This window comes from Corythoichthys intestinalis, chromosome 6 (assembly GCF_030265065.1).
Source record: "Corythoichthys intestinalis isolate RoL2023-P3 chromosome 6, ASM3026506v1, whole genome shotgun sequence".
Classification (NCBI taxonomy): Eukaryota; Metazoa; Chordata; class Actinopteri; order Syngnathiformes; family Syngnathidae; genus Corythoichthys; species Corythoichthys intestinalis.
Window position 1 is genome coordinate 42,652,852 of NC_080400.1, and position 142,967 is coordinate 42,795,818.

At 40.0% G+C, this 142,967-nt stretch overlaps 3 protein-coding genes and 1 pseudogene across 3 annotated transcripts; 3 read left to right on the forward strand and 1 right to left on the reverse strand.

The window, feature by feature from the left end:
* The first annotated feature begins 3,947 nt into the window (after nucleotides 1–3,947).
* lrrc75a (leucine rich repeat containing 75A) lies at nucleotides 3,948–107,129 on the forward strand. Its single transcript, XM_057838695.1, has 5 exons — nucleotides 3,948–4,934; nucleotides 26,396–26,524; nucleotides 57,832–57,944; nucleotides 93,386–93,659; nucleotides 96,470–107,129. The coding sequence occupies exons 1-5, from the start codon at nucleotides 4,686–4,688 to the stop codon at nucleotides 97,058–97,060; spliced, it is 1,356 nt and encodes a 451-aa protein (XP_057694678.1). The 5' UTR covers nucleotides 3,948–4,685; the 3' UTR covers nucleotides 97,061–107,129.
* Nucleotides 107,130–114,536: 7,407 nt separating this feature from the next.
* LOC130917401 (heat shock 70 kDa protein 1-like) lies at nucleotides 114,537–117,991 on the reverse strand. The gene is made up of 3 exons (XM_057838758.1): nucleotides 117,228–117,991; nucleotides 116,975–117,121; nucleotides 114,537–116,558 (listed from the first exon to the last, which is right to left on the reverse strand). The coding sequence occupies exon 3, from the start codon at nucleotides 116,527–116,529 to the stop codon at nucleotides 114,601–114,603; it is 1,929 nt and encodes a 642-aa protein (XP_057694741.1). The 5' UTR covers nucleotides 116,530–116,558; nucleotides 116,975–117,121; nucleotides 117,228–117,991; the 3' UTR covers nucleotides 114,537–114,600.
* A 232-nt stretch (nucleotides 117,992–118,223) lies between these two features.
* LOC130917392 (heat shock 70 kDa protein 1-like) lies at nucleotides 118,224–122,432 on the forward strand (annotated as a pseudogene).
* An 8,301-nt stretch (nucleotides 122,433–130,733) lies between these two features.
* crk (v-crk avian sarcoma virus CT10 oncogene homolog) lies at nucleotides 130,734–142,008 on the forward strand. The gene is made up of 3 exons (XM_057839898.1): nucleotides 130,734–131,264; nucleotides 134,323–134,918; nucleotides 140,772–142,008. The coding sequence occupies exons 1-3, from the start codon at nucleotides 131,045–131,047 to the stop codon at nucleotides 140,907–140,909; spliced, it is 954 nt and encodes a 317-aa protein (XP_057695881.1). The 5' UTR covers nucleotides 130,734–131,044; the 3' UTR covers nucleotides 140,910–142,008.
* Nucleotides 142,009–142,967: the final 959 nt, after the last annotated feature.

Genomic DNA, 142,967 nt, shown 5'->3' on the forward strand with positions numbered 1-142,967 from the left:
GGCAGGATGGGTGTGGCAGACCTGGAGTGCGCCTGTTTTACCACTGCACCACTGCTTTTAAGGAACGGCCTGGGCAGCAGCAGGTGGGCTATGATTCTGCCAGTAATATCCAGTACTTCTTTTTTTTTTTTTTTTTTTTTGGGGGGGGGGGGGGTAGTGATTTTTTTAAGTGTTTCGTTATTTCTGCTTTTGCCATCAGGAGGCCCACCCAGCAAAGCCTTCAAAGTCACCTGCCACAGCCACTGACTGACTCATCATCCCAGCCAGCTGCTCAATACCTTGCCTTTGTTAAATAAAATCACTTAACTCTTCATCTGTGTCCTTGTTGCACATTGGTCCGCATCGACTTTGCCTACACTGCCTTGACACTAATAAATTATCTATTTTGAACAAACATGGCTGGCAGCGAATGACCATTGATTCATTCGCTGCCAACCCGCCGAATTCAACGTCTATCCAAGTCAATCGCAGCTAATTATCTATTAATAAATTTTCTCTTACTCAGTACTTTAAAAAGTAATAAAGAAGTAAATATTATCTTTAATTTGAATGTGTATTATTTCAAATAAAAAACATGAAAACAGTGCCTTTTTGTTCTTTGTAAAATTATATTTAAAAACAATTATTTAAAAGTTTTTTTTTTGTTATAGTTTTAACAAAAGGATAAAATTAAAATATCCTTTGATATCTGTTATTCTTGATGACTGCAGATGATCATATTTGTAATTAATCAAAATGTGATACAGTGAAGAAAATAAGTATTTGAACACCCTGCTGTTTTTCAAGTTCTCCCACTTAGAAATCATGGATATGTCTGAAATTTTCCTTGTAGGTGCATATCCACTTTGAGAGAGATTATCTAAAAAAAAAAAAAAAAAATCCAGAACACACAATGTATGATTTTTTTTTTTAAACGATTTGCTTGTGTGATACAGCTGCAAATAAGTATTTGAACACCTGAGAAAACGAATGTTAATATTTGGTACAGAAGCCTTTGTTTGCAGTTACTGAGGTTAAACGTTTCTTGTAGTTTTTCACCAGGTTTGCACGCACTATTGGAGGGATCATGGCCCACCCCAGTCAGGTTTCTGTGCTGTCACTCAGAAACACAGACTTTGAGCTCCCTCCAAAGCTTTCCTATTGGTTTTAGGTCTGGCTAGAACCTTGTTATGCTTCTTACAGACCCATTCCTTGGTGTTCCTGGCTGTGTGCTTCATGTCATTGTCATGTTGGAAGATCCAGGCACGAACCATCTTCAATGCTCTGACTGAAGGAAGGAAGGTTGTTCCGCAAAATTTCACAATACAGGGCACCAGTCATCCTCGCTTTAATACAGTGCACTCGTCCTGTCCCATGCGCAGAAAAACACCCCTAAAGCATGATGCTTCCACTCCCATGCTTTACAGTAGGGATGGTGTTCTTGAGATACTAATCATAATTCCTCTTCCTCCAAAACAGTTAGTGGAATTATGACCAAAAAGTTCTATTTTACTCGCAACTGACCACAAAACTCCCACGACTCCTCTGCATCATCCAAATGGTCATAGGCAAGCTAAATACAGGCCTTGACATGTGCTGGTTTAAGCAGGTGATCCTTCCGTGCCATGCATGATTTCAAACCATGACGTCTTAGTGTATTACTAACAATAACCTTGGAAATGGTGGTCCCAGCTCTTTTCAGGTCATTGACCAACTCCTGTCGTGTAGTTCTGGGCCGATTCCTCACCTTTGTTAGGATCATTGAGACCCCACGAGGTGATATCTTACATGGGGCTCCACTCCGATTGAGTCTGACCGTTATGTTTAGCTTCTTTGAGTTTCTAATGACTGCTCCAACAGTGGACTTTTTTTCTACCAAGCTGCTTGGCAATTGCTCCGTAGCCCTTTCCAGCCTTATGGAGGTGAACAGTTTTGTCTCTGGTGTCTTTGGACAGCTCTTTGGTCTCGACCATGTTACAAGTTTGAGTCTTTCTGATTGTATGGGCTGGACAGGTGTCTTTATGCTGCTATCACCCTCAAACTAGTGCATCTGATTTAGGATAGTAGATGGATTATGGAGTGAAGGTGGACTTTTAATAAGGGGCTAACAAGTCTTTCAGAGTCAGAATTCTAGCTGATAGACAGGTGTTCAAGTACTTATTTCCAGCTGTATCACACAAATAAATTGTTTAAAAAATCATGCATTGTGATTTCTGGATTGTTCTTTTTAGATCAGGGGTGTCCAAACTTTTTGCAAAGGGGGCCAGATTTGGTGTGGTAAAAATTTGAGGGGGCCTACCTTGGCTGACGTCCTTTACGTAGAACAATATATTTAAGCAAATTTTAGCAAGCCAATCAGTGTGTCACATTTGCTTTATTATTTGTTTTAATGAATAATTTAAACCATCTCGCAACTAGCCTTTGTGGCGTTCTCTTTCGACTCTCGGACTCTTGCGAAATACTGCTGCTGTGAAATTAAACTAGCTTCAAGTTGCTTCATTTTCTCGCTGCGTATCTTTCCTGTAATCTTGTCCTACATGTCAGCGTGTCTTGTTTGGCAATATCGCCTCACATTGAAATCTTTAAAAACAGCGACCGTCTAGTTGCAAATGAGCCAGACACAGGTGTTGCGTATTTTAGTGAAGAAATAGACCAATTTCCACCTATCCTTGAAGCGTCGGCCGTCACAGTCAAATTTCTTTTTATTTGCTGATTGTCACCATTTTAGAAAATGGAAGTAATGGGTCACACGGGTTAATGTTGCTTAGCCCTTGAATACCTGCAACATGAAGCAATTATCAGAGAATCCCAAAATTTGAAAAACAAGGTCCTAATGAAACCTTTTTTTCAGATTTGTAAAAAGAAAAGTCATAATCAATATGTGTAATAATCGCTCTAATATCTATAACCCATGGCAAATTTTTTTTTTTTTTTCTCATGGAACCTGCAGATGCATGTGTTGACTTGCATCCATCATTTATTTTTTTTTTTCCGAAAAGAAATGTCAAAATTCTAAATTAGTCTCAAAATAATGAAATTTTAGGTGTATCAAATGTGATACATTTGGCAATAAAGGGCTAAAGTGCTGCTGCCTTTTAGTGGGTAAATGAGCAGCATTTCATGTGTAAGCTACTTCATATGCTGGTTGCAGTCTGTGTGCGGGCCAGACATTATTGATTTTATGACAGAGGCTGGGGGCCGGATGAAATTTGACCACGGGCCGCATTTGGCCCCCGGGCCGGACTTTGGACATGTCTGTTTTAGATTATCTCTCTCACTGTGGACATGCATCTACGATGAAAATTTCAGATTCATCCAGGATTTCTAAGTGGGAAAACTTGCAAAAATAGCAGGGTGTTCAAATTCTTATTTTCTTCACTGTATTTGTAAACATCTGGTTTTGCGATGGAAAATAATTGATTAAATGACAGTAGGCAGGTACATACGCACATTTACAGTCAAAACTGAAAATCCAGGGCACTAATAAAAGAATATAACGTGAATAGATAACTAATTGTAAAAAGAAATCGCTGTTTAATCAACAGAGTATTTCTGTTTTAATTTAATTTAAAAAAAAAAAAAAGTTTTAATTTCACAGTAAAAAATTTAAAATTGTAATATTTACATACATTTATAAATAATTTTTAAGAAATATATATGAATGAATATATATTTTAAAAATACAAAAATGATTTAAAAAAAAAAAAAAAAAAAAAAAAAAAAAAAAAAAAGAATGTTAATATTTACGTTTTTTAAAAAGACCAAAAAACTGTCACTTGGCCTGTACAGAATAAAAGGTTTACAGTGTGAGATTTTTTTTCTTATGACCAAAAATAGTCACTTGTTCTGTAAAAGGTTAAATGTCTTTTCTGTGTCAACTTTTGAAACGCAGTCCGCTGTCCCTGAAAGGGTTAATGAGGCAATAAACTGGAAACTTGGTGGTGCTCTCCGCCTTGAGTCGAGGCAGTGCGGCGGTGGGGGCGTTCTTCGTATACTCGAAGCAGAGCGGAGAGGTTGTCATCCATAATTCAGTCCCAACCCAAGCAAACAAGCGAGAGAGCAGGTACTTCTCCGGTCCTCCCAGGACAGACGTTTCGCTTCCACACGTATACAGTCTTCACGCTGAGCAACAACAGAGAAGAACGTCAGTGAAGAACAGACAGTCGTAGGTGAAACGCGGACGTAAACATTGCCATGCCCTGCTTGCTGCACCACCGCCGCTGCCGCCGCCTGCCTCCTTCCTCCGTGCTCCTCTTCAGGACAGAGAGCTTCACAGTCGGGGTGGGCGAGGTAAGCACAAGCACGCCGACAGTTCCAACAACAACACGTCCTTCCCGGAGGGAATTCTAGAAGGAGACGCGATGAAGTTGTGTTCGGGACAGGGGACTGCGGCGGGCTGCGGGGCTGTGACGGCAGCGTGGTGAGCGGCCATGCTGCAGGCAAAATCTTGCGACCTCTTCCCCACTTGAGCTGCACGAGCTACCTTCTCTTGTTTTGCTTTCTTGTCCTTTTCTACTCGATAATGCCTTCTTAGCGCGGATTGAATACGGTTTCATTACTGTCGCTGCTGCATCAGCCCCCTGAAGTGATTGTAAAGATGTGATCAACTGCAAAAGCTGATGGAGACATCCACCGAGGCTGCCTCTGCATGAACTACCGCCCGGTGGGATCAGACTTGTTATCACAACTCCCCCTCACACAGCCCGATGGGGGGCAAACAGACCAAGGGTCACGATGCCGGAGGGGCCAGCCCTCAGCACAGTTGGAGGCGAACACCCACCAAGGAGCGGGGGGATCTGTTTGCATCCCTCATGCTGAGGTCTGGGGACAGGCTGAGCCGGGGTACAACCCCGCCGCCTTACCAGCGCCGAATCGGGATGATCCAGGAGATGATGCTGATGGCCAAACAGGGCAAACACGACGAGGCCACAGAGATGTTGAGGACTCTACGGCAGGTAACGCCACTCCACTCTTCACAGCAATTTGTCTTCTAAACCTTATCCCCATCATGTTCTGGTCAAATTTGAGCCTTAATATGTCACTAAGCGCTGTTTTAGCCCCCAAACATCAGGACAACCAGAGTGATGAAAATAAGAGTTTAGAACCACAAATCGAGTTCAACAAAGACCTCGGTCTTTGCAGATTTTTAAGGCAGTTATCGTCGAACATGTATTTTGAAACAAAACTCTGTAATCACCTGGTCTTTACTGTGCTTAGATACAGATATTTTTAACTAAAGTGACTCAAAATATGCAGCAATTGAAATTTAAAAATGTAATTCATTATACAAAGCTTGTGGACAGTGAGGCCGTTCTAGGTGTATTTGTTGGTTGAGCGAAGGATCAGGGGTTTAAATTCTTGCTCACACTTTTGCACGTTGTCTTTACTCAACTTGCTTGTGTAAAAGTAGTGCAGGAATCAATGGTTGGTGGTGGTCAGAAGGCTCGATGGCACAAATTGTCTATCTCGCTTCTGTCCATTGTTGTTTTCATCAGTAGTGACGATAAGAAATACTTAATCGACAAACAACTTTTTCATGATGATGACGTGACGATGACAAGGTAAAAACTTAGGAGACTAAAACTTACAGAGACGAATGCTAGTTATCCTCTGACGAGACGACAACTCGACAAAAATCCAACTAAGTGTCTGTCATATGTTCAGAATGCATGACATTTTCATATTGTACGTGGAGTACAAGAGCGTAGGTTTGCATAGGGATGGTAGGGACAAAACACTACCAACTTTTCAGGATGCTCAAATTGTCCTCACCAACTTGTGTTATATAATGACTTTAGTCATATTGGTCATTTAGATTGTCTTCCCATATGTTTTAATCGTTGTAATTGACCCCACCATTATTAAGTGAATTATTTTCATTATGTTCAGACTTACATGTACCGCTTTTCACTTGCTAAATGTCCCAGTCGCTTTTTTTTTACTCTCCTAAACGAATATTAGATTGGCTGATGTCTTGCCCTCCGAACACACACACCCACACACCTACACACACACAAACACTCACTTCACATTAGATATTAGGGATAGTAGAAGTTTTTTTTCAGCCAGCAGCAGCCACTGTAAGAAATGTAAAAAGACGTCAATGTTGTGGAAGTGGGGAACACACCACTAATTTTGCTACTGAAAGTCCGACCTGCATCAGAGTAAGCATAACAGTAAACTGTGTGAACTTGCTAACCTGCAAAACTCAAGTAGGAAGCTGCTTAGAAAGAAGTGTCCGCCTGTGTGTGTTTTCTGTTAACTTTAATTAAACTGTGACAAATGCAGTGAGCCGAGGTTACCCCCATCTCCCAAATTTTACCTTCTCATTTAGTTATGTGGTCTTAAAGCAGCCCACAGGAGTTTTCGTTTTTTTGTGGAGTTTGGCTGTGCTGGTGGACAAAAGCAGTTCCCTGAAGGACGGCTCCATTTTTATTTATTTTTGTTATTCCTTGACAAAGCTTTTCAGTTATGTTTAATTTCTTTATTTAGAGAATGTTGAGTGGTCTCCAGACAAATACTTTTTTTTGCATTCCTGGATAGTTAAGAGATGATTAACAAGCTTGTATTTATTTGTTATGTTATTATAATTTATGTTCAAATAATGCAATTTAAATTTGCTCATCAAATCCGGACATTTTTTCTGGAAGTTTTCAAAATGTTTCTTTCATAGTTTTTGAAAACAAAGGTTTGAATTGAAGGGCGTAGGCATAAGCAATACACGCAGAAGTTAGTATAAAACAATACAAATTTATTTTGTATTGATCATTATGAAGGCGGCTAGCACGAGTGGTTAGCACGTCTGCCTCACCATTCTGAGATCAAGGGTTCAATCCCGGGCTTCGGCCTTCCTGTGTGGAGTTTGCATGTTCTCTCGGTGCCTGCGTGGGTTTCCTCCCACATCCCAAAAACATGCATGGTAGGCTGATTGAACACTCTAAATTGTATGAGTGTGTGCGTGACTGGCTGTATGTCTCCTTGTGCCCTGCGATTGGCTGGCAACCAGTTCAGGGTGTCCCCTGCCTACTGCCCATAGGTAGCTGGGATAGGCTCCAGCACCTCCACGACCCTCGTGAGGAAAAGCGGCATGGAAAATGAATGAATGAATGAATGAATGAATGAATGATCATTATGAATGTCCAGTCCCCAGCAAAAAGTGTACATGCAGGTTATGCCATATCGTCCCTACCAATGTTTAGATCAAACCTACACCCTTGGTGGAGTATGTCAGCCCGCATTGTAATATTGTTCGTGGATTACGTCAGCCTCCATCGTAGCAGTGTTAGGGTCGTGTCACTCATGTGAGACTTGCTGTGCAACACCATCGCCCACCTTGCCTGGCACGGCCAGACTGTTCTCCCTGTATTTTTCAAACACTGAGAGAAAAGTCTGGGAACCAACCCATTAACGGCCTCTCGAGCAGGTACAAAATCAATCGACAAATCAGATTCGTTTATTTGTGTGACGTGTTCTTAACAAGCAATGTCACTCTTGCGCGTCAAAAGTCTCCACAACAACACAGATGGTGAACAGGAGAGCTGAGAATGTTCCAATCCACGGTAAAATCAGTTTTAAATTACCAAAAACAAATCGACAACATTCATTGACAACAGTCTATCTCGCGCTAGCCATGTTGAATAAACTCCGCTCTCCTCGTATGTTTACTTCCGCGCGCAAGTCCCTCGTCCTGCCCTCGTCGTTTTACTAACGTCACGTCTGCCCGTCGCTGATTGGTCCACTCCGCTGTCTGTTTGCTGTGGCTTGCTCCGCCCTGGAAATTGTATCCGCTGAATGGTGGCCAGACTTAATAGCTGGAACAGCGGTGAGTCTGGTGTACCAGGCAATCGCTCATCCTCACCAGTGTTATGATGTGCTTCAAGCCTAGGCTGCGCTCCTTCTTGCTTGTTTTGAAACACGTGTTAAGATTTGTTTTCTTATCTTGGCAAGGAAGAATACGCAATGTTGCATTAGCATTTAAAGGTCTGTGATCATCACACACTAAATGTAACTTGTAGTATTAGCATAGTGTTCGCATTAGCTGTAGCATTTAGTGTTGCAAGTATTGTCTTAAACTCTGTGACAACTTTTTATTACTGATAGCTTGTGGCATTCAGGTGGGTTTAATTAATTGAAAACAATGTTTGGTTCCCGTACTGTATTGTCATCACAAATTGGGCTGTCCCAAACGATCCCGTATTTTTCGGACTATAAGTCGCACCTGAGTATAAGTCGCACCAGCCATAAAATGCCCAACAAAGAGGAAAACCATATATATAAGTCGCACCGGAGCGTAAGTCGCATTTTTGAGGGAAATTTACTTGATAAAATCCAACACATAGAACAGATATGTCATTTTGAAAGGCAATTTAAAATAAAAATACAATAGAGAACAACAGGCTGAATAAGTGCACAGTATGATAATGTTGCATGAACAACGAAATGCGAACACGGCCGGTATGTTAACGTTACATAGCTATTAAGAGTTACTCAGATAACTATAGCATAAAGAACATGCTAACAAGTTTACCAAACCATCAGTGTCACTCCAAAACACCAAAGTAACATGTGAAATGATATAATAATGTGTTAATAATTTCACATATAAATCGCTCCAGAGTATAAGTCGCACCCCCAGCCAAACTATGAAAAAAAAACTGCGACTTATAGTCCGAAAAATACGGTATTTTTCTCCTGATTTGTCTGCAGACTTTTTTAACGATTAGTCGACTAGTCTAATGATTTTTTGCGAACATTTTTTTTTTTTCTTCAATTTGCAAAGATGTCGTGCAAAATTTTAAAAAAAATCCTGTTCAATGGAATTTTTTTCAACCCATACATCGTGAAACCGCGGTATTTTTGCTAAAGGTTATCATACCATCAAAATCTCATACCGGCACATCCCTATTCCCCAGCCCACCCACAAAGCACCCTTTGAGGGAAAACTTACTGTCAATCAATCAATCAATGTAAAAAAAAAAATCAAACTATGAAGTATAGTCGGCACGGAATTTGATAGATTTTTTATTGCCATGATGTTCCATGAGGGCCTGGCGAGAGCGACCAAGGCGACCAAGCGGATCACTAGCAGGTGGGAACAAATCCATGATCCAAGTTTTTCGAGTCAGCTTGTCAAGTCTCGAGTTATTGTCTCACAAGTCGAGTCGAGTCGAGTCTCAGACCCTCCCAGCTCAAGTGGGTCAAGTTCGAGTCAGCGTTTTTTTTTTTCTTCTAGTCCGAATCGAGTTGCGATTAATAAATTTTCATTAAATTTCTCGAGTTGACTCGTGTCCAAGTCCCAGTGACTCGAGTCCAATTTTTGGTCTGTATACTGGATTAAAATGTGCACATTAAATTAACTACATTGTAACTGTACTTACATTTTGTTTGCCGAATTATATCCATGCATACAGTGCATTAATATCTATCTCAAATAAATCTGTGAGGACAAGCTAGTTGGTGAACATGCACGTTGGGTTATTGCCTGTTGTTTTGATGTTATCATGAAGATGACCAATCATACAAACACACAAGCTGACAAGACAGACAAATGTATGCTGAAGAAAAATCAATCTGTAAACTTCCCCGCAAGAGACCAAAAACTTGTTTTTTATCCATAAAAGCAATGTAAGTAGAGTAAAATTGTTAATTGTAAAACATATAGCGCAAAAATGATTGGCTACTGTAAACATAAAGGGATTATGAGGAGGGAGTGCATCACTTTTGTTTGCGTTATTTTCAAATGCAGCTTTCAGATCAAGCGCTAGGAGCATTCAAGTGTCCTAAAGTAAAAAGTATCGTCTGTGGGGCTGCTGTGGCTCGCTTAATCACGCAAGACTGGGAACGACTGTTTGCTAATAAATAGTGAGTCTGAAACATTTTGTTACTTCTGATTATATTTCATTTTATCTGATTATATGTGACTATATTACTATCCAGCAATGGCTCAAAAACATGTGATCTGCTCATTTAAAAGAATGATAAAATGTATTTCATGTGGTTCTCATATTTCAGTTAAGTATTGCTAAAAAAAATAGAAACTGGATTTCTCCTAGTTATTGCTGGAGAGGTGGGATTAAAGGAAGAAATTTTTGTGTGGGTATTGCACTCCAAAGAACAAAGTTAACAATGAGGTGAGATTACACTTGAATACACTGAGTAGCACCTCATAGACAGGACCATGTTGTCCCATTTGGCATCACACAAGCATTACACAGAAAGAAAATGTGAAAAAGATGTGTTGTCTACACTGGTTACTAGGTTCCCTCCCATGTTGCCCGGAAACAATGGAGATCAGTGCAGATTTGAGCCTAAGTAGTCACTGATTAATCATGAAGCTGGTCTGTTAGGAGATAATTATGAGTCCACCTTCTTAATCACTGCACTGCAGTGAAGCTCCAGCAACCATCTAAACACCACCCTCTGGGATACCTCAAGCATGAACCATAGCATCCGCTTTTGTGGGAGAATGCTATTTTGCTTTGTCACAGTAAAGCAAAGTTATTAATCATTTGGATTATTTTGAGGAGGAAAAAGAAATCTAGCTAATCTTGTCAATTTTACAAACATTAACTCATTGGCTGCTATTGACTGTGATATATGTCCTATCCATTTGAAATGGGCGGATTAGCAACAAAGGAACTCATTCACCCCCAGCACTTCTAATTCAAATGGAATGGACGTATAGAGTTTCCTGAGCGAATATTGGGCAGCCCCAGTTTTGACATTTTCTGCTACGGACCTCCAGTTTCGACAGAACACCATGAATTGCGTTTGAAGTAGACAAAGTTTTAAACGCGTTGTTGTGTGAACTCCTGGGAGTGCCTCTATATATGCTTGGAAGTGGAATGTTTTGAACAGCGTCCAGCTTCAAAGTGCCATTGTGGGTCTACCTCGCCAAATGCCTTGAAGGAATCTGACCTTTTAGCCAGACTGCCTTAATCGCGCCAGCTGGACCGCCGGACCCGCGCTGGCCCAGCTTCAACGACCCGGGCGGGCGGGAGCTCGACATCCCGGCTAAAAGGCCAAACTCCACCTTAGTCTTAACCCTTTGTACCGACTCTATTTTGAAAGGTTTAAAGAAGGCTCATGGAAAACAAGTTGACAATTTATTCAGGTCGACAGCGATCAAACAGCAAGGTGAAACAGAAGCAGACTCAGGCGGGGAGCCAAGGTCACCCTGTCACGCGTCAACAAAAATTTCCCAGGGAAAAATGACCACGATTAGTTAAACATTCAGACTTTTGAAGGCTGTCGTGGGGTGGGCTTTGGGCAGGAAGACAGGTGTGTTTAGGATTATTGTCTGTTTGTGGATTGGACAGGAGGATTCGAGAGTTACTGTTGTCCGGGCAACGAGGGTTGTGGATTTTGCCACTGCAGCATCAGAAGGTTTCTTGGAGTCTTGTCAGTCGTGTTATCAGTAGGATATCAGGCGTTCTCCGGTGTTCCTTGTGATGGGACAGAGCGTCCCGCCATTTGTTCTGGACAGTCAGGGAGAACTGATTGCGAGAGTTGGTGGTGCAGACGTGGGCTTGTCAGCGTGAATCTTAGTCAGTTGCATGACGCACACGTTGGTCTTCCATGATAAGAAGGCGTCATGTATCTTTATGCCCTATTTTCGCTTGTTTTCCTTAAACTATGGTATAAGTGCTATTTATTTTATATTGGGTGTGTTAGAGTAATACAAACAGTCAAATAATAAATACGAGAAACAATACCATTCCCTGATTGATTATATTAATTGTGTTAGAATACTGCAAACAGACGGTGCCTAAGAGAAAAGTTACTGTCTCCTTCAGCCTTAAATCGAAACCAGCAGCAGATTAAGGATTTGGCTCGCAGTTTTAACCCTAAAAGGTCCACCTAAAAGATTGCATGTTTGTTCTTATCACTTCAATGATCATTCTTGGACAACGTTCTAACAATCTGTGCAGCCTGTGTTAACATAGGGTGTAGATTGATACGCCAGCCACTTGAGTGATCAAAATGAGGCGAAATTACAAATAATATAACAGTTGCCGAATGTAGAAGGGCTGACACGGATTATGGTGTTACAAGGACATACTATAAGGTAATTTTCATCTGGTTATAGTTATGGTATTATGAGCTCATCGTACATGTACTGGTACATATAAACGCCAATAGTATGTCATTCTTTTTTTTTTTTATTGCAGATATCGATCGCAATAAAGCTTTTGGACAATATGATTCCATTTCTCCATGTTGTCCTCCCATGTCGTGATGATGGCTGATGGATGCGGCATTTACAAATGGTCTTTTTTGAAGGATTTTAATGAGGAATGCCACTCCAGCTCCACTGTTGTTATGGATTGAGAAAGTGTGAAGCAGAAGTCGCGAGCAGAAATGTGGAAGTACCTCGGAAATTTGTCTTTACTAGAGACAAACTAATTTTAAATTCACAGCAGAAGGATGAAAATCCCACATGATTGGACGTCTATCCATCAGTGGCACTGAAAGAGTTCATTTTATCGTATCCAAAAATTTCTTTGGGTTAATCGGAGGGTTTTTCTTTCTCAATCTCAGAGTGCCGTAATACTTCTGATTATAAATATACTGTATGTTACGTACAGTCTATGTCAACTTTGACTACCATCACTTTAGCGTTGACCACAAAAAAGTCAGTTAACCTTGCATAACCAATTGTTTTACTCCATTCTTGTGGTGGAAAAATGGCAGTGTGGACATAGTGCTGTGTGTTTTATTGATTGATTCCTTTTGTTATTGGTTGTGCTTGATGTTAATAATTCATGATGTCTAACAAGAGGACATATTTCAGCGGTTGACAACATCCAAATACCTTTGTTAACCGCCCGAAAGCAGGTTGGGCTTCGTTATGAAACACTGTTGTGAAAATGCTGACAATCAAGGGGAAAAAAAGGATTTCTGACTTCTTTTCATAGTGAATAAACCCTGATTTGCTCACAATGTCTTCATCACTCAACCATGTAATCATACTGCCGCTGGGGAATCTTTCCCACACATCCGTCAAATGAACAAATACTCAAACATCACAGGCAGCTACAGTACAAATGATTACGTGAACTCACCCAAAATACATGGACATGGAATTCGTGTAGGACAGCGTGGACAGTGCTTGAGGAGCCACATTACATGTGCACAGTGGATCCTATGCAAGGCCACTTCATAAAATGAAATGTACATACTGTACTTTACAATCAACATGACCTTTTATATGACGATGTAACTTAGAAAGGACCAAAGTATATTCATAATCATAATGATCTAATATCCTATCTTAGATCGATAACAGGTCAGAGTGTGATCTTTAATAAAGGTCAGCATGCTGCTTTAATGGATTCTACTATTCACTGGCCACAGTCTTTCTCTGTCTCTGTCATATTCAGACCAACACTTTGATGTTGTCCCTCTCAAGTAGGTGGTGCTTGTTGATGAAGGGTTGGTGCATACTTGTTTCCTCTTACCATAATTACTTATTTTGCATTTTAATGTGGTCTTTGCCATATGTATATTTCATGAGGGGTCATTTAATTATGCACTATACTGTATCATAACAACTACTTTTATAACAAACACCAAATTGATCGCTCCCTGCACAGAGTCCTCTTGTGCTGATACAGTAAGTGGCCGTAAATAATAACCGAGCCACATCAGTGTTTTCGCAGTAGCACTGTGTTATATATTTTCTCATGTGACGACATTTATTCCGAAAATAACACACAGGGATAGATAACACAATCTTCACTATAATATGCCCTATAATTCACAAAACCGTCTGTGTGGCTGTTTATTCGGCTTTGTTTGGAGACTTTGACTCGCACAGCCATCAAACTTGCTGGAAGTTTATATTTTAAATTTTACGTTTGGTCAACAGAGGGTCTCAAAGCCAGTTAAAATATGATATCAACCCGATGATTTAAAGGTTATTGAATCCCTATGATTCAAAGGTTTCAATTAAGTTTTAGTGTCACTGTAGAGGGAACAGTGAAATTGATATCCGGTTTAGGAGGTACTCCTGATTTAGTTGATATTTTTTACAAACATTTTCAAGCACTCATTTTTAATTTGATCACAAGTAAATTCATATAAACTGTGTGTTAGGGCTGTTGGATTTTGCCTGACAAGGAAATCCCGATTACTTTCTCATCTGATTTTCCGATATCGATTATGATTTCTTGGCAAAATAAAAATAATTGCAAATAAAGAAATGTGAATGTCTTCTATTTAAACGTATGTTTTCTTTAAAACTGAAAGTGCCAGTGAATTCAACTCTGTTAATACACAACAATCTCTTGGGATTAAGAGCACTTTACTCATTCATTAGACTCCACCTCTTTATACCATTTGAAACAAAATCAAACATGAGAAAAGGTAGTCAGTCAGTCAGTCAGTCAGTCAGTCATCCAGTCTGTAAGACAAATAGTCTGTGAGCAGGTCATGTCTGCCAACCAGCTAGCCAGCTAGTCAATCAAGACAGTCAGGTGAAGCAGGTAGGCAGCCAGGCTCAGGGTGATGTGCTGTCACATTTCTCTCTAGTCTTGCATAAATTAATGATTACTGTCACTCAATAATAACAATATGCAAGGTGACAATTACCCTGTCTAAAGCATCAGATATATGCACCCCCAGTGAAGGTAACAAACAGAACGATCCCCTAGGTTTATGAGCACCTCATCTTTACAAAAGACGTCAGGTCAAAAACATTAATAGGCCAATGAACAATGTGCATATAGATTCAATTTTGAAATGCAGACCTGTGGCCTATACTACGAAGCCGGTTTTCTGGCTTAGCAGGGTAACTTCGAGAGTAACTTTATCACGTGCGACGTAAGTTCGCGGCTATGCGAGACTACGAAAGGTGGATATGTTGGAACCGAGAAGTGTTGCCATGGCAACACACGCCACACGCCAAACCTGGTCGTGTCAGAGTTAGATCTTGCTTAACATCAGGATTCCCATTAACCACGCTCTATTTAAACAGCACTCCTCCGCGGACGTGTCCTCCTGCCAATGACAGCGTACTTGGACGACCCATACGACATTGGCGCGCGGATTGTGAGGGGCTCTCTCCGGAGGGCACGGGTATTTCGGGACCGCCAGAATCCGCTGGCGTACCCGGAAGATGTTCTCCATGAAAGATATAGATTTTCAGCTGAGGGAATTCTTTACCTGTGCCAACTGATCTAGGCAGCAGACGTCACTAATGTAACCCGCCGAGTCAGGCCCTCACAACCGCGCAGATTGTGTGTGCCTGTCCGTGCGCTCTTTCGCCAGGGACAATATATGTATTCCATCGGTGATGCTGAATATCTGCGTAAGAACACTGTATGCCGTGCGATTCGGAGTGGGGTATGGAAACGCTTCAAATTGATGCATTTATAATAATCATAGAAATATGTAGACTATTTAAACATTGAGAAAACTTGCGTTTTTTTCTGCCAACTGGAGGAGATTAAATTAAATGTCAAATCCACTGATAGGACAGACGCACAAATATAAAAGATATAAATGTTTATTGAATATGCATCTTACAGTCTTGTTTAACTGTGAAAAATCGCTACAAAAGACGGGCTTTTATTTACGCAACAACGCATGGCATCCCCGCATTTCCTTCTTCTCCTGAGTCCTCACAAATATAACATTTTTTTTTTTGGGGGGGGGGGGGGGGGTTGTCGGGCTCGGGCCTGCAAATCAAGTTTATTGATCGGACTCGGATTTTTTAGGCCCAAACTAAAAAAAAGAACATACGTATTCGTACAGTCAAGGGGACTAAACATACAATCATCCTGTTTCGTGTGGTGATGCGTGACAATTATTTCTTACTGTTAATGTACCAAATCTTATTTTATTGTCCTGACAGCAGGCTTTATTTCTTTTCATGGACATAAGTAAACTGGCATATTGGCGCATTCACAAATCACACGATCTGTAAATTCGCTGTCAACAGACCCGTTGCGCTCTACTCGCCCAAGCGGTGTTGGATTTCGCGGTGAGGGTGGATTTTAATTCCTCATAATTCCGCATGATCATCGCGCATTCCTCCTCCGTGAAGTAAGGTGCCCGTGCCATCGTCACAAGTAGTGTTTGACTCTGGTCACCGCCCCCTTTTATGTGAACGCGCAGTAACTCTGACTGGGTTGACACAGGTTCGACTAATCAACCTCATAATCAGCGTCGTAGTACCGATTGACCACAAACTAGACAACCAGGTTTTGTCAACTCCGGTTACCCGATGGTAAACTGGATTACTTCTGGGGAGGTTGAACTCTGTTCGTAGTATAGGCCACTGTGCATTTTGCCAAAACGTGTTATTGTATTAAAACAAAACAACATGACAGGAAAATGAGATTGGGACAGACACACACACAGAGCGAGACAGGCAAACACGCACACGAATATACTTTCATACTTGTGGTATAGTGCCATATGCATTCATCCATATGTGGGGCTTTCTAACCGTCTGTCGTTATGTTGTACATGAAAGTGTGCAGATGAAGTAAATGAGGAAGTGTTGAATGTTTCAAGGAAATGTTTTATTTGACAATCCATTGCAATCCTTCAACATATACAACAAAACTTTAAGTACATCATGAGATAATACACTTACTCATGGCGTTATACAATTTGTGTCCAAAGTTGGCTGGGCAAAAGTACAGAATCGCCGGTAGCCATGGTTGTTGTTGTTCTTGTTGTTTAAGACTCTTGCGGAAGGAAGCGGAAATGCAGAGGAATCTACGGTGGCTTAGATTAACCAAAATGGTGCGGTTTTCAAAATCGAATTACCGATCTGAAAGTTTTTAACATCGTCGGAAAAGTCCGGAAAAGGTTTTGGTTGAAAATCGATTAATCAAACAGCCTTACGGAGATCCAAGTTTTTGAAGAGTTGGATGAAGAAGAAGAGGTTGGAATTTTATGTTGGACCTAACATGTATTAGCCAGACGCTAATCAGGATGCAAACAATGTGCCTGGACTACCTGACATGGAATGGAGACCAGACACATTGAGATTACAAGATTGGTAAGATATAGGCTGTTAATATTTTCATGATTTGAAGATGCAGGCATTTACACATAATTTTATGTTTTTGTCTATCTGATGACATTGTTTAAAAAAAATAATAATCAGACTTCATGTTCATTTTGGCAGATCCGGCAGCTCTCGTTAATATAAAATAATAAAAACGTTGGGGGGAAAGAAGGAGATGAGTCGTTGATGGCTTTCTCCACTTTATTGTGGGAACAATAAGAAAACAAAATAATAGCGGGCTGCCACCACATTGGACCGCAAAGTTTTGCTTCTCGCTCATCTCCCCCTCGCCTCCTACTTACAGCTCTCCAGTCCCAGCGTCTCTTAAACGGATCGTGCATAGTGTCTTGTTATGAGCTTTTTGTTGACAAAGGTATCGAACACACGACATGCTGACAACTTTGTTTCTTTATTAACACATGGAGCTAACAGTACGAACACAGTTTGGGGCTCTCGGCAGGCTGTGCTGAGCGATAGATAGAGACTGTGCCTCTCTATCATATTCCCGCGTCACGTGACCAAAACAAGAGTAACAAGAAGTCACTGAGGTGGTTAAAAAGCTACTCTGTGGCAAGGCCCCAGGGGTGGATGAGATCCGGCCGGAGTTTCTAAAGGCCCTGGATGTTATGGGGTTGTCTTGGTTGGTCTTGGTCTGCAACATCACATGGACATCGGGGACAGTCCCTCTTCATTGGCAGACTGGGGTTGTGGTCCCGCTCTTTAAAAAGAGGGACCGGAGAGTGTGTTCCAATTATAGGGGGATCATACTTTCAGCCTCCCTGGGAAGGTCTACTCAGGGGTACTGGAGAGGAGGGTCCGTCGGAAAGTCGAATCTCAGATCCAGGTGGAGCAATGTAGCTTTCGTCCGGGCCACAGATCAGTGGATCACCACCCAGTCTTCATGTGTTTTGTGGACTTCGAGGAGGCGGTCGATCGTGTCCCCCGGGGAGTCCTGTAGGGGGTGCTCCAGGAGAGTGGGGTATCGGTATCTCTGATACTGGGGGTCTGGTCCTTGTATGAACGGCGTCAGAGTTTGGTCTGTGTAGCCGGTTGTAAGTCGGATAATTTTCCAGTGAGGGTTGGACTCCGCCAATGTCACTGGTTCCCGTCATAACTTTTATGGACAGAATATCTAGGCGCAGCCGAGGCATTGAGGGGGTCCGGTTTGGTGGCCTCAATATTGCTTCTCTGCTTTTTGCAGATGATGAAGTGTTTTTGGCTTCATCAAGCCGTGACCTTCAACTCTCACTGGAACGGTTCGCAGCCGAGTGTGAAGCGGTCGGGTTGAGAATCAGCACCCCCAAATCCGAGACCATGGTCCTCAGTCGGAAAGAGGTGGAATGCCCTCTCCAGGTCAGGGATGAGGTCCTTTCTCAAGTGGAGGAGTTCAAGTATCTCGGGGTCTTGTTCACGAGTGACGGAAAAATCGAACGGGAGATTGACAGGCTGATTGGTGCCGTATCTGCAGTCATGCGAACTCTGCACCGGTCCGTCGTGGTGAAAAGGGAGCTGAGCAGAAAGGCGAAGCTTTCTGTTTACTGGTCGATCTACGTTCCTACCCTCACCTATGGTCACGAGCTGTGGGTCGTGATCGAAAAAACAAGATCCCGGATACAAGCAGCCGAAATGAGTTTTTTCCGTAGGGTGTCCGGGGTCTCCCTTAGAGATAAGGTGAGAAGCTCGGTCATCCGGGAGGGGCTCGTAGTAGAGCCGCTGCTCCTCTGCATCAAGAGGAGCTAGATGAGGTGGCTTGGGCATCTGACCAGGAAGGCCTCCAGGGCACCTCCCCTGGTGAGGTGTTCTGGGCACGCCCCACTGGGAAGAGCCCGCAGGGCCGCCCCAGGACATGCTGGGACGACTGTCTCCCAGCTGGCCTGGGAACGCCTTGGTATCCCCCAAGAAGAGCTGGATGAAGTAGCTGGGGAAAGGGAGCTGCCTCCGCGACCTGATCTCTGGTAAGCGGGAGAAAATGTATATATATTTATGTATGTATGAGATAAAAATACTTGATGCAACACAATACCGTAGAAGGGTTGAACAATTTTAAAACAAGTGTACATTTACTAAAAGCGGCTTGTTTAGTGTTTTGCATGTGGATTTTGAATTAAAGTGTGATTTAATGGGTGGGGTGGGATGTAAAACGTCCTGTAACTGTTTATGACTGCTAAGTGCTAACTACACATTCTAGCCTCAAAATAATGACTATGTTTACCATTTAATCAAAGCTGCTGTCATTATTTCCCTCACCTCACAGAGGATTTGACGCCATAGAAACATCAGTGAGTCATACCTTTTCTGTAGCTCTTTCTGTCTTGCACAGCGTGGTGCTATTTGTTGCGTATCAACACTGAATGAAGACTATAAACCATACACCACTTATGCCTAACGAATGCACAATTGATTTTGTTTTAAAATAGACAGTCTAGACAAGTTACAGTGCACGTCTGTATTTTTCACAGATAAACAGACTTGGCAAGCCAAACAAAACAAAATACATTCCAAGTTAAACTAAGTTAAAAAGGCCCTTTTTACATCCGTCCACATGCTTGATCAGAAATCAGAGCTGTGCATTTAACACAGCTGGCATAAGCATTAGTGACACTCTGAAGCAGCAGGAAGCTTTCCTGTGGAGCATTTCAATTTTGAGCGCCATTGTCGTTGTGTCAATATAACCTGGCCTTCGGTCAAAAAGGATTCCTAACCACTCAGCCAATGTTGCATCAATGAGTACTTTTACATGCAGACTTTTATTCGGATTAAAAGCCTGACCAGAATAAAAATGCTTCATCTACACACCCCGTTTGGAATATTCTAACCCGATCCAGCTCATTCCATTCAAGATTCTACTCCAAACGAGAGGTGCGGTTTATGCCAAATGATTTTCTGATCGGTGTGCGTTAAAACACGTCATTTCCAAATTTTAAAACAAACCGTCCAAGAAGAGAATGCATCAAAATGCAAACAGTAAGTTTTGTTTGTTGCTGAACATTTTTGTGAACACTTAGTTAAAAAATTTGATTTTTATACATGTGTATGCCACGCTATTATGATGCTGTTAAAAAAAAGTGCAAATTGACGATAAATCTTGTTAAAAAAAACTTAGCTACTAACAGTGTTGTCAGTAACGCGTTACTAAGTAACGCGCTACAGTAATCTGATTACTTTCTTCAGTAACGAGTAATCTAACGCGTTCATTTTTCCAAGCCAGTAATCCGATTAAAGTTAGTTTCCCTAGTGCCGGTGCGTTACTATTTTGTTTTTGCCTCATAATATATGTAGAATGAAGAATATTGTAGTCACGTACGAAGAGCATTTCTCACGGGTCGGGAACGGGTCACGTGTATTACAGTGCTGTCTGAGGCTGAGCACTGTCTGCCACGGCAGTCAACAACATAGCATTCTGACGAGGCAGCGAGGCTAACAGTGAAAGGCAGGATATATATACCGCAAATGGATGCCTTTGCTCACTGGAAATACAGCCATTACTTCACATTTCTGTCCAGTAAAGATGACAAAAATATCTCCGTGCGTTGCAAACTTTACGCTGGCTGAAAATGACTGTCGGCTGCAGGGGTCGCGTTAACCGAATATTTTCCGTCGTTGACTGGTTTTTTAAAACGGTGACGGAAAAAACTGAAGTCCATCCGTCATTTTGACAGGTTGCAATTCACACCCCAGACCACTGGGTGGCGAGTGAGCATATTAATTAGCTATTGTCTCTCTTGATGCATGACGTCGTTGGCCTTACTCGGAAAAATGTCAAGGAAACTGAGCGTCCGAACTAAGGCTACGTTCATACGACAGGTCTTAATGCATGAATCCGATTTTTTCGTGTTTTTCCGACTCGCGTGAGGCATTAACTTGACGGTGTGAACGTGACAAGTCGCATAGAACTGAACCATTTCAAATACGATCTGGGTCACTTTCGTATGTGGTCTAAATCCGATCTGGGCCACATTTTTCCAGACTGTCGCGGCGGTCTGTACTGTCCAGTCCCTCAAATCGGATTTAATGCAGCAATTACGTCATCAAAAAGCGAGAGACGGTACGGTAGCTACGGTAGCGATGCAGCAGTGCGTTATTAGCGCCTTGCTTGCCTTGAACACGACTTTTTAGGAAGGATCGGACTTGACAACAGTCATTAAAAAATAAAAATAGGTTTGAGGATAAGCCTGAGAATGATCGGTTTTCTCTCTACTCCATATAAGCAATATTTCAACATTGCTTACACGGCCGAGAGTCGGGGCAAACTGCCCGTATGTGTGTGTGACATTCACGAACAGTGCGTGCATGCTGTCGATCCATATACTTTGAATATAAGCCTAAACGGGGATTATATATGCCTGTTATTTGTGTCCTCTTTTTAACAGCAACAAGCCTATGGCTACGTTCATACGACAGGTCTTAATGCACGAATCCGATTTTTTGTCATATCTGCGCACTAATGGCGTACTGCACACAGGCTATTTTTAGACCGTGACGTCGCATCGTAAAGCGGAAGTAAAGCTGAAGTGGGACATTATAGACCCGCCCTCGCATAGACCCAACGTAAAAAGTGCTACTTTTCGCCGGTAATCTTTCAAAAACGAACATGCCGATCACGCATTGCTTTTTTGGAACTTGTAGAAACGACTCTAGACATTACGACCATGAAGGATGTTTTCTTCATACGTTCCCGGAAACCAAAAACTCGGGAGGAAAAAATGTGAAGACCGAATCAACTTGCGCGGACTTCCATGCGGACTTTAACACCAGCTCGGCGAATCCATTCACGTTTCATATGCAGTAAACATTATGTTGGGTTGGCATGGTCTTTCAGAGGACAAACGAGGTAAGCCATTTTTATATTTTTACTTAATTTTTTTTGCGTAACGTTGTGCCGTACTGCTTCTGTCTGACAATGAATGACCTGAAAAAAATTACAATGGTATCTGACTGCCACTGTTACCGTTTCTGTTATATATATATATATATATATGCTATATGGAACAGAGAGAAAACCGATCATTCTCAGGCTTATCCTCAAACCCTTTAAAATTTTTTTTTTTTTTTTATGACATGTCAAGTCCGACCCTTCCTAAAAAGCCGTGTTTAAGGCAAGCTAGGCGCTAATGACGCACAGCTGCTTGATGTGTGATGGCGCGGTGTGGATTCTCTGTTAAGCTTGTTCGGACAGAATATTAATTAAAGATGAATGAAAACTAAATACTATTGAATATGTCATTATTAACATTTAAAAAATTTAAGTTACGGGTAAAAATAGATTATGACCGGATTTTTATGACCCTGTCAGTCAAAATGACAGACAACGAAAAAGTCTAGCGCAACCTCTGGTCGGCTGCCAAATCAACAAAGTAGCACTTGGAATTACAGTACAACGCGACAAAACTCGAAACAGCCTACAGGTTACAAGACAGCCAGCACTTCTACAGTTTGTAACTAGCCTTTATGCACATTTTATTGTCAGTGTTTGTAACCATAGGCGGGGTTTTACTTTTGTGGGGCTGGGGGTAAAGCATGTTGATGACAAACAAAAGTCAAAAGTTTGGACACACCTAAACATTTTTACGTTTTATATATTTTCACTACTATTGTAAATCCTCTCTGAAAAACATCAAAACTATGAACGAACATGTGGTATGACCAAAAAAGTGAAATAACTGAAAACAGGTTTTATATTCTACATTCTTCAAAGTATCCACCTTTGAGGTGTCGCCAAACTTTTGGCCAATACTGTATATATACATATATATAAAACTGTTCAAGCTCAGTTGTTGTTGGTTGCGTTTGAAAGCTTAGGTTTACAGAAATTCTAAATATCGCCTCCACAGGTGTAGTTTTGGCGTAGCAAAGCAAAAGCTATTGTCTTAGGTGCTAGTCAAATGATCTGCTCGAAAAATGATTTTGACCCATTATGAAATAATGTTGTAGGATTCTTGTTCATTTCATTAATTTTAGTTGTTTGTTTTATTGCTTTACAACTTTTATTGATAATATTTTAACAGCTAGGTCTTTATTTCAAAGGGGAAGTTCAGAATTTTTGACATTAGGCTTTATCTTGGAGTTAGCGGGGGATTATTTAGTCGTTGGAGTTGATTTGAACAAATTCCGTGCAGTTTGTCAGTTATTTGTTAGTTTCAGGGCTCCAGGGTGGCTAAGCTAACGCGAGTCAATGGTGGTTGAAATCAACTCCATCGCCTAATTAAACCCCCGCTAACTCAAAGATTAATGTGAAAAATTCAATTACATGTGATGACATTTTTTGTTGTCATTTTTATGTTGAGGCAGCAAAAGGAGAAAAATTGGTAAAAAAAAAAAAAAAAAACTGATAAGTTACTTTTAAAGTAACTTAGTTACTTTGATAATAAAGTAATCGGTAAAGTAACTAGATTACTTTTTTGAGGTGTAATCAGTAATTAAATTTTTAAGTAATCTGTGAAAACACTGGCTACTAACTATATTTACCATGATTACTACACTACATGCTGGCAGCATCAATATGTGTACGTTAAATGATTTGTTCTCTCTGAGGTTCTGATGCATGAACACGGCCTAATATTTTTAGTGTCCGTGAAAACTGCATCCGATCATTACTTTAATCCGAATGCTGATGGGAGCAGGGAAATTTTGTCCATTTAAACGTAGCCACTGACGTGATAATTATTTGCAAGTGTATGAGTTGCTTTTTATTTTTTTTTTTGAGTGTGTTGACTGGCTGACATTTTCTTTTATTTTGGCAGGCACAACATCTTACTGTGTAGTTGCTTGGTGCTATGAAAACATGTTTTGTAATATGTTTTACTGCATACCACATAGATCTCTACATATTATAAAACATCAGACTTTAAACATAAAGTGAGAAACTAGATTGAAATTTTAGATTATGTTTTGGTACTAAATTCTTTAAAATGTTACATTGTCTAATGAATGGAATATCCACAACTGCTGTATTGTAATATTTTTCTCATTGATTGTGATAATATATCGTCAGATACACACCATGCTCTCCTCACCAGTAATTATTTTGCCACTGCATAGCATTGTTCTTAAGTGTTGCTTTGTCAAATATGGCATTCCATATTTATTTTTTAATTGGGATTGATTTGACTTTAGCTTTTCCTACAGGAGTCTTCTGAAAGTTAAAGAGAAAAAAACCGAGGATTGCGCAGTGGCACTGGACTTCAGTATAAAATGTGGTGTAGAATGTGTGGAGTTGAAAGGTTTTTCCACTGAGCTGTGGTTTCTTTCCATATTCCAGTGAAAATGCTCTAAAATGACATGAATGTGGTGAGTCATCATCAGCTGGGACTGATGAAATCTTATCCGTGGCCGTGACCCTCAATATGATCGCCAGTAGAAAATTACTGTATGAATACATTGATCAACTCATATGCTGCCGTTGATGCTGATGAATGCCCAATCCATAAATAAAATCTAAATCTGAACCCCCCCCCCCCCCCCCAAAAAAAAAAAAAAAATGCCAAGAGAAAATAAAAACCATAACAATAAAACAATAAAGAGGGCCAGGGTCCGGTTGCAGCTACCTCGCAACAACACTTGCAAATGACTTGTTGAAAAGGTTCACATTTACACTGCGCCAACCAAGTTTTCCAAGTAGCATCACGTGGACAAAAGGCGCACTCATTGATTGGACAAATAGAAGATGAAATACCGAATGTTGGTGGAATGATGGTCAGACAGGCACGTTGGGGCCACACACACACCTGAGCCTCATTTTAACTTTTTTAGAGGACATTACATCGAAGTTGGATCAGTCTGTAGTGTGTTTTCCCACTTTAGTGATCCCTTGTTTTCGCGGTTAATGGGGACCAGAACCCGCCGTGATAAGTGAAAAACCGCGAAGGAGTGCCCTCCCCTCTAAAAAAAAGTTTTTTTCCCCTTGTCTTCGATGTATTTATTCAGATTGAGCATTGGAAAGATAAGACACGATTTTTCATTTCTTTTCACCAAAGTATAATTAAAACTTATATGTATGTATATTTTAATAAATGGTTTTTAAGCACTTCAAATGTAATCATTATGTTTTAAACATGTTACTGTCCCACCAAATTATTTTTAAACAAGAATAAAGCAGAAAAATGGTTGGCTTTATGAAATGCTTCATTGAGTGAGTCCCCTCAAATCCGCTCAAGCTGCTTACTTACACACAATGAGTTGCCACAGCAACTGTTTAACAAGTTAAACAATGATTGACGCATGCGACGCTTTGAAATTTGCTTCTCTGGCAAGATGAAACATTAAACGTCTGTCGTTAACCTGAACTCATTTGCTGCCAAAAATGTATACATATGCTCTATTTTTAATTGTTTCAGTGTCCCAAAGACGTATTTATACATCTTTTACGCCCCCCCCCCCCAAAAAAAAAGACATCTCTGGGTTCTGATTCAATTTAGCTCCAAAACACAAAGCTGAAAATCCATTTTAAAACAATAAAACTGGCCACTGGAGGGCAGTAGCGCATTTGGTAAGACCCGTTTCAACGGCAACAAACCATCCATACTGTGAAGCATGGGGGTGGTAGCATCATGCTTTGGGGGTCTTTTCCTGCACATGGGACTGGAAAACTGCACTGTATTAAGGCGAGGGTGATCAGGGCCATGTTACTAGTATTTTGAGATTTTGGGGAATAACCTCCTACCCTCAGTTAGAGCATTGAAAATGGGTCGTGACTGGGTCTTCCAACATGACAATGGCCTGAAGCAGACAGCCAGAATTTCCAAGGAGTAGCTTCGTTAAAAGCGTATTAAGGTTCTAAAGGGGCCTAGCCGGTCTACAGACCCAAACGCATAGAAAATCTTTGGCAAAAGCTCAAACTCTGTGTTTCTCAGTGACAGCCCAGAAACCTGATTGATCTAAAGAAGATCTGTGTGGAGCAGTGGTGCAAAATCCCTGCTGCATTCTATGCAAACCTGGTGAAAATTTACAGGAACTTTTGACCTCTGTAATTGTAATCAAAGGCTACTGTAGCAAATATTAACATTGATTTTTTCAGGTGTACAAATGCTTATTTGCAGCAGTATAATACAAATAAATTGTCAAAAAATCATACCCTGTGATGTCGGGATTTTTTTTTTGTCTCTCACAGTGGACGAGCACCTACCATGAACATTTCAAACCCGCCCATCATTTCTAAGTGGGGGAACTTACAAGATTGCACAGTGTTCAAATGGTTATTTTCCTCACTGTGCTTGGTGTATGTGCTTGCATTTGTGTAAACTGTGACGATGTGTTTTCTTTTTTAGGCTCACTGACTCATGAGATTTACTTACAATATCTGTGTGAAATACGTTACGTAACTGATGTATTTTCTTCACCATACAAAGGCTGATTGTGTAGGTACTAATCTTTTGTTTTGTTTGTTTGTGTGTGTAGGACCTAGGCATGGAGTCAACATCTCTGGACGATGTATTATACCGCTACGCCAGCTTCAGAAACCTTGTTGACCCAATCACTCATGACCTGATCATCAGCCTGGCACGTTATGTACACTGCCCAAAGACGGTAGGACACACAGTAGAAATCAGCACACATGTATAGTAAGTGCGTAATGGTACATGCATTTGTATTGAACCGTTTCGGTACGTGGTGCTCGTTTCGGAACGGAGGCGTACCGAACGAGTTTCTGACATACTGTAACCCTAACTTTTCGAGGCTGTGAGTCGATCGGGGTTACAGTTTCTTTGTGTAGATTATATTTACTCAGTCTTCTCTACTATGATGAGGATCAACACGGTCGGACAGTATAACCCAGAAACGTCAACAGCGCGACATCGTGGCCGCCGCAAAAACGCAGTGAAACGCGGGCGTTAAAGTCAATCAGCCAATGCACACCAGTCGCAGTGCGGCCGCATGTTAGACGCGTCCCAGAAGCGGCTCAACACGACACACGCAAAAAGAACGGCTGAGTTTATTATTTGACACGAGATGCGACCCTCCTGCGTCAATACTACTACCAATAGCTAGGATCGGGCAGACCAGAAATCACTCGTGTAAAAATACGGTGGATCCGGTCGATTTTCAAACTAATATGCAATCGTAACCCACTTTTTGAGTCCATCAGATCTCTTGAGCAGTAGATCGGGGCACAGTTGACTTGTCTTTGTTGATTTACTGCTGTCTTCTCTGTTATAATAAAAACCAACACGGCCCCATGTTCAATACGAAACCCTCCTACCACAACAAAACAAGTAGGAACTAATATTCACATAGGAACTAAAGTTATACAACAGAAATGAATACTACATCACATTTGGAAAATATAAACAGATAAAATAAATAATAGCCCATTTAAATAAAATAAATTGAAATGAGCTAAAACACCTGTAATTAAATAATAAGAATAATACACAGATCCTGCTTACACAATTAAGTTTATTAATTTCTGTGTGGTGCTTTAACTTGAGAAATCCACCAATAAAGCTTTTGAAAACTGTTCATAAGAAAAAAAACAATGATTCATTGAGGCATTTCATTTGTAAAATACATGTTAAAATCTTTGTCATTGGGATTGCTTTTCTCTTTAACACAGGACTTCTTTTTTCTTCTTTCAGAAAGAAAGCTGACCAATACGCGGGGTCTGAAAGGCAAATTGTTGTTGGATTATCTTTAAATACCCGCTACTTTTTGAGCAGAATTCTAGCTCTATATAGGCTAATGTTCCTATCGTTGAAAGCACTAAGGTGTGTAATAAACAACAAGCACATTTATATTTTGCATTTTGTTTTCTTACTGTAACGAAAATGAACCGAACCATGACCTCAAAACCGAGGTACGTACCGAACCGAGATTTTTGTGTACTGTTACACCCCTAATTGTCAGGGAAACGCGGGAAGGCAGGTGGTGTGGACTCAATTGCAGGGAAACAAAAAAGCAGCAAGGCAGATGGCGGTGAACTCAAAAAACGTTTTAATAACAACTAACCAAAAGCACAAAATATAACCAAAAGGACTGGGGATCAAAAAGGCAATGTTCAAACCAAAACTTACTTAAACGGAGGGACTGGTACACGAAGGCTTGGACAGGTCTTGACTTTGACACAGACATAGACATTGACGATGACGCAACAAGGACTGAAAAGAAACTGGGAGCTTATATACACACACGCAGACAAAGGGTAACGAGACAATGAGGAACAGATGGGTGACACAGGTGGACGCAGATTGGAGGATACAGAAGGAGCGGTACACCAGGTGAAATCAATGGCAATTACAAGGACACACTAGGAGGGAATCAACACAAAACCTAACACTAATGTATAGTATGCTTCTCAAACAATTGCCAATTACACTAAAACCTCCTTTGTACACCCAAACGGACTGAAGTGATTCATTGCTATCAGCTGATCTCTTGATTCATTTCATCTGACATTATTAGATTAAGGAATTGCTCTAAGTGGTTGTGCAGAAATGTGTGTGTTCATGAGAGAACTGCAGCGCATTATGTTTGTTCATTCATGTAGTTGATGTGGAGCAAAAGAAAGCATGACATCTACCCTACTATGCAAGAAGAAAGCAAGAATTGTGAAGAAGATAGGAATTTACTGTAAAGGCATCTGTGCTGTTACTGATAATGTGGTGGCCTTACACGAAATGCCCCAAAACTGACATGTGTTTAACATGATGACTAAAGATGGTCATCATGACCTTAGAACAACAAACCATCAGTGTCCCTCTTAAGCTACCTTCAGCTGGATTAGAGTTTTTGGTATTGGGTTTATATTAGGGCTGCCAAATGATTAAAAATTTTAATCGAGTTAATCACAGCTCAAAAATTAATTAATCGTAATTCATCGCAATTCAAACCATCTCTATAAGACGCCATATTTTTCTGTAAATCATTGTTGGAATGGAAAGATAAGACACAAGACGGACATAAACATTCAACATAAAGTACATAGTACTGTATTTGTTTATTATAACATTAAATCCACAAGATGGCATTAACATTATTAACATTCTTTCTGTTAAAGGGATCTACGGATATAAAGACTTGTAGTTCTTAAAAGATAAATTTGAGTGCAAGTTATAGTAATTTTATATTAAAACCCCTCTTAATATTTTCGTTTTCAGCCACGTCGCTTTTCTTTTTGTGAACATTTTTTTTTGAGAGATAGCAATATTATTTTTGTTGTGCTTTCACTAAATGATACTGTAGCAACTTAACTGTTCCGCCCAAATGCATGATGGGAAGTTGGGCAACCATGACTGTCAGTGGTGGCTGCAAATGGTATACAGTATGTTCTGCGTTGTGTTCATTTAGGTGTGTTAAGAAAAAGAATGTCTTCTGCTCCGCCCAAATGCATGAAGGAAAGTTGGGCAATGATTACTGTTACAGGCATGAAAATCTCTCACCTTTCGGCGAAATTCGCCGTTTTGAAGTAAAAAAGGATGACCTACGTGAATCGTGTAGATCCGAGGAGAAAACTTTTAAGGGGGGTGGGGGTGGGGGGGTTCGGGTGTAGGCATGTGCCGGTTACCTTCACGGTTTACCATGCTATGAAAACGTGGCGGTTACAAAACCACTAAAAATTTCCGTCATACTGTAGTACGTATTCGTTATCTTTCATGTGTCGAAAATGCAGCCAGAAGTGGCTTGGCGCGGTAGCGCTTACCCCTTCCCCTGTTTGATGCTGCGAGTGTCAGTGACGCTATTCCAGCAAACCCAAAAAGAAACACTCCAAATGCAAGGCGTAAATTCTTCAATTTATTGATCTCTCAAATCTTGGTAACTGAAATATACCAAATGAATACATTTAAAACGTTGTACAATCGTATTTTTCCACGTGTGAGTCGCTTCAACAGTTTAGCTTCATGAAAAAGTTCGCCAAAAACAAAACACACATTTTCCTTTCAAATTCAATACACACAGTTACTAAAAACTTACAAAGACGAATGATAGGCAAGGCTTAGTTAGGAGAGCAACTTCATTGAGGTTAATCACAGCCGCTGAGAGAGAATCAAGTTTGTATGTGGGGAGGAGAAAAAGAGTGTCAAAGATCGCTAATTGCGACAGATGATCTTGTCCTAAGAACAAATTCACGTTTGCTGGACGAGGTGAGGTCTCACTCCCAATTTTTTTTTTTAGATGAATGCATTCGCCAGCATATTGAATTTGGTGAGTAATGGTTTTAATCGTTTTCATATTTTGCGGTATGACAAAGTTACTGCCGTTTGTTGCAGCTTGCGTTGAACACTGCCAGAGCGTCCGGTGAAAAAATAGCTCCCGTTAAAGAAGCGTCAAGCTTGTGTATTTAACGGTAATTATAAAAGCAGTTTTGTCAGTAACGCGTTATGTGAGTAATGCGTAACTGTAATCTGATTACTTTCTTTCAGTAAAGAACAATCTAACGCGTTCATTTTTCTAAATCAGTAATCTGAGTAAAATTACTTTCCTTGATGCCTGTGCATTACTATTTTGTTATTGCCCCATAATGTATGTAGAATAAAGAATACTGTAGTCATGGGAGTGACATCACATGTCACATTTTCTAATCAAGGATGGGAAAAAAAGGGTCACGTGTATTACCATGATGCGTGAGCCGTGAGCGCTGGGAGTTTGCGGCCAAAACAACACAGCCTTGCTTCCCCTCCAGGATGCAATGAAATAGGCAGGAGATATACTACAAACGGCTGCATTTGCACACTGGAAACACAGCCATTACGTCACATTTTTGTCCAGTAAAGATGACAAAAATATCTCCGTGCGCTGCGAACTTTGCGCTGGCTCAAAAAGACTGTCGACCGCTATAAGCATCCAATTCAAGCACCACTTGGAATTACAGCACAACAGGTAACACGAAAGCCAGGACTTTTTGATACTGCTCGTGCTCAATGCTCGGTTCAAGCTCAGTTGTTGTTGAAAGTTTTGAAAGCTTAGCTTTAAAGAAATTCTAAATATCCATCTTGCCTCCTCAGCTGTAGTTTTGGCTAAGCAATGCAAACGGCTGTCTCTAAGGTGCTGTAGTCACATGATCTGTTCGAAAAATAATTTGGACCCATTATGAAATAGTTTGAAGGATTCTTGTTCATTTCATTCATTTTTGTTGTTTATTTTATTGCTCTAAAACTTTTATAGACAACATTTTAATGGCCATATTCAATGGTCTTTATTTTAAAGGGGAAGTTCAGAATTTTTACATTAGGCTTAATCTTTGAGTTAGCCGGGGTTTAATTAGTCGTTGGAGTTGATTTGAACAAATTGTGTGCAGTTTGCCAGTTATTTGTTAGTTTCAGGGGTCCGGAGTGGCTAAGCTAGTGCGAGTCAATGGTGGTTGAAATCAACTCCTTCAACTAATTAAACCCCCGCTCGAATATTAAGCCTTATGTGAAAAATTAAAATGGTCAAATTCGCCACATGTAGGACGTTTCGCCGACAGAGGACATTTTGGCAGAACGCCGGAACATATTTCCTCCACACCTTTCTCACCTTTTTAACCCCTGACCCATTTTCATGCCTGCTGTTAGTAGTGGCTGCCAAAGCTTAAAGAGCATATGACACGAGAAAAAAAGTCTTAAAGGGCATTATTATGTGAATTAGAATCATATTTTGAGACGATTCGACTAAATGCAACAATTTAGCAAAGCACAGATGACGAGAAATTAGTCTTTTAATCTGCCGGTTAGCCACGCCTACCATTATAGGGCTTTAGCGTCCCCAACAGGTGGATGACGTCAGCGGTAGACTGGGCTCATCGATTTTACTATCCAGCCCATTGAGGGGGAATTATTCAGAACGAGGAAAACGCGACGAAGAGAGCCGCAAAATGTCATTGTTTCAGTCTCTCTACTCCAATATTTTTACAGGATATTCTTTTTATCCAAGTATTTTTCCCCAATAGCTATATAAATGGCTTGAGAAGGACCAGTCAGCCCGTCGAGGGGGAACTATTCACAACGAGGAAAACGCGACGCGAAAAGAGTGGCAAAATGTCATTGTTTCTGTCTCTTTACTTCAATATTTTTACAGGATATTCTTTTTAGCCAAGTATTTTCCCCAATAGCTACATAAATGGCTTGAGAAGGACCAGTCAGCACGTCGAGGGGGAACTATTCACAACGAGGAAAACGCGACGAAGAGAGCGGCAAAATGTCATTGTTTCTGTCTCTTTACTTCAATATTTTTACAGGATATTCTTTTTATCCAAGTATTTTCCCCAATTGCTAAATAAATGGCATGGTCATGACAAATAACAGTCTTGTGCTGAATGGAATATGAAATAATAAAAATGCATTCATTCAGGACGACATGGCAAAATTACTCCATAATGGTCAAAACTGTTGACTTCACCTTTACTCTCGCGCCTCCCGAACGATATTTTATGACACCTAAATCGGACATATGTCATTTCCCTTCCCCGGCTTCGGAGAATGTAAACAAACCAGAAGGCGCGACAGCTAGCCGACATGCTAACCCGAACCGAGTGATGTTTCAAAGTCTTCGAAGCGGAAAATCGCACATAACTATCCTGGATTATTTGACATGACGACCCGGTTGTCGATTGTCTTTACGGATCGGCAAACCGCCCGGCGGAGAGCAATTTACAGTTCGTTCCCCGGAGGAGGGTGGCTGGAGTTGTTGTGCAGCTAACGTGCTGCTGCTAATGAGCATTAGGAGAGCTTTTTACATGCCTATCAATGATCAAACGTAAGTAGTCCTTCATTTAAAGGAGGTTTGTAGTGTTTACTTTGTAATCGCTGTATTCGTATTTGACATAATACAAAACAAGATGTTTACTCACTTCCTCGTAAGTCCAATGGTCCCACGGTAAATATCCACGGTGAATGGGAAGCTTTTGAAACTCCAAAAAGGCGCATACGCCTCTCCCTCATACAGAATGATTTTTCTGCAGCCGTTTGGCTGGCGTGATGCGAAAAATAAACGTATTAATCCGCAAAATCAGCTGAATCCTTCGTCCTCATACACAACAGTACAGTGTAGCGTGAAGAGGTCGTCTTCTACCGTACACGTCACAGCGCCCTCCTCCTCAATGCAAGACCAAAGCCGGAAGTCACTCATTTTCATGGCGCGGGATTCAAAAAACTAAATAAAAATAGCGATCGCTTCCACACACATCCAAGCGGCCCATATCATTCAGGGGCATAAAATACCGCGTGTATTATGAAATAAACATGCTTTTTCGTGTCACAGGCACTTTAAGCCAATAAAAGGCGCAGTCCAATGAATGCCTGTGCCCACTCGCATATCTCTGCCTTTTCGCTCTCAATGTGCTAAAATGGCGTTATCGTAAACTATTTGAGGCAACGCATGAACAGGTCATTCCGTGAATGCGTTAATTGCGTCAATTATTTTGTCGTGATCAATTAAAACTTAATTATCGCCTGTTAACGTGATAAATTTGACAGCCCTAGTTTTATTCTAATTTTAATATTGGATGTAGTTAAAAGTGTTTTAATGATGCGTGTGCAGATGAGGGGATTCAATGGATTGGCAGAGCAAGTGGTTTAGTGAGCAAGTGACCTGAGCTAGAATTGAATCGATTTTTACTATTTTCATGGGTCTTTGATTTTTTTTTTACTCAGAAAAGGAAGCTGCACTCTCGTCGTAGTTCAGAGTGACAAGTTGAGTGAAGGCGCATTTGCATCGATTGTTCATTTTCCCTATACTAGGGTTTATGATGTCTGATGGCCTGCATTAGCTTAGCAGGCACTGTAACTTGTTTTATATATCACAAAAACTGCACACAGCCTTTGCTGTCGGGGAAAAGCGTAGCACGATTCAAATCAAACTTTCATTTGGATTTCAAATAATGACACATTTTAAATATTACAAGCAGTTACGTCCTTATCATCAATACAACAGATTTTTGGGGAACAAAAAAATGAGTTCTGCATGTGTCTATGTGTGTTTTTATGAGGAGTATTAATAAGGACATCGGACCACAACTGCTTTATTACGCACTCAAACTTGTGCAGCCAAAACAATTTTTTTTTCTTACTATCAATAATCGTTAGTGTATGTTGTCTGGAAAGCTAGCAGTAATACATGAGGCATTTTAATACACAAAACTTATGCACCACTATGTGCGGTACTCTGTAAAGTATACTACTCTCTGCTGACTTACATATTATTTGGTATGCTCACAGTTGTATTTTTATAAGCTAACATGTCACAAAAATGTTCCAAAGTTCTAGAAATAATCTCCTTGCAAGTATGATTTTTTGGACTTTGGCTCACATCAGCTAAAGTGGCAACTCTTTATCAACCCAGGAAACAGATGAGTATTGAAATAATAGCTGATCACAAATAGGCATGTGCTGGTATGATATTCTGACGGTATGATTACCTTAAGCCAAAATATCACGGTTTCACGGTATTGCAATTACAGCTCTAAAATGTGTTACTTTGAGATACCTGGGTTTAAAAAAAACAAAACATTTTTTTTTTTTTTTTCCAATTGAACAGGATTTTTATTTTTCAAAACAATATTAGCAAGTTGGAACATAAGTATAATGTTAAGTTAAAAAAAAAAAAAAAAAAAAACAACTGAATATTCTAAATAAAATTCAAATCAATTCAGTCCTTTAGGCGAGCTTAAACCCACAGCCACAGCAGAACATTATTACCATCAAAACAAAAATAATTGAATTATTTTTCCACAAAAAGCACATGTGTATCACACACTCTTTCTCAACACAGACAGCCCTCCTCCTCTAAGCCACAGCCGCATGTAACTTTTATGTAGCCAAAGTGTTCCCATACCAGTGATTTAGTTTTCCTCCAAGGAGGGGGTAAAAAAAAATCAGGAGTTTCACCTCCTCCAGCCTTCGTGTAGCACAGCTGACTCTCTGACACTGAGCAATGTAATAATCTAACACAAATCAGTGGTACCTCGACATACGATCGCTCCGACACACGATCTTTTTGACATCCGACATAAAATTTGACTCGCCATTTGTTTCTCCATCCGACGGCATGCTCTCAATATGACGATCTAACACAGCATCGCAGTTTCTTTGTGTTCCCGCAAGACGGACGCACGGCAGATTTTCTTTTGAGAGAAATCAAGTTGGGATCCAACAATGCTAATGCAGGTGGTGAAAAAGAGGAAAAAAGGTGATGCTTACCGTTACCATTGACATGAAGATAGATATGATAGAAAAATATGAGCGTGGGCTCGCTCAATAATACAGCCGTAGACGGTCAGTGAAGTTCCTCCTCTGTTCGCCAGTCTTTATAAGTTAATGTGGCAATTATTATTGTGGTAACATCGCCAAAGAAATCGCCAGCTTCGTCAGGTTTCTAATCATTTATTCTATTAACTTGTGCCTAGTGTCCCCCACAGCAAGTAAACAAAGTGAAAGTGAAACTAAAAAGGCTCACTCAGCCATGGGATGCGTTCAGGTACATCACACAAACACATTTGCCACATTAGAACCAGGTTTTTTACATTATTACAGGTATTATTATTATTTTTGCTATTATTATATCATTCCGATTTCTTTTATTCATATTGTATTTGCTTTGCTCTTTGTAATTGATATTTGCAATAGTAATATCAATATTTACTGAGAATTTAGTGTAGGTTTTTGGGCTGTGGAACGAATTAATGGAATTATAATGTATTCTTATGGGAAAATCCTGCTCGACATACGACCATTTCGACTTACAAACAAGGTTCTGGAGCGAATTAACTTCGCATGTAGAGGTACCACTGTATATATCTACAGAAACAACCGGTGGGGGACGTTTGAACCTTGCAGCTGCAAGCAAGGGATTTCTGCCTGCATTATTAGGACATAAGAAATAGCTAACACATTCGTGTTGATGACCGAATTTTTTTCCCAGTTTTGAAACCTTGACATTTTCATACCACGGTATACCTTGAAACCGGTAATCGGCACATGTCTAATCAAAAATAGTGTCCAATAAGGTTGTGACTTTATCAAGTCAAAATGGACCAAATTTATTTAATCACAGCAAGTAATTATTTGAGTGTTTTAGCGAGCAGATACGTTTGTCCTCAAGTACTAAGTACAGTCTGGAAAGCACTGTATTGACATTTGCACTTACAAATATTTTATTTTTCCTGTAGACTTGTTTTCCATTGATCTTACCACCAATGTATTGTATTGAGAGGAATGCAGTACACTCAGAACAAAAACATCTTTACGTAATCAGTGCATTCAAAAAAGTTGGATCCAAACTAGTTTGCTTGTATTTACAACATAGCACTACCTATATAGCACATCGTCTTCGACACCTGACATTTCATCTGTCTTAAAATATTCGACCCTAACACAGAATTTGCAGTTGTTGGTCAATAATTTTTCAAGAAAATTTACATAATGCATCCTCTAATGCTAGCACGCTGCAGCCAGGAGTTAATTTGTGCCAAATCATGACAGAACTGGATCTTGTATTTCATGATTTTGGCCTCACTGTTTTGGATTTATTTCGGCCGATCAGGCTCTGTAATTGTCATAATTGACTTGATTGTAGACTTGGCCTCAGCTGTGGAGTATTACATAGCAATTTTATTGGCTGTGACCATTAGGCAGTGCTGTCATATCTCTACATTATGTACCGTATGTCACCTTTAAAAAGTGCTATAAAATGGTGACCATGTCAACAAATGTAAATGACTGCGCCAATGTAGAAAACAAATTTGGCATTCACATCTGGCTTTTTTTTGTTTGCATCAGGGAATGCCCACTTTTTTTGTGACATCACGACCAGAATTGATGATCATGTTGAGCTTTCTAGTGTTGCGCTAGCTAGCACATGTTGACAGAATGACAGAACAGACGCAAGGCAACAAGAAAATACAAAACCTATGGATAGCAGACTAGCAGCCTGGAAAAATATGCAGCTCTTTTTGGGTGTGACATCATCTTCTGTTTTATTTTGTGGGCGGGGCCAAGGCATTTTAGAAAGTAAGATTAATTAGGATTTAATTTCATTACTAAGCCTTTTCTGTCATTTTATGGATGGATTTCTGTCCAAGATATGGTCTGCTATCATTTTAAAGTTTTTCATAGCCACTTGAAGGAAATAGAAACGAAATCAGTCTGGCGGCAGCGATTTCTTGGACTAGTTTACTGCATTGCGATTGTGAGTGGCTATTGCGCTTTTTATTACTGCATGTTAATAAAAGGGGTGTAAAGAAAATCACAACTCTTTTCCTTCTGTGCGCTCTCATGAGGTCATTCCAAACTATTCTTATCTGCATGAGCTGTCGCCCCCTAAAAAAGTAAATCAAGACACACATCTCAGTCTCGAAATTAGAAATCCGGCAGACAAGTATGTGGTCCATGTGCCAAAGAATGTATTTTTTGCAAGAACTCAAGATTAAAATTTGAGTAAAATGTTATTTTCTGCTGCTTCCAATTGGACATTTTGTGAAATTCAGGCTTGTAAGTCCAGCATAATAAGCGGGCATTTGCATGTTGAATTTCAGCCCAATCTGTATGTCATCATCATCCCTGGGCTATGTACTTTTCATTCCAGCATTCTAGCAGTTTACGATTTACAAATTAACCACTACCTGCTGCTCATTCATCAGGAATCACTCAAGAGTTCATACATTTTAATGTAGCAGCATATGCCTTGTCAGTTAATGTGCAGTCCGATGATCCTTACAAATACAGTGCCTTGCAAAAGTATTCGGCCCCCTTGAATCTTGCAACCTTTCGCCACATTTCAGGCTTCAAACATAAAGATATGAAATTTATTTTTTTTGTCAAGAATCAACAACAAGTGGAACACAATCGTGAAGTGGAACAACATTTATTGGATAATTTAAACTTTTTTAACAAATAAAAAACTGAAAAGTGGGCCGTGCAATATTATTCGGCCCCTTTACTTTCAGTGCAGCAAACTCACTCCAGAAGTTCAGTGAGGATCTCTGAATGATCCAATGTTGTCCTAAATGACCGATGATGATAAATAGAATCCACCTGTGTGTAATCAAGTCTCCGTATAAATGCACCTGCTCTGTGATAGTCTCAGGGTTCTGTTTAAAGTGCAGAGAGCATTATGAAAACCAAGGAACACACCAGGCAGGTCCGAGATACTGTTGTGGAGAAGTTTAAAGCCGGATTTGGATACAAAAAGATTTCCCAAGCTTTAAACATCTCAAGGAGCACTGTGCAAGCCATCATATTGAAATGGAAGGAGCATCAGACCGCTGCAAATCTACCAAGACCCGGCCGTCCTTCCAAACTTTCTTCTCAAACAAGGAGAAAACTGATCAGAGATGCAGCCAAGAGGCCCATGATCACTCTGGATGAACTGCAGAGATCTACAGCTGAGGTGGGAGAGTCTGTCCATAGGACAACAATCAGTCGTACACTGCACAAATCTGGCCTTTATGGAAGAGTGGCAAGAAGAAAGCCATTTCTCCAAGATATCCGTAAAAAGTCTCGTTTAAAGTTTGCCACAAGCCACCTGGGAGACACACCAAACATGTAGAAGAAGGTGCTCTGGTCAGATGAAACCAAAATTGAACTTTTTGGCCACATTGCCAAACGATATGTTTGGCGTAAAAGCAACACAGCTCATCACCCTGAACACACCATCCCCACTGTCAAACATGGTGGTGGCAGCATCATGGTTTGGGCCTGCTTTTCTTCAGCAGGGACAGGGAAGATGGTTAAAATTGACGGAAAGATGGATGCAGCCAAATACAGAAACATTCTGGAAGAAAACCTGTTGGTATCTGCACAAGACCTGAGACTAGGACGGAGATTTATCTTCCAACAGGACAATGATCCAAAACATAAAGCCAAATCTACAATGGAATGGTTAAAAAATAAACGTATCCAGGTGTTAGAATGGCCAAGTCCAAGTCCAGACCTGAATCCAATCGAGAATCTGTGGAAAGAGCTGAAGACTGCTGTTCACAAACACTCTCCATCCAACCTCACTGAGCTCGAGCTGTTTTGCAAGGAAGAATGGGCAAGAATGTCGGTCTCTCGATGTGCAAAACTGATAGAAACATACCCCAAGCGACTTGCAGCTGTAATTGAAGCAAAAGGTGGCGCTACAAAGTATTAACGCAAGGGGGCCGAATACTATTGCACGCCCCACTTTTCAGTTTTTTATTTGTTAAAAAAGTTTAAATTATCCAATAAATTTTGTTCCACTTCACGATTGTGTCCCACTTGTTGTTGATTCTTGACAAAAAAATTAAATTTCATATCTTTATGTTTGAAGCCTGAAATGTGGCGAAAGGTTGCAAGATTCAAGGGGGCCGAATACTTTTGCAAGGCACTGTATGTACATCTTTAAAGTCAGATCATACTTAACTTTGATGAATAGGCTAGCAGAATCACACTAAAACATGCGTTGAACAGTATTCTATATTAGCAAACTAGCCTGGAGCGTGGAGTCAAAGCTTGGTATTGAAGGAGTATGGAAACAGAAGGATGCTGGAAGGGGGTCATTGATCTCTTAATAGATTAGGAAAGAAGTGTTTTCTTTTCTTTATCAATAATGGAAGAGGGCCAGAAATTGAAATTGTATGGAAGCGTACAGACAAAGAGAGGATGTAGAATGGACATGTGGAAAAGCACAATCTCCAGTCAAATATTACTACTGCTGCTTTCATTGATCCAAGGTCTTTCTCATTATTTAAATACCAAGTCACTTGATTCGGCTTGAATACCACAAGAGCATTTATATCTATAGTGGTAAAAATATATGTCAACCAAATAGACACACAAAACAAGATGTACATTACAATTTGGGCCGGTTAAATAGATCAGTTCTTGTAGCTCACCTCAACTCTCACTGATATAGGACAGCCAAACATACAGTAAAGTAAAGGCTGTTTATCTTGCCTTTTTTTCTCTTTACTGTCTCTTCTCTATTGTGAACTGCCTGAGCTCTTTTTCACAGGTATGAGCCATGCCCATTGGTGTGTGAAGTGCTGCTGTCATGCACGCTCCACCAAAGATGCACTGTGTGATACCTGGCATTTCAGGGTATGTGCACCAATGACGCAGACGTAATTCTCCCTTAAGCCAGGGCGCCAGACTGCTCCGAAACAGGGGCATTTTCCCCCTTGATTTTGACACTGTGCGAGTATATTTTCCATCTACCTGCACCTGTGCGACCAGTATATTTGTTGATTTTCCAAAAATGACTTTTCCCCTGGAATATTTTTATGGCTAGAACACACTTAAAGTGCCTGAGACAGCATACAAAGAAATCTTAAATAGCATTATTATGTGACTTAAAATCATAATTTGAGACGATTTGACCATATACAAAAATTTGGAAAAGTGCAGATGACAAGAAATTAGTCTTTTAATCTGCTGTATAGACCCCACTCACATGACGTCACAACCACGCCTCCGCGCCATATTGTCCGTCAGCTCGTCGTCTTTACGCATTACCACTACATAAATTCCTCCTATTATGGCGCGTTTTTCTGCTCGTTAACATTAATAATCAAAATGGTGAAGGCGTGTGTGGTGGTTGGTTGCAGTAACAGAGAAGATAGATGGAAAGACTTGAAGTTCTACTGTATTCTGAGAGACCCGGAGAGGAGAGCGAGATGGACTGCTGCAATTCGACGAGAAAACTGGGCACCAAACGATCACCACAGATTATGTAGTAGTCATTTTATACCTGGTAAGACGCATTTAATATATATTTAGAGGGTTTTGGGCTGACAACCACAATTAAGATCATTGCGAGGCTAATCGCCGACACCATACAGTTTCAAATTCAAGATGTTTATTTCTTCCGCCATCATTATTTTTTGAATAATATTTAGCTGGTACCAAGTGAAAGAAGCTGGCCTCGTCTACGGATCATCAGTTAAACAGGGGTGTCCAAACTTTTTGCAAAGGGGGCCAGATTTGGTGTGGTAAAAATGTGGGGGGCTACCTTGGCTGATTTACGTAGAACAATATATTTAAACAATTTTTAGCAAGCCCTTCTGTGTGTCACATTTGCTTTATTATTATTTTTTTAAATTCATAATTTCAACAAGCTCGCCTTTGTGACGTTCTCTATCGACACTCGGGCTCTTGCGAAATACTGCTGCTGTGAAATGAAACTAGCTTCAAGGTGCTATAATTTCTCGCTGCGTATCTTCCTTGTAATGTTGTCGTACATGTCAGCGTGTCTTGTTTGGTAATATCGCGTCACATCGAACTCTTTGAAAACAGCGACTGTCTCTTTGAAAATGAGGTAGACACAGTTGTTGCATATTGTATTGAAGAAATAGTCCAGTATCCACCTATCCTTGAAGCGTCGGCCATCGCAGTCAACTTTTTTTTATTGATTGTCGCCATTTTAGAAAATTGAAAGTAAAGGGTTACACGGGGTAATGTTGCTTAGAGTGCTGCTCTTAAAGTTTTTCAAAGTTTCGTGAGAATAGGCTCAGTTTCTGTGGAAAAGATAGTTGTAGATATCAGGGTAGCACATGTCAGGCAGAGACGGCGAAGACAGTGGGTCGAAAAATATCGATTTAGGCATCAAATATGGATCTGGCGGATGGATAGACTGAAGCTTTTCCACACAACGCCTTTTATGCAACGCATCCAATGAGTTTACAGAGTCTGAAAGCACCGGGGCTTCCATGAATTGCACTATAAATTGCACGACAAATTGAAACCATTGAGAATATGGATAAACAATGACGGACAATATGGTGGCCGGATACAGCGACACGTCATTGTGTGACGTTGGTGAGTGGGCTCTATATCCCCGCTTGTCATTATAGCGCTCTAGCGTCCCCAGCTGGATCATGACGTTGGAAGGGTAACGATTTCAGCTGATTTAGAATCCAGCCCATTGAGGGGGAAAGTTCAGAAAGAGGAAAATGTGACAGAGAGCAGCAAAATGTCATCAGTTTTTCAATATCCCTACTTCAATATTTTTACAGGATATTGTTTTTATCGAAGTATTTTTCCCCAATTGCTAAATAAAGGGTATGGTCATGACAAATAACAGTCTTGTGCTAAATGGAATATGAAATATTAAACATGCATTCATTCAGTACGACAGGGCAAAATTACTGCATAATGGTCAAAACTGCCGACTTAACCTCACGAACGGTCATTTATGCCACCAGAGTTACTCTTGTCATTTCCCTGCCCCGGCTTCGGAGACGGAGGAAAGAACGTAAACAAAACAGGAAGCGTGACAGCTAGCCGACGTGCTAACCCGAACTGAGTCTTTTTCTCGCCTTTCGAAAACGAAACATTACACAAAACTACCCCGACTCATGTCAGACACGGCGGCGGGGTTGATTGTGTTCACCGTTCGGCCAGCCCCTGGTGACGAGCAAGTTATGGCTCGGCGTTCAGCTGCGGACCCGGCGGGCAGGCAGTGCTCGTGCCTGGGAGAGAAGAGGAAACGCTGAAAACAAACAAAACAAAACAAAACAAAACAGGAGGTGTGACAGCTAGCCGACATGCTAACCCGAACCAAGCAGTTTTTCCAAGTCTTTCTCTAGCCTTTCAAAAACGATAAATCAAACAAAACTAGGCCTGCAAGCAGGACTGAACGGGCCCTCGCAATCTAGCGCAATTCGGACGTCACGCAACTCGGGCAGTGTGCAGGTCAGGGTGGTGGCAGATCGTCCTCTCTGATCATCTCAACCTAACCTGCTCGAAAGTCGCCTCTTTACATTCACACACCTAAGAGATAAAAACCCCTATTGGAGAGACTACTACAAAAAAGGAGCGAATAAAGGGTCGTCACTGCAACAGACAGAGACATGTGGACATGGGTCGTAAAATAAGTATTTTAAAAGGTCTTGAAACTACAATGACCAACCTGAAAAGAACTGGACATATATTAGAAAAATGAGTGACTTTCTATTGCCACTAGTTGGCGCTGTAGGGTTGATGCAAATGACCCCTACAGGACCCTTCAGAGTATGACTCAACAATCACGAGATGTTTGGCGCAGATGTGTTGTAGAAGTTATGACTGTTCAAAACTTGTGGTGAGACGAAATGGCTTCAGTCATTTTTACTTCTCCTGTTGGACTCTTCTGCTTCAACCAAACCTCAGTATTTTTCATCAGGCACCTGAACACATGTCTTATGGCTCCCCTGATGCAGGTTTCAGGTGAATATATTTTTTTCCTTGGAGGAGGAGCCTGTTTAGCAAAAAAAGGCATTTCCTGTTCCCACTAGGGGGCGCTAGGCCTAATGGGTAATGTTTCAATGCACTCGTGTTAAGGGTGGGATCCCTCACATACATGCCAGATATGAAAAAGATTGAACGTTGTGTCAAGGAGCTATTAGTCTTTTCCTGAATTTGTCATTTTGCCGAAAAAATGGTCGACTTAGGTCCACACCCAGGTCAGACATGTCAATAAAAACGCACCATTTTGAAAATTTTAGATCTCTTATGTCTTTTGAATAGTCTCACCAATTTTGAAGATGATCCAACTAACTCCCTCTGTTACAAGGTCTCAAATGTGCACCCAGTTAATTGATAAAAATTTCACATTCGATCAAAATACCCAATTTCCTGTTGGGTTTGGAATATGGGTTCAAGAGACTTTTTGGAGCAGTTTTGCACAAGGTATCGACTCCCCAAATTTCATTTCTCTATGTTAAAAAAACCTAATAGGAAACGCCTTTTTGGAAAAATTCAAGGGGGCGCCACTGTTACATTTTTTTGTAACGTTGCAAGATTATCGAAATACACACAAAGCCGCATGTATGTGCAAAATTTGGTGAGTTTTCGTGCATGTTCAGGCCTCCAAATGTAAACTGTACTACAAATGGATAAAAATTTCACATTCGATCCAAAATACCCGATTTTCTGTTGGATTTGGAAAATGGGTGCAAGAGACTTTTTGGAGCAAGTTTTGCATAAGATATAGACTCCCCAAATTTCATTGCTCTATGTTGAAAAAACCCAATAGCAAAGGCCTTTTTTAAAACTCCTTTCTGTCGCCACTAGCTGGCACTGTAGAGTTGATGCAAATGACCCCTACAAGACCCTTCAGGGTATGACTCTCAACAAGCACGGGAAGTTTGGCGCAGATATGTTGTATATCTGCTGAGTTGTGACTGTTCAAAGTTTTTTGCGTGACAAATTGTTGACGGTCATGTTCACTTTCCTGTTTGGACCCCTCCGCCTCAACGAAACCTCAATATTTTTCATCAGGCACCTGAACACAGGTCTTAAGGCTCCCCTGATGCTGGTTTGAGGTCAACAGATTTTTTTCCCTTGGAGGAGGAACCTGTCTCGTAAAAAAAGACATTTCCTGCTCTCACTAGGGGGCGCTAGGCCTAATGGGTAATATTTCAATGCACTCGTGTTAAGGGTGGGATACCGCACATACATGCCAAATATGAAAAAGATTGAACGTGGTGTCAAGGAACTATTAGTCATTTACTGAATTTGTCATTTTGCCGAAAAAATGGCCGACTTTGGCACCACGCCCAGGTCAGACCCGTGAATGAAAACGCACCATTTTAAAAACTTAAGACCTCATATGTCTCCTGAACAGTCTCACCAATTTTGAAGATGATCCAACTAACTCCCTCGGCGAAAAGGTCTCAAATGTGCACCCTGTAAATCGATAAAAAATTCATATTTGATCCAAAATAACCGATTTCCTGTTGGGTTTGGAATATGGGTGTAAATGCTTTTTTGGAGCGGTTTTGGACAAGGTGTAGACCCCCGAATTTCATTGCTCTACGCTGACAGACCCTAATGTTATAGGCCAATTTTAAAATTTCAAGGGGGCGCCGCTGAGCCATTTTGTTAGATTTTTTTTGCAACGTTGCAAAATTATCGAAATTTACAATTTTTCGCACGTATGTGCAAATTTTGGTGACTTTTCGTGCATGTTCAGGCCTCCAAATTGGCCGTTTTCATTTGCCCTGAAAAAATAAAAATAAAAAAATAAAAAATTCTTCGTCAATTCAGGACATCACTCATTTTCATGGCGCGGAATTAAAAGAAAATGAATAAATAAATCGATCACCTCCACACACATCAGTGTTCCATTTCATTCAGGAGCAGAAAATACCACGTGAAATATGAAATAAACATGCTTTTTGCCATCATAGGCACTTTAAAACTACTTTTTGGCAATTACACACAATAAAGAAATGAGCTGTCAAAGAATTATTGAAAATAAGCAGAAATGTGAATATTTACTTTGCTAATCAATTTACATCGTGTGATAAAATGTGAGGCTCAAGGACATTGTGCTTCCTGTTAAACAAAAAAAAAAAAAAGCCATCAAATGGTCCATATTTGATTCAACAATCAATTCGCATTTTAACAACAGGTCCGTGCGCCTTGCGCAGGATGCATGTTGAACATGCGTGCGCATGGTCCACTGAAATCTTTTAATTTTCAGATAGTAGCATAAACTATCCGCGAAAGAACACACTGACCTGCTGTGCGTTAAGTGCCGTGTGAAAATGCTGTAAATCATTGAGTGCAATTTACGGTTTACCTTGTGTTGTTAACTTCTTAAATGTACTCCTCACCCCATATTGGTTAATAAATGTATGAAGAAATGTAAGGTTGTTTGAAGGTAAGGTTTTTAAGAAGGTAAGTTTGAAGAGACAAATGATGTGCTCATTATGCCTATTGTTCATCTCATCTCTAAACGAAGTTGAGGAACAGTAATTGCTTGAGCAGGCGTGGATTCTTTGGCAACAGGCTCAAGAACACTTAGCAGTAGCAATATGATTTCATCTGTCGATGTGCATTTACATTATGCCTGCCAGTTCAAAGAAATAGGCAATCAAACCGGGAGAGTCACAATAAAAAGCCTATAAAGGCGTTGCAAAACAATGCACATTATTTAGTGAGGCCAAGCTGTCACATGCTTTATACTGTACATTGAAAGCATGTGGTTTGCAACTTAACATTAAGTCTTAATTTGTTTAAGGGTTTCTGTTCTAATTAGTGCTGCAACAATTAATCGATTAACTAAAGTAATTCGATAAGAAAAAAGATTCAAATTAAATTTTGCTTCTTTGACTACACGTTTAATGAAAGTGGCGTTGTAATGGTTTGTTTTGAAAGGGTTTGCATTTAGTTTTACTGATTTGGGTGGATACACTGCCCTCTAGTCACAACAGTGAATATGACATAACTCATTTCACATGGCTATATCCAGCTGCTCCTTGTTAAGACCAAGCTAAGTTTTTGTTTGAGTTTATGTTTTTTACTGCATTTGTTATTTAGTTTATAGGTATATTTAGCCGTTTTTTTTTTGTTTTTTTTTTGTGGGAATATGTGTTTGAACCATTTGTTAAGAGCATTGAAAAAAAAAAAAAAAAGCATTTTATAGCATTAAGCGAGCTGACTTTTGCTACTTAAGTTAGCCATTTGTTCTTTTGTTATACTTAGATCCTCATTTATTTATTTATTTATTTTATACAATTTGAGGCTCAGCTCAGGTATTTTAAGTTTTTGTTTCATATCCTGATTACTAGAGCTGGGAATCTTTGGGCACCTAACGATTCGATTACGATTCAAAGGCTCCGATTCGATTATAAAACGATTATTGATGTACCCCCCTCCTTTTTTTTTTTTTTTTTAATATTTTGTACATTAGTTCCAAAATTGTTCAAAAATACTCTCAGGCTAAACCACACTACTATTTCAGTATCAAGTTAACATATAGCAGTAAACAAATATACAAAAATAACATTAAATAAAAAACTCCAGTCCCCATTCTGTATCAGCAGCTTTAAACTACATTCAATTAATTTAATGTTGTGAATCAACCATTAAATTTGTTAAAATTGCTCCCGTTATTCCATAATTTCCCTTTTGTCTACTTTCGACATGTGAAAGTTTTAAAACTATTTTAAAGATAGATTCAAGTCAATATTTTACCGATTTAGGAGTATTTTAGATAAAAAGTTAATTAGGTTTGCTTGGAAGGTTCGCTACAACAGCCTTGCAGGGAAGTGTACTGCTTTAAGATGGCGGCCGTTTATAACGTTCGCATCTAGCTTTTTGTAGATGTGCTGCTAACACTATCAAATCTATATTGCGTCTAGTCCTATATAAATGATATCAACCGTAACATTATATGGATGTACTTTGGAGCAGCTTTTCGGCAGCAGTCAGGTATGTTGTTGTGTTTTTTTATCTCGTTGCATGAGTTGAGCTAGAGCCGTGAGTTGAGCATTGGCATTACCCAAGGGGCCGGGTAATGGGAAGCATGATGTTTAGCTACTCTCGCTCCGTTCCGTTCCGAAGACCGCGCGGCGCGCTGAGTGTTGTGTACTTCCGCTTTACTTGGCATATTTCAATAATCGGAATTTGGATGTTTGTGAATCGACCTCGAATCTTCCACGGCCGAATCGCGAATAATCTAAGAATCGGAAATTTTGCACACCTCTACTGATTACGCGATTGTTTGAACTAACTAGTTTATCGATTAATCGACTACTGAAATAATCGATAGCTGCAGCCCAGTTCTAATTGAAGAATCCTTTAAAAGAAGAATCATTTCATGTCACTGTAAACATACGGTAGTCAGCCACATTTACTGTTGAAATCATATTTTGGCTTACCTAAAAAAATATTTTTAAAAAAATAGTGCGATCTTCAAAACTGTGTTGAGGTGCTATTTAAAAATAAAAAATAAAAGATTCTGTTGAAATAAAGGTCTAATAAAACAATTTTCTTTCTAAATACATTAAATATGTCTGAATATAAGTGCTAAAACATGCAAAGCCCGAACAATTTGGTGATGAATTGCTGAGTTACAGCAATAAACACAATTTCCCGTCCTGAGTCAGCAGGATTCTTCGGGCAGACCACTATATCGGCACTAAATGCCATCAATGGCTAATCAATAATAATGGTAATACATTTTATTTCAAAGTGCCTTTCAAAAAATCAAGGACACTGCACAAGAACTACAAAATCAAATCAGACAAAAAGCACAATAAAAATAGCATGACATTAAAAAGTCATACCAAAAAAAAAAAAATTGGAAGTGTGAGGCTAAGATGTATCAAATCAATTTTATTTTTATAGCCCTTTACAAAAATCCGAAAGGTCCACAAAGTGCTTTACAACAAAAGTTTGGATTTTAAAAGTGGGAGGGAAGCTAAAATGTGGAGGTCAGGGGTAAACCTTTCCATTGCTGGGGGGCCTATGGCTAAATGCTCTGGAACCCATGGTGGTGTGCCGGGCAGCGAGGACAGAAAGTGTTCGTAGAGGAGTGTTGATGTGCAGGAGGTCAGAGAAGTAAGATGGAGGCTGTGAAGAGCTTTGATTGTGATAAGGAGAAAGGTGTAGTTTATTGTTTGTTATATAGAAAGACAATAGAGTTGGCGGAGGATAGGGGTGATGTGATGTGAGACAGGCATCCGTGTGATGAGGTTTGAAGGGATTTGTTTGGCAGACCAAAAAGGTGTGAGTTGTACTAGTCAATCCAAGAGGTGTCAAGGCTGCAGACAAGGCTTGCATCGGTATGAGGGGTTAAAGGACGGCAGAGACAAGCTTTATTGCATAAATAAGCGGCATGGAAAATGAATGAATGAGTGGAAATAGGCTGATGGGGTGATATCATTAATATGGTAGCGGAAGAAGAGTTTGCTATCAAGGATGACACCCAGACTCTCAACCTCAGGAGAAAGGGAAATGGATACATTGTTGATGGAAATAGAAAAATTATTACAATTTGTGAGTGTGAAGGCGGTGTCGTGTCTACTAGGAGGAATTCTATTAAGTGGGAGGAAATGTGACGAGAGCCATGAATTGATTTCTTGTAACCTGAGGGTGAGAGAGGAGGTTGGTTTTGAAGAGATCTAGAGCTGGGGGTCATCTGCATAACAGTAATATGTTATGTTTATGCAGGGGTGAAAGTGGGCTGGAACGGTCCGGAACACTGGAACAGGGCGGAACGGTGCTTTGATCCCGCAAATATTACACCAACTGTCGAAGCCCCGTGTTAAAAAAACCCTGCCAGACTGCCACACACGCATCTCCAATAGGAAAAATCTACTAACGTCATATTTACATACACAAGTGTTAACAACAAGCCTAATAAAGTGCATGTGTAGCGTAATCCGTTTCCACTCATATTTATTTACTTATTTCATGACGTTCTTCCCAGGGTCCCTCTGTCTCAATATCTTACAAGTCGCGTCTCTGTGCACATTTGCACGGAGCAAAAAAAAAAAAAAATTGGGGGCCTGGACTGTCTGTTAAAATTGGCTGACATACTGACATGTGATGAGCAAGCATAGTTAGCTCTGATTGGTTCAAATACAAGTTTTTTTGGTACAACAAATACATTGTGAAAAAAAAAGCTTGTTGAATTAATGCAATAAAAAGAGCAATGCAACGGAAAATTGATCAGATCTTTAAGAGAATGGAAAGATTTTATTTTATTTTATTTTATTTCATTTGCTCTGACCGGGTGGTTCAGAACATGTTAATGTGCACTTTGGACTTATTTTTGTTCATTTAAGTAAGGCTACTTAATCATTTCCTTATAAACTGGCACCTCTACATACAACCAGTCCGTCAGTTCTTGAAAAATATGTACCGGTTCTCACCTCTCTGGTTTTCTGCTACATATCCATCAATAATAGGTAATAAACTATCAAAACCTTGATTAGTTCATCTTCAAGATGAGTGGTAACATTTCTGTCACATGATTTAATCACAGTAACAGCGTTGCAAATCCGTGCTGTAAGCTTATTCTCAGCAGTAGAAGCTAGCTGTGTATTTATGACGGCTACTGAAGAAGACAAACCTAATTATGTATACAAATTAAAAACAAACGATAATTCCCCTAATCTGATCGTATACTTAACAGGGTGGCATGAGGTAAAGTGAAACATTCAATTAAGAATAACTATTTTATATAAAAAAAATGTATACAGTGGCTTTTTACATACGAAGTAAATTTTTTCCAGGACCTTGTTGTAAGTCAAAATGGTTGAATGTCGAGCAGAATTTTCGCATAAGAATACATTTTAATTCCATTAATTCGTTCCACAGCCTGAAAACCTACACTAAATCCTGGATACAGTGCCTTGCAAAAGTATTCGGCCCCCTTGAATCTTGCAACCTTTCGCCACATTTCAGGCTTCAAACATAAAGACATGAAATTTAATTTTTTTGTCAAGAATCAACAACAAGTGGGACACAATCGTGAAGTGGAACAACATTTATTGGATAATTTAAACTTTTTTAACAAATAAAAAACTGAAAAGTGGGGCGTGCAATATTATTCGGCCCCTTTACTTTCAGTGCAGCAAACTCACTCCAGAAGTTCAGTGAGGATCTCTGAATGATCCAATGTTGTCCTAAATGACCGATGATGATAAATAGAATCCACCAGTGTGTAATCAAGTCTCCGTATAAATGCACCTGCTCTGTGATAGTCTCAGGGTTCTGTTTAAAGTGCAGAGAGCATTATGAAAACCAAGGAACACACCAGGCAGGTTCGAGATACTGTTGTGGAGAAGTTTAAAGCCGGATTTGGATACAAAAAGATTTCCCAAGCTTTAAACATCTCAAGGAGCACTGTGCAAGCCATCATATTGAAATGGAAGGAGCATCAGACCACTGCAAATCTACCTAGACCCGGCCGTCCTTCCAAACTTTCTTCTCAAACAAGGAGAAAACTGATCAGAGATGCAGCCAAGAGGCCCATGATCACTCTGGATGAACTGCAGAGATCTACAGCTGAGGTGGGAGAGTTTGTCCATAGGACAACAATCAGTCGTACACTGCACAAATCTGGCCTTTATGGAAGAGTGGCAAGAAGAAAGCCATTTCTCAAAGATATCCATAAAAAGTCTCGTTTAAAGTTTGCCACAAGCCACCTGGGAGACACACCAAACATGTGGAAGAAGGTGCTCTGGTCAGATGAAACCAAAATTGAACTTTTTGGCCACAATGCAAAACGATATGTTTGTCGTAAAAGCAACACAGCTCATCACCCTGAACACACCATCCCCACTGTCAAACATGGTGGTGGCAGCATCATGGTTTGGGCCTGCTTTTCTTCAGCAGGGACAGGGAAGATGGTTAAAATTGACGGGAAGATGGATGCAGCCAAATACAGGAACATTCTGGAAGAAAACCTGTTGGTATCTGCACAAGACCTGAGACTGGGACGGAGATTTATCTTCCAACAGGACAATGATCCAAAACATAAAGCCAAATCTACAATGGAATGTTTAAAAAATAAACGTATCCAGGTGTTAGAATGGCCAAGTCAAAGTCCAGACCTGAATCCAATCGAGAATCTGTGGAAAGAGCTGAAGACGCTGTTCACAAACACTCTCCATCCAACCTCACTGAGCTCGAGCTGTTTTGCAAGGAAGAATGGGCAAGAATGCCAGTCTCTCGATGTGCAAAACTGATAGAAACATACCCCAAGCGACTTGCAGCTGTAATTGGAGCAAAAGGTGGCGCTACAAAGTATTAACGCAAGGGGGCCGAATAATATTGCACGTCCCACTTTTCAGTTTTTTATTTGTTAAAAAAGTTTAAATTATCCAATAAATTTTGTTCCACTTCACGATTGTGTCCCACTTGTTGTTGATTCTTGACAAAAAATTAAAATGTTATATCTTTATGTTTGAAGCCTGAAATGTGGCGAAAGGTTGCAAGGTTCAAGGGGGCCGAATACTTTTGCAAGGCACTGTAAATACTGCTGGTACTATTACAAATGGCAATTACACAGAGCAACATAGCAAAACAAATAAATCATAAATAAAAATCAGAATAACAATATAGTATAATAATAATAATTCCTGTAATAATGTAACAAATCGGGTTCTAATGTGGCGGATGTGTTTTGCTTGCTGTACCTGAACGCACCACGTGGCTGACGTGACAGTGAGATAGGTGCATTAGAGATTTTCCTTTCTCTTTTAATGTTGTTGTTGTTGGCGTCAACTGCGGCGGACAGTAGGCGTGTTGTGTTGCACATGTTCTGAAATAAATGATTAGAAACCTGACAAAGCAATTTCTTTGGCGATAATACAACAATAATATTTGTAATCCTTAACGTAGAAAGATTGGCGAACGGAGGTCGGAGGAGGACCATAGAGATCATAGACATTCTACGGCCGTATTGTCAAGCCAGTTCACAGACGCGCACACCATGCTCATATTTTTCTATCATTTCCATCTCCATTTCAATGGTAAGCGTCACCTTTTTCCTTTTTTTCACCACCCGCACTAACCTTGGAACCCATGTTGATTTCTCTCACAAACAAATCCGCCGTATTTGTATATTCCCCTCATTTCCTCACATACTAAATGCCAAATCTCAATTTTAACTACTTAAAAACATAGGATGTATATTAAAATTGAAGTTAATGTAAACATTTACTTTTGCCTTTTTTTTTTCTTTTTTTTTTTAAATAATGATATAAGTAACATACATTTAGAAAAATAAGTACAAATGACTTATATTATGGAGAGTGAAATGGAATATATTTTGAAGATTGCCCAAACATTTACTTTTATAAATCATAAGGAAATGAATAAGTAGCCTAACATAAATGAACAAATACTAGTATAAGTCCAAAGTGCACATTAGGCGTTTTGCTTTGCTGCGTGCATTCGCATATTGACGTGACTCATCATCGTCAGACTCTGATAACTGCAGCAGCTGGGGAAACCTCCATGCCGTCCGTGGAATAAAATAAATAATAAATATCGTTGGAAACTGATTACGCTACACAAACACTTTATTATGCTTATTGTTAACACTTTTGTATGTAAATCTGACGTTGGTAGATTGTTATCTTCTTGGAGATTAAATGCATGTGTGGCTGCTTAGCATTTTTTTTTACATAGCGTTTTGACAGTTGCCGTCATATTTTTGGAATCAAAGCACCCTGTACCGTAACAGCATTCAGGCCCTGTGTCTTATACCGGAACTGCGTTGCTGCCCAGAATCTTACACCGGAACTGCGTTCCTGACCGTTCTGGCCCACTTTCACACCTGGTCATAGCCGGTACAGTTCCTCCATCTCAACTGCTTCCATCACACCCATTCTGATGGGTGTGATGGACAACTCCAGTTCAGCCTTGCAGTACTTTGAGTGCCCCAAGTCAGACAGTCACAGTCCAGACACATTTTTTTACTTACCACCCTCAGAAGAAGACAAAACACCTGACTGTACAAAGAGTATTCATACGCAAAGATGGCACAGATAGAAAATGGCTAACATATTGCGAAAAAAAACATCATAAACTATATTGTATATGTATAATAATGCAATGTGTAGTTCTTCATAGCCGCTTTATTTTTCTCTCAAAGTGCACGGAATTGATGCATTTTACAATAAAATGTAAAAAAAAAAAAAAAAAAAAAAAATTCTCACGGGGGTGGGGGGCATGCCCCCCGGACCCCTATAGATTAGATTAGATCTAGTGTTTGCCGTCGTACAGCGATTCTTGTGGGCTGGGCTGAGTCAAAGACCAGGGCTGCTTTTTAGTCCCAGTCCGCCCCTGCTTCCAGTTACAAGATCCTCATCATTACCTTCAAAGCACTCCATGGCTTGGCCCCTCCCTACCTTTGCAATCTACTCTGTTAAAACGATCCCCCCTGTCCATTTCGCTCTTCCACTATCCTCCACCTTTCCATTCCCCGTGTCCGTCTCTCCACCTTTGGTTCCAGAGCTTTTAGCCACTGTGCCCCCCAGCTCTGGAACTCCCTACCCGCTGATCTTCACAGTATATCTACCCTTTTACTTTGCAAATCCAGACTCAAAAAACACCTGTTCACTCTTTCTTAAACACCCGGATCCCTAGCTCTGTTATATCTTTACTAGTGCTGTCAAATTTATCGCGTTAACGGGCGGTAATTAATCTTTTTAATTAATCATGTTAAAATATTTGACGCATTTAATGCATGCGCGGACTGACCCGCTCATGCATTGCCTCAAACAGATTACAATGACGCAGTTTTTTTGCACATTGAGAGCTAAGAGGCAGAGAAAGGCGAGTGACACAGGCGTTCATTGGACCACTCCGTTTATTGGCATAAGCTTCATTAACTCCTTCACAACAAACATAAGGATCATTTAGTGAAAGCACAACAAAAATAATACTCCTATCTCTCAAAAAAATAATGTTCACAAAAAGAAAAGCGCTTCAATCTGTATTAATGAGGCCCTATTCTCACACAGTTAAATAACAATGCAACGAGAACTGTCATTCCCAATCAAAATAGCTTTGCAAAATACACATAAAACTTTTGCCCAGACTTGCTCAGACTTTGGTCAAACACTATTCAAACATTTTGTTTAGCTCAACAAATACACTGGATGGCAATATTTGGTCACAATGTACAAACTATCAGAGGTCTTGTACGTTGTGAAGCCAGCACTCAAATGACGTGGATGGACCAGTAAATAGGGAACTATGGCGTCAGTTTAGGGACAAAACACACTCATTGGCTTGATTTCTAATTAATTTAAAACTCGCCATTGACACCTTGTGGTGTATTTCAATTACTACCTTACGTAGTTAAAGACTCTGTGGAAAAATGGCAGCGAGCCCGATGTGACGATAGTGAGCAAATAGTTTTTTTTTGTTGTTGTTGAAAATTTTACAAATTTTATTAAACGAAAACATTAAGTGGGCTTTTAATATGAAATTACTATAACTTCTACTAACATTTATCTTTTAAGAACTACAAAACTTTCTATCCGTGGATCCCGTTAACAGAAAGAATGTTAATAAAGTTAATGCTATCTTGTGGATTTATTTTTAATACAAATACAGTACTTATGTACAGTATGTTGAATGTATATATCCGTCTTGTGTCTTATCTTTCCATTCCAACAATAATTTAGAGAAAAAAATGACATATTTCACAGATAGTTTGAATTGCAATTAACCACGATTAATTTTTAAGATGTGATTAACTCAATTAAAAATTTTAATCGTTTGACAGCCCTAATCTTTGCGTCTCTTTATCGTACTTTTAATCTTTTTATGATTGTTTTGATGGTACTGTGATTCCATCTTTCTTGTGAAGCGTCTTTGTGTGGCTTGAAAAGCGCTCTAGAAATAAAATGTATTATTATTGTTATTATTATTATATGTATAACTGTGCCAAAAGTAGTTTTTACATTTCAGTGCTTTTAGGAGCTTTGAATCTCCCCCCCATCAAAAATAAATAAATACCATATTTTTCGGACTACAAGTCGCACCAGAGTATAAGTCGCACCAGCCATAAAATGCCCAATGAAGAGAAAAAAAACATATACAAGTCGCACCGGAGTATAAGTCGCATTTTTGGGGGAAATTTACTTGATAAAATCTAACACATAGAACAGACATGTCATCTTGAAAGGCAATTTAATATAAAAATACAATAGAGAACAACATGCTGAACAAGTGTAAAGTGTTGAGTGCATGAACAACGAAATGCGAATATACTGTCCTTACAGCTAACTCCCAAATGACAATCCTGCACGTCCGTATAATTTGCTGAATCAGTTTGGTCCTCGATACCAAACAGGTTCAGATCAACGTAAATAAATGATAATTAGGTTGTTTTACAGCAAGGACATAAACGGTTACTATGCGTTCGCTAGGATTAGCACATCGTTCAAACACCCACACAACTGGCTCTAAGTGTCCGATCATGGGTGTAAAACACACAACAACAACAGAAAAGATGATACACACAAGCGTTGCCTCTGTAGAGATATTTTAAAAGCATAAACAATGAACGTAGACTGGCAGCCGTGTTTCTCTCTCGCTAACTCACCCACTCACTCAGAGCTACGTAGCTGTCAGTCTTCTTCTGGCGAGTGAGCACTCTTCACGTAAGCAAGTGCGAGTGCGCCCCCACGTGGGCGTGAAAGTGCCACAAACTAAAAGCATGCATTTCAATATTAAAAAAAAAAGTCAATAATACAATTGAACACACACGGCCAAAGGCAGAATGCGAACGTGGCCATAGCTATTAAGTTATTCAGATAATTATTGCATAAAGAACATGCTAACAAGTTTACCAAACCATCAGTGTCACTCCAAAACACCAAAATAACATGTGAAATGGTATCATAACGTGTTAATAATTTCACACATAAATCGATCCTGAGTGTAAGTCGCACCCCAGCCAAAATATGAAAAAAAAAAAAACGTGATTTATAGTCAGAAAAATACAGTAAATAATTAAAGAAACAATCAGGCTCTGTGCCAACCTCTTATGTCAGGGAGTTCCAGCAAGAAATTCTAGCCATTTTCACCAATATGTTAATGGAAAATGGTACCGAAAGATAGTGAGGGATTTGGGTTACCAAATTTAACAAATTGTGTGCAACCATACAGATTGGAGGTGAATCTTGTGTGAGGTGTCTGGATGATACCAATGGGAAAAAGTCGGTCAAGGAGAATACTGTTAGAGATGGTATCAAATGCAGCTGTGATGATCAGACGAATGAGAATTTAGAGTAAGCCACAAATGGAAATCAGTTGGTAATTTTGAGTAGAGCTGTATCAGTGATATCAAGGGGGCGGACGCCGGATTGATACTGTTTGTAGATAGTGTTGGTAACAAGTTGGTTTTGGAGTTGAGAGGCAATTAACAGACCTTTCTAGAATTTTTAAGATGTAGTGGTAGTGGTGTTGGTGGATGTGTTATTTGGTAGATGAAATAGGACAGTATTAAATCACAGAACCCAGTGAAAAGCAAGTGATTGGAGAGTCAATTGCAAATGCAGCTGGAGAGAGACAGAGTGAGGAAAGAAGCCTTATTTTTCGAACACGTTATACACACGCCTCGGTCCCACTTTCGCATCAGAGGAGCTCTCAAGCACTGTAGGAAGAGAGGGGGAAAAAATCACAGAGTGCCCCTGGGAAGCCTCAGAAGTAAGCGGTGCATCATTCTTGCAGTGTCCAGCACTAGGCATGTCACGATTGGTGTGGAAGTGGGAGCAAGGTATGCCAAAAATGTCGAAGAGTGCGTGGGCCTGCAAAGCCCCACTGGCATGGAAGATGAGTTTGTGAAGGCATAGGAAACCATCGAGACAAAGTAGCATCCATTTTACACTTAGTAACAAGTAGAAGTAGTTGATTGACATTATGGAATTAAACGAGGTCTGGTTTAAGCAGAGTCAGTGGACATTCGTAGAGCTTCCGAGTCCTGACAGGCAAGCCTTACTTTTCCTAATTTTAAACCTTATTACCATATACTTGGCAATGTTTTTATAGTAATTCAAATTTGTTAACAACTCTTTATTTTAGCTTGTCAAATTGTTTTTTGACGTTGACTTCCATTATACAGGACCTTTAAATACTTAATGCTACTTTGATTAATTTAATGGCATCCGTACCATTCTGACCCCAGTGGACTGTAGTGATTCATCAGTCAATCAAAGCTGTGTGAAGCATTGAAATCCCCAGCTTTGCTCCAATGTGTGTGCATCATGTCCTGTATCTAACACACACACACTCGGCTGACAGATGTATCTGCCAATTATTTGCTCCAATGGTGTGCAGCTTTTCATAATCTCATTTTTGCAGTAATGTCATGTCCTTTGTGCCTGCCTTTGTCAGTCCTATGTGAATTAGACTCACTGACTATACTTTGACTGACAGCATCACTTCGTGTTTTTTCTAAATACTGATTAATTCTTCAAAATGGGTTGTATGAGTCAGAGTCTTACCTTTCCAACAGTTCAATATTGGGATGACTATTGCACAGTCTTCTTCTTATGATGTTAAGTTCCTCTCCTAGTTCTTGTCATTATCAACTCTTCCATGTGATAACCTGTTCAACGTAACGTTAAAATTTTCAACTAGAATTCAGTCACTATACCGAGAAGCGCTTTCTCACCTAAAATCCATGACTTAATTCCAATGTTTTTTTCCCCATGTGGATGATAGGAGGGTGACTCTTTGGGAGCCATGGAGAAGGTTTGTCGACAACTGACCTACCATCTCAGCCCCCACTCTCAGTGGAGAAGACAAGGCATACTCAAAAGGAAACCCCAGGCCTGGTTAGTACTTTATTTGATCATTAAAGTTTACTAGCTTTCCTCCAGTTTTACACTTATGCGCCTTAAATTTCATGCTCATTTAATTTCTTTCCATGTTCACTAAGGAAATTTTACTTTAATACTTTACAGTGCATTTGTTGAAACCATAAGTTTTCTTCGTTTTTCCACCAACTTCAAAACTTTAGGGCTAATGTAACCCAACAAGGCCAAAGAAGCGAAAGCCAAAAAGCAGATTGCTAGGCACACCTTAGTGTCGGCAGAGCTCTGCTTTAACTGATCTTCTTCAAACGTTCAGAAAATTTATCCTTCTGTGTAAGATTAAGAGTGACTAATCAAAATGAATGCATAGTAGTTTCAATAAGAATCTCTTTGTGTGTGTGTGTGAGGTTTTAATGGGCAAAATGACTTATAGAGTATTTCAATCCACAGCACAATAAGATTTACTCAGTATGCTTATCTGACCGAAAGGTGAAGTAGTGTCCCACTTTAACTTTTTTTCTTAACCCTCTTTATTCAGTTTAGGTGTTACCTTTTTTAAACACACACGTTTGACTTTGAACACATCATATTCATGTCAATAGTAATCACAGTAGCAGAATTTGTTTTAAACAGTAATTTATAAGTAAAATATATAAAAATGTTAAAAAAAAAAAAAAAAAAAAAAAAAAAAAAAACATTTAGGTCATAGTGGTCTGATTACAGAAGGGCTAGATATCTTTTTAAATGTGCGCGGAATTAAAATATATACAATATTTAAATAAATATTGTTCAAATGTGGGCCTTTACAGAGATGGATGGATGGATGGATGGATGGATGGATGGATGGATGGATGGATGGATGGATGGATGGATGGATGGATGGATGGATGGATGGATGGATGGATGGATGGATGGATGGATGGATGGATGGATGGATGGATGGATGGATGGATGGATGGATGGATGGATGGATGGATGGATGGATGGATGGATGGATGGATGGATCGATGGATCGATCGATCGATCGCCCATCTCATCATACGGTTCCAGTAATCCATGTGCTTTGTTGACATGTCTTCAGCAAACTGTTTGCGGGCTTTCTTGTGTACCTTCTTCAGAAAAGGCTTCCTCCTGGGGTGACAGCCATGCACACCAATTTGATGTAGAGTGCGGCGGATGGTCTGAGCACTAACAGGCTGATCCCCCACCTTTTCAATCTCTGCAGCAATGAGTCACATGACATTATGGAGGGAAAATGACTAGCTGTTCTCAATTTGGACATTTAGAGATGTACAGTACGTAGTTTCTATGGGGTGTACTCACTTTTGTTGCCAGGGGTTTAGATATTAATGGCTATATTTTGAGTTATTTTGAGGGGAAAATAAATTAGCTCTATTATATAAGCTGCACACAGACTATTATTGTGTCAAAGTGTCATTTTGTCAGTGTTGTCCCATGAAAAGATATACTTAAATATCTGCAAAAATGTGAGGGTTGTACTCACTTTTGTGATACACTGTAGAACTAGATGCGAAATGACGGACTCGCTGGCGTTAGTAAACAGCCGCTATCTTAAAGCAGTAGACACCTCCATTAAAATCAACAGTATTAAAAGGAATTTTGTTTTAGAATCTGTGGTGTTGCTTATTTAGAAATAAGCAGCCGAATGAAGCATTCAATTCATTTTTTGATGAACTCGTAGCAATGAAAACATAGCACCACATCTTGATTGCCAGACGCTCTCATCTCTTCTACTCCGCATAATACGTACACTCCAACAGCGCCACTCACTGGCCTAACTGGTATTGCCACAACATAAACATTGCATGTGTCTGTAAGCACAACGGAATTGGTTTTACAAATAAGGAAACCTTATTATTTTGCCCCATCTGCATCAAATTATAATCAATAGAAGAATTTATACTAATGCTTCGTCGTAGCTCCCAGCTAAGGTACATTTTTGGCAAAAAAATATGAGTGAATGTTTTCTCCGTGAGCTTTTGGAGAAAAAAAAACATCTTTGTGAAAGTGCACTCCGTGGAAAGAAACTTGATCACATTCAAGTTCAAAGACTGATATTTATATACAAGTTAAAAATAGCCCTGTGAGAAGTTCATATAATTCATAAATTTCATATTAATTGTATTAATAATAAATAATAATAATAAATGTTAAATTCATATCATTAAAAAAAATAGGGAAGTTAATACATTAATACAAACTAATACATTTTTAAACTATAATTTTTTTGACCCAGCCTATTTTTTTTACCCTGCCTTTTAAAAGAATCTGAACCGAGAGTCGTTTGGAACCAAAATCGAAACATGGAACCGGAATCGGAACCGGAATCGTTCAATTTCAAATGATGCCCAACCCTAAACAAAACATGGCGTGCTTTATAATTTAAAAAGGGTTTAATTTTGTTCAGTGTTCCAGTACTCTTTGCCAGTTTTGTTTTTATATTCTTTATTTGTGACTACCAATTCAATTGTTAGTCTCAGTAACTCGCTCAATTTCGGTGTTATCTATAATAATCTTTTCTTCAGTTTTATGTCTTTTTATTTCCAAATAAAATGTATTTAGTTTCTTCCCTATTTATTGATAATTTGTTTAGCCTGAACCAGTGATTCAAATGTGTTAATTCAGATTATTTACATTTTTTCCTGAGCATAGGATGTTGGTGTAATCTGCAAAGAGATTTAATTGTAAATATTTAAACTGTTGTTGTACAGTATTTGTTGTTTACAGTTAAATTTTTGAACAACCGAGCTTTTTTTCATTAACCAGGTGAACAAAACTGTATATTATATATTTATTTGATTTTTTAGATTGTTCACCGAAATAGCCAGTTTCAATCAAATTACTTGTGGTGTGTCATATTTGGCTTAGACTTGGACTCAACATTTGCTTTAATATCAGACTATACAATACAGTGATCCCTCGTTTTTCCCAGTTAATGGGGACCACGAAAAAATTATTTATTGTATTTCATATTTTAATAAACAGTTTTTAAGCACTTTAAATGTAATAATTATGATAGGTTTTAAACGTGTTACTGTCCCACAGATTTTTAAACAAGAAAAAAGTAGACTCCAATCCATTTTAAAACAGTATTTAAAAAATGTTTGTCTTTATTAAATGTTTCATCGAGTGTCCACTCAAATCCGCACCAGCTGCTCACTTACACACAATGAGTTGCCACAGCAACTGTTTAGCAAGTTAAACTATGATTGACACATGCGGCTTTTTGAAGGTAGAGTATCTGGCAAGATCAAAGGTTAACCGTCTGTCAATCATCTTTTACTTTAATAAGTAACTCCAGTTCACGCTCTGATGAACAAAGAGCATTGAGAGGGAGGGAGGGAGCGAGTGTGTGACTTGGCGATCGGCTCGGAAAAGCTCATCTGTGTTTCTTTTTTTATCTTTTTTTTTTAATTGAAAGAGAAATCCACAATGGACGATATTCAGCCCAAGTATATCAGGATATGATTTTTGATCCATATCACCCAGTAAAATTAGAGTGCCAATTACCGGTTTCAAGGTATACCGTGGTATGAAAATGTCAGTGTTTCAAAACCGTAAAAAAATTTCCAGCATACCGTCCCTATTGTAGTAGCTATTTTTTATGTCCCAAAGATGCAGGGAGAAATCCCTCGCTTGCAGGTGCAAGGCTTAACCCCACCGGTTGTTGCTCGGTGTCAGTGAGTCAGCTGTGCTACACGATGGCTGGAGGAGGTGAAACTCCTGAACTTTTTTCCCCTAATGAAGAAATCGCTGGTATAGGAATACTGTACTTCGGCTACAGAAAAGTTATAGACGGCCCCGGCTTAGAGGAGGAGGGCCAACCGTTTGTGGAGGGTGACTGACGAGGAGGCAATACCGCCAATATGATTTCGCATTGATACAAAATCAAAGGTTAGTAAGCACTGTCGTGAACGTTTCCCACTAGCTACGAGAGTTAACTCCCACGTGTTTAGTGTGTGTAGCGGTGGTAAAGCATGTTTGTTTGTTTTTTAACTGTGGTAACTGTCTGTGTTGAGAAAGAGAGTGTGTGTATAATGTAAACATGTAACGTAAACCAAAGAGTGCCAAGAAAATATTCCCCACACCATTACACCACCACCACCAGCCTGAACCGTTGATACGAGGCAGGATGGATCCATGCTTTCATGTTGTTGACGCCAAATTCTGACCCTGCCATCCGAATGTCGCAGCAGAAATCGAGACTCATTAGACCAGGCAACGTTTTTCCGATCTTCTATTGTCCAATTTCGATGAGCTTGTGCAAATTGTAGCTTCAGTTTCCTGTTCTTAGCTGAAAGGAGTGGCACCGGGCGTGGTCTTCTGCTGCTGTAGCCCATCTGCCTCAAAGTTGGACGTACTGTGTGTTCAGAGATGCTCTTCAGCTTATCTTGGTTGTAACAGGTGGTTATTTGAGTCACTGTTGCCTTTCTATCAGCTCGAAACAGTCTGGCCATTCTCCTCTGACCTCTGGCATCAACAAGGCATTTCCGCCCACAGAACTGCCGCTCACTGGATATTTTTTCTTTTTCAGACCATTCACCATGGTTGTGCGTGAAAATCCCAGTAGATCAGCAGTTTCTGAAATACTCAAACCAGCCCAACAACCATGCCACGTTCAAAGTTACTCAAATCACCTTTCTTCCCCATACTGATGCTCGGTTTGAACTGCAGGAGATTGTCTTAAACCATGTCTACATGCCTAAATGCACTGAGTTGCCGCCATGTGATTGGCTCATTAGAAATTAAGTGTTAACGAGCAGTTGGACAGGTGTACCTAATAAAGTGGCCAGTGAGTGTAAATAAGATACTAAACTGATTTCTTTCTTTTCTCACTAAATAAAAACCTTACCTCGTTACAAAATGTTAGATAATAATTATTAAAATTTAATAGTACTCTGCACTCAGACCTTCTTTGGCCTGTAACTACCAGTATATACACCATAAAAGCCTCCAGCCCTGCTGAAAAATGTGTCCTGCTTTGAGCAGAAACCAGAGAAATGTCAGTGACAGTAATCACAATATCAGATAAAAAAGAAAAAAAGTGAGAGAGTTTTCCAATTACGTTAATTTATTCTGCACTGCTCAGCGGGATGTAATTAATTCAGTGTTGCAGGTGTTAGTGATGAGACAGGGCTCATTTACAATATAGGCAACATGAGATTGTCTTCTCCATGGGGCACATTTTAAACGGTGATCCTAATATGATTTCAGTCCTTCTCAGCTATTTGATTATCTGGATGGAATAGAATCTTATCGATTGTGAAGTTTTGTAATAAGACCTGATGGCATTCTTTTATCATACTGTTTGCAAGTGACAATTTCCCCAAGCTGTCATGGTAACACATTGTAAATGACGAAAAAGAAATTGAAGTCAGTGTAGTCAAATTAACAATTTATTCAAATTTACTGCTGATGAACTCGAGTATAGTTAAGTTGCCAATGTGTATTTCTTCAAGTTGATGTTTGTTTTTCAAGAGTGTAGCATTTTGTGTCTATTTGTCTCAGTAACATTTAATACGTTTTTCGTTAAACCAAGAAAGGATGTTTTATGTTCATGAATGCATCACTGGAATAATTGAGTTCTTGCTTGTGGAAAGTAGTGGGATTGATGAACAGTGCATTCAAATTGCTTTTCTTGTTTTATTGTCATGTTTGACACACCTTAGCCAATGAAGTTTAACTGCTTCAACCAGTCTGTCGGTTCTTGAAAAATATATACCGTTTCTCACCTTTCTGGTACATATCCATCAATAATAGGTAATAAACTATCAAAGCCCTGATTAGCTCATCTTACAGATAAGTGGCAACATTTCTGTCACATGATTTAATCACAGTAACAGGGTTGCAAATCCTAGCTGTGTATCTACAGTTGTGGTCAAAAGTTTACATACACTTGTGAAGAACATAATGTCATGGCTCTCTTGAGTTTCCAGTTATTTCTACAACTCAGATTTTTCTCCGATAGAGTGATTGGAACAGATACTTCTTTGTCACAAAAAACATTCATGAAGTTTGGTTCTTTTATGACTTTATTATGGGTTAACAGAAAAAGTGATCAAGTCTGCTGGGTCAAAAATATACATACCTGGATCTGAAAAAGCGAATCTTTGACTTGAACAAGTCAGGAAAGTCACTTGGAGCCATTTCAAAGCAGCTGCAGGTCCCAAGAGCAACAGTGCAAACAATTGTTTGTAAGTATGAAGTTCATGGTACTGTTTTGTCACTGCCACGGTCAGGAAGAAAACGCAAGCTATCACCTGCTGCTGAGAGAAAATTGGTCAGGGGGGTGAAGATTCAACCAAGAATCACCAAAAAGCAGATCTGCCAAGAATTAGAAGCTGCTGGAACACAGGTGTCAGTGTCCACAGTCAAGCGTGTTTTGCATCTCCATGGACTGAGAGGCTGCCATGCAAGAAGGAAGCCCTTGCTCCAAAAGCGGCACCTTAAGGCTCGACTGAAGTTTGCTGCTGATCACATGGACAAAGATAAGACCTTCTGGAGGAAAGTTCTGTGGTCAGACGAAACAAAAATCGAGCTGTTTGGCCACAATGCCCAGCAATATGTTTGGAGGAGAAAAGGTGAGGCCTAATGAAGGAGGAAGATTACCTTCAAATTCTTCAAGATAACCTAACGTCATCAGCCCGAAGATTGGGTCTTGGGCACAGTTGGGTGTTCCAACAGGACAATGACCCCAAACGCACATCAAAAGTGGTAATGGAATGGCTAAATCAGGCTAGAATTAAGGTTTTCGAATGGCCTTCCCAAAACCCCATTGAGAACTTGTGGACAATGCTGAAGAAACAAGTCCATGTCAGAAAGCCATCAAATTTAACTGAACTGCACCAATTTTGTCAAGAGGAGTGGTCAAAGATTCAACCAGAAGCTTGCCAGAAGCTTGTGGATGGCTACCAAAAGCGCCTAATTGAAGTGAAAATGGCCAAGGGACATGTTACCAAATATTAGCGCTGCTGTATGTATATTTTTGACCCAGCAGATTTGATCACTTTTTTCTGTTCACCCATAATAAAGTCATAAAAGAACCAAACTTCATGAATGTTTTTTGTGACAAAGAAGTATCTGTTCCAATCACTCTATCAGAGAAAAATCAGAGATGTAGAAATAACTGGAAACTCAAGAGAGCCATGACATTATGTTCTTCACAAGTGTATGTAAACTTTTGACCACAACTGTATGTATAACCGCTATTCAAGAAGACAAATCTACTTATGTATACAACTTAAAAATAAACAATAATTTTCCTAATCGAATCATATACTTAACAGGGTAGCATGAGGTAAAGTCAGACATTCAATTAAGAATAACTTTTTTATAAAAATATATATACAGTATACAGTGGTACGTCTACATACGAAATTAATCCGTTCCAGGACATTGTTTGTAAGTCGAAATGGTCGTATGTCGACCAGGATTTTCCCATAAGAATACATTCTGATTCCGTTAATTCGTTTCACAGCCTAGGGCTGGGCGATATGGCCTTAAGTATGTATGTAAATTCAGCAGATTTAACACGATAACGATTAAAAATTTGAAAATCAATGCATGATATACAGTACAAATTAACTGTTTCTTGTTGATTTATTTACCAGCTTTCAATTTAACAATTATACATGCAGTCTAAACTTTAACTATATAAACTTATAGCTTACATTTCTTGTAAACTATAAGAATTCAAGTATGAACATTTATAACAACTTGTATGACTTGAACAATGTACAACATTATAAAATTCTATATGACGACTGCAAATATGTCATTGTAACACAAATGACTCACAAGTTTGAACAGCTTGAACTTCAGACAACTTATTGTTAATGGCTGCTGAGACATAATTACTCAACACAAGTGTTTACTTCAAGGTTTCAGTTTTTTTTCCAGAGCATTTTTTAATACATGCATGCACACATGCATCCCTCACACAGACACAACCACATTAAAGCTATGTTGCTCCTATGAAATGAAACATTTTATGATGGCAGTGATGACAGAATAAAGCAAGCACATACAGAAAAATAGCTGTGGCCATTTAATGGTCATATTATAGGCTTCACTGTTGGATTATACTTTATGCTGAATGCTTTACCATCATAAAAGCTATCAGAGAAATCACACGCACACAGAGATACAAAATAACGCAACATACTGTTGGCCAGATGGAGTTCGTGCCCAATCCACTCATTAAGTTCCGCCATTTCGACAAGATTAGGGCCGCTATCTGACTCTATAACGTTCATTTGTAGCGTTAGCCGCTAACATTAGCCTGTGGCCTGGCTACCAGTTGAAAGCACTGAAAGCACCCTCTCCTCAAATCCTGAGAACCCGAGAGGACGGCGGCTGAAAGCCCGTCTGGAAGTAGTCTGTGGAAGCCGCCAAGAGTACTTTAGGTCAGATGAAAGTTTGACGAAGCTCCCTTAAGACCGACTCCCATCACGTTTGCTTGTAGCATTAGCCACTAGCATTACCCTTCTGGGCTTCTTTTTGTTTGATTTCCTGATAACCACGTGACTTCATACGTAAGCACACTGACTCCTTCCTAAATGGGAATGAATACAGCCGAAAAACACGGAGTCAGAGCGGGTTGAAAAGACTATATTTTCTTGTTTTATTAAATTACCGAATTTACCGACATGGTCAAAATTACGTTGGCCAACGTGAATAATTTCGGTAACGGTAAATTTTCGGCATATCGCCCAGCTCTCCCACAGCCCGAAAACCTACACTAAATCCTGTATAAATGCTGTGTTTTGCGTGGGGTACCTGAACTCACCAAGTGGCTGACTTGACAGAGTGAGGGAGGGACTTTTTACGTTCACTTTGTTCAGCTGCGGCGGACAGAAGGCATGTTGTGTTGTACAAGTTCTAAAAAAAAAAAAAAGATAAAAAACCTGACGAAGCTGGCGATTTTTGGGCAATGTTACCTCAAATATAACTGGCACCTTAACTCTTTTATTTTGCTTGCAATGAACACTTGAACACACACACAATGAACACACTTGCAGCCAGTTAAAATGGATTTAAGTTGACTCAACGTCTGTCCTGTGTCCTTGTGTGTACCACATTGAGCATTGAAAAAAGAAAAAGACCAAAGAACGTTCTGAGGACTTGAGAAGCAAATTTGTGAGGAAGCATGGGCAAGCTCAAGGCTTCAAGCCCATCTCCAAACCCCAGAATGTTCCTGTGTCTACAGTGCGCAGTGTCATCAATAAGTTTAAAGCCCATGGCACTGTGGCTAACCTCCCTACATGTGGACGGAAAAGACGATGAAAGATTGTGCGGATGGTGGATAAAGAACCTTGACTAACATCCAAACAAGTTCAAGCTGTCCTGCAGTCCGAGGGTACAACAGTGTCAACCCGTACTATCTGTTGGCGTCTGAATGAAAAGGGACTCTGTGGTAGGATACCCAGGGAGACCCCACTTCAGACCCAGAGACATAAAAAAGCCAGGCTGGACTTTGCCAAAACTTACCTGAGAGAGCCAAAAACATTTTGAAAGAATGTTCTCTGGTCAGATGAGACAAAAGTAGAGCTTTTTGGGAAAAGGCATCAACATAGAGTTTACAGGAAAACAAAACGAGTCCTTCAAAGATAGAACACAGTCCCCAAAGTCAAACATGGCGGAGGTTCCCTGATGTTTTGGGATTGCGTTGCTGCCTCTTGCACTGGACTGCTTGGCCGTGTGCATGGCATTATGAGGTCTGAAGACTACCAACAAATTTTGAAGCATGTCGGTCCCAGTGTTAGAAAGCTGGGTCTCCATCAGAGGTCATAGATCTTCCAGCAGAACAATGACCCAAAACACACTTCAAAAAACACTAGAAACTGGTTGGAGAAAAAGCACTGGAGACTTCTAAAGTGGCAAAGCAAAGAGTTCAGACCTGAATCCCATAGAACACCTGTGGAGTGATCTGAAAATGGCAGTTTGGAGAAGGCACCCTTCAAATCTCAGAGACTTGGAGCAGTTGGCCAAAGAAAGAATGGTCTAAATTCCAGCAGAGCATTGTAAGAAACTCATTGATGGATACCGGAAGCGGTTGTTCGCAGTTATTTTGTCTAAAGGTTGTGCTACCAAGTATTAGGCTGAGGGTGCCGATACTTTTGTGCGACCCAATTTTGTGAGTTTTGTGTAAAATAATGATCTTTTTTTCATTCTCTTTTGTGCTTTTTCATTGCAAGCAAAATAAATGAAGATATTACTACCAAAGCATTTGCAATTGCAATCATTTTCTGGGAGAAATTGAGCATTATCTGACACAATTGCAAGGGTGCCAATACTTTTGGCCAGCAGAGTACCTGTAATAATGTAACGAATCTGGTTCTAATGTGGCAGATGTATTTTTGCTTGGTGTAATTGAACGCACCATGTGGCTGATGTATAAGATTGAGAGAGGACTATTTACTTTCACTTTTCATGTTCTGTTATAGGGTTCAGCTGCGGCAGACAGTAGGCATGTTGTGTTGCACAACTTGTGAAATAAATGATTAAAAACCTGATGAAGCTTGTGATTTCTTAGGCGATGTTACGATAATAATAAATGTCACCTTAACTTAGAAAGACTGTCAAACGGAGGAGATCATAGACCGTCTACGGCCGTATTGTCGAGCCAGTTCACGGATACGCACACCACGCTCATATTTTTCTATCATTTCCAGCTTCATTTCAATAGTAAGCCTGACCTTTTTCCCTTTTCATCACCTGCACTAACATTGTTGGAACGCATGTTGATTACTCTCAGAAGAAAATCCGCCCTGCGTCGTCTTGCCGGAAAACGTAATTGCGGCGCTGTCATAAATCATCTTATTTCGAGCATGTCGTCGGATGTAGAAACAAATGGCGAGTCAAATTTTACGTCGGATGTTGTAAAGATCATGTGTCGAAGTGATAGTATGTCTAGGTACCACTGTATATTAAAATTGGAAACGAGGACATAAATTTGCTCGTCAAATTTTTTGGGTCAACTGTCTGATGATTTCAATTCGTGTGTTTCACTGTTTTCTTCTTTTTCTAACATTATAAATACCTAAGTTATCATAACGGTTTCATGTATGTTATAGGTCACATTTGACCTATAACAATTATTATTGAAAATAATCAATAACAAAGGTTTCCACAATTACAAAACACAGCAATGAAACAAGTAATACTCCAAAAATGAGATAATATCCAAATATCCACGTAAAAAAAGCACAATTTCAGAAACCATGCCTTTTATGCCTTTCTATTGGTTTAATACACATACAAGAACGCATTGTCACATTTTAAAAAATATTTCATGGCATGTTTTGATCATGTTTGCATCACGGCCTTTGCAAAATAGGCCTTTGTTTTGACTTTGTTGAAAAAAACAGAATCCTGTCAGATAGAAATTCAAATGTAGCATTTATTGGCCATGCTGTTTTGTAAAAGTAACTGCAATTTCACACCACTGTCATACTGAAAGCATTCCAGTGAGTGAGCAGGAATAAATGTACATGAATTATGGATTAAATGAAACGGAAAGGACACGAAAACACATCCACAGTACAAAAGCATTCTTTTCATCTCCCTGTGACTCATGCTTATCTTTTGTGGAAAGCTGACCCCTTGTTGCTGTATGAATCATGGTGTTGCACACCTGAATCTCCTGCTGCTAGTCGGAGTAACACCATCACTTGGCAGTGCCAGTCTAGATTATATATTTGCCAATGAAGTATACTTGTGAATGTGTAATATTTTTGATGACTCAATTTGATTTATTTTTCATTTTTAAATTGATGCAGTCAACTAATGGATACATTTGCTTATACCACCTGCATAGAGTGCATTAACTATACAGTTGACTCAGTGGCTTTCAATATCATCCTAACCAAACAGATAACAGCAGGTTTAACCATTCTTAAAATCCGAGTGGTTTTCTTACATGTTATAAATCCTTCTGTAAAAGGTCAGTGTTTTCAAGTTCTTTTGCATTAGCACAACTACAGCATGACCACAGTTGTGTGCATTCAGTTTATGCCTTGTTTGTCTCGACGCCAGGAGCGAGATCAGTGTTTGCACGTCAGTGTAATGGCATATGCTCTGTCAGATGGGAATATTTTTTTCAGCATGATTCTTAAACTGGACAATGCAGCTGTCAGCATCTGTGCCTTCTTCTCACGAGTCAGGACACAGCATTTTTAATTACTTATTGCTTATGCTCACACGCAAGCAAAGGATATATTCTATATATTTCAATTTTGGAGACTTGCAATAACACTATGTGCAATATGTGCTAAATCATCTATAATATTTTACTGCCTGACTTGTCAACTCATTCAGGCTAAAATGGACCTTTTTCCCACTTTTGATCAAAGCCAGGAATGGTCTAATTACCCTGGGGAAAAAATAAAAAAGAAACATTGGTTAGAGATCTGACTGATTAGCATGTAATTTTTCAAAACTACTTTTTACATGCTAATCCAAAACTGTTGTCAGTTTTTCTCTGCCAGGTCAAGTTTTTTTTTTCTAGTTTACCCATTTCTTGTGTTGTTACTACATGCAAACAACTAACCATATCCTTTGTAAAAAGCATAGTGTAACACTATGCTGCCATAACCGTTTCTAAAATTATATTCATGCCTTGCACATAGACTGATATATTTCAAATGTTTATTTATTTTTGAAATTTTTAAGTGACAACTAACGAAAAGTCTATATTTGTTACCTAAAAAAATTGACTACTTTAAGGGAACCTCGGACTTAAAGGCTCTAATAAGCCAAAATTGTTCTCTTTTACTTAAAATATGTTATGAGAAACTCATAAAATATTGCTATTAATTTAAACATCTATAATATTTAGTACATGTTTTGACCTACAGAGGGCGCCATATTTTATGCGTGCAATGGACGCGTGGGGTGATGACGTAGTTTGTAAAGGTGTGCAAAAATTTCCGATTCTTATATTATTCGCGATTCGCCCGTGGAAGATTCGAGAATGATTCACAAACATCCATATTCCGATGACTGAAATATGCCAAGTAAAGCGAAACTAAAACATAGTCAGCGAGGTCTTCAGGACGCAATGAGGAGCGGACCGAGAGTAAACATCATACTCAACTCATGCCTTTAGATGAAAAAAAAACAATAATACCTGACTGCGGCCAACAGATGCTACAAACTACCCCAACATGATGCTACAGTAGATATCACATGTATGTGGTGGAAAACACAGACAAGACTGAAAAAGCAGTTTCTGCTCTTGCAGCCCTCTGTAAAAGAAACTGCTGTATTTTAAGCCGAAACAACTGTTGCATTTGATAGAACAATATGTCTATATGCTGCAATAGCAGATCTATGGCGCATTAAGCCCCCAAATTATTAACCCTGAAAACCCCCGTTTACAGACGTGGCTTTAAAAATTATTCACTCGAATATTTTAAACTTTTAAACAAATTACGTCACAATGAAAAAAATGGCGTCTGTAAAAAAGTCACGGATATCTACCTCATAACTATCGCTTAATTGTATTTTTTTTTGTTACTGTCACATTTTCTCTGATATTTTAGATAGATAATTGATCCAAACAAAGAAAATGGGGAAAAAAATGTTTAAAAGGGTAAATATATGAAAAAGAAAATCTCGACCACTCCTTGATGTCTGCAATTTCTGCATCCCGACCCTTGTTATATTGCCATGTTTCACCCATAAATTCCCCCAAAAATCCAGCTGTGGCCATTCACAGCTGTGTCTTGACACTCGGTGATACATGCTACATGGAGTTTTTGGATCGAAACAAGGTAAGGACGCGATAATATCTCGTTAAAGTCATGGCGTCTGTAATTCTGCGCTCGCGTGCTCTCACCTCCATATAGGGTTTTGCTGTTTAAAAAAAATGTTGTTTTTTTTAAATGCCCTCCTGTTCAAAATTTTTCTTCCCCCAGAAAATTGAGATTTTAAGCTTTCCAATGATGTATCACACATGCACATCGGACAGTTTTGAAATTGGCCAAATTGGGGGTCTAAGAGCGGAACTTCAAGTCAATTGAGTGTTTTCCGCCATATAGAACTTGACGTAAAATGACAGACTCGGCGGCGTTAGCACATGTATAGAAACATAGATGTGAAATGACTGACTTGGCGGTGTTAGCACATGAAAACTAGATGTGAAACGACAGACTCGCCGGCATTAATAAACAGCTGCCATCTTAATGCAATAGACTTCTCTAGAAGGCTGTTGTAGCTAACCTTCCGAGTGAACCTAATTAGCTTTTTTAACTAAAATACTGCTAAATTGGCAAAATCTTGACTCAAATCTATCTTTGAATGATGAAACAGTTTTAAAACTTTCACATGTCGAAAGAAGACAGAAGGGAAATTCTGGAATAACATGAGCAATTTTAACAACTTTAAGGTTTGATTCACAACATTAAATTAATTGAATGTAGTTTCAAGCTGCTGATACAGAATGGGGACTTGAGTTTTTTTGTACTGTTTTCAACTTGAGCTTGATACTGAAATAGTAGTTTATTTAAGGCTGACAGGATTTTTGTAACTAAAGCTAATGGCTAGGGGTGTACATCAATAATCCATTTATAACAGAATTGGAGCCTCTGAATCGTAATCATAATCGAATCGTTAGGTTCCCCAAGATCCCCACCTCTAGTAGTTTGTCACTGTCACTAGAAGAACACTCCCGGTGTTCTACAATTCCTTCCTATGCGGCGAAAAGTCAAACACATGCGCACATTGGTGAAAAGCGGCTAGCACTTACTACTTGTGTTTTTATTGAGTCTTTTACGCTGTCATTTCCCAAAATACTTTTTGCATGTGTTTCCCTCTCATACTTTTAAGCATTTTGTTTTCATGTGGTAGCGTTAAAGCAGACTGTTGATCAATTGACCACATTAGTCATGTAGCGTATTTAAACCACCTTTATTTGATATTAGTACGTTTAAGTTTTTCTTACGCCATCTTTAGTATGTTCTGTCTGCATTCTCAAAACAAAACAAACTCAAAGCGCACAGTAGTACTTTGTGTGTCAAATTCGCCTCTTGTAGGACGTTTCGCCGGTGTAGCACATTTTCGCAGAACACCAGTTTTGTCCCACTCTCATCTCGACTCATACAGTCTTTCCTGTTCATTTTGTTTTTGCTGCTCGTTTTGTGAAGTACCGACAGTGCTGTAATGCCCATTACTGTTCCTCTTGGGTTCTAATTGAAAGGGCTGAAAAGATTACATGTTTATGTCACTGGAGTCATATTCTGGAAGCCCGGCAGTGTAACCCAGTGACCGCCCTGCCACGTCAACAACAATGGCGACCTCAATTACTGCAGTAATGCGGCGTGGCATGGAGTCGATCAGTCTGTGACACTGCTCAGGTATTATGAGAGCCCAGGTTGCTCTGGTAACGCCTTCAGCTCCTATGCATTGTTGGCTCTACGTATTGCACTTCCTCTTCAGTAATCCCATAGATTGTCTATGGGGTTAAGGTCAGGTGAGTTCACTGGCCAATCAAGGACAGGGATACCATGGTCCTTAAACCAGGTACTGGTGGCTTTGACACAGTGTGTGACCATGTGCTTGTTGGAGTCCTGTTGGATAGTGAAATCTGCATCTCCATAAAGTTGTTCAGCAGCGGGAAGCATGAAGTGCTCTAAATCTTCCTGGTAGATGGCTGCGGTGACCTTGCACCTCAGAAAACTGTGGGCCAACACTGGCAGATGACATGGCACCCCACACCATTACTGACAGTGGAAACTACACTTGACTTCATGCAACGTGGATTCTGTGCCTCTGTGCTCTTCCTCCAGACTCTTGGACCCTGAGGAAATGCAAAACTTACTCTCATCAGAGAACATAACTTTGGACCGCTGAGCAATATTCTAGTCCTTAGCCCAGGCGAGGTGCTTCTTACGCTGTCTGTTTTTCAAGAGTGGCTTGTCACAAGGAATGCGACTGCCGAAATCTATGTCTTTCATGCGTCTCTTCGTGGTGGTTGTTGAAATGCTGACTCCAGCTCCAGTCCATTCTTTGTGAATCTCCCCCTACATTCTTGAATGGGTTTTGTTTCACCATTCTCTCCAGGGTGATGTCATCCCTATAGCTTTTACACTTTTTTCTACCACATTTTATCCATTCCTTCACCTGTCTATTAATGTGCTTGGACACGAACAGCCAGCAGTCACCTTTTGTGTCTTGCCCTCCTTATGCAAGTTGCCAATAGTTGTCAACTGTAAAGTCAGAAGTCTTCCCCATGATTGTGTAGCCTTCAGGGCAAGACCCAGAGACCACTTAAAGGCCTTTGCAGGTTTGAGTTAGCATACAGTATTAGTGTGCCACCAGGTGTCTTCTATATTGAATCTTTTCAAAATGTTCAAATTCTGAATTTGGTGTTTTCATTAGCTGTCAGTTGAAATAATCAAAACTAAAAATTAATAAACACTTGAAATGTTTTGGTCTGTGTGCAATGCATGGTTATAATTAGGGCTGTTCCGATCATATTTTTTTGCTCCCGATCCGATCCCAATCGTTTTAGTTTGAGTATCTACCGATCCCGATATTTCCCGATCCGATTGCTTTTTTTTTGCTCCCGATTCAATTCCAATCATTCCCGATAATTTTTTCCGATCATATACATTTTGGCAATGCATTAAGAAAAAAATGAATAAAACTCAGACGAATATATACATTCAACATACAGTACATAAGTACTGTATTTGTTTATTTTGATAATAAATCCTCAAGATGGCATTTACATTACTAACATTCTTTCTGTGAGAGGGATCCACGGATAGAAAGACTTGTAATTCTTAAAGGATAAATGTGACCTTGTATATTGTGACTAAATATTGCCATCTAGTGTATTTGTTGAGCTTTCAGTAAATGATACTGTAGCCATTTAACCCTTTAAGGTCTGGGCCTATTATGTCTGATTTTGTATGTCTTTGAAGTTGCATTTATATTTCAAAGAAAGAATTGTTTACGATGGCCTGGTTTGGTCCCTTTTTTTGTGACACCTTGAACTTCATGTCCAAACTGTTGTTTCCTTCACTGACCAATTATAAATAATCATTTTGGGCCCAAAAAGACCAAAAATTCCAAAATCGTTTTGTCAAAATGTTTAATATTGATGTCCAATTGACGACCAAACATGCATAACGAACCGTTTTGAAACTTTGTAATATTTATTCAACATGTTAGGATGAACATTCAACCAAAAAAAATTAGAATAAATAGTCTTATATTTGACAATTCAACATAAACAACAGGTATAGCCATAGGCGTTTTTTGCCTTTGTACATGCTCTAGTCAAAACCGGTAATATACAGCAGACCAAACAGTGAAGAACAGTGAAAAAATATATACCATCTAACACAAAAAGTGTTTAGAGGCCATCTCTTTATAAGTTGAGGTATTGCGGCCCATCACCTGATGAAAACTATGTACACACAATCAAGCTTCTTGAACACACATTTATATACACAAATTGAGAAGACTGATTGTGGGGAAAAAAATATATATATAACATTGGGGAAAAAAGTATTTTCAAAAATATTTACAATAAACAAGTTAAATTTTTTTCAGGCATGCCACTCCGAAAAGCAGTTTCGTCCTGGGACACACGGCTACATCACGCAGCCCACACTTCCATGGGGTGTCGGTCCTCTTTCCACCCTTCCATTTTCATTTCACTTTACTTTCATTGTCACTATAAATGTACATGAAAAAAAGTTAGTATTTATGAAAATAATAAAGTATAAAATAAAAATATATACAGCAATAAATAATAATGGAAATCTGTATGTATGACAATAGAAAGAATACTATAGCTGAATATGTGCTACATCCCTAATCTTCATGTAGAAAGAACACCACCACAAATTATAAATTCCTGCCTGGGATACACACAGTGCACGTACGACTTTGAGCTGATATGCACATTTTATTATTATATACACAAACACACAACTTTGGCTTGCAATATCAAAAGAAACTTTCAAAAGAAACTTTTTCAGCATAAAAAAAAAAAAAGTGAGTTGGCTTACATCTGCTTGTCGATGGCGTCACCCACGTGTTCAAATCCGTCACTATCTTCACTCGAGGACTCTTCCGAAGAAGACGATGATGACGAATTTGGACCATCCTCTTCCTCAAGTTGATCAAAAAGCACAATTGCTTGCGCTAAATTTAGTTTTCTGTTCATTCTCAAATTCACACAAAGTCGCTGCTCGATCCAAACGGCCGTCGCTCGCCACCTCGCTGCTTCAGAACACTCCTCCCTCTCGTTCGGTGGAACCTCGCATGGCAGTTATATATATATATATATATATTTTTTTTTAAACGCATTTTGTGCTTCCACTGTGACTTCAAAAGGGTTCGTTTGATTTGTGTTTTTTTCATGGAGCTTCCGTTTTGAAAAAGGACAAGAAATGATCGAAATATAGACATAAAAAAATGATCCATGCAGCGTTTTAATGTTTTTTTGAGACGACAATAAAACTATAAAACTTAAATGACAATATCTCACGTTTTAGTTGGTCGATTGACTTCAAATAATAACGAGAGTAAACCGCAACTTCCGCACTTTAAAACGAGACCAACCAACGGCATGTGGGTGACGTAATTAAAACGTGAGGGCACGTCAAAGATGACGTGCGCTGAGGACGCGCCGGCGCGTCCTTCGACTCTCAAGGGTTAACTTCTGCCCAAATGCATGATGGTAAGTGCAACCATGACTGTGCGTAGTGGTACCAATTGATATATCTTCTCTGTGTTGGGAAATAAAATAGGGTGTTAAGAAAAAGATCAGCTACTACCTTTCCTCCCCACATTGCTTCCCACGATATTACTAATTGTTGAGAGATGGATTGTAAGGCTTTAGCCAATTAAAAAAAGCTTCAAAGGCTGCCAAAATTCTCTCTACTCGTTTAACGTTGCCTTTTAACTCTATGTATACGTAAGACGGAGCCATTATAGATTGAACGCGACAATGCTTGAGTGGGTAGTGCAGAGCATGCATTAATTGCGTTAAATATTTAAAAGTTATTACCGCCGTTAACGCGATAAATTTGATACCCCTAGTTTAAGCCAAAACTAAAGACTCTGTATGAGTGTAAGACATTTTGACTGTAACGTTAAATACAATTAGAAAGCAATTTAATAAAAATATATATATATATTAAAAAAAGGCATGTCCGATATTTTTTTGCCAATTCCGATACTTTGAAAATGACATGATCGGTGCCGATCGATCGGGACATCTCTAGTTATAATGTACAAGTTCCGCTTTTTGAATGCAATTACTGAAATAATTCAATTTTTTGATGATATTCTAATTCACTGGCCAGCACATGTATATGTCCATACTTAAACATTTCTATCAAACAAGCACATATGTTAAGTAGCCTGCCGTTTTTTTCATATATTTTGTTAAGAGCGAAGAGCCTATAGTTTGAAAAATAAGTTCATTCGTGGATACTGCACCCAAAAGTAGTTTTCAGACAGCTGTCAGATCTAAAACAAAAAAATTGTGTTGGCTAGTGCTATTGGGTGTCTCTCAAGGATTAATCTGACCAATTATTTTATGGATATTGTTAGACTGATTTTTCCTTATGCATCTGTGCCAAAATAGCCTGTCTGACAAATTTCAATGTTAACTGTTCAATGTTTACATCTATGAATTCCTGTGGCTTTTTTAGCACTTAGCTCTGTCATGCCATTCTATTTAATGGAAGACACAAGTCTCAACTTTTGGACACCCAACCCTTCTCTGAACTAGGGCTTAATTCCTGCTGTGTGTGTAGGAGGTTGAATTCTTGTGTGCACACAAATCTTAAGTCTGATCTCCTTATATGGACAAAATGAGAGCAATTCCTGATTTGGATCAGCTGCAGAAAGAAAAAAAGTCTGGTAAATTCTACAGAACTTTTAATGATTACAACAGAGAGCTTTCTTACTGATAGAGGGGGAAAAAAACTGTTGTGGAACAATGATCAGCATGTTTTGAAGAAAACAATGCGACTTTATCCAGAAATTAACTGAAGAATTGTTGGTTAATGTGGCACAAGACTGGGTAGAGAAAGTGGCTTAGCAAGACCTACCATCCTTTGTAAACATACACCAGCTGGTCGCAGGATACATGATCTCGAGGAGACTCAGAGGTCGCAGCAATACATCCAGACCACAGGATGAAGCAGAATTATGATAGTCACCGTCAAAAGCATTGGGGTGTTCTACCTTTTTTAGTATTATTTTAGTACCACTGTCATCTTGTGGCGAGGCATAGTTGTCTTCTTTAGTAATCTATGATATCGCTGGACAGGCCATGACATGTCTCATTTTGTGGTCCAGTAGCATCTACAGTTTTCAATTTTGAAGGTGCTTGTTCAAGGTTTACATGATCACGAATAGCGAATGAGTAATCCAAAGAAAGTCAATCAGACAGCTGATAGTGGTATGTAAAAGTAAAATAATGTTAATAACTAAAATCAGCAATTATAATTTTTAGTAATTTTCCAAACACAGCTGAGAAGGGAATTATGTCACAGTTCAATTTGGAACTGCAGCTGCTATTCTTGGCAGGGAAATGTTTGCTGCAGCTGTTTTCTTGGCAATGTTGCCTGTAAAATGTTGCATATAAAAAAAACTGTCAACTGCTCAATGTGGCGCTCTTCAACCAGGAACATTGTGGCTAATGTAGCAACACCCAGCTACGCTGCTCTGGTAGAACTCTTATATTTCCATGACTTGTTCAAAATTTAAAAAAAAAAAATATATATATATATATATATATATATATATATATATATATATATATATATATATACAGTGCCTTGCAAAAGTATTCGGCCCCCTTGAACCTTGCAACCTTTCGCCACATTTCAGGCTTCAAACATAAAGATATAACATTTTAATTTTTTGTCAAGAATCAACAACAAGTGGGACACAATCGTGAAGTGGAACAAAATTTATTGGATAATTTAAACTTTTTTAACAAATAAAAAACTGAAAAGTGGGGCGTGCAATATTATTCGGCCCCCTTGCGTTAATACTTTGTAGCGCCACCTTTTGCTCCAATTACAGCTGCAAGTCGCTTGAGGTATGTTTCTATCAGTTTTGCACATCGAGAGACTGACATTCTTGCCCATTCTTCCTTGCAAAACAGCTCGAGCTCAGTGAGGTTGGATGGAGAGTGTTTGTGAACAGCAGTCTTCAGCTCTTTCCACAGATTCTCGATTGGATTCAGGTCTGGACTTTGACTTGGCCATTCTAACACCTGGATACATTTATTTTTGAACCATTCCATTGTAGATTTGGCTTTATGTTTTGGATCATTGTCCTGTTGGAAGATAAATCTCCGTCCCAGTCTCAGGTCTTGTGCAGATACCAACAGGTTTTCTTCCAGAATGTTCCTGTATTTGGCTGCATCCATCTTCCCGTCAATTTTAACCATCTTCCCTGTCCCTGCTGAAGAAAAGCAGGCCCAAACCATGATGCTGCCACCACCATGTTTGACAGTGGGGATGGTGTGTTCAGGGTGATGAGCTGTGTTGCTTTTACGCCAAACATATCGTTTTGCATTGTGGCCAAAAAGTTCAATTATGGTTTCATCTGACCAGAGCACCTTCTTCCACATGTTTGGTGTGTCTCCCAGGTGGCTTGTGGCAAACTTTAAACGAGGCTTTTTATGGATATCTTTGAGAAATGGCTTTCTTCTTGCCACTCTTCCATAAAGGCCAGATTTGTGCAGTGTACGACTGATTGTTGTCCTATGGACAGACTCTCCCACCTCAGCTGTAGATCTCTGCAGTTCATCCAGAGTGATCATGGGCCTCTTGGCTGCATCTCTGATCAGTTTTCTCCTTGTTTGAGAAGAAAGTTTGGAAGGACGGCCGGGTCTTGGTAGATTTGCAGTGGTCTGATGCTCCTTCCATTTCAATATGATGGCTTGCACAGTGCTCCCTGAGATGTTTAAAGCTTGGGAAATCTTTTTGTATCCAAATCCGGCTTTAAACTTCTCCACAACAGTATCTCGGACCTGCCTGGTGTGTTCCTTGGTTTTCATAATGCTCTCTGCACTTTAAACAGAACCCTGAGACTATCACAGAGCAGGTGCATTTATACGGAGACTTGATTACACACAGGTGGATTCTATTTATCATCATCGGTCATTTAGGACAACATTGAATCATTCAGAGATCCTCACTGAACTTCTGGAGTGAGTTTGCTGCATTGAAAGTAAAGGGGCCGAATAATATTGCACGCCCCACTTTTCAGTTTTTTATTTGTTAAAAAAGTTTAAATTATCCAATAAATGTTCTTTCACTTCACGATTGTGTCCCACTTGTTGTTGATTCTTGACAAAAAAATTAAATTTCGTATCTTTATGTTTGAAGCCTGAAATGTGGCGAAAGGTTGCAAGATTCAAGGGGGCCGAATACTTTTGCAAGGCACTGTATATAAATGGAGAGTTAGTGTATTATTTTATATGCAAAAGATTCTGCCTTGTTAGTGGGAAAAAATGAATGATGGTTTAAACGCAAAAAATTGCCAACAATTAATCACAGGTGTCAAAATCAAGGCCCGTGGCCTAGATCTGGCCCGCAACAACATTTTCAGTGGGCCACAAAACAAATTAACGTGCATCAATTTCATGTTTCTCACTAACACCAAATTTAAATAAAATTGCAGGGATCAGAAAATATTTACTGATATTTATTTTCTATTATAAAATTGAAAATATATATTTTTAAATGAAAAATAAATAAAAGAATATTTACTGTTTTTTCGTCTTTTAATTAAAAAAATTAAGTTAATTAAAAGAAAATATATACTGTATTTTCCTTATAAAAAAAATCAAATAATAAAAAAAAGTTAAAAATATATAAACATGATAATTAATCATTTTCAGTTGAATAAAAATAGATGTAAAAATGTTTACTATTGTTTCCCTTTTTTCATTTAAAAAATATTAATGAAAAAAAAGAATTAGAATTTTCATCAACATACTCATAAAAGAGGTTTTGGGCAATCTTAGGTCAATAATGTTTCCAAACGATTAATCGAATTTTAAAATAATTGTCGATTCATTAATCATGGCAGTCCTAATTAGCAGACATAACAGCCCTCTGAAATCAATAACTGCAACGTGTAACACAAACATGAGTTTGACTCCCCTAGGATAAGAATATTGTTATGAATTGGATAATGGTCAGTGGACTGAAAGTAGTAAAAACATTTAAAATAGATAAATAAATAAATAAACATGGACCAACATAACCACAAAATAACTTGCTTTTTTATCTATATTTTTCCTAGAGTCTATGTTCCATCCATCAACTACAGTAGGCCAAGTAATGCATTTTTCTTAAGTAGTTAATAGATGTGTGCCGATTACTGGTTTCAAGGTATACCTTGGTATAAAAGTGTCAAGGTTTCAAAACCGCAAAAATTTTCCATCATACCGTCCCTAAGGTATTATCTATTTTTTATGTCCCAAAAATGCATGGAGAAATCCTTCGCTTGCAGCTGTAAGGCTCAACCCTTCCTCACCTGTTGTTGCTCAGTGTGAGTGAGTCAGCTGTGCTATATGATAGCTGAAGGAGGTGAAACTCCTGAAGTTTTTCCCCCATCAAAGAAAACAAAATTGCTGGTATGGGAATACTTCACCTACAGAAAAGTTACAGACGGCGAAGGCTTAGAGGAGGGCCAACCAACATGTAAAACATGTTTGCGAAGGGTGGCTGCCAGGGAGGCAATACCTCCAATATGATTTTGCATTTATACAAAATTAAAGGTTAGTAACTCCAGCATGTTTAGCGTGTCTAGCGGAGGTGAAACGTGTTTTTTTTTCTCTCTCTGGCAACTGTCTGTGGTGAGAAAGACTGTGTGTATAATGTAAACATGATATGAGTCATACACATGCGCTTTTTATGGAAAATAATTCAATTATTTTTGCTCTAATGGTAATAATGTTGAGCCGTGGTTTTACACTCACCTAAAGGACTGCATTTAATTTTTATTTAACCTTTGTCTTGTGTTGGGGTCGGTATCGACCCGTTTGCAGTTTTAAATAATTATAAGCACCACATATTTTTTGGTATCACATTGAGACTCAATGACTTTATCAGACTTTATCAGGAACATCAACTGAAATGTTTTAATTTTTGAATTTCATTTTTTGTTTCTTTATAAAATGCTGTGAGGAAAATTATGACATTTGTAGTGTTAGGGTCGTTTTTGACCCGGTTAAAATGTAAGACTAAAAATACAATAATAGGTGCCAAACTTGAGCCAACAGTCCACAAGAAACCCCGACCAATATACAGTGGCGCAAATAAGTATTTAGTCAACCACTAATTGTGCAGGTTCTCCCACTTGAAAATATTAGTGAGGCCTGTAATTGTCAACATGGGTAAACCTCAACCATAAGAGACAGAATGTGAAACCCCCCCCAGAAAATCACATTGTTTGATTTTTAAACAATTTATTTGCAAATCATGGTGGAAAATAAGTATTTGGTCTATACCAAAGGTTCATCTCAACACTTTGTTTTGTACCCTTTGTTGGCAATAACGGAAGCCAAACGTTTTCTGTAACTCTTCACAAGCTTTTCACACACTGTTGCTGGTATTTTGGCCTATTCCTTCATGCAGATCTCCTCTAGAGCAGTGATGTTTTGGGGCTGTCGTTGGGCAACACGGACTTTCAACTCCCTCCTCCCCCCGTGGCATCAAAATGATAACAAAAACGGGGAGTAAAAATCCCAGAACCACACGGGGGGACCTAGTGAAAGACCTACAGAGAGCTGGGACCACAGTAACAAAGGCTACTATCAGTAACACAATGCCCCGCCAGGGACTCAAATCCTGCACTGCCAGACGTGTCCCCCTGCTGAAGAAAGTACACGTCCAGGCCAGGGGTCGCGTTAACCGAATATTTTCCGTCGTTGACCGGTTTTTTAAAACGGTGACGGAAAAAATTGACGTCCATCTGTCATTTTGACAGGTTGCAATTCACACCCCAGACCACAGGGTGGCGAGTGCGCATATTAATTAGCTATTGTCTCTCTTGATGCATGACGTCGTTGGCCTTACTCGGAAAAATGTCAAGGCAACTGAGTGTTTGCCTGGCACAGCCAGACTGTTCTCCCTGTATTTTCAAACACTGAGAGAAAAGACTGGGACCCAGCCCATTAACGGCCTCTCGAGTAGGTACAAAATCAATCGACAAATCAGATTTGTTTATTTGCGTGACGTGTTCTTCACGAGCAACGTCACTCTTGCGCGCCGAAAGTCGTCTCTACAACAACACGGATGGTGAACGGGAGAGCCGAGAATATGTTCCAATCCGCGGTAAATTCAGTTTTAAATGAGCTAAAACACATCGACACGAGTCATTGACAACAGTCTGTCTCGCGCTAGCCATGTTGAATAAACTCTGCTCTCCTCGTATGTTTACTTCCGCGCGGAACACCTGTCACTCACCGAGTTACAACATACGTTTCTGTTGATTTTTTTTTTTTGTGCGCAGCATTGAATTTCTTGTGCACAGAGTAGGTGCCAGCAGTGCGCAATTGCGCACGCGCGCAACTTAGAGGGAACATTGGCCAAGAGATGGTCAATGTTTTTTTTGTTTTTTTTTTTATTTCTTTTTTTTAACAACATCCATGATGTGTCCTGCATTTGATGCATTTGTGTTGTGGACCCACATTCACCAAAAGTGGAATTCAACAGCAACAACCAACTAACCAAGAGAGAAGAAAGACATTGGATCATGAATATTTTTGTCTTTTGATTGTATTCTATGGCAGATTTAAAACACGGGTCAAAAACGACCTGAACACCGGGGAAAGTAACAGAATGCGAAAACAAGACCAAGGTTCAAATATTTCAGTTATTTATTCATTTGTATTTTATTGATTTTAACTTAACATTATACTTATGTTCCAATTTGCTAATGTGTTTTTAAAAATAAAAATCCTGTTCAATGGAAAAAAAGGTTGTTGTTTTTTTTAATCCAGATATCTCAAAGTAACACATTTTAGAGCTTTAATTGCAATACCATGAAACCGTGATATTTTTGCTTAAGGTTATCATACCGTCAGAATCTCATACCAGAACATGCCTAGTTATTAATCAAAGGTTTTGGTGCGCTGATATCAATTTATCTTGTGCATCAACCTAATAATTTGGCCCCAATTAGTCTACAAAAAAAAAAACTGGCCTTAGTTTGTGCATTTGTCTTTCGTGTTAAAATTTCAAGTAATATGCAGTGCCTATCTTAAAGTGCCTGTGACACGAAAAAGCATGTTTATTTCATAATACACGCGGTATTTTATGCCCCTGAATGGTATGGGCCGCTTGGATGTGTGTGGAAGCGATCGCTATTTTTATGTAGTTTTTTTAATCCCGCGCCATGAAAATGAGTGACTTCCGGCTTCGGTCTTGCATTGAGGAGGAGGGCGCTGTGACGTGTACGGTAGAAGACGTTCTCTTCACGCTACAGTGTACTGTTGTGTATGAGGAAGAAGGATTCAGCTGATTTTGCGGATTAATACGTTTATTTTTCGCATCACGCCAGCCAAACGGCTGCAGAAAAATCATTCTGTATGAGGGAGAGGCGTATGCGCCTTTTTGGAGTTTCAAAAGGTTCCCATTCACAGTGGATATTTACTGTGGGACCATTGGACTTACGAGGAAGTGAGTAAACATCTTGTTTTGTATTATGTCAAATACGAATACAGCGATTACAAAGTAAACACTACAAACTTTCTTTAAATGAAGGACTACTTACGTTTGATCATTGATAGGCATGTAAAAAGCTCTCCTAATGCTCATTAGCAGCAGCACGTTAGCTGCACAACAACTCCAGCCACCCTCCTCCGGGGAACGAACTGTAAATTGCTCTCCGCCGGGCGGTTTGCCGATCCACGATGACAATCGACAACCGGGTCGTCATGTCAAATAATCCAGGATAGTTATGTGTGATTTTCCGCTTCGAAGACTTTGAAACATCACTCGGTTCGGGTTAGCATGTCAGCTAGCTGTCACGCCTTCTGGTTTGTTTACATTCTCCGAAGCCGGGGAAGGGAAATGACATATGTCCGATTTAGGTGTCATAAAATATCGTTCGGGAGGTGCAACAGTAAAGGTGAAGTCGACAGTTTTGACCATTATGGAGTAATTTTGCCATGTCGTCCTGAATAAATGCATTTTTATTATTTCATATTCCATTCAGCACAAGACTGTTATTTGACATGACCATGCCATTTATTTCGCAATTGGGGAAAATACTCGGATAAAAAGAATATCCTGTAAAAATATTGAAGTAAAGAGACAGAATCAATTACATTTTGCCGCTCTCTTCGTCGCGTTTTCCTCGTTGTGAATAGTTCCCCCTCGACGGGCTGACTGGTCCTTCTCAAGCCATTTAATATATAGCTATTGGGGAAAATACTTGGATAAAAAGAAAATCCTGTAAAATATTGAAGTAAAGAGACAGAAACAATGACATTTTGCCGCTCTCTTCGTCGCGTTTTCCTCGTTGTGAATAGTTCCCCCTCGACGGGCTGACTGGTCCTTCTCAAGCCATTTATATAGCTATTGGGGAAAAATAATTGGATAAAAAGAATATCCTGTAAAAATATTGGAGTAGAGAGACTGAAACAATGACATTTTGCGGCTCTCTTCGTCGCGTTTTCCTCGTTCTGAATAATTCCCCCTTAATGGGCTGAATAGTAAAACCGATGAGCCCAGTCTACCGCTGACGTCATCCACCTGTTGGGGACGCTAAAGCCCTATAATGGTAGGCGTGGCTAACCGGCAGATTAAAAGACTAATTTCTCGTCATCTGTGCTTTGCTAAATTGTTGTATATAGGCGAATCGTCTCAAAATATGATTCTAATTCACATAATAATGCCATTTAAGACTTTTTTTCTCGTGTCATATGCTCTTTAAGTATTCACCCCTTGGATGTTTTCCCCTTCTATTGCATTCATAAATCAATCATGGCCAAAAAATTTTGGCATCTTTAACATAAACATTTATTGGAAAACTTTCATGTGAAAGTGGAAAAAGATTTTGTAATGTCAGTGAAATTAACATTTTTTTAAAAATCGCCCCATTCAAGTCAGTATTTCATAGATGCACTTTTGGCTGCAATCACAGCAGTGAGTCTGTTTGGATAAGTCTCAATCAGTCTTATACATCTGCCCACTGCAATTTTGCTCCATTCTTCTTTGCAAAACTTTCCGCCAAACATAACACCAAAAAGCTCGATTTTGGTCTTATCACACCTAAGAAACTTCTTACACTTGACCATGGAGTCTTCCACATGCTTTTTGGCAAACTCCAATCGAGGTCTATTATCTCTACAATAGTGGCTTTCAACAGTGACGTTATGGAAACCAAACACTGCACATCACCCAAAACACCATCTTCACTATGAAGCATGGTGGTGGCAGCATCATGGTGTGGGGATGTTGCTCAGCAGCCGCACATGAAATTGTAAAGATTGACGGCAGAATGAATGCTGCAAAATACACTGAGATCCTGGTGGACAATCTTCTCTCTGCAAGAGAACTACAGCTTGGGAGAAGATTTATTTTCCAGCAAGACAATGATCCAAAGCATACTGCAAAAGCTGCACAGGAAAGGTTAAAAAAGAACCAGATAAATGTTTTAGAGTGGCCGAGTCAAAGCCCAGACATCAAGCCTACAGATAATTTGTGGCCTGACTTAAAAAGGACTCTTCATGCAAGATAGCCGGGTACCCTGACAGAGCTTGAGCAGTTTTGCAAAGATGAATGGAGCAAAATTACTGTGGGCAGATGTAGTAGACTGATTGAGACTTCATTCAATCCACACAGACTCACTGCTGTGATTGCAGCCAAAGGTACATCTACGAAATACTGACTTGAAGGGGGTGAATATTTATGCGTACAAATGCAATAAAAGGAAAACATCCAAGGGGTTCAATATATATGAGGGGGACTGTATTTGGTTTTACATTCTAAACCACAAACACTATAGATCAGGGGTGTCCAAACATTTTGCAAAGGAGGCCAGATTTGGTGTGGTAAACATGTGGGGGGCCGACCTTGGCTGACGTCCTTTATGTTGAACAATATATTTAAGCAAATTTTAGCGAGCCATTATGTGTGTCACATTTGCTTTATTTTTATTTTTTTTGATAAATAATTTCAACAATCTCGCAACTAGCCTTTGTGGCTAAGCTTTCGACACTCGGGCTCTTGCGTAACACTGCTGCTGTAACTTTAACTAGCTTCAAGTTGCTTTAAATTTCTCGCTACGTATCTTCCCTGTAATCTTGTCGTACATGTCAGCGTGTCTTGTTTGGTAAAATCGCCATACATTGAACTCTTTAAAAACTGCGACTGTCTCTTTGCAAATAAGGCAGACACAGTTGTTGCATATTTTAGTGAAATAGTCCAATTTCCACCTATCCTTGAAGTGTCGTCTGTCACGGTCAACTTTCTTTTTTTTTTTTTTTTTTTTTTTGTTGATTGTCGCCATTTTCAATGTTGCTAAGAGTAATGTTGCTTTTAGTGGGTAAATGCGGAGCAGCATTTAGTGTGTAAGCCACCTCATACACTGGTAGCAGTACTGCTGACCAATTTATTTAGTCTGTGTGCGGGCCAGACGTTATTGATTTTATGACAGAGGCTGGGGGCCGGATGAAATTTGACCACGGGCCGCATTTGGCCCCCGGGCCGGACTTTGGACATGTCTGGTATAGATGTTACGGTTATACAGTGGGGCAAATAAGTATTTAGTCAACCACTAATTGTGCAAGTTTTCCCACTTGAAAATATTAGAGAGGCCTGTAATTGTCAACATGGGTAAACCTCAACCATGAGAGACAGAATGTGGAAAAAAAAAACAGAAAATCACATTGTTTGATTTTTAAAGAATTTATTTGCAAATCATGGTGGAAAATTAGTATTTGGTCAATACCAAAAGTTCATCTCAATACTTTGTTATGTACCCTTGCTCGGCAATAACGGAGCCCAAACGTTTTTTGTAACTCTTCACAAGCTTATCGCACACTGTTGCTGGTATTTTGACCTATTCCTCCATGCAGATCTCCTCTAGAGCAGTGATGTTTTGGGGCTGTCGTTGGGCAACACGGACTTTAAACTCCCGCCACAGATTTTCTATGGGGTTGAGAGCTGGAGACTGGCTAGGCCACTCCAGGACCTTGAAATGCTTCTTACGAAGCCAATCCTTTGTTGCCCTGGCTGTGTGTTTGGGATCATTGTCATGCTGAAAGACCCAGCCACGTCTCATCTTTAATGCCCTTGCTGATGGAAGATTTTCACTCAAAATCTCTCGATACATGGCCCCATTCATTCTTTCCTTTACGCAGATCAGTCGTCCTGGTCCCTATGCAGAAAAACAGCCCCAAAGCATGATGTTTCCACCCCCATGCTTCACAGTGGGTATGGTGCAATTCAGTATTCTTTTTCCTCCAAACAAGAGAACCTGTGTTTCTACCAAAAAGTCCTATTTTGGTTTCATCTGACCTTAACACATTCTCCCAGTCCTCTTCTGGATCATCCAAATGCTCTCCAGCGAACCGCAAACGGGCCTGGACGTGTACTTTCTTCAGTTGGGGGACACGTCTGGCAGTGCAGGATTTGAGTCCCTGGCGGCGCATTGTGTTACTGATAGTAGCCTTTGTTACTTTGGTCCCAGTTCTCTGTAGGTTATCCACTAGGTCCCCCCGTGTGGTTCTGGGATTTTTGCTCACCGTTCTTGTTATCATTTTGACGCCACGGGGTGAGGAGGGAGTTGAAAGTCCGTGTTGCCCAACGACAGCCCCAAAACATCACTGCTCTAGAGGAGATTTGCATGGAGGAATGGGCCAAAATACCAGCAACAGTGTGTGAAAAGCTTGTGAAGAGTTACAGAAAACGTTTGTCCTTTGTTATTGCCAACAAAGGGTACATAACAAAGTATTGAGATTAACTTTTGGTATTGACCAAATACTTATTTTCCACCATTATTTGCAAATAAATTCTTTAAAAATCAAGCAATGTCATTTTCTGGGTTTGGTTGAGGTTTACAATTGTTACACATACAATTATTGACGATTACAGGCCTCTCTAATATTTTCAAGTGGGAGAACTTGCACAATTAGTGTTTGACTAAATACTTATTTACCCCACTGTATTCGGGGGGGCACTGATCAAATCAAGTTACCCACTAATAGAATTTTACTTTATTTGTTGGCAAATATTTTTTTTCTCCGAGTAGTCTTCGGTCTCAGGTGCTGAAAACCTTAAAGCAATTTCTCAAAAAGGTCAGGTTGTAAAGGCAATGAATTTTACAGCACGTCACCTGCTGCTGGAAAGAGCATTATTACCTCTATTTATATGTGCGAGAAGAGCTGATTCATGCTTACAGCAGAACTGTAGATTACTGTGAGAGGATTTAATAAGATTTCATTTTCTTTCCCACAGAAAAAGGGATTATGATGCAACGTATTTAGAAATGCGATACCAGTCACTTTAGTGTAAATTCCTGAATACTGTATTTGATCATTCGGCCTGCATAGAGGCTTGCATTTAACTGCAGGCAAAGAGGCTATGTTATCAGGCCTTACTAATATGATTGTTTTTTTTTTTTTTTTGATAAATCTAGAACTAGAAAACATTTTCATAAAATTACACCCACTAATGGTTGTTGCCAGACATATTTGGGTGTCTGTAGGTGTATCTTTATAGGAAAACATCCTAAATCTGTTTGTCTGTGGGTGTATGTTGTCACAATGCGGCTTCACAAACGTGCTCATTTGAGATGCATCGGGTAGAATTGTCAAGAGTCGAGGCTGCACTTGCACTGGCGGTTGAGTTTCGCCCTCACGTCATGGATAGCTCTGCACTTTCATTCTTTCTGTTCATGAGTATAGTGTTGGTTAAGTATGCAGTTTCTCCAGGGCAACAACCTCTGTTGTCCATCCTTTGGCTAAAGGATAATCACTACAGTCAGTGTTGTCAGAGATTACTTGAAAAAGTAATTTAATTACTGATTACGCCTCAAAAAAGTAATGTAGTCACTTTACTGATTAATTCTTTATCAAAGCAAATAAGTTGCTTTAAAAGTAATTCATCAGTTACTTTTTACCTATTTTTCTCACTTTAAGAATGGCAACAGAAATGTGTCATCGCATGGAATTGACATACCGATAATTGAATTTAAAGTGGGGAATCAGAATTTTTGACATAAGGATTCATTTTCGAGTTCGCGGAGGTTTAATCAGTCGATGGAGTTGATTTCAACCACCATTGACTTGCGCTAGTTTAGCCACTTCGGAGCAACAAATAACTGACAAACTGCATGGAATTTGTTGAAATCAACTCCACCGACTAATTAAACCGACGCTAACTCAAAGACTAAGCCTAATGTCAAAAATGTTTGAACTTCGGGTTAAGGTTTAGGGCAGACATGTCCAAAGTCCGGCCCGGGGGCCAAATGCGGCCCGTGGTCAAATTTCATCCGGCCCCCAGCCTCTGTTATAAAATCAATAACGTCTGGCCCGCACACAGACTTAATAAATTGGTCAGCAGTACTAATACTTGCATATGAAGTAGCCTACACACTAAATGCTGCTCCTCATTTCCCACTAAAAGTCAGCAGCACTCTTAAGCAACATTACCCCATCTGACCCAATTTTCTAAAATGGTGACAATCAACAAAAAAAAACGTTGACTGCGACAGCCAATGCTTCAAGGATAGGTGGAAATTGGACTATTTCTTCACTTAAATACGCAACAACTATGTCTGCCTTATTTGCAAAGAGACAGTTGCTGTTTTTAAAGAATTCGATGTGAGGCGATATTACCCAACAAGACACTCTGACATTACGACAAGATTACAGGGAAGATACGCGGTGAGAAATTGAAGGTAGTTTAATTTCACACCTGCATTATTTCGCAAGAGCTCGAGAGTCGAAAGAGAACGCCACAAAGGCTAGTTATGAGATTGTTGAAATTATGAATTTTAAAAAAAATAATAAAGCAAATGTGACGCACAGAATGGCTTGCTAAAATTTGCTTAAATATATTGTTCTACGTAAAGGACGTCAGCCAAGGTCGGCCCCCCACATTTTTACCACACCAAATCCGGCCCCCTTTGCAAAAAGTTTGGACACCCCTGGTTTAGGGTTAACAGCATATCAGTGCCAATGTAAAACAATGCAAATTGACTGTACAATAATCAACAACACACAAATGAATTGCACAGTGCAATAAACACAAAGATGGGGGCGGGTGCGGATGCGCGTGCACAACCCGGAAGTACACCGTACACACACGCGGTCAGTTTGGCCACAAAACGTGCCGGCCACTAAGCACTTGACACTCAATCGGACTGACAACAAATCCCAAAGATGCAAAACGAACACGTCACTTCATGGCATAAATGTGCAACACAAATATAATGTAAACAATGCTTGCCAACTTGGAGCGATGACTGCCAGTCATTGCAACGAAAGCTACGAAACGGCCGCGCACGTAGGGGGTCCAAATTATCGCTGATACCCTCGAGAATGAAAGCAAAGTACTCACATTTATTCGTGGAAGTACACAGATCAACATTCCCTCGCACATCTCAACACAGGACTCAAAGGTGCAGCCACACTGGCAGCCTGGCCCATGTCTTTGTCGGTCTCAAAACACGCGTGTGGCTCGAGACCAAAACAGGAAGTAGTTAGAGCGGTTACCATGGAAACACGTACCGGGGATGATTCGAGCATTTTTCTAATCAAAATGCTTTTCTTACATGATTACAATATTCTTCATTCTACATACATTATGCGGCAATAACAAAATAGTGAACACAGACACTAAGCAAACTAACTTTATTCAGACTACTGGTTTAGAAAAATCAACGCATTAGACTACTCGTTAATGAAAAGGTAATCAGATTACAGGTAACGCATTACTGACAACACTGGCTCAGTAACTTTCAAACTCAAAATCTACTTTTTGTGCATGTAGTTGAAATGAAGTATTAGAAAGACTAAAAAAAATACATACATACACAACCCATCATAAAAACAAGATTTTTTAAAAATAGTGTAGTTAAAGATTTCACAGTGTTGTTTTGGCAGCCCTTTTAATTTTGTCCTTTAAAGGCTAAAGCAACATTGTATAATATCTCTTGCCAAGAGAAGAAAACAAATCTTACCTAGGAGAGGACAGCTGTGAGTTGGGAGTGGGGTGGTGCTGGCGCACCACGTCACATGTGTGGCACAACCAGACACTGGTACGATCCTGGCTGACTACACATAAAAATGTTACACATTGTGAACATGTGACGGAAACTATAGCGCATTTTTGTCTCGTCAGGCGAAAACTGGCGAAAAAATTTGTCCCGTTATGTTTTAGTCCCCCAAGACATGTTTTTAGCTCCTTATCGTCTCTTCATTTTCATGAAAAAAAATGATGGTCGACAAAATATTTTTGTTATAGTCATCATTGATGAAAATAACACAGAGAACTCTTTTTTTGAGCGGTTGACTAAGAAATATTTAATTGTACATTCCCCAACCACGGCAAGACTAATTTTCATAGAAGTCTTTCATAGAACTTTACTGGATGGCCTGAACGCCAGTCTGTCACAGCAGCTGCTTAAACATTCACCACCACACTGATAGAAGTCTTAGCAAAACTTTACAGGATAGCCTGAATGCCATTCAGTCACATCAACTGCTTAAACCATCACCACCACCAATCTGAACAGACAGTGTGGTGGTGAATCAACAATCTGCTTAATGTACAGTCTATTTAATACTAATGCAAAAATCACCCTGAAGGGTCCTGACAAATTTTTTTAAAAATTCTATTCTCTCATATCTATCCTTTTTCTATAGTGCTCAGTAAGGTCAAGGATTACTTGGTAGGTGTTTCTGTCATTTGGATTTGCAAGATATGAAAACGGTTCAGCTCAACCTTTTCATTGAGCCAACCACTAGATCAGCCTTTTGTGCTCAACTCACTTAATTCTCTGCCAAATCCAGTTGTCCCTATTGGTTTATTTTTAGCCCAGACCATCCAGTCGCAGAAGTGGTACTCAGATGCCATTTTTCATCTGTAAACTTCAATGTCTTAAGCTCTAAATCCCCTTAGTGTCCAACTGTCTGCATGTCCCCACGGTGTCCCTTGCTGCTGCATTTCTGATTTACAAGCTTACTGTTTCCGTTAGCAACCAAGCCTCAAAGCTCCCTATAGATAGTTGATCTCGTCTCCATCGGGAGTTGGCCACAATTTATGTGCCTTGACATTTCTGCTATATCCTGTACGTTTGTTTTACACTCATCAGCTAAGTTTTCAATTCAGTGTTTATTAACTGTGTTTGCAGTGGGGTAGCAAACGGAGGATCGGGTATTACACTCTGGTCATGACCCCTCTCATCTTATGTGATGTGTCTGTTTTCAGTCTGAAGGCGGTTCTGTCCACACCTCCGCCTAGCGGGGCGTTGGATCTGTCCGGTATTCCTCTGGTAGCTCGGGACATGGATCGTCTGTGCATGCACCTGCAGCATCACGCTTCAACAGTGGTCAGCTTGGAGCTGGGGTTCACTGAACTGACCGATGAGGCCTTCCTCTTGCTGCTGCCCACTCTGGCTGCCCTGCCTCACCTGGAGACGCTAGCCATGAATGGAAACCGGCTGACCAGGACTATTTTGAAGGAGCTGACAGATGCCTTGAAGGTTACTTCTGTGCTGTCACTGATTTCTAAGGTTGCATGAAAATGAGAAATCCTACAATGCAATATTTCTCACTGAAGAATTGTAGTTCATCAGTGTGGCATTGGAAAATTAGTTGGATTTTTTATGATTTACACACATGCTAAAAAGTGTTAGTACGCCTGTTTAACAGAAATGTACACAGTCCCTACTGTGAAACGTGGAAAAAATTTGTATGCTCTTGGGAATCTGGAAGAGGTTGTCTTGAATCTGTGTAGGGAACAATGACATCTTAAAGCTATCAATGCATTCTAGAAAAAAATGTACCGTATTTATCGGACGACAAGTAGCACCTGAGTATAAGTCGCACCAGCCATAAAATGCCCAACAAACAGAAAAGAAACATATATACAGTGCCTTGCAAAAGTATTCGGCCCCCTTGAATCTTGCAACCTTTCGCCACATTTCAGGCTTCAAACATAAAGATATGAAATTTAATTTTTTTGTCAAGAATCAACAACAAGTGGGACACAATTGTGAAGTGGAACAACATTTATTGGATAGTTTAAACTTTTTTAACAAATAAAAAACTGAAAAGTGGGGCGTGCAATATTATTCGGCCCCTTTACTTTCAGTGCAGCAAACTCACTCCAGAAGTTCAGTGAGGATCTCTGAATGATCCAATGTTGTCCTAAATGACCGATGATGATAAATAGAATCCACCTGTGAGTAATCAAGTCTCCGTATAAATGCACCTGCTCTGTGATAGTCTCAGGGTTCTGTTTAAAGTGCAGAGAGCATTATGAAAACCAAGGAACACACCAGGCAGGTCCGAGATACTGTTGTGGAGAAGTTTAAAGCCGGATTTGGATACAAAAAGATTTCCCAAGCTTTAAACATCTCAAGGAGCACTGTGCAAGTCATCATATTGAAATTGAAGGAGCATCAGACCAATGCAAATCTACCAAGACCCGGCCGTCCTTCCAAACTTTCTTCTCAAACAAGGAGAAAACTGATCCGAGATGCAGCCAAGAGGCCCATGATCACTCTGGATGAACTGCAGAGATCTACAGCTGAGGTGGGAGAGTCTGTCCATAGGACAACAAACAAAGTCGTACACTGCACAAATCTGGCCTTTATGGAAGAGTGGCAAGAAGAAAGCCATTTCTCAAAGATATCCATAAAAAGTCTCGTTTAAAGTTTGCCACAAGCCACCTGGGAGACACACCAAACATGTGGAAGAAGGTGCTCTGGTCAGATGAAACCAAAATTGAACTTTTTGGCCACAATGCAAAACGATATGTTTGGCGTAAAAGCAACACAGCTCATCACCCTGAACACACCATCCCCATTGTCAAACATGGTGTTGGCAGCATCATGGTTTGGGCGTGCTTTTCTTCAGCAGGGACAGGGAAGATGGTTAAAACTGACGGGAAGATGGATGCAGCCAAATACAGGAACATTCTGAAAGAAAACCTGTTGGTATCTGCACAAGACCTGAGACTGGGACAGAGATTTACCTTCCAACAGGACAATGATCTAAAACATAAAGCCAAATCTACAATGGAATGGTTCAAAAATAAACGTATCCAGGTGTTAGAATGGCCAAGTCAAAGTCCAGACCTGAATCCAATCGAGAATCAGTGGAAAGAGCTGAAGACTGCTGTTCACAAACACTCTCCATCCAACCTCACTGAGCTCGAGCTGTTTTGCAAGGAAGAATGGGCAAGAATGTCAGTCACTCGATGTGCAAAACTGATAGAAACGTACCCCAAGCGACTTGCAGCTGTAATTGGAGCAAAAGGAGGCGCTACAAAGTATTAACGCAAGGGGGCCGAATAATATTGCACGCCCCACTTTTCAGTTTTTTATTTGTTAAAAAAGTTTAAATTATCCTATAAATTTTGTTCCACTTCACGATTGTGTCCCACTTTTTGTTGATTCTTGACAAAAAAATTTAAATTTTATATCTTTATGTTTGAAGCCTGAAATGTGGCGAAAGGTTGCAAGGTTCAAGGGGGCCGAATACTTTTGCAAGGCACTGTAAGTCGTACCGGAGTATAAGTCGCATTTTTGGGGGAAATTTACTTGACATATCTGTTCTATATGTTGGAATTTATCATCTTGAAAGGCAATTTAATATAAAAATACAACAGAGAACAACATGCTGAATATGTGTACAGAGGACAGTGCATGAACAACGAAATGCGAATATACTGTCCTCACCAGGACGCTACGGCTCGGTCCTGGCTATACAGCGAGCTAAACTCCCAAATGACGATGCTGGATGTCCGTATAATTTGCTGAATCAATTTCGTCCGCGATACCAAACAGGTTCGCATCACTGTAAATAAATGATAATTAGGTGCTATTACAGCAATGACACAAACTGTTAGCATGCGTTCGCTAGCATTAGCACATCATTCAAACAACCACACACCTGGCTCTAAGTGTCCGATCACGGGTGGAAAACACACAACAACAACAGAAAAGATAATACACACAGGTGTTGCCTCTGAGGAAATATTTAACAAGCATAAACAATGAACGTAGGTTCGCAGCCTTGTGTGACCACCGCGGAATTCATAATTCTGAACAGACAAGCAGACTTTCAGATTTGATTAATTATAGGATGAATGATTATTTAAAATTATTTCTGTGGTCACAGTGCAGTTTTCTTCAGTTAAGAAAGGGGTGACAGCAAATTTGTCCATGTGTGTAAATGCGCTATTGAGTATTTCTGAAATAGAATACATTATAAAAAATGATAATTTCCACAATATTTGCACAAAGAAATAAGATGATAAGTAAATGTTCCGCTTCTTTTTCTTTAGGATCCTAATAGTTTCCCGAGTGTGACATGGATCGACCTTGGGAACAATGTGGACATCTTCTCTCTGCCACAGCCTTTCCTGGTCAGTCTGCGGAAGCGCTGTCCTAAGCAGGGCAACCTTCCCACCATCTTGGAGTTTGGTGAGAGTCAGGCCAGCGAGCCCCCTGAGAGGCTGCGTGGTGTCGCCGAAGACGAGGAGACCGACGACACCAACAGGACCGAAAGCATGGGAGATTTGCGGTCAGAGGTGGAAGATGATCTGGATGGTGAGCTGGAGATCGAAGAGATGATGGAAGAGCTGTTGGACTTTGACAGGGAGGCGCAAGGGAAGGAGGACGAGGACGAGAGCATGTGGACCGTTGAGGAGCAGAGAAAGGCGAGGAGGAGGAGGACACAGGAAGAAAAGTTCCAGAGAAAAGAGAGGACGGGTCGGATGGCGGTGATGGCGCAGGACGAGGATGACACACAGAGTCATTCCTCCCCGCTGTCTTGCTCCAGCCAGTCACAGCAGTCGTCCGCGGCTGCCGAGCCACTGAAAGCAGAGGAGGATGACTTTGACAATGTGACTGACCAATCAGAGCACTTGACCTGATTACTGCTCATATGTCCTATCCGCTGAAATGATTTCTTCTGCTGTCAAGTACACATGGAAGAAGGCAAGAAAAGACTTCCACCCAGCTTGAGCAAGCCAGATCCAAACAACTGAGCCGAGGTGGCAAGCTATTGCACTTTTAGGATCTGTCAGTTTTCAATTGCCTGAGGATGCCAATACGTAAAACCACTCAACAATGAATAAGCTTTCTAGTGTTGGTCCCCCTGTTCAGGGTTTGAGTCAGGACCTTCTTGTAAAGTCATATTACCTCCACGTGCCTGTAACATGTTCCATTAGTGGTTAAACGTTTGTGATGAGAAGTAGGATTTTTAAACAAAGAACTGTTGAAACAGCCACCCAAATATAAAAAAATGATAACCAGATAGCTAAACTTGGAAGATTGAAAATAATGCAAAAGAAGTCAGTAGATTAATGGAATTTACAGTAGCTCCTGAGCGAATGTCTTGAAGTAAGCCAAGATAAGAAGTACAGTGGTACCTCAACATACAAACGCATCGACAGACGATTCTTTCGATATACATACGATGTAAAATTTGACTCGTTATCTGTCTCGACATATGACTACATGCTCGAAATACGGCTAGAGTGAGTCCTCATTTTTCGCGGTTAATAGGGACAGCCCCCTCCCCGCAATAATCGAAATCCGTGAAGAAGAGGCGGAGTTTATTTACATTTTTAAAAAATATATATATATATATAAATTTTGGGGTGTGTTCAATGTATTTTCTCAGATTTAGCATTGGAAAGAGATACATTTAAGACATGTTTTCCCTTTTCTTCCCCAAAGTATGATAATTCAAATATATATATACATAAATTTTAATAAATGGTTTTTAAGCACTTCAAATGTAATAATTATGTTTAAGTTAAGTTTTAAACATGTTGCTGTTCCACCAAATTATTTTTAAGCAAGAATCACATAGCAAAATGCTTGTCTTTACTAAATTCTTCACTGAGTCAGTCCACTCAAATCCGCTCACGCTGCTCACTTACACACAATGAGTTGCCACATGTTTAAAAAGCGCAGCGCTCCCAAGCTTCTCTGGCAAGATCAAGTGTTGTACGCCTGTCACTCATCGTTAACTAACAAACGAACGGCAGCTGCCCTGGTGAGTAAGAAAAGCAGCAGGAGGAAGGGTGAGAGGCTGTACGTGATCAGATCGGGGCATCTCTATAAAATACTGATTTAATGGAAACAAATCCACAATAGACTGAGGGCGTGAAGTTTGAAGCGCAAAGTAGCTAGGGATCATTGTATTTACGACAGCGTCCGTAAAAAGGGGACGATTACCATTGAAATTAGGATGGAATATGTCTACCATCGCAACTGTCCTCCTTTGATCTCCAGTCTTTATAAGTTAAGTAGTGGAAGTGGTGAAAAAAGGAAGGTGATGCTTACCATTGAAATTAAGAAAGAAATAGAAAATCTGAGCGTGGTGTGTGTGTCAGTGAACTGAAACTGGAATTAGAACTGTCTCACCGTATCCTACCTCCAGACCCGTTGTCTCCTCCGACCTCAATTCGCCAGTAAGTAAGATGACAAAATGTAATTATTTATTCATAATTTGTTGTTTTACACATAATAATAATAATAATAATAAATTTTATTTATAACGCACTTTACATTTGAAAAACAAATCTCAAAGTGCACATTACCATGTAAAAAAAAAAAAAAAGGCTAAGAAGGCAAGGCAAGGCAAATTTATTTATATAGCACAATTCAACACAAGGCAATTCAAAGTGCTTTACATCACATGAAGACCATAAAAATCACATTTAAATCAACACAACTTAAAAACCAAGACAAAAAAATCGCATTTAATCACAGAATAAAAATAAATAAAAAATAAAACAAAAATAAAAATAAAACAAAAACTACTACTAATAATAATCATTGAAATCAGCAACGGAGATAAGCACAAGAGGAATAGAAAGCAGGTAGATTGAAATATATAGACAGATATGGATATGCAGTGCTAAACAAAAGCGTTTTTAGCCCTGATTTAAAGGAGCTAACAGTTTGAGCATACTTCAGACGTTCGGGTAACTTGTTCCAGAGGTGAGGAGCATAATAACTAAATGCTGCCTCACCCTGCTTGGTTCTTGTTCTTGGAACATGCAGAAGACCGGTTCCAGACGACCTTAGGGGTCTATATGACTCATAGGAATCTAACAAGTCTAGCATGTATTTTGGTCCAAGGCCATTAAGTGTTTTGTAGACGAGCAGTAGTATTTTATAGTCTATCCTTTGACTCACTGGAAGCCAGTGTAGCGATTTCAAAACCGGTGTAATGTGGTCCAGCTTCCTTGTATTTGTGAGGACTCTGGCTGCAGCATTCTGTACTAGCTGCAGCTTCCTGACTGATTTTTTATCAAGACCTGTAAATATACCGTTGCAGTAGTCCAATCTGCTGAAAATGAATGCATGCTTAAGTTTTTCCATGTCTTGTTGAGTCAGAAGCCCCTTAATTCTGGTTATATTTTTTAGGAGGTAATAAGCCGATTTAGTGACGGACTTTAGATGGCTATCAAATTTTAGGTCTGAGTCAATAATTACGCCAAGGTTTCTGACTTGATTTGTAGCTGTAAGTGATATTGTGCTAAGTTGGCTGCTTATCTTTGACCTTTCCTTTTTTGGCCCAAAAATGATCACCTCTGTCTTCTCCACACTTAACTGGAGAAAATTCTGGCACTTCCATTCATTGATTTGATGAATGCATTTACTCAGGGAGACTAAGGGACTATAATCATGTGGGGACACAGAAATGTACAGTTGTGTGTCATCTGCATAGGCGTGATAGGAGATGTCATACTGTTCCATTATCTGAGCTAACGGAAGCATATAGATGTTAAATAAGAGTGGTCCAAGAATTGACCCTTGAGGGACTCCACACGTGAATTTGGTTCGTTCTGACTGATAGTTTCCGATTGACACAAAGAAATCCCTATCATGTAAATAGGATGTGAACCACTGAAGAATAGTGTCAGTAAGCAAGTAAGTAAGAATAAAAGAGTAAACGCAAAAACAGACAGAAACACAGATATATAAAATCAGATACAAATCAGATAAAAATAGCCAGAGTAAGCTTTTTGAAAAAGTTAAGTTTTTAGTCCTTTTTTAAATGCATCCACTGTCTGCGGGGCTCTGAGGTGGTCTGGGAGGGCGTTCCACAGACTGGGAGCAGCAGCTGCAAAGGCCCTGTCGTCCATAGTCTTGAGCCGAGTCCTGGGCAGGAGTAGACAGTGCAGCTGGCCTGACCGGGTTCTGGCTGAAGTATTTGGTGTGAGGAGTTCAGTGAGGTAAGTGGGGGCTACACCGTGTAGACAGTGATGGGTGTGAAGGATGGGGTGATGTGCTCATGTTAACGCATCCTCATCAGGACCCTGGCAGCGCTGTTTTGGACATACTGGAGCCTTTGTAGGCTCTTTCCAAGAATCCCGATAAGTAGTGCGTTACAATAGTCCAACCTGGAGGAGATAAAGGCATGGACGAGTCTCTCTGCAGCAGGACGGGAGAGAGCTGGCTGGAGTTTGGCAATATTGCAAAGGTGAAAGAAGGAGGTTTTGCAAATATAATTGATGTGATTGTTAAAGCTAAGATGGGGGTCAAACCTGACTCCCAAATTAGTTACAGAAGGGGAGAAGGAAAATTTGTGGCCGAAAAAGGAGACTGAGGGAATGGGGGCGGAACGGAGCCGCTGAGGAGTACCAATGTGAATAGCTTCTGTTTTGGAGCTGTTCAGCTGCAAGAATTCTGTACAATATAATGCATTTGTCAAATTAGAACACGACTCACCGTATCCTTCACTACCTTCAACTCCACCGTCTCCTCCGACCTCCAGCCAATCTCGATAAGTTAAGGTGACAAAACTTTTTTTTCCTTTTCCATTTATTTATAATTTATTTATTTTGCTATATGTAATTGCATTTTTTAAAATTGTACCTGCAGTATTTATTAACAATTTACCGTAGGTTTTTGGTCTGTGGAATGATTATATTATTCGAATTATAATGTATTCTTATGGGGAAATCCGTCTCGACATACGACAATTTCGACATACAAACCAGGTCCTGAAACAAAATTTCTATGTTGAGGTGCCACTGTACACAGACAGAAGAAAAACAGAGGATTGCTTCCTCTCCTTGGCTGACATTGTATATTGACTTTAGTTATGATCTCATTTTCTGGAGGGAAAGAAATAGATTTTTGCTCCCACTTTGTCTTTGTTCAATTATTAAATCAATGAATAGCTTTAAGAAACAGGTAGGACATGTGGGCTGGTGTTAGGTATGTATAGTCATTTTGTTGTTTTCAACAACTATCAGATGTGGACATAAACAGTGATTGGATCATGTCCAAAATGACAATTGTTTTGCTGATTGTAATGCTTTCCAATAGTAAACGATATAATACATGCTGCTACGTGCACTCTGTAAGACAGGTACATTTAGTGAGGTGCTCATTTTACTAAATATAAAACAATGATCAGAATTGTGTTAAGTAGATTTTTTTCTATTGTAGCAACATTTTGGGTCTAATCATTTCCAGTATAGCATTGAAAAGCCTGTGACACATTTGGAAGGAACATGCATTTGTGGGATGAGTTGCAAAGTTGAAAACATGAAATAATATAAAAGGTGCCAAATTGTTACACTGCTTGGCTGATTTTAGTGAAAGTGAAGTGGTTATCTACTATTTAGTATTCTCAATGTACTCATACTCTATAGTGCATACAGTATGAGTGAAATGATTTAAAAAGTGGCTTCATTCATAAATACTGCTATATTTGTGTTTCAAGACAATTACATCATATGTCAGGTTTAACTATGTGTATCAGAGTCACAAACTTGAACTGTATTTAAATGTTGTGTTCAACATTGCGCTCAACAATTAATGAGCTCTCGAGGCTGATAGAGCAGGAAACTCAAAACTGCCAAAAAGTGCCACAATAGGCCAATTGTATATCTTAGATTTGTAGCACTGTCAAGATACTATGAAAATAATGCTTGTGTATAAAGAGGATTTTTACAAACTTGTTGTACAGTAAGTAGCTTATGTGTCTATATCCAAATGCTACCAGCCAAGTTTCCTACCTTTACTGGCTTTACAAATTGATGTGCAGAGAAAGGGGAAATCACAAATTCAACACTTGAATCAATAAATCAAAAGCAGTCCATTTAAAATCTAAGGGATCAGCCGTTTTACTAATAATTTAAGACATTTCATGTTACATAGTATGTGAAGTCTTGAGTAATATGAGCTGTAACTAACCAAAATCCTGCATGGTATCAAATTTCCCAGAGAACTAATGCTGCCCTTATTGTTGGTGTTTTAAATTGAAGATTCTGATATGTACCTGCAGATCAACACTTTGTTGAAAGCCTTATCACACAGTACAGTTCCTTTTCTGTGGTTCATATACAAACGGTGACAAATCAGTTATTTCGATACAGTTCACTTTTGCATTGGACTGAAAAAAAGTACTTGTACAATTTCAGTGCTGTACTTGAATCTAACTGCAAAGATTATACCCTTTAAAGAGAAGCCATGCAACTATTTCCTACCAAAATGTTCACACTTGATAATCCCAGTGAGCCCTTTAAACAGTGTTCTGTTATTGTTAGCTTATACTGCACAACGTCTGGGGAAAAAAATAATGATTCACCACTCTTGGTGGATGTTTACTCAGTTGTTTTATTGTGTAAGGAAAAAAGCTGATCATAACCATATGAAACTTTAGTTGTTTTAAATGCAATTTCTTCTTTTAGAAGCACTAAGATAAATCGAGAGAGAAAGTTGTAATTGTCAGTAAGAGTTACTTTTCCGGATCAAACCAAGGGGAAAATCTAGGAGTCACTTGTGTCTGATAAAAACAACTATATTTTGATGGGGGAAAATATGGAATGACAAAACAAACACACGAGTAATACGGGACTTTGTTGTAGCACCTCTGGCTTTTATAACAGTTTGCATGGCTTTAATGAGTGACAACAGTGCTTTTCATCAATCTGGGTCCAACTTTCTCTGATTGCTGTTGACAGATCAGCTTTGCAAGTTGGAGCCTTGTCATGGACTATTTTCTTCAACTTCCACCACAGACTACAGGCCGTGACATTGACCTTATGTGTGTATGTTTTCACAGTTTTTGCTCGGTTGCAAGATGCATTATCATCTTGAAAAATGATGGAATCATCTCTAGAAATCTTTTCAAGTGCTGAGATAAGAAAGGTGTATCCAAAATATAAACATTAACGTGTGAATTTATTGAAGATTTGTATCATATGAAGATACAGATCATCAATTTTAATATCTTCAGGTACGTAGTCGTCTTCATAAATCCCTTTTGGAATGCCGACAAACTAAACTTACAGCATCATCAGTTTGACCAATGCAAATTTGTATTCATCACTAAATATGACTTTCCTTCAGTCATCCACAGTCCACGACAGATGTTCCTTGGCCTGTTGTAACCTTATTGTTTTCTGATTAGGTAATAATGAGGATTTTGCTTGGCTTTTCTGTATGCAAATATCATTTCTTTTTGGCAATTTTTCACGTTTAGGTCACATACATTGATCCAGTCCTCACCCAGTTTTCCTCATTTGTCATGTTGTGCATCTTCTGTTTTCAAGACATTCCTTTCATGTTTTGGTATTTATTTTTATTAATGTCCATCCAGTATGTTTGCCTTTAAGAGCCTGCCGATGTACGTAGCTTGTAATACGTCCAGATTTTACGTACAGCTGACTATGAACAACAAACATCTTTTGCAATACTGCGTTATGATTACCTGTTTTTAAGAAGTTTGAATCCTCTCCTTTGTTTCAATTGACAGCGCTCGTGTGAGAGCCATGATTCAGGTCAGTCAACTTGTTGCAACAGTTCTCTGAAGTGTAGTCACTCGCTTTTTCACTCCTGACCCCACATCTGCTTGGTCTGAAAAAGTCACCATTCATAATTAGCACTGTTTTATGTTTTTCCAGATTACTTTTAGTGTTTCCTAAAACTACAACGTTACCACTTATAGGTTTGGGTCATGTGTATGATCTGTTTTTCCCCCTACACAATTAAACAACTGAGTGAACAACCTCCCAGACTGGTGATATTGTGAATTTTTGCCATGGCTTGTACGCTTGTGAAAATGCACTATTGGTCAATGCATTGATAGTGTTTGAGTCAAATTTTAAAAGTCATACTGAATGATTGCTTGTAGACTATACAGTGGTATGGAAAAGTGTCTGAACCTTTTGGAATTTCTCACATTTCTGTATAAAATCACCATCAATTGTGATCTGATCTGTGTCAAAATCACACAGATGAAAAAACAGTGTTTGCATTGACTAAAACCACCCAAGCATAGTATGTAAACAATGACAGTCGAGGGAAAAATAAGTTTATGAACCATCACATTTAATATGTTTTGCCCCCCCCCCTCCTTTGACAGAAATAACTTCAACCAGATGCTTCCTGTAGCTGCAGATCGATCAGGCACATCGATCAGGACTAATCTTGGCCCATTCATCTCTACAAAAACGCTGTAGTTCAGTCAGATGCCTGGGATGTCTGGCATGAATTGCTGTCTTTAGGTCATGCCCCCCCCCCCCCCCCTCCTTTGACAGAAATAACTTCAACCAGATGCTTCCTGTAGCTGCAGATCGATCAGGCACATCGATTAGGACTAATCTTGGCCCATTCATCTCTACAAAAACGCTGTAGTTCAGTCAGATGCCTGGAATGTCTGGCATGAATTGCTGTCTTTAGGTCATGCCACAGCATCTCAATCGGGTTCAAGTCTGTACTTTGACTTGGCCACTCCAGAACGTGTATTTGGTCCTTCTGAAACCATTCTGAAGTTGATTTACTTCTGTGTTTTGGATCATTGTCTTGTTGCAGCAGGTTTTCCTGCAAAACATCCTGATAAACTTTTGAATTCATTCTTCCCTTAATAATTGCAAGTTGTCCAGGCCCTGAGGTGACAAAACAGCCCCAAATCATGATGCTCCCTCCACAATGCTTCACGGTGTGGATAAGGTGTTGATGTTTGTGAGCTGTTCCATTTTTCCTCCACACGTGATGTTGTGTGTTACTCCCAAACAATTGAACTTTGATTTCATCAGTCCACAAGATATTTTACCAAAACTTCTGTGGCGTGTCCAAGTGCCATTTTGCAAAAATTAAACGAACAATTTTTTTAGACAGCAGTAGCTTCCTCTGTGGAGTCCTCTCATGAACACCATTCTTGGCCATAGTTTTACATATAGTTGATGTTTGCACAGACATATTGGACTGTGCCAGTGATTTCTGTACGTCTTTAGCAGACACTCAAGGGATCTTTTTTGAATCTGTGAGTATTCTGCGCTGAACTCTTGGCATCATCTTTGATGGACGGCCACTCCTTGGGAGAGAAGCAACAGTGCCAAACTCTCTCCATTTGTAGACAACTTCTCTGACTGTCGATTGATGAACATCCAAACCTTTATAGATGGCTTTGTATCCTTTCCCAGCTTTATAGAGATCAACAATCCTTGATCGCAGGTCTTCAGACAGCTCTTTTGACTGAGCCATGATGCACATCAGACAATGCTTCTAATCAAGACAATTCTTACCAGGTGTGTGTTTTATAGTGGGCATGGCAGCTTTTAAACCACTCACTAGTGATTGGGCACACACCTCACTCTGAAAATTGGTTTCAATTGCTCTTTAAGTCTCCTTCGGCAGAGGGTTCACTTACTTATTTTCCCCCTTCTGTCATTGTTTGCATGCTATCCTCATTCAAATATGAAAACCCATAAATGTCTGGGTGGTTTTAGTTAAAGCAACACTGTTTTACCATCTGTGTGATTTTGACAAAGATCACATCACATATGATGTTGATTTTATGCAGAAATGTGAGAAATTCCAAAAGGTTCAGATACTTTTTCATACCACTGTATCAGCAACCTTAGAGACTTCTCAGGTTTACTGTTGCTTTGAAACAATGGGTGAGACAGTTTAGTAGTTTCAATTTCATGCGACCTGTCAATCATATATAGACATTTGTTGTCGAAAACCTGTATTTATTTGAATTGCTAGATGCATAGGCAGAAATATTTGAGTGAGTGAATTGCACAGCTGTCATTCAAAATTTGGGGTCCAGTTCCTTGCTCATGGATTCTGCAGCAGTGCTTATCGCGTGAATTGGCCTCTGTGTAGTTAAGCGTTCCCCATCTGTAAACCTTCAATCCAGGATTGAACAAAACCACCTAAAGTTGTATCAAAATTACAATAGTTTTTTATGTTGAAAGGGTGTTTACATTAGGAGCATTTCTCCCAGTGACAATTTGCTTACTCCTTTTGCAAAAGTGGCTCAAACCACTTGCAATTATAATAACTCTTCATCACAACAGGCAAAATGACTAGTTTATTTATTGAAAGCGTTGACATGACTGTGATGTTTACCTCAGATGTATATAATTTGAGAATACATGAATGGTTTATGGAATAGGGTGGGGGCTTAATGCACCTTTGGTGCATCTGCACAATCTAAAGAGATCTAATATAGAGCTTTATGAAACATGCAACCATTACAGAAATAATCACACTTAATTTTGATTGACACTGTCCTAAATTAATGATTTCTCATTTTAATTGGTATGGACCTTGGTGTAATGCTTGGGGCTCATTTGATTGTGCAAGTACCTAATGGATTGTGTGAAAGGAACCTTAATATGTATGTAAAGGTATTGTCCTGTAATAGTTCCACATCCTCTGCACTCCTCTCAGTGTATTTTCACAATCTACCATATACTGTACTTCTGCTAGATGAACTATACAGCATTCCTCTTTCCACTGCTCATATTTATCTTGGATTTTTGGGTGGAATTCGATATCTACCAGAAAAGATGGTATGTACTCTTGTTAATAGAATTGTTACTCAATGGATCTTACTAATAAATATGTGACAGGAAAACAAACAATATCTCCTATTTTGTGTTCTTGAATCACGATGGTTTCTGATCGATTAAAGAAATTGTTTCAAAAATTGGTTCCGAGGTTGTCAACATCCATCTACAGTATTTGCTATTACGCTCATCCAAATTAGGGTTACAGGTTGGCTGGAGCCTGTACCAGTTGACTTTGTGACAGATACATGGTTACTCAATCCCAGGGCATATAATGTATGGACATCCATTCACAGATGTGAACTATTTTCAGTACACAATTCACCGAACACACTATACATGGACAGGTTAAATATACAGTGAAGAGCAGACGCATTTGCACCCCTTGTGATTTTGCAAGTTCTTCCACTTAGAAAATAGGTGGAGGTCTGAAATTTCGATCGTAGATACAATTCCACTTACAGAAACAATATTAAAACATTCTGGAACTCACATTGTATGATCTTTCAATGATTTATTTTTAATTTACTGGGGTTCATAAGTATTTGTACCTCTAAGAATCAACAATAATTATAACACTCAAAGAGTTGTCAGTCTACATTAAAAAAAAAAAAAAAAAGTCCACCTTCACCCCATGAGTTACCACCCACCTACCACCTGTCTGAACTCAGTACTGTCACCTGTGCATCCCACAGTCAGTCATAATCCAACTGTTACCATGGGCAAGGCCAGAGAACTTTCGAAAGACACCAGAGGAAAAAAATGTTGAGCTCTACAAAGCTGGAAAAGGCGATGGGACAATTGGAAAGCAGCTTGATGGAAATAAATCAACAGCTGCAGCAATTGTTAGAAAATGGTAGAGGCTAAACACATAGACGGAGTTTGACTTTTCTGGCAAGGAGGGCAAAACACATCGATGACCCCAAAACGCAGTGTCAGCAGTAAAATTAACTTACAAGATAAATGCTCGGTTAATAGCTTAGCCCATGCTCGTAAATACAGGCATCCCAGCTGTGTGTGGGTGTGTGTGCGTTAGCATGCGCGTTTTTCTGTTTTACCTAGTGTAAAAGAAGAATATGGTACGCCCGGTGGTGGCTCTGTTGTACAATTAATGTCTTCAGTGGGGCAAATTGAAACTCGGCTCACCATTTTGGCGGTGCTCTCAGGCATTTCACGGTCCACATCTTCAATCCTTGGTGCTTGCTCAGTAGTTATCGATTTTGAAAGCGTAGGTTTGATAAAAATGTGTATCCAACTTGTCTCTTCTGTCCTCAGCTAATGACCGTCTAAGGTGCTAGTCACATGATCTGTTTGAAAACCCAACTGTAGACAACATTTTACTGGCAAAAATGTTAAATTCATACATAGGAAAGTCAATTACATGTGGTGACACTTTTCCTCCACCAGGCCCCCCAACCCCCCTCCCCCCCTTAATCTCTGCGTATGGTTAAACATGATTTATAATCTACCTCGGACTGGCGCTCCATGTAAAATTCCTGATGAGAAAAGTGAGGGCTCAGCCTAAAACTACACGGCAGGAGCTGGTCCGTGACCTGATTAGAGCCTAGTTCGGGCCTAAAAAATCCAGCCCGACCCGACACGGCCAGCTGGTATTGAGGCCCGACCCGGCCCGAGCTCGATCACTTAACTAGATTTGCAGGCCCGAGCCCGAAAAACCCGATTTTTTTTTTTTTTTTTTTTTTTTTTGAGTGACGCGGAAAAAACGCAGCAGCAGCAATTTATTTTCATTTCAAGTTTTCTTAATGTTTAAATAATCTACATATTTTTTTGAGAATTATCAAAGCATTCACACAACGAAATAACGCTGGGAAAGTTTGTTAAACATATTTCTGAGTGTGTGGGATATTGTTCTCACATGGACGCGCCTCTCTGACAAGGAGAGGGAACAGGAGAGGGCGGCGCCTCGGCCGTGCAGCGGGAGGACAAGAAGAAAAAGCGGCCGGCGCCACGGCGTTCGTGCACACGCACAAGCAAAAGCGCAATACAGAGAGCATGCTCTCCATTTTTTTTTTTTTTTTTTTTTTTTTTTTTTAATAATTTATTAGTCCGGCATGGCGGCCCGACCCGACCTGACCCGAACGTGAATGCTCAAATTGTGGGCCCGACCCGACCCGACATTCGGGTCGGGTTCGGGTTCGGGCACAAAATCTAACCTCTACCCCGGGGACAATCCAGGACACGCTGGAGAGACTATGTCTCTCAGCTGGCCTGGGAATGCCTTGGGATCCCGCCGGAGGAGCTGGTTGAAGTGGCTGGAGAGAGGGAAGTCTGGGCTTCCCTGTTAAAGCTGCTGCCCCCGCGACCCGAACCCGGAGCAAGCGGAAGATGATCGATGGATGGCTGGATAGTCTCATCTCGGTCTTGATCTTGTCCTAGTCTGGACCTCCAAAAGTCTTGGGTAAGTCTTGTTTTAAGATAGTGTGGTCTTAAAGTGTTGTACAGTGGTACTTCTATTTGCAAATGTCTCTACATACGGGATTTGCAGGTTGTGGCACACCTCAACAGGAAAATATTGCCTCTTTACGAAAGAAATTTCTGGATATGCAAGGCAAAAATACAGTATGGGCTGCTACCAGAGTTTACTGAATGCAACATACTTATAGCTGCTCTGCCATTGGCTATTGCCTAGCATCTTCCTGGCATCCTATAGACCCTACTCACCTACGTCACAAAATGACGTGTCGCTGTATCCGGCCGCCATATTGTCCGTATTTTTTAGACCTATTCTCATTGTTTTCAATTAGCCGTGCAAGTTATAGAGCAATTCATGGAAGCCTGACGCTGTAAACTCATTGGATGCATTGCATAAAAGGCGTTATGTGGAAAAGCTTTAGTTTATCCATTCGCCAGATCCATATTTGATGCCTAAATCAATGTTTTTCGACCCGCTGTCTTCGCCGTCTTTGCCTGACATCTGCTACCCTGATATTTACAACTATCTTGTCCACACAAAATCAGCCTATTCTCACGAAAGTTTGAAAAACTTTAAGAGCTTGGAGGCTTATAAATACTTCGTTGCTGGTTGGGTGAAACAGGTCCTCGTCCACGAAAATTCGGCAGGAATCTATGTTGTGTTCGGGAAGGTGAGTTACGAAATTTTCAATTCAAAATCTTTTGTTCTTGCTAACATCCACTGTCAAGTCTAATGTATTTCATGTCATTTGTCAATGAAGCTAGGGCTTTTAATGTTTATATGGTTTAGCGATAGCACTCTCACTACATAAATATATAATATGTAATAAATATGAAGTGCACTACTCCAGATTGTCCCTAGTTGAATTTATTTTTTGGCTTTTGACCTCAACAGTGAAATTGTAAATTAATTGTATGACAACTGTCTTATTATCCCCTGATAATTATATATTTTCAGGTAGTTCATTCACAACGTCTGAGTGTATGTTGTCGGCGATTAGCCTAGCAATGATCTTAATGGTGGTTGTCAGCCCAAAACCCTCTAAATATATATTAAATACATCTTACCAGATATAAAATGACTACTACATAATCTGTGGTAGTCCTTTGGAGCCCAGTTTTCTCGTCGGATTGCAGCAGTCCATCTTGCTCTCCTCTCCGGGTCTCTCGGAATACGGTAAAACTTCAAGTCTCTCCATCTATCTTCTCTGTTTTTGTAACCGACCGCCACACACGACTTCACCATTTTGATTATTAATGTTAACGAGCAGAAAAACACGCCATAATAGGAGGAATTTACGAAGCGCTAATGCATTAACATGACGAGTAGACGGACAACATGGCGCGGGGGCGTGGCTGTGACGTCACGTGAGTAGGGTCTATAGCAGGGGTGGGCAAACCGGTCCTCGAGGGCCGCAGTGGGTCCTGGTCTTTGTTCCAACTGACCCAGCACAGATAGTTTAACCAATTCGGTTTCAGCAGAAATGAGAAGCACCTGACTGCAATCGACTGATTGCACTTGTAAAACAGCAGATTGGTGAAAAGGTGTCCTCTTAATGGGTTGCAACAAAAACCCGCACCCACTGCGGCCCTTTGTGGAATTAATTGCCCACCCCTGGTCTATAGCCTAGGAGGGACCTCTACTGTATGTGTATGTGTGTATCCCAGCATCCGACAGAAAAAAAAAAGTTTTTCCTTATTTTTCATGGATGGGCCATGTTTTGAAACCTCGTAGATAGCTACATCGCCAAAACACGGAAATCTAGCAAATCAGTGCTCCGCCCAGGGGATACAATTTTTACGGGGGTAACTACATCGGCACGACACCGGTGGGCGTACCGTATTCAATGGATGAGATCTTGGCGAAAAGTATAGCTAGCTGTCCTTAGCAGCCTGATTTAGAATTTAGTGTTGTATCGGTCGCGAACGATCAAACAAGTTCTTTTTGAACGAATTGTTTGGGTGAACGAGACCGAACTAATCACCATCTGCACTGATTCGTTCTATGAAGTTGGTGCTTGTTCGCTGAGTGGGAGGGCGTTGAGCAAGCGGCAGCGTCTTCTGACATCGCACACGACCAATCAGACGCCAGCCTCATCGCGGGCAGGGGAGGGAGCGGAAACAGAATCAGGGCGTCTGTCACTCACTTCCACGTGTGGCCAATAAGCAGCTAGCGTGCAGGCAGGGGGGGGCAAGACTGAGTTTTGTCACTTCCCGTTCAGTGATTCGGTTCTCCGGTTCCTGACCTAGCTTGCTGCTAACTTGACTTTCCAGTAATGACTATGCGGTGAACGAATTAAAAAATGAAAGGAAAGGACTTTGTCACATATTTGTTAACGTGGAGCCTATCAAATGCTGCTCAAACTGACAAAAACACCACACAAATCTAGCGAGCATGGTTTAGTGTATTACTTTTCTCAACAGACTCGGGACTATCTATGACGACATACTATCAAAATTACAGTAATTTAAAACACGGGTAGCAACGAGGCAAGCAAAAGCTGAGCTGCGGTCGCGTGACAACAGTGAAGGGGGCAGAGAACTGTCACTATATGGAGGCTTCATGGCAGCGATATTTACCTCATATGTGCACAGAAAAAAATAATATTTAGTATGATCACCATAATACTGATTTGCAATGAAACTGTATATACATGTCAATTTTTTCCGAGTGTTTTATTTTTTTTCGTGTCAGAGCGTGTCGGGTGTTGGTTGGTTTGACAAATTATGTCAATCCGTCCATCATGTGCTACTCAAGCGTCCAAAAACAATGCACACTGACACGGGAGATGTCGCAATATGTCTACCTTTTTCTTAACAGACTAATGAGAGTAGATAGGCGACATCGTAAAGAGCAAACAATTATTTCTCGTCAGCATTTGACGATCTGAGATGCGGGGACGGCAGGGGAGCTGACCGGATTATTATATTTATTAATACCAGTGCAAAAATTCAATACGATCATCTTAATACTGATGTGCAATTAAACTGTCAAATATAAAAATGTAGCATTGTTTTTATTTCAGAGCAGCACATTTGACAACTAGCTATTTACACTTATAGTTTTAACAATAGTGACCAAAAATAATAGTGATGAGCATAAAAACAAAAATACAACAGAGCGAGAGGTGAATATGATGTGTTGGTCGTTCCATATTTAGAAATTAAACTCTCGATTTATTTTTATTTTCGTGACAGCAAGCATGCTGCGTTGGCTGGTAGCAGCAGCATTGTATATGTGATCAAGAACATGGTAAAGAAAGTCCAAGCGCCCCCGACCCCCCACTCCCCCCACGAAAGGAAAATATTTAATCGTGTCCTAAATCGAAATGCAATCACGAGCCATGACTTTGAGCCCATAGAACTAGGACAGACGATGCGGAAGTTCTCCCTCGCTTTTGCAGCAGCGGAAGGGAGACGAGGCTGTCTGTGAATGCAGAATGATATCACCTGTCACTCATTTCTGAAATTACGACGAGCGGTCAATGAGGAGCCTGTGTGCAAGAGAATCACTGTTATATTACAATACTTTAGTTGGAGTCTTGGAGTGCTCCAGTGCCCCCAAGAAGTGGACCCATTCTTGGATAGGTCCTCGTTTTTTTTTTTTTTTTTTAAATAAAGGGACTTACACTTCAAAATATTTATTTTAGGGTGTCAAACGATTAAAATTTTTAATCGAGTTAATTACAGCTTAAAAATTAATCGTAATTAATCGCAATTCAAACCATCTATAAAATATGCCATATTTGTCTGTAAATTATTGTTGGAATGGAAAGATAAGACACAAGACGGATATATACATTCAACATACGGTACATAAGCACTGTATTTGTTTATTATAACAATAAATCAAAAAGATGGCTTTAACATTATTAATATTCTGTTGAAGCGATCCATGGATAGAAAGACTTGTAGTTCTTAAAAGATAAATGTTAGTACAAGTTATAACATTTTATATTAAAACCCCTCTTAATGTTTTCGTTTTAATGAAATTTGTAAAATTTTCAATCAAAAAAATAAACTAGTAGCTCGCCATTGTTGATGTCAATAATTACACGATGTTCATGGTGCTATAACCCATAAAATCAGTCGCACCCAAGCGCCAGCAGAGGGCGACAAAACACCAAAAAACAAAAGTAACAAGTGGACATTACACTGTGCTGTCATTTTAATCTGTTTGAGCAGGGCATGTGCGTTAAATGCGTCAAATTTTTCAACGTGATTAATTTAAAAAATAATTTACCGCCCGTTAATGTGATAATTTTGACAGCCCTAATTTATTTTGTAGTTTTTGAAAACAAAAGATTTGAATTGAACGTTGTATCACCTGAACCAATACACATGAAAATTATTATGAGTCGATAGATTTATTTTGCATTCATCATTTAGGCTATCACTTAATTAGGTTCATATTCGTGAAAAAAAGCAGCCCTGACCCCCGTTAAATAATATCTTTGGTTTTATGAACGTCCCGTCCCCAGCAAAAAGTGTACATGCAGGTTATGTTGTTATATCATCCCTACCAATGTTCGACCAAACCTACACCCTAGAACGAGGGGTTGTTATGCATGTTTTACCTTGCAAATATTCAACGTGGAACTAACTTGTAAACTGGGCTTTGACTCTCATTTAACCAGGCCTACATTGCTATTCAGGTTTCTATGTTTAACATTCTTTCCCATGACAGCCATCTTTTAAAAATAAAGAGTATTGCAAAAAGTTAAAACTGCGAATCAAATGATTGCAGTGAAGTCTAAAACTGGAAGTGGGGTTAATGATAGCACATACAGTATTTGACTTTTCTGTTCAATTCGGTTAGCGGTTAGGATGTCAGTGCGAGAACGACACTAACTGGACTAAATGACATGATCGTTTAAACTTAACCTTGCTAAAATATGATCTTCCTTTTTGCTGGTTTATTGGGAAAAGAAAGTTAAATAGATGTCAAAAACGAATAGTGTCAATGGCAACTCTTTTACCAAACACAGCTCTAGTTGAAAAAAAAATAGTCAAACATTGGCACAAGGTTACTGTTGTTGAATGGACACACGTCAAGACTTTTACAGAATTGATGAAATCAGTTTATTGCAAATATGACAAAATTCAAACATGATGACTTTAAACATTTGAAATAGCTTATTCTCATACCATATATACAGTATTATTTTAAATGTGTCTTAGGCTCCGAGACAATACAAATGTCTTCAGTCCACTTCTTCAACGGTGGGCCCCTGGGCACCGGCCTGAGCTGCCCGGGCCTGACTACTGCAGCTTTGCGTGGGTCCCGCCCCCTGGTACAATTTGCTAATAATTGGCTGACAGACACGTTCCAGCTCCTTTTGCTTGTCCTGGAACTCATCTTTGTCGGCCAGCTGATTGCTCTCCAGCCAGCTGAGTGTCTGCTCACACTTGTCCATTAGTGTCTTTTTGTCCTCCTCGGACAACTTGGCCGCCACCTTCTCATCCTGCACGCTGCTCTTCACGGTAAAGGCATATGACTCCAGCGCGTTCTTTGCGGCGATCTTGTCCCGCTGCTGGTCGTCTTCAGCTTTGTACTTTTGGGCGTGGTCCACCATCTTCTCTATTTCCTCTTTGCTAAGACGGCCTTTGTCGTTGGTGATAGTGATCTTGTTTTCCTTGCCGGTGCTTTTGTCCACCGCCGACACGTTGAGGATGCCGTTGGCGTCCACGTCGAAGGTGACCTCAATTTGCGGTACGCCTCGCGGAGCTGGTGGGATTCCGCTCAGCTCGAATTTTCCCAGCAGGTTGTTGTCCTTGGTCATGGCTCTCTCGCCTTCTAAGACCTGGATGAGAACACCGGGCTGGTTGTCAGAGTATGTACTGAAGATCTGCGTCTGCTTGGTGGGGATGGTAGTGTTGCGTTTGATGAGTGGCGTCATAACTCCTCCGGCAGTCTCAATGCCCAGTGACAGAGGCGCCACATCCAGCAGAAGCAGGTCCTGGACATTGCCCGAGGTGTCCCCCGTCATGATGGCAGCCTGAACAGCAGCGCCGTAAGCCACCGCCTCGTCGGGGTTGATGCTCTTGTTCAGCTCCCTGCCACTGAAGAAATCCTGCAGGAGCTTCTGGATTCTAGGGATTCGTGTGGAGCCACCGACGAGGACTATGTCATGGATCTGGCCCTTGTCCATCTTGGCGTCTTTTAGGGCTTTCTCTACCGGCTCTAGAGTTCCCCTGAACAGGTCAGAGCAAAGCTCCTCAAAGCGAGCTCTGGTGATGGAGGTGTAGAAGTCGATGCCCTCAAAGAGAGAGTCGATCTCGATGTTGGCCTGGGAGCTGGAGGACAGTGTTCTCTTGGCCCTCTCGCAGGCGGTGCGCAGTCTCCTCAGAGCCCTTTTGTTCTGGCCAATGTCCTTCTTGTGCTTCCTTTTGAATTCGGCCACAAAGTGCTCCACCATGCGGTTGTCAAAGTCCTCTCCGCCCAGATGTGTGTCTCCAGCGGTGGCTTTAACCTCAAAAATACCACCGTCGATGGTCAGGATGGACACGTCAAAAGTGCCGCCACCCAGGTCAAAGATGAGAACGTTGCGTTCTCCTGACTGGTGTTTGTCCAGACCATAAGCGATGGCTGCCGCCGTGGGCTCATTGATGATCCTCAGAATATTCAGTCCGGCAATGACACCAGCGTCTTTGGTGGCCTGACGCTGGGAATCGTTAAAGTAGGCGGGGACTGTGACCACGGCGCTAGTCACCTGCTGACCAAGGTAAGCTTCGGCCGTCTCCTTCATTTTCACCAGCACCATGGAGGAAATTTCTTCAGGATTGAAAGCCTTCTCCTCCCCTTTGTATTGCACCTGGATTTTGGGCTTCCCTCCATCGGCGACTACCTTGAAGGGCCAGTGCTTCCTGTCCGATTGTACCACCGGATCATCAAACCGCCTTCCAATCAGTCGCTTGGCATCAAACACTGTGTTACTGGGGTTCAACGCCACCTGGTTCTTAGCGGCGTCGCCAATGAGCCTCTCAGTGTCTGTGAATGCCACGTAGCTGGGTGTGGTCCTGTTGCCCTGGTCATTGGCAATGATCTCCACTTTGCCATGCTGGAAAATACCCACGCAGGAGTATGTGGTGCCCAGGTCGATGCCAATGGCGGTGCCTTTTGCTGAAACCATTTTGTTTGCTTGACTGTTGATACGCTCGTCTGTGAGGAGAAACATATTATTGCAACACATTAATCATCATTCATCAACTCATTTTCCATGCCGCTTATGCTCAATAAGGTCAAAAGTGAGCCTACTTTGGGTCAGAGACAGGATACATTCAACTATTCACATTTAGGTACAATTTACAGTCCTTCATGGGAAGCCTCCAGAAAGCAAAGCATTACAACATGATATTTATTAACACATTACAACAAAATAAACGTGACAGCAGTACATGCTACAAAATACATGTTGAACAGCCCACCAACATAAAATGGTATTGAATATTATATGTGGGATGCTTTGCCTTGCAAAGTTTTCCCACAATGAAGCAGTAAATACATTGAAAAATATAGTAGGCTATAAGTAAAGTTCCTGATATAAAGTGGAATAAAGAAAGGAAGTGTCTACTTACTCTTAGTTCTTGTGAAGTCGCTGGATATAAGTCGCTGGATATTCGCGATCTCTTTTCGATCTTGTTCTGATGTCTGCACGCTGCAGCTGTCCCGGAGCTGCTTTTATACAATCAGAGCTGTCACTCTGGACACTTCCAGACGTTTCTCTGTCAAGTGAGGGAAGCGATAAAACAATTTCCGGTTTGGTGCGTTCAAAATAAAACAATTGTAGGTGAATTCAGGCTGTGGTTACGCAAGTAAAAGAGCATTTACCTTATTGTGAAGGCGTACACGGATCTTATAATTGATCATTGACATTCACTGTAGTCAGAACACTCTGGAATCGTCGAGAGAAAGCGAGAAGACTGACTCAAATGCAGGCGCCAGGCGGGAGTAAATACAGTATGTATTAGTGGATGAGAGACAATCCCTGTGACAAAATTGTTAAAAAAATAAAATAAAATAAAAGTATGTGTGTCCATACTATATTATATCGGAGATTCACCAGTGGAATTAAAAAACAAACAAACAAACAAAAAACAAAAAAATTGCACAATATTATAATCATGTCTTAAATGACATAGGTCTACTTGCTTTTCTTCCAAAACATTTTATTCAACGTATGATGAACAAACCCCAATTAAAACCTTCAAGACTTGGTTTCTTCAGCAATAAAGTTTATTCTACTACAGTTTATGTTTCTCCTTTATGTAGCTGTACTTGGAGTTTTTGTATTAGTTTGATGAATGCAGTGGTTGGTGTCAAATCAAATGTCCACCAATTAAGTTAATGAACGCATTTTACCGTAGCGCCCAAGAATTGTTCATGTGCACAGAAGAAAAGCATGTAGCCCTGTGTCATTTAACAAATTATTATAATATAGTGCGTTGTTGTTGTTGTTTTTTTAATTCCACTATCTTTATAACTATTATTTTATATATATATATATACACTAGTATATATAACAATTTTGTTGTTAGGATTATCTCATCCACTAATACAAATTGTATTAACTCCCACCTGCATTTGAGGCAGTCTTCTCGTTTTCTCTCGACGATTCCAGAGTGTTCTGGCTAAAGCGAACGTCAATGATCAATTATAGGATCCGTTTACGCCTTCACAATAAGGTAAACGCTCTTTCACTTGCGTTAACACGGCCTGAATTCGACTACCATTGTTTTATTTTGAACTCACCAAACCAGAAGTTGTTTCTATCGGGTTCGTCATCTGATAAAGAAACTTCTGGAAGTGTCCAGAATGTCAGCTCTGACTGTATAAAAGCAGCTCCGGGACAGTTGGGGACACAAGAAGAACGAGATCGGATCTGTATAAAAGCATCCCCGGGACAGCTGCGGACACAAGAACGAGATCGACAAGAGATCCGTAATATCCAGCGACTTCACAAAGGACTTCTAACAGTAAGTAGACACTTTCTTTCACTATTCTATATATTAAGAACTTTAGTTATAGCCTGCTATCTTTTTCAATGTATTTACTGCTTCATTGTGGGAAAACTTGGAAAGGCAAAGCATCCCACATATAATATTGAATAGCATTTTATGTTAGTGGGCTGTTCAACAGGATTTTTTCTACGCATGTACTGCTGTCATGTTTATTCTGTTGTAATGTTTTAATATTATGTTGTAATGCTGTGCTTTCTGGAGGCTTCCCATGTAGGACTGTAAATTGTACATAGATGTATGTACTAGGACTGTCAAACGATTAAAATTTTGAATTGAGTTAATAACAGCTTAAAAATTAATTAATCGTAATTAATCACAATTCAAACCATCTCTAAAATATGCATTATTTTTCTGTAAATTATTGTTGGAATGGAAAGAAAAGACACAAGACGGACATAACTCAACATACTGTACATAAGTACTGTATTTGTTTATTATAACAATAAATTCACAAGATGGCATTAACATTATTAAAGACATTATTAACATTATTAACATTCTTTCTGTTAAAGGGATCCACAGATAGAAAGACTTGTAGTTCTTAAAAGATCAATTTGAGTACAAGTTACAGTAATTTTATATTAAAACCCCTCTTAATGTTTTCGTTTTAATAACATTTGTAAAATTTTCAAACTACCTAAGGAAGTGATTGAAATACACCACAAGGTGTCAATGGCGAGTTTTAAATTGATTAGAGATCTAGCCAAGGCAAAGTCTGAGTAAGATTTATGTGTATTTTGCATAGCTATTTTGATTGGGAATGCCAGTTCCCTTTGCAATGAGCGCTTTTCTTTTTGTGAAGATTTTTTTTTTTGAGAGATAGGATTATTATTTTTGTGGTGCTTTCACTAAATGATACTGTAGCGACTTAACTGTTCCGCCCAAATGAATGATGGGAAGTTGGGCAACCATGACTGTCAGTGGTGGCTGCAAGTGGTATACAGTACGATCTGCGTTGTGTTCAATTAAGCGTGTTAAGAAATAGATCGTCTCCTGTCATTCTTCTCCGTGTCGTTTGCCACAATACTTGTATGTGTTGTGAATGAGTTGCCAAAGCTTAACCCAATAAAATGCGCAGTCCAATCAACGCCTGTGTCCAATTGCATTTCTCTGCCTTTTCGCTCTTAATGTGCTAAAACGGCGTCATTGTAAACTGTTTGAGGCAACTCATGAACGGGTCATTACGTGCATGCGTTAATTGCGTCAAATATTTTAACGTGATTAATTTAAAAAATTAATTACCGCCCATTAACGCGATAAATTAGTATGTACCCATCTCTGACTTAAATGAGGCTCCAGCTCACCTTTAACCTTCTTGAGGATCGGGTACATAGAAAATGAGTAGGTAATTGATGATTAATGTGTTGCAATAATGTGTTTCCCCTCACAGACGAGCGTATCAACAGTCAAGCAAACAAAATGGTCTCAGCAAAAGGCATCGCCATTGGCATTGACCTTGGCACCACATACTCTTGCGTGGGTGTTTTTCAGCATGGCAAAGTGGAGATCATCGCCAATGACCAGGGCAACAGGACCACGCCCAGCTACGTGGCATTCACCGACACCGAAAGGCTCATTGGCGACGCCGCCAAGAACCAGGTGGCGTTGAACCCCAGTAACACAGTGTTTGATGCCAAGCGTCTCATCGGAAGGAGGTTCGATGATCCGGTGGTACAATCGGACAGGAAGCACTGGCCCTTCAAGGTAGTCGCTGATGAAGGGAAGCCTAAAATCCAAGTGCATTACAAAGGGGAGGAGAAGGCCTTTAATCCAGAGGAGATCTCCTCCATGGTGTTGGTTAAAATGAAGGAGACGGCCGAAGCTTACCTTGGTCAGCAGGTGTCCAGCGCCGTGGTCACAGTCCCCGCCTACTTCAACGATTCCCAGCGTCAGGCCACCAAAGACGCAGGCGTCATTGCCGGACTGAATATTCTGAGGATCATCAATGAGCCCACGGCGGCTGCCATCGCCTATGGTCTGGACAAACACCAGTCAGGAGAACGCAACGTTCTCATCTTTGACCTGGGCGGCGGTACGTTTGATGTGTCCATCCTGACCATCGACGGTGGCATTTTTTAGGTCAAAGCCACCGCTGGAGACACTCATCTAGGGGGAGAGGACTTTGACAACCGCATGGTGGAGCACTTTGTGGCCGAATTCAAGAGGAAGCACAAGAAGGACATTGGCCAGAACAAAAGGGCTCTGAGGAGACTGCGCACCGCCTGCGAGAGGGCCAAGAGAACACTGTCCTCCAGCTCCCAGGCCAACATCGAGATTGACTCTCTCTTTGAGGGCATTGACTTCTACACCTCTATCACCAGAGCTCGCTTTGAGGAGCTTTGCTCTGACCTGTTCAGGGGAACTCTAGAGCCGGTCGAGAAAGCACTGAAAGACGCCAAAATTGACAAGGGCCAGATCCATGACATAGTCCTTGTCGGTGGCTCCACACGGATCCCCAGAATCCAGAAGCTCCTGCAGGATTTCTTCAATGGCAGGGAGCTGAACAAGAGCATCAACCCCGACGAGGCGGTGGCTTACGGCGCTGCTGTCCAGGCTGCCATCCTGACGGGGGACACTTCAGGCAATGTCCAGGACCTGCTTCTGCTGGATGTGGCGCCTCTGTCGCTGGGCATTGAGACTGCCGGAGGAGTTATGACGCCACTCATCAAACGCAACACTACCATCCCCACCAAGCAGACGCAGATCTTCAGTACTTACTCTGACAACCAGCCCGGTGTTCTCATCCAGGTCTTAGAAGGCGAGAGAGCCATGACCAAGGACAACAACCTGCTGGGAAGATTCGAGTTGAGCGGAATCCCACCAGCTCCGCGAGGCGTGCCGCAAATTGAGGTCACCTTCGACGTAGACGCCAACGGCATCCTCAACGTGTCGGCGGTGGACAAAAGTACCGGCAAGAGAAACAAAATCACTATCACCAATGACAAAGGCCGTCTGAGCAAAGAGGAAATAGAGAAGATGGTGGATGACGCCCAAAAGTACAAAGCTGAGGACGACCTGCAGCGGGACAAGATCGCCGCCAAGAACGCTCTGGAGTCATTAGTCTTCAGCGTGAAGAGCAGCGTGCAGGATGAGAAGGTGGCGGCCAAGTTGTCCGAGGAGGACAAGAAGACACTGATGGACAAGTGTGAGCAGACACTCAACTGGCTGGAGAGCAACCAGCTGGCAGACAAAGACGAGTTCCAAGACAAACAAAAGGAGCTGGAACGTGTGTGTCAGCCAATTATTAGCAAATTGTACCAGGGTGCGGGACCCGCGGGAAGCTGCAGTAGTCAGGCCCGGGCTGGTGCTCAGGCCGGTCCCCAGGGGCCCACCGTTGAAGAAGTGGACTGATGACTTTTATATTGTCTCAAAGCCCGAGACCCATTTAAAATTAATACTGTATATACTGTATAATATGAGAATATTCTTTTTTAAATGTTTAAAGTCATCCTGTTGTAATTTTGTCATCTTTATAATAAATTATTTCATCAGTTCTGTTAAATTCTTACCTGTGTCTGTTCAACAACAGTAATCTTGTGCCTATGTTTGACTTGCTGTTGCTCCAGTTCGACTTGGAGCATTTTTTCAACTAGAGAGGTGTTGGAGTTGCCATTAACACTATTAATGACACCATTTATTTTTAACATCAATTTAGCTTTTGTCCAAATAAAACAGCAATAATGAAAATCAAATTTTATTAAAGTTATGTTTAAACAATCATGTCATTTAGTCCAGAGTTACTGTAGTTCTCTCATTAACACCCTAACTGCTAACTGGATTGAACAGGACAGACAAATACAAGCCGTTTTTTAAGCCGTTTAAACAGTTTCTTATTGTACCTCACAGGATCTAATTTTAAAAAAAACTTTATTAGTGTTCTGTCCTCACTAAGCGTGAGGTTGTTCTGCTCGACAAACAGCACAAAAGGCAATTGTGGTCCTTAAAGCTTTTTACTTCCTTCACTTTTGACAATTTGTAAAGCTGTAACACACATATGTACACTCATGTTCAAAATGACATGCATTTTAACAATAAAACACTTGGCACAAAAAAATTGTTCAAACGTTCTCTGTTCTGATCAATACGAAAATTTAGTAGATTAAACTAGCCAAATTTTCCTAACAAAAGTCCAATATTACGAATGCTAATGTATTTACAATTCTCATAGCAAATCGCTCATACATATCGCCACAAACTGTAGCTCTAACAAATGCAAACACAAACATATATTAGCTGAAACAACTTACAGCCTTTTGTGGGCCAAACCAGAGCGCAGCTGTCCTTTATCCATGTCAGACCAGTCTGCAATGCGACAGTCCAGTCAGACCCAACGCAGCCACTCGAGGGCAGGGTATCCCCCATCATTAAACAAAATGAAATACTTGTTGACTTTTTGGAAAGTTATTTTGAAATGTAGGGTCACTTAAAGGGTTAATTCCGATTCACGCCGAAATTCGGGTTACGTTGCCAGCGTAGGAATGAAATCGTTCGTAACCCGGGGACTACCTGTATTGTATGTGTAATCATTAATCCCACTGACGTTGTCGACTGTTGAAATATGATTGGCTACATATTGCCGCTACATCCAGTAATGACACCTGACTGCATGCAGGCTTGGAAAGGAGTACAATCACAGTCCCTTAGTCTTCACATTTTTTTAGACTACCCAGAGGGAGGTCTTAAGTTCTCGCTTCCTTGCTCTTGGTGTTCTTCTTGGGGCAGAGACTACCAAAAAATGCTACTCGTCTGTTGTTGTGGACGAATCAGAATTTAATTTGGTAGGTATAGACCCTACCCACGTGACGTCACAACTCCTTCCTCCTGACTGGTGCCGCCCAATTGTCCGTCAACACATCATGTTTCCCTGTTACGGCTACGTACATTCCTCCTATTTACGACGTGTTTTTCTGCTCGTTAACATTAATAATCAAAATGGTGAAGGCGTGTGTGGCGGTCGGTTGCAATAACAGAGAAGATAGACGGAGAAGACGGAGAGACTTGAAGTTCTACCGGATTCCGAGAGACCCGGAGAGAAGAGAGCGAGATGGGCTGCTGCAATTCGACGAGAAAACTGGGCTCCAAACGATTACCACAGATTATGTAGTAGTCATTTTATATCTGGTAAGATGCATTTAATATATATTTAGAGGGTTTTGGGCTGACAACCACAATTAAGATCATTGCTAGGCTAATCGCCGACAACATACACGTATGTATGTAGTGAGAGTGCTATCGCTAAACCATATAAACATTAAAAGCCCTAACTCCATTGACAAGCGACATGAAATACATTAGACTTGACAGTGGATGTTAGCAATAACAAAAGATTTTGAATTGAAAATTTCGTAACTCAGCTTTCCAAGCACAAGATAGATTCCTGCCGAATTTTCGTGGACGAGGACCTGTTTCACCCAACCAGCAGCGAAGTATTTATAAGCCTCCAAGCTCTTAAAGTTTTTCAAACTTTCGTGAGAATAGGCTGATTTTGTGTGGACAAGATAGTTGTACAGTTCAGGGTAGCTAGCAGATGTCAGGCAAATACGGCGGAGACAGCGAGTCGAAAAACATCGATTTAGGCATCAAATATGGATCTGGCGAATGGATAAACTGAAGCTTTTCCACATAACGCCTTTTATGCAACGCATCAAGTGAGTTTACGGCATCCGAAAGCACCGGGTCTTCCGTGAAATGCATTATAAATTGCTCGATCAATTGAGACCATTGACAATACAGACACAAAATGAAGGACAAGTGGGCGGAACCATACAGCGAGCACGTGATTTTGTGACGTCGGTGGGTAGGGTCTATACTCTTGGCATGCATACGCATTAAAGTCCGAGACAGATTTTTTTCATTTTACTCGTCTCAAGTCTGATTAATTGGATTAATTGCAGAATAAAAATATGTACTTCTTTGATTTTCGAGGACATGTCACAATGAAATTAGTTGGCTATCTAGGGATGTGTATGGATCGATCCTTGCAGCTGTATTTTTTTTTATTCTGTCTCAGTGCAGATTAACCCTTAGATGCATAAGTGGGTCAAAAATGACCCGGTGAGGTTGTTTACTTGAAATATCTTCGGATTGAAAAATTGTTATCAATTCATATTCCAAGCATTCTTCAAAAAACATGTTTTTGAAATAATGCCATTCAAATTTTCGATGATTTTTTTATACATTTGAAGAAATTGTCATTTTTGTATTACTACCCTAAGCTTCCACAAGTGGGTCAAAAATGGCCCACATGCAGTTTCTATGGAGTCCAATGGAAATCTTTCCTTCTTATCGACTTTGGCTGTCAGGAATAAGTTTACCGTGGACCACACAGACTAGGAATGTAAAAAGTGACATCCCTTAAGAAGATTATTTTACATAAAATGAGCTGCTACGTGTACTGTAAGTATTATGTCCATATAGTATTTTGTGTGTGTGTCTTTCATGACTCTTACTATTATTTATCAACAAATTATTCTACTTCATAACTAGCTAGCTAACTAAGGCTAGGTTCATACTGCAGGTCCTAATGCACAATTCTGATTTTTTTTTCATATCTGTTTTTTTGGCGTACCTGTTCAGACTGCCTTTGTCCATTGAGCCTGTTCAAGTATCTCACATGCGCTCTAATTTGCAGTCCGAGATGCGCTGAGCAAACTGGCCCGCATGCTGCGCAGGAGCATTGGAGCAGAGAGAAAACCGAGCATTGTCAGGCTTATCCTCAACCCATTTTATTTTCTTATGACTGTTGTCAAGCCCGCTCCTTCCTCAAAGCCGCCTTCAAGCTCGGCGCTAATGCACAGCTGCACCACTACCGTAGCACCCGGTCTCTCTCGCTCTTTGCTGATGTTAATTGCTGCATGAATTCCAATTTGGGGGAATTTACAGTTCGGACCGCAGCCACATTTTGGAAAAATGTGGGCCGGATGGGATTTTCACCACAGACGAAAGTGACCTTGATCGAATTTGAAATGGTCCACTTTTATGCAACTTTTCCCATTAAGTCGAGTCAGAAAAACACGAAAAAATCTAATTTGAACCTAGGCTAGGTTAGCTAACGCTACTGTGTGTGTGTGTGTATATATATATATATATATATATATATATATATATATATATATATATATATATATATATATATATATACAGTGCCTTGCAAAAGTATTCGGCCCCCTTGAATCTTGCAACCTTTCGCCACACTTCAGGCTTCAAACATAAAGATATGAAATTTATTTTTTTTGTCAAGAATCAACAACAAGTGGGACACAATCGTGAAGTGGAACAACATTTATTGGATAATTTAAACTTTTTTAACAAATAAAAAACTGAAAAGTGGGGCGTGCAATATTATTCGGCCCCTTTACTTTCAGTGCAGCAAACTCACTCCAGAAGTTCAGTGAGGATCTCTGAATGATCCAATGTTGTCCTAAATGACCGATGATGATAAATAGAATCCACCTGTGTGTAATCAAGTCTCCGTATAAATGCACCTGCTCTGTGATAGTCTCAGGGTTCTGTTTAAAGTGCAGAGAGCATTATGAAAACCAAGGAACACACCAGGCAGGTCCGAGATGCTGTTGTGGAGAAGTTTAAAGCCGGATTTGGATACAAAAAGATTTCCCAAGCTTTAAACATCTCAAGGAGCACTGTGCAAGCCATCATATTGAAATGGAAGGAGCATCAGACCACTGCAAATCTACCAAGACCCGGCCGTCCTTCCAAACTTTCTTCTCAAACAAGGAGAAAACTGATCAGAAATGCAGCCAAGAGGCCCATGATCACTCTGGATGAACTGCAGAGATCTACAGCTGAGGTGGGAGAGTCTGTCCATAGGACAACAATCAGTCGTACACTGCACAAATCTGGCCTTTATGGAAGAGTGGCAAGAAGAAAGCCATTTCTCAAAGATATCCATAAAAAGTCTTGTTTAAAGTTTGCCACAAGCCACCTGGGAGACACACATAACATGTGGAAGAAGGTGCTCTGGTCAGATGAAACCAAAATTGAACTTTTTGGCCACAATGCAAAACGATATGTTTGGCGTAAAAGCAACACAGCTCATCACCCTGAACACAACATCCCCACTGTTAAACATGGTGGTGGCAGCATCATGGTTTGGGCCTGCTTTTCTTCAGCAGGGACAGGGAAGATGGTTAAAATTGACGGGAAGATGGATGCAGCCAAATACAGGAACATTCTGGAAGAAAACCTGTTGGTATCTGCACAAGACCTGAGACTGGGACGGAGATTTATCTTCCAACAGGACAATGATCCAAAACATAAAGCCAAATCTACAATGGAATGGTTCAAAAATAAACGTATCCAGGTGTTAGAATGGCCAAGTCAAAGTCCAGACCTGAATCCAATCGAGAATCTGTTGAAAGAGCTGAAGACTGCTGTTCACAAACACTCTCCATCCAACCTCACTGAGCTCGAGCTGTTTTGCGAGGAAGAATGGGCAAGAATGTCAGTCTCTCGATGTGCAAAACTGATAGAAACATACCCCAAGCGACTTGCAGCTGTAATTGGAGCAAAAGGTGGCGCTACAAAGTATTAACGCAAGGGGGCCGAATAATATTGCACGCCCCACTTTTCAGTTTTTTATTTGTTAAAAAAGTTTAAATTATCCAATAAATTTTGTTCCACTTCACGATTGTGTCCCACTTGTTGTTGATTCTTGACAAAAAATTAAAATTTTGTATCTTTATGTTTGAAGCCTGAAATGTGGCGAATGGTTGCAAGGTTCAAGGGGGCCGAATACTTTTGCAAGGCACTGTATATATATATATATATATATATATATATATATACAGTATATATATATACATAGTGTGTGTGTATTTATACAGCTACATACTGATCTATTGAAAACACTACTCTTCTGTTTCCTTATCCAAAATGTCATAGCTGCTAGATTTACAGCTGAAATGGTCCTACAGATGTTGGATGATGGAGAGGCAGTGACTGAGTTGGACGCAAGTGTCCAAGTAATAAATAAACTAAGTACTAATTTATGAACTAGTCTACTGGATTTAATCAACATAACGAGCACATCGATCGACTATGGACTATTGGGAAAATGAACAATCAGAGGGGATGGTTATTATTTAAAAATAAAATAAAATAATATAAAAAAACTTGTGATCATTACGAAATCTGAATGTCAAAAATTTGATATTTGATATTTTCTGCGTCCTTTATGGTATACTGTGGACGGGTTTCAATAAGCTTCGGCTTCTCCCGTCAGCCCTTTTCTTTTCAGGTTGAATTAATTGTAAACACATATAAACGCTGTATGTTTGTTTGAATTTGTCATGCCTGAAGGGAAAATAAATAAATAAATAAATAAAATTTCTAATGATGTGGACCCAGACTATTGTTCAGGTGGCAGTGGCATTTGTCCACCTGGAGAGCCTAGTTCGGGCCTAAAAAATCCAGCCCGACCCGACACGGCCAGCTGGTATTGAGGCCCGACCCGGCCCGAGCTCGATCACTTAACTAGATTTGCAGGCCCGAGCCCGAAAAACCCGATTTTTTTTTTTTTTTTTTTTTTTTTTTGAGTGACGCGGAAAAAACGCAGCAGCAGCTATTTATTTTCATTTCTTCGAGTTGGCAGAAAAAAACGCAAGTTTTCTTAATGTTTAAATAATCTACATATTTTTTGGGGAATTATCAAAGCATTCACACAACGAAATAACGCTGGGAAAGTTTGTTAAACATATTTCTGAGTGTGTGGGATATTGTTCTCACATGGACGCGCCTCTCTGACAAGGAGAGGGAACAGGAGAGGGCGGCGCCTCGGCCGTGCAGCGGGAGGACAAGAAGAAAAAGCGGCCGGCGCCACGGCATTCGTGCACACGCACAAGCAAAAGCGCAATACAGAGAGCCTGCTCTCCATTTTTTAAATTTATTTTATTTTATTTTTTTTTTTGAGTGACGCGGAAAAAACGCAGCAGCAGCAATTTATTTTCATTTCTTCGAGTTGGCAGAAAAAAACGCAAGTTTTCTTAATGTTTAAATAATCTACATATTTTTTTGAGAATTATCAAAGCATTCACACAACGAAATAACGCTGGGAAAGTTTGTTAAACATATTTCTGAGTGTGTGGGATATTGTTCTCACATGGACGCGCCTCTCTGACAAGGAGAGGGAACAGGAGAGGGCGGCGCCTCGGCCGTGCAGCGGGAGGACAAGAAGAAAAAGCGGCCGGCGCCACGGCGTTCGTGCACACGCACAAGCAAAAGCGCAATACAGAGAGCATGCTCTCCATTTTTTTTTTTTTTTTTTTTTTTTTTTAAATAATTTATTAGTCCGGCATGGCGGCCCGACCCGACCTGACCCGAACGTGAATGCTCAAATTGTGGGCCCGACCCGACCCGACATTCGGGTCGGGTCGGGTTCGGGTTCGGGCACAAAATCTAACCTCTAAGGTGGATGCACAGTTTGAAAGGCTTCTGTCAGTAGAACACTATGGTGCAGTGGTTTAAAATCATACATTGCTCAGAAGGTTCCCCTATTGCCAGTACAAGTGATGGCACATCTGAAGTTTGCCAGGGATCATCTGAAATATGCAGAGGGGCAATGGAAGAAAGTCATGTTGTCAGATGAGACTAAAGTACAACTTTTTGGTGCAAACTTTACTTGTCGCGTGTGGAGGAAAAAGAAGGATGAGTACAATCACAAGAACACCATCCCCACTGTGAAGTATAGGGGTGGAAACCTCATGCTTTGGGGCTGCTTTTCGGCAAATGGGACATGACGACTGTACTGTATAAAGCAGTGGATGAATGGTGAACTGTATCGTCAGATTTTGAGTCACAACCTCCTTCCCTAAGTCAGAGACTTGAAGATGAGTCGTGGCTGGATCCTCCAACATGACAATGATCTGAAGCACACAGCTAAGCTGACCATGGAGTGGCTGCGTAAAAAGCATATCAAGGTTCTGGAGTGGCCTAGCCAGTCCCCAGACCTCGATCCAATAGAAAATCTTTGGATGGAGCTGAAACTTCGTGTTTCTCAATGACAGCCCTGAAACGTGACAGATCTAGAGAATATTTGTGTGGAGGAATGGGCCAAAATCCCTGTTTCCATATGTGAAAACCTAGTGAAGGGTCTGACATCTGTAATTGCAAATAAAGACTTCTGCACTCAATATTAGCACCGATTTTCTCACGGGTACAAATACTTATGAACCCCAGTAAATTACAAATAAATTATTGAAAAATCATACAATGTGAGTTCCAGATTTTATTTTATTTTTTAGATTATGTCTCTATAAGTGGAAATGCATCTATGATTGAAAATTTAGACCTCTCCCTATTTTCTAAGTGGGTAAAACTTGCAAAATCACAAGGGGTGCAAATACTTCTGTTCCTCACTGTACATGGTTACTCAATCACAGGGCACATACTGTAGTGTATGGACATCCATTCACAGATGTGAACTACTGTCAGTCCACAATTTACCAAACACACTGAACACAAACAGGTGAAATATACATATTTACCCAGAAAGGCCACAACTGAGACTCAAACTCACATACTTTGACCTGGAGAAGAACAAGGTAACCACTTGTTAATACAATTGTATATCAATTGCATGGACATCTCTCAGTTGTAAATTCTGCATTAAGCATAAGATAAGTAACATTATTTTAGATTAAATATATTTCTGAGACAGAACGTGGGAAAAATCTTGACAGAATAAACTTCCTTGAATTGTATCCCTCTGTGTTTGTTAACCATTAAGGCTTATGGATAATCTGTTTGTGATATGTATTTTCACCTAAAAACAGCCATATGAAAACAGCGGCTACCATCATAAACTGTAATAATGCAGCATGTAACTCTATTAAAATCACATTAAACGGGGAAAAATATCTTCTTAAAACGAATTAATGGATAGGAACCACAATTTTAGGACCCAATTGTCTTGGGCTGACATCTCGTGGTAAAATCTAGTACTGTAATTGCTACTGAACATCACGTACCTCAGGATAACGTCAGCTAAAATTCTTTGCCTTGCCCATCACTCAGCTTTTATTATAAATTTGACTATCATGTCAAAGATGCACTATTCTCGGTTTGTTATCTAAACATGCAGCAAAATTATGGTCAGTTCCGACCAAATTATGGGGTATTGAAAACGCTGCAGCCTATATTTGAATTTCCTCGATATATTTTAACATATTGTGGCATATGTTTTATACACACATGGGAAATATTATTTCATGTTAAATCTTGTGTTAGCTTGCCACTGATGCAGCAGATTGAAACGTTGACGTCACATCCGTTAACGGGGTCCTTTTTTTGTTTCCCCGTATCCGCCATTTCAGTTTTTGAACTTAGTTGTCATCGGACGTTATCTTATTCATGAAATTCCGAGCCTGAAACTTGCGCTATTTCTTACACTTGGACTAGAAAGTAATCGTTAAGACGTCAAGAATCCGTTAGTTTTGGCGGCCGAGCATTTGTGGCAGTCAATTGATGCGCAATCGGCCAGCTGCGGATGTCGTGTGTTTACTAAACGTGCTCGAGGCGCTAAAGTTTTGTATGAGTTGAAGGCTTGGCGTGTGGATAGCGGGAGGGAGAGCAGGGAAGGCCCGACGACGCCTCGGCTTCAGAGTGCTGATCATGGCCGGCAATTTTGACGCGGAGGACCGCGCCACTTGGTACTGGGGTCGCTTGAGCAGGCAGGAGGCTGTGTCGCTGTTGCAGGGGCAGAGGCACGGCGTGTTTCTGGTGCGGGACTCCATCACCAGCCCTGGCGACTACGTACTCTCGGTGTCGGAGAACTCCAAGGTCTCGCATTATATCATCAACAGCATCAGCAATAACCGGCAATCCGGTCCAGGTAAGACAATATTGCATACACCCGCGCCCCCTCCTGAATTTAGAATGAACAGTGAACACTGCGCGCTTGCATGACTTGCACCGGTAGATATGCAACCACCATCCACGCACACTCTTTTAACTGAAGTGTGTTGTTGTTCTTTACTAAGGGTGTCTAAACTTTTTCTATTCAATCAGTAAAATTGGATGTTGCAAGAACCATTACATGTCTTCATTTATTTATTTAACACACTATAACCAGTTCAGCAGTACTGTACTGTAATTAAAGCCATGAAAGCACCTAAAGTATATACAGTGGGGCAAATAAGTATTTAGTCAACCACTAATTGTGCAACTCTTCACAAGCTTTTCACACACTGTTGCTGGTATTTTAGCCCATTCCTCCATGCAGATCTCCTCTAGGGCAGTGATGTTTTGGGGCTGTCGTTGGGCAATACGGACTTTCAACTCCCTCCACAGATTTTCTATGGGGTTGAGATCTGGAGACTGGCTAGGCCACTCCAGGATCTTGAAATGCTTCTTACGAAGCCACTCCTTTGTTGCCCTGGCTGTGTTTGAGATCATTGTCGTGCTGAAAGACCCAGCCACACTCATCTTCAATGCCCTTGATAATGGAAGGAAATTTTCACTCAAAATCTCTCGATACATGGCCCCATTCATTCTTTCCTTTACACAGATCAGTCGTCCTGGTCCCTTTGCAGAAAAACAGCCCCAAAGCATGAGGTTTCCACCCCCATGCTTCACAGTGGGTATGGTGTTCTTCGGATGCAATTCAGTATTCTTTCTCCTCCAAACACGAGAACCTGTGTTTCTACCAAAAAGTTCTATTTTGGTTTCATCTGACCATAACACATTCTCCCAGTCCTCTTCTGGATCATCCAAATGCTCTCTAGAGAACCGCAGACAGGCCTGGACATGTACTGGCTTCAGCAGGGGGACACGTCTGGCAGTGCAGGGTTTGAGTCTCTAGCGGCGCATTTTGTTACTGATAGTAGCCTTTGTTACTGTGGTCCCAGCACTCTGTAGGTCATTCACTAGGTCCCCCCGTGTGGTTCTGGGATTTTTGCTCACCGTTCTTGTTATCATTTTGACGCCATGGGGTGAGATCTTGCATGGAGCCCCTGATCGAGGGAGATTATCAGTGGTCTTTTATGTCTTCCATTTCCTAATAATTGCTCCCACGGTTGATTTCTTTACACCAAGCGTTTTACCTATTGCAGATTCAGTCTTCCCAGCCTGGTGCAGGTCTACAATTTTTTCTCTGGTGTCCTTCGACAGCTCTTTGGTCTTGGCCATAGTGGAGTTTGGAGTGTGACTGACTGAGATTGTGGACATGTCTTTTATACCGATAATGAGTTAAAACAGGTGCCATTAATACAGGTAACGAGTGGAGCCTCATTAGACCTCGTTAGAAGAAGTTAGACCTCTCTGACAGCCAGAAATCTTTCTTGTTTGTAGGTGACCAAATACTTATTTTCCACTGTAATTTATAAATAAATTATTTAAAAATCAACCAATGTGTTTTCAGTTTTTTTTTCGCATTCTGTCTCTCATGGTTGAGGTTTACCCATGTTGACAATTACAGGCCTCTCTAATCTTTTCAAGTTGGAGAACATGTACAATTGGTGGTTGACTAAATACTTATTTGCCCCATTGCATTGGTTCATCCTGACTGTAACTTAATATGCATATATTTTTTCATTTTAACCCGTTATAAAGCAAGTGTGCAAGTCATGTAGGCCACATTATTATTTTATTTTTGGTATACAATGGCGGTTTATGTGACACAAAATGTGATGCCAGAATACAGTGTATATTATTTTTCTGTATTTTTTTCTACGTATAGTTTTAAGTTCAATGTTAATAAAGACTAAATTAATAAATCATCGCCATTTTTGGTAGAGTGGGCACTCAACAATTGCTCTCCTACTCCAAAATGTCATCACTTTTCTCCCAATATAACCTACCCTGGAAATTTGAGTAAAATAGGCTAGTACTTTATCAAGTTATTGTGAAATTACTTTCTTACATCATTGACTTTTGACCTCATTACCCCAACATTTAATCACCTCTTCCGTTTCATATTACAAACCTATCCTGCAAGTTTGATAGTAATCCCTTTATTCATTCTTAAATTATCTTGAACTCAAATATACATACAAAAATGAATACATAACCACCACCTTCTATAGGTTTCATATACTGGCAGAGGTAATAAAAACAGATATACTCTTATGACACAAAAATACAACACTTTATTTTATTTATTTATTTATTTTTAATGTAAATTTGATATTATATTACTGGCGAGCTTGCCGGGAATGCTCATCTTTCAGTGTAATTGATGGTGCTAGATGTTTAGGTGGTAGGATTAGATGTCGCCTAGCACAGTCAATGGCAACCAATGAGTTTAATGTGTTCCCTATAAAAGGGTAAATATGAGATTAAAAAGAGATAAGTGATGATGCAAAACGTCATTTCTGGGTTTTTCAGGTGGCCAGCCGTATATTACTTTATCATAGCTTACCTTTGTAGTGAGCTGCAGCAGAATTTCTTCTCCACATTATGAACCTAAACAAGAGCTGGCTGTACTCAGCTGACCTCAACACGGAGCAGCAAGTGGAGCACACAAGTGCTGTTCGGAGGAGCGTCTTTGAGAATCATGTGTTATTATTGGAAAATGAGGACCTCAGACATGAGACGGATTTCCTCTTCCTGTTGTCTCTTTCCAATATAGAAAATGAGTAATACAATGCAGGTAAATGGCATTTCCGTCTGAGCTACGGGCTGCTTACCAGGTGATGGACTCAAACGGCCCCCGAGCTATACTTTGGACACCAGTATTTTATATGGTGATAGAAATGCATTACGCTATTTCAGATTCTGGGCTAATTGCACATTATGTTGTCTCACTGTGGTGTGTTGGCAGTTGGCACATTACTTTTAAACGAGCCTCCATATAGCACAGACTTCACTTTCACTGGCTGGTTGACACTTCTGTTTCCTAAAGTTTTAAGTTGCATAATAATCTGTACTGTTTTTCATATTCCCCATTCCAGCAAGTTTGTCGCATCCAAGGTTTCGTATTGGTGACCAGGAGTTTGACGCACTCCCTGCTTTGCTAGAGTTCTACAAAATTCACTACTTGGACACCACCACCCTAATAGAACCCATCAACAAGTCCAAACACACATCCTTTATCAGCGTCGGTGCAGGTGGTGCCCCTCCACCCCGCCTGGAGGATGAGTACGTTAGAGCGCTTTTCGATTTCCCCGGCAACGACGACGAGGACCTGCCATTTCGGAAAGGGGATATCCTCCGCGTTCTTGAGAAGCCAGAAGAGCAGTGGTGGAACGCTCAGAACTCTGATGGGCGAGCAGGGATGATCCCGGTGCCGTACGTGGAGAAGTACCGTCCGACGTCTCCGAGTTCGGCAGTTGCTTCCGGTGTACCTGTTTCAGGCCCCCCAGGAGGCATTGGAATGTTAGGGAACTCTGACGGATCCGCGTCCCAGCCGGGTGCACCACTAATGGGAGATCCCAGCCAGTATGCCCAACCTACACCCCTCCCAAACCTCCAGAATGGACCTGTCTTTGCCAGGGCCATACAGAAGAGGGTGCCCAATGCATATGACAAGACTGCGTTGGCTTTGGAGGTAACATGAATGTGTGGTCTTTAAGATATTTTGTACACATTGAACCCCCACTATTCACAGCGGAAAGGGGCCGACTTTATAATATCGGTAAATATTGAATTGATGTTGTATCCTCATTATATTGATGATTTATACCCTAGTGAAAATCTCTGACGATCAAGTTCATTTAATCGTGGGTGCCAAAATTGAAATCACATCTAAAATTTGTAGCCCTAAAATATCTACTCATGTCACTTCAATTTCTGAATATAGCACAACAAACAAAAATTTTCTGATTTCATAGAAGTTATTAGGGCTGCAGCTATCAATTATTTTAGTAGTCGATTAATCTTTGAACTAAAAAAAAAAAAAAATACCTGAGCTTAGCCTCAAATGGTATAAAAAATAAATTAATGAGGATCTAAGTACAACAAAAGAACAATTGGCTAACTTGCATAGCAAAAGTCCGCTAGCTTAAATGCTATAAAATGCCAACTTTTTTTTTTTTTTTTTTAAAACATGCTATTAACAAATCGTTCAAACACATATTCCCACAAAAAAAAAAAAAAAAACGGCTAAATATACCTATAAATTTTAAATTATGAATGCATTAAAAAAAATTAGCTCAAACAAAAACTTACTTCATGTTGGTCTTAACAGTGACCATCTGGATTCAGCCATGTTAAATGAGTTTTGTCATAACAAACCATTACAACACCACTTTAATTAAAAGAATACTCGAAGCAGCAAAATTCTATTCAAAGCTTCTTTTTTTTTTCTAATTGAATTACACGAGTTAATCGATTAATCGTTGCGACACTAGTGGTTATAGACCATGGGTGGGCAAACATTTAGACTTGCGGGCCTCATTGAGATTAAAGGCGTGTTTGTGTGAACTGATATACAGTAAATAATGTCGGTATAATTTTACTATAGCTTGGTTTGCTTGATTTTGCAAGCTTTTAGCTTCACAGTAGAGAAACGTAAGTTGCTGTACTTATCTCTGTACTTTAGTACTGTAGCTTAGTTCACTACGTTTTGTCCAACACTGGTACTGTTGTGAAAGTTCGATGATACTGCTCGTTTTGTTAATTTTTTCTGTCTTTAGCATGGGCAAGGTTGCTTGTTGTGCTTTCTCCAGTAGGCCGGAGAAGTGACTCAGCATGTAGGCAGCGGATTGGCCTGTTAAATATTAGCTCTGATTTCCTTGTCTTTGTGTCTTGACTTTGATTCAGACTTCTGAGTCATTTTTTGTTTTTCCAATTTGTACCAATTTGTCCTCTTGATGTCGGTTATTTGTCTTAGTAGGACTTGAGGCCTTTATTTATCTGTGCCGTTTATACATAAGCTTTCAAAGTGAGCTAGTGCCACGACTATTTGCACGTTCTCAAATCGACATAACAGTTTGAAGTCAGATATGAGGTGCGGTTAGGTGTTGCAGGAGGTGTGAAAGGGACCATTTTCATTATTAATGAATGACATTTTCATTTAAAAAAATAAAAAAATACACTTGGAGTGGGAACCTCAAGGTACTTCAAGATACGATTCGATTTGCGATACAAAGCTCACGATAACGATGATCGGACGATTTGGCGATACAACGATTATCGATACATTGGTCAGGAAATCATTCTAGGATATGCTACAAATAACTAATAAACAGAAAAACAAGCTTCTGCTGTGAATTGGAATGAGTTTATCACTTGTAGACTTCTAATTCATCTGAACTGGGAGGGTGGCAGCCAATGAACATTCATTTGCTGCCATCCCTCCCACTTCAAACCGTTTGAACGTCTATGGCCGGTAGTGGCAGCCAATCCCAGGCAATGAGGTAATTTTGGGCAATTTAAGGTCATTTTCCTGTTGATTTTCAGTTACTTCCTGTTGATTTGGGGGTATTTTATGGGTCTCTTCCTGTACAGTTTCAGTTACAGAACAGGAAGTAACCTGGGAATCACCCAAAAGAATAGGCAGTGACTCAAACTCAACAGAAAATGACCTGTAAATGACCTAAAATGAACAGCAAGTGACCTTCAAATGCTCTGAAATCGGACAGAATGACTGGGAATGCTATGGTTTCGAATGAACGAACGTTCCCAGTCTAAATAGATTGGGCATCGAGTACCGTCAATGCAGCCCTACAGTTAACTGAGACACTATTATGGTGGGAGATTTTGGTAGCAACTTGTTGGTTCATTTTTATTTATTTTTTTAGACATTGACACCTTTTTAAAACGATATCTCGATTCTTAGCCGGAGCATATCGATAACATTTTGGGATGCAAAGTATCACGATATATCACCATTTGGATATTTTGTCACACCTCTAATCTACACTCACAAGAGAACAAGAGTTAGGGTAACCCTATGTACACTACAAGACAATATGTGCACTGAAATCTGGTAGCATGAGCTGCATGACACACGACAAGATAATCGTTTTAGAGTCTCTTGCCGGATAATACAAGCATTCAAACACTACATGATTGAGAAAAGATAAACTGCTACCGACATGAGAGGATTCTATTATTCTATACAGATTGATTCTGGCCCCATCATTGGGGTTCATTTGGATTTTTTAAAAATCATCAGCTCCCTCAAGTGGTAAAATATTTGTAATGCATCATCTTGCATTGAGTATTTGGTGGGAGAGCTACATTTTGGAGCCATGGACCACATTAAGTCACTATGGTAAAATGTGTTCTGTAAGCCAAAAAGTGGTTGCAACTAAATTTGTCTATTTTTCAGGCATGTCAATGTACTGTACCTAAATGTGTAAAATGAGGCAGGTGTGCATAAACTACAGTTGAAAACAGCAAAAGACAAACATCGTTATTGTCTTTTAGAAGCAGAAAGTTATTACTACAGTTAACTCAAAATATGAAAACAACAAAAGACAAACATTATCGTTATTGTCTTTGAGAAGCAGAAAGTTATTTGTGATCAGTATTAGATTGAGGAATAAAAGAGATATCATGCATTCCTAGTGTTAACAATCTAAAATATGAAAATATTTAAGAATGCAGGTAAAATAAGATTGACATCCAGGACAGAGAGTTTGTTGGGTAGAAGAGCCACACCTTGTAGCAGAAGAAGTACGTGCTACAGGATATCCTCCTGGGGCATGCAAGTGCGGGAAACAACTTTTTTTCCCCCTCTCAGTTTCAGTGTCGTCTACAGTACCGGACAAATTATGTAAATAGTGCACACTGTTATCTAACGTAATAAAACATTTACTACATGGAACATACACCTTAAAAACTCAATCTGCAGGTTTTGGTGTTTACAGTGTGGGTTTTTGTGCATTGGCGAGGAGGGGAATCGTCTGTTTAAATGCTTTACATACTTCAATAATTGCATTTGCAATGTAACTATTTGGGCTCTATGCAAATCAAACATCCGATATTTTGTCTTTAATATTGTGCAGTCTCGATGACACATCTTCAAAACTCTAAAGGCCAGGGGTCCAGTTGTTAATCCATCTAAACGTTTTGGTGGGATTCTATTGTATTCCAGAAATTTATAGAAACGTTTGTAAGGTCAGTTTGGGCTTTGCATATGGTCATACTGGCACTTACATTTCAAGTTTATATGGCTGTTTGATCAGTGACCCTTAGGCAATGTATTGCCCGCAAGACCATTCGATCCAGCCCACGGTGCAGTTCCAAAAACAGATGAACCTCAGAGGAACTGAACCCACAAAAACATAGAGGCGGTCCTCTGTTTAAGTCTAAATTCTGGTTGCAGAGTGGCAATTGACAACATAGCTGGAGCCAATAGATGAGTCTGAATATGTTGTTCATTTAAGCAAATGCAGTATGGTTAAAAATATGTAAATATACTGTATGTATTTTTCTTAGTTTCTAGCTTCGAGGAAAAAAAAAAAACTCTTTGCTCACCCATATTTGGGCTTGACTGAATTCACACTAATTGTTGTTCTGTCAAGTGTTGTCCGATCTGACAAATTTTTGGAGTGTCTGATTTGGTCACAAGATCGGATCCGACTCACCTGTTTTCAGCACCATCACACTTTAAATTTCGGCTGCTATAAATCAAACACCACTCATTTTAATTAAAAATAATATGATTCATCATTATTGGTTGCATTTTTTCTGGATTATTTTTAATTGTCTCTAAATACAGTACCTTGCAAAAGTATTCGGCCCCCTTGAACCTTGCAACCTTTCGCCACATTTCAGGCTTCAAACATAAAGATATAACATTTTAATTTTTTGTCAAGAATCAACAACAAGTGGGACACAATCGTGAAGTGGAACAAAATTTATTGGATAATTTAAACTTTTTTAACAAATAAAAAACTGAAAAGTGGGGCGTGCAATATTATTCGGCCCCCTTGCGTTAATACTTTGTAGCGCCACCTTTTGCTCCAATTACAGCTGCAAGTCGCTTGGGGTATGTTTCTATCAGTTTTGCACATCGAGAGACTGACATTCTTGCCCATTCTTCCTCGCAAAACAGCTCGAGCTCAGTGAGGTTGGATGGAGAGTGTTTGTGAACAGCAGTCTTCAGCTCTTTCCACAGATTCTCGATTGGATTCAGGTCTGGACTTTGACTTGGCCATTCTAACACCTGGATACGTTCATTTTTGAACCATTCCATTGTAGATTTGGCTTTGTGTTTTGGATCATTGTCCTTTTGGAAGATAAATCCCCGTCCCAGTCTCAGGTCTTGTGCAGATACCAACAGGTTTTCTTCCAGAATGTTCCTGTATTTGGCTGCATCCATCTTCCCGTCAATTTTAACCATCTTCCCTGTCCCTGCTGAAGAAAAGCAGGCCCAAACCATGATGCTGCCACCACCATGTTTGACTGTGGGGATGGTGTGTTCAGGGTGATGAGCTGTGTTGCTTTTACGCCATACATATCGTTTTGCATTATGGCCAAAAAGTTCAATTTTGGTTTCATCTGACCAGAGCACCTTCTTCCACATGTTTGGTGTGTCTCCCAGGTGGCTTGTGGCAAACTTTAAACGAGACTTGTTATGGATATCTTTGAGAAATGGCTTTCTTCTTGCCAGTCTTCCATAAAGGCCAGATTTGTGCAGTGTACGACTGATTGTTGTCCTATGGACAGACTCTCCCACCTCAGCTGTAGATCTCTGCAGTTCATCCAGAGTGATCATGGGCCTCTTGGCTGCATCTCTGATCAGTTTTCTCCTTGTTTGAGAAGAAAGTTTGGAAGGACGGCCGGGTCTTGGTAGATTTGCAGTGGTCTGATGCTCCTTCCATTTCAATATGATGGCTTGCACAGTGCTCCTTGAGATGTTTAAAGCTTGGGAAATCTTTTTGTATCCAAATCCGGCTTTAAACTTCTCCACAACAGTATCTCGGACCTGCCTGGTGTGTTCCTTGGTTTTCATAATGCTCTCTGCACTTTAAACAGAACCCTGAGACTATCACAGAGCAGGTGCATTTATACGGAGACTTGATTACACACAGGTGGATTCTATTTATCATCATCGGTCATTTAGGACAACATTGGATCATTCAGAGATCCTCACTGAACTTCTGGAGTGAGTTTGCTGCACTGAAAGTAAAGGGGCCGAATAATATTGCACGCCCCACTTTTCAGTTTATTTGTTAAAAAAAGTTTAAATTATCCAATAAATGTTGTTCCACTTCACGATTGTGTCCCACTTGTTGTTGATTCTTGACAAAAAAATTAAATTTCATATCTTTATGTTTGAAGCCTGAAGTGTGGCGAAAGGTTGCAAGATTCAAGGGAGCCGAATACTTTTGCAAGGCACTGTATATGTATTGGATTGTATGGGATGTCAAAAAAATCTGTATTGGAACATCGCCAGTTCTGTTCTGTATTTTTTTTTTCATCCTGTCTTGTTTGTCTCTCTCTTCAGGTGGGCGACATGGTGAAAGTGACTAAAATAAACGTGAACGGCCAGTGGGAAGGCGAATGTAAAGGAAAACGTGGCCACTTTCCCTTCACACACGTCAAACTCCTGGACCAGCACAATGCCGAGGATGAACTTAGCTGAGAGTGGACTGGCGGGTGCGAACCGGACACTAGTGTTAGACCCTGCCTCACACCCCTAACGCCTGCTCTACCTGCATCAAGTAAAGTTTCTCACGATCACACAGAAAAACAACCAACAGATTCCACTACATCTTTCTGACAGGCGCTCTGTACCAACGCTCTGACTGACTAAATGCAAAATGAAAGCCATTCATTTTGTAACAGTTTAACCTCCCCATAGTGACACGAGACATCGCTTCTCACTCCTCAGGACACTAGTCACAACACAACTTGGCCATTTCCTCATCCTGTGTTTGAGCATGTAGATAAAACTCGGCACTGCATCATTTTTCACCCTCCTCTCATCCTCAAGGGCTTTATTTAAGATTGGTGGAAAAAACAAATCCAAATGTAAAGACAAAGACACTAATATTATTTTTTCTTTATTTCCCTTCTAATCATCATAAATTATCTCCACAACGATTGTGCTGGAGTGAGGTATTTGCTAAGGAAACCCCATTTAATTCTGTTAGGACTCTCACTTTTGTTTACATTATGAAAAATGTTCTTAACTCTTAAGTTAATGACAAAATATTAATTCGAGCTTTTCTATGTACAAAATCAAGGTTTAAGCGATCAATTAGTGTATTTGAAAGTGAACAATTATGAGCCATTTCACTGAAACCACACAAAAAAAATTGAAAATATTTTGTTTTCTGTTTTTACATTTTCTAAAACTAAAAATACACACAAATAACAATTAGAATCGGTGAAGTAATCACATTATCCCCTTCAAATTGGATAGAATTTAAGATGATGAAATCTGAGAAAATAGCAACAGAAAATATACAATCTAGAGAGCCATGTTTGGTTTTTAAAAGTCCTTAGTTACCAACCTTTATTAAAATACACAGATACCTGACCCATCATTTTCTTAATCTATGGAAATTTGGGGCCATTACCCTGCTGACTGAGGTACAGTATTACATTTAGCAACTAATGTGAAAACTGCCCAAATGTATAGCTTTGTTTGTTTTAAATGTTATTCTGTTGTTGCATTCTCAATGTTACGGAGTTTGAGTGGTTATTCATAAATCAGATAGAAAATATGAAGACGGATTTATACTGAAATTTCCTAAGGAGGACGTTATACAGCATCTCACAGTGTGAAAATCGTCTGGTTTTGTTGGAACACCTCACAATTATGAATCCGATTAGCATGGTTCATCCTCCCTACTGACTTCTATTCTAGCAATAGTAATTACTACTAAATTTGCAGTATTAAAATAACAGCATGGACACAGCTCTGTTTTCTTTTTCACAAGGTCAGATATTATTCATTCTAAGAGTTTTGTGACTGTGGACATCACTTAAGCCCCTTTCAGACATAGGACGAAGTCCGATAATGTACCCATATTTACCCAGCGTGCGCTATGTGTAAACGCAGTTTGCCAGTTCAGCTGACTGCACCAGCCAGAACTTAAACAGCTCACAGCCTAGTCGAAGTCCTTTACATCAGGGGTCTCGAACCCGGTCCTCAAGGACCAGTGTGGGTCCTGGGTTTTTTTCCAACCGATCCAGCACACAGTTGAACCAATGAGATTTCTGCTAAAACAAGTGGCCCCTGACTGCAAGCCAGACACCAGATTGGTGAAAAGGTGTCATCTTGTTTGGTTTGAAATCCTGCAGCCACAGCGGGCCTTTATGGAATCAGTGTGTTACATTACCGGCTCTCGCTGTGTGCGAATGCAGTAGGTAATTTTTGGCCTCAAAGCAGTGACGTAGCTATCTCATGAACATACTATATTTCCTCATTTTTCTTGACCCGAAGACAAAAAACATTTGACATTGGCTTGGCAAACAAAGACGTTAACTATACTGTCTATTTATATAAATAATATATATAAATTAAACTAAACTGTTAACTTTGGAATTGGACAGCAAGGGACTGTGGCTGAGCAAAGGCAGTGGAAGTGCTCTTAGTGTAATCTCTTGGTTTATAATAACTTAAATAAACTTGATTGAGGATATATCGTTGTTTAGTCTGATTCCTTACAATTGAATGGGTCAGATCAGTACA

Coding starts and splice junctions, on each gene's coding strand:
- crk (XM_057839898.1), top strand. CDS start 131,045: ATGGCCGGCAATTTTGACGCGGAGGACCGCGCCACTTGGTACTGGGGT. Junction 131,265..134,322: donor TAACCGGCAATCCGGTCCAG/GTAAGACAATAT, acceptor TCCCCATTCCAG/CAAGTTTGTCGCATCCAAGG. Junction 134,919..140,771: donor AGACTGCGTTGGCTTTGGAG/GTAACATGAATG, acceptor CTCTCTCTTCAG/GTGGGCGACATGGTGAAAGT.
- LOC130917401 (XM_057838758.1), bottom strand. CDS start 116,529: ATGGTTTCAGCAAAAGGCACCGCCATTGGCATCGACCTGGGCACCACA.
- lrrc75a (XM_057838695.1), top strand. CDS start 4,686: ATGGGGGGCAAACAGACCAAGGGTCACGATGCCGGAGGGGCCAGCCCT. Junction 4,935..26,395: donor TGTTGAGGACTCTACGGCAG/GTAACGCCACTC, acceptor TTGTGTGTGTAG/GACCTAGGCATGGAGTCAAC. Junction 57,945..93,385: donor AAAAGGAAACCCCAGGCCTG/GTTAGTACTTTA, acceptor GTCTGTTTTCAG/TCTGAAGGCGGTTCTGTCCA.